General features: G+C 40.3%; 8 protein-coding genes and 1 long non-coding RNA gene across 19 annotated transcripts; 3 read left to right on the top strand and 6 right to left on the bottom strand.

Annotated features, from left to right (window-relative positions):
• Positions 1-1,324: 1,324 nt before the first annotated feature.
• epha2b (eph receptor A2 b) lies at positions 1,325-24,408 on the bottom strand. 3 transcript variants are annotated; one of them, XM_067526947.1, is made up of 17 exons: positions 24,231-24,408; positions 23,598-23,677; positions 21,726-22,374; positions 10,295-10,450; positions 9,756-10,115; positions 9,445-9,572; positions 8,978-9,149; positions 8,082-8,181; positions 7,353-7,408; positions 7,135-7,260; positions 6,254-6,451; positions 6,091-6,152; positions 5,685-5,894; positions 5,443-5,592; positions 5,133-5,326; positions 4,635-4,790; positions 1,325-3,235 (listed from the first exon to the last, which is right to left on the bottom strand). In XM_067526947.1, exons 1-17 carry the CDS (start codon positions 24,313-24,315, stop codon positions 3,127-3,129), a joined length of 2,991 nt encoding a protein of 996 aa, XP_067383048.1. In that variant the 5' UTR covers positions 24,316-24,408; the 3' UTR covers positions 1,325-3,126. The 3 variants fall into 3 exon arrangements, with proteins under 3 accessions (XP_067383048.1, XP_067383049.1, XP_067383050.1); XM_067526948.1 differs by having other exon boundaries at positions 6,266-6,451; positions 9,445-9,575; positions 24,231-24,406; XM_067526949.1 differs by having other exon boundaries at positions 9,445-9,575; positions 24,231-24,402.
• Positions 24,409-40,220: 15,812 nt separating this feature from the next.
• On the bottom strand, positions 40,221-65,126 carry spen (spen family transcriptional repressor). Its single transcript, XM_067525753.1, has 15 exons — positions 64,845-65,126; positions 61,887-62,207; positions 54,943-55,557; positions 52,931-53,088; positions 52,573-52,773; positions 52,340-52,491; positions 52,119-52,244; positions 51,872-51,985; positions 51,673-51,786; positions 51,474-51,574; positions 43,552-51,370; positions 43,060-43,398; positions 42,759-42,953; positions 42,414-42,572; positions 40,221-42,296 (listed from the first exon to the last, which is right to left on the bottom strand). The coding sequence occupies exons 1-15, from the start codon at positions 64,925-64,927 to the stop codon at positions 42,165-42,167; spliced, it is 10,629 nt and encodes a 3,542-aa protein (XP_067381854.1). The 5' UTR covers positions 64,928-65,126; the 3' UTR covers positions 40,221-42,164.
• LOC137139064 (uncharacterized) lies at positions 63,105-70,355 on the top strand. 2 transcript variants are annotated; one of them, XR_010916262.1, is made up of 2 exons: positions 63,105-64,512; positions 69,032-70,355. It is a non-coding gene; the product is annotated as an uncharacterized lncRNA (long non-coding RNA). The 2 variants fall into 2 exon arrangements; XR_010916261.1 differs by lacking the exon at positions 63,105-64,512 and adding an exon at positions 65,281-65,429.
• Positions 68,323-70,924, bottom strand: tmem82 (transmembrane protein 82). The gene is made up of 6 exons (XM_067525762.1): positions 70,634-70,924; positions 70,445-70,514; positions 70,123-70,321; positions 69,527-69,941; positions 69,099-69,286; positions 68,323-68,536 (listed from the first exon to the last, which is right to left on the bottom strand). The coding sequence occupies exons 1-6, from the start codon at positions 70,725-70,727 to the stop codon at positions 68,459-68,461; spliced, it is 1,044 nt and encodes a 347-aa protein (XP_067381863.1). The 5' UTR covers positions 70,728-70,924; the 3' UTR covers positions 68,323-68,458.
• Positions 70,925-71,908: 984 nt separating this feature from the next.
• On the bottom strand, positions 71,909-74,842 carry mad2l2 (mitotic arrest deficient 2 like 2). Its single transcript, XM_067525767.1, has 8 exons — positions 74,538-74,842; positions 74,160-74,278; positions 73,994-74,065; positions 73,794-73,894; positions 73,576-73,670; positions 72,923-72,996; positions 72,663-72,755; positions 71,909-72,486 (listed from the first exon to the last, which is right to left on the bottom strand). The coding sequence occupies exons 1-8, from the start codon at positions 74,575-74,577 to the stop codon at positions 72,448-72,450; spliced, it is 633 nt and encodes a 210-aa protein (XP_067381868.1). The 5' UTR covers positions 74,578-74,842; the 3' UTR covers positions 71,909-72,447.
• On the top strand, positions 74,250-79,138 carry LOC137139062 (solute carrier family 25 member 45). Of its 3 annotated transcripts, none has more exons than XM_067525765.1 (7): positions 74,250-74,308; positions 76,702-76,757; positions 76,909-76,952; positions 77,037-77,108; positions 77,220-77,408; positions 78,241-78,475; positions 78,797-79,138. In XM_067525765.1, the coding sequence occupies exons 1-7, from the start codon at positions 74,292-74,294 to the stop codon at positions 79,075-79,077; spliced, it is 894 nt and encodes a 297-aa protein (XP_067381866.1). In that variant the 5' UTR covers positions 74,250-74,291; the 3' UTR covers positions 79,078-79,138. The 3 variants fall into 3 exon arrangements, with proteins under 3 accessions (XP_067381866.1, XP_067381867.1, XP_067381865.1); XM_067525766.1 differs by lacking the exon at positions 74,250-74,308 and adding an exon at positions 75,006-75,386; XM_067525764.1 differs by lacking the exon at positions 74,250-74,308 and adding an exon at positions 75,698-76,370.
• Positions 79,139-81,176: 2,038 nt separating this feature from the next.
• Positions 81,177-88,291, bottom strand: LOC137139059 (solute carrier family 35 member E2A-like). Of its 3 annotated transcripts, none has more exons than XM_067525759.1 (9): positions 87,956-88,291; positions 86,719-87,165; positions 86,165-86,300; positions 85,910-86,037; positions 85,153-85,273; positions 85,026-85,079; positions 84,866-84,938; positions 84,334-84,479; positions 81,177-83,193 (listed from the first exon to the last, which is right to left on the bottom strand). In XM_067525759.1, the coding sequence occupies exons 2-9, from the start codon at positions 86,996-86,998 to the stop codon at positions 82,965-82,967; spliced, it is 1,167 nt and encodes a 388-aa protein (XP_067381860.1). In that variant the 5' UTR covers positions 86,999-87,165; positions 87,956-88,291; the 3' UTR covers positions 81,177-82,964. The 3 variants fall into 3 exon arrangements, with proteins under 3 accessions (XP_067381860.1, XP_067381859.1, XP_067381861.1); XM_067525758.1 differs by having other exon boundaries at positions 87,975-88,291; XM_067525760.1 differs by lacking the exon at positions 87,956-88,291 and adding an exon at positions 87,602-87,853.
• A 1,898-nt stretch (positions 88,292-90,189) lies between these two features.
• On the top strand, positions 90,190-99,950 carry LOC137139061 (uncharacterized). The gene is made up of 9 exons (XM_067525763.1): positions 90,190-90,347; positions 92,389-92,485; positions 93,523-93,697; positions 95,535-95,680; positions 96,443-96,619; positions 96,750-96,866; positions 97,009-97,095; positions 97,930-98,077; positions 98,380-99,950. Exons 1-9 carry the CDS (start codon positions 90,334-90,336, stop codon positions 98,397-98,399), a joined length of 981 nt encoding a protein of 326 aa, XP_067381864.1. The 5' UTR covers positions 90,190-90,333; the 3' UTR covers positions 98,400-99,950.
• Positions 99,479-116,119, bottom strand: nadka (NAD kinase a). 4 transcript variants are annotated; one of them, XM_067525754.1, is made up of 12 exons: positions 115,959-116,119; positions 115,192-115,368; positions 112,949-113,032; positions 106,140-106,269; positions 104,898-105,006; positions 104,734-104,819; positions 104,542-104,644; positions 104,281-104,423; positions 103,625-103,724; positions 102,546-102,703; positions 102,214-102,296; positions 99,479-101,732 (listed from the first exon to the last, which is right to left on the bottom strand). In XM_067525754.1, exons 2-12 carry the CDS (start codon positions 115,341-115,343, stop codon positions 101,585-101,587), a joined length of 1,296 nt encoding a protein of 431 aa, XP_067381855.1. In that variant the 5' UTR covers positions 115,344-115,368; positions 115,959-116,119; the 3' UTR covers positions 99,479-101,584. The 4 variants fall into 4 exon arrangements, with proteins under 4 accessions (XP_067381855.1, XP_067381856.1, XP_067381857.1 ...); XM_067525755.1 differs by having other exon boundaries at positions 112,949-113,029; XM_067525756.1 differs by lacking the exons at positions 112,949-113,032; positions 115,192-115,368; positions 115,959-116,119 and adding an exon at positions 109,484-109,869.
• Between the last annotated feature and the right edge of the window lie 1,484 nt (positions 116,120-117,603).

Raw genomic sequence — 117,603 nt, 5'->3', positions numbered from 1 at the left:
AATATGCCTTATTATAATTATTATATATTATTATATATAATTTCCCTATGTCTTCTCTTTGGATAAAAGAAGACATAGCCATGTTTCTTACTTCCTTTTTGATTGATCTTACCACCTTCTCTGATCCTAGCAATTAACTAAATGAGGGCAATGTTACTACAGCTGAGAGGAAAATACCAGAAAACATGTCAGAAGACATTTTTACAAACCACAGTGGAAATACACAGTGTAAGGAATAAGATTAATGATGACTGACTTTCATTTAGCTACTTTTGTGTCATGGTTGTGGTAATGTGTGCGCTGCTTACTATCATACTGTCAAGACTTCCCGGATGCTCTAAAACAACAGTCCTTTCTAATTTTATGAGCAACATATGTGCTTTTTAAATATCACATGACAAATCCTTTTAAGGTAAATGTTAATACAAACCAAAATGATCTACAACTGTAAACAAACTGTGTCATGTTTAACAATTTGTAACAAAGAGTTTTTTTCTCTATAAATTAGTGATGCTAGAAATACATTTAGACAATAATGATTATAAGAAGGTGAAAAGCATGAATGGTAAAGCTAACATTTGTGAGCAGGCAATTGCCCAGTGGTTTGTCTCCCAGTCCCTCCTGACCTTGGGCAAGACACTGAACCCCAAGTTGATCCCAATGGGTCAGGTGAGCACCCTGTATGGCAGCCACTGCCATCAGTGTGTGTGTGAGTGTGTGTGTGTGTGTGTGTGTGAATAGGTGAAGGAGACAACATTGTAAAGTGCTTTGGATAAAAGTGCTATGTAATCAGAGCATTTACCATTAAAACATTATAAAGTGTCAAGAAAAGTCCTGTTTTTAGTTTACCCAGAATTCCTATGTAAAGGACCATTTCACTTACATTAGGAAGATCAGGAGTAAGAGAGAAATTCTGAACAAAAGAGTTTGTGCGATGAGACAAATTAGTGTCTGCTGCAGGTCAAAGCACAAGCAGTCAAAAGGCAGATCATAAGATCATCAGATCTAAATTTGAGATTTGAGTGTTTACCTTTATGTTGCAGTTTACAGTTTACCGGTATGAATTTTTTAATCTAATGAAAAGCTTCTCAGTGCTTGCAGATAAGGAACTACTTTGTACAGTGTGTGTGTATGTATGTTTATGTCTAGACACCTGCTTCCCCCACTCACGTGTTTATTACAGTTTCCAAATGTGGAATTAGACCATGCTGCAGCATTTTAAGGATATTCAGGTGGAAGTATAAACATCCTGGCACCACTAAAAAGCAAACACGCACATTCCTCGGCTCTGTTTTGTGTCAGTCATACCACAGCCACGTCCAAATTCAGCTTAAAACTTTATTGCTCCACAAATGCAAGAAAGGCAACCTCAGAGTTGAAAAAAAACAAAAAACTAATTCAGGAATAAACAAGGAGATTTTCTTGTTATTAAGAATGAGAGCACAGCTTTCAATTATAATCCCAACTCAGAGTTTTATCAGGATGAATAAATATGTAAAACAGGTAAAAGTAAAAATAAATATTAAATACAGTCTAAAACAAGAAACAAAAGGGAAAAAGTTTGCTCAGTGATGAAGGAGTTATCAAAAAGTCTGGAAAAATAGGAGGCATCTCTTGGAAGGAAAGCTATGGCCATTTAAAAAAATAATCAGTTTGGTAATATGGTAAATATTGAAGTCATACAAAAATGTACAAAATGCAAATGCAACCAGTAAACCGGAAAAAAAAATCCCTTTCCAAAAGTTGGATCTATCAGCTACATGAAAATCATAGATACATGTGAAAATAAGAAAATACAGTAAAAATTCAAGTAGAGGAAGGTACAATAATTTGCAGTCATTAATTAAGAGCACTGGGGGAAATACACACTGCACTAATCTATGAGAACTGCTTCTCTGAAACAGACAGAAGCATCTCCCACTCCCATATACAGGCATTTTAAAATGTCTAGAATGAGCTGCGCTTATCCCATGAACATGTTCCACCAACCAACAGGAAGGTTAATGAATATTTGTGTTTTGTCTAAAAAACTAAACAAGACTTAGAAATTACAAACCAAAATATTATCAAGTATGAAATTATTTCAACCACAATAAGACCGGTCATCTTTAAATCTTTGTTTGTTTCTTTGTTTTAGGGTATATGTATTTCAAAGTTCTTGACTGGCGCACTTTAAACAGATGTACTGCATTCTGATTAAAACATATTTTATTAAGTTCTCACTTCAATTCATTTTTTTAATTTTATTTTAGGCAATTCTTGCAATTCTAAGACAAGTCAACACCGTGTGATTCTTGATCCAAGTGCTACATTGGAATTTCTACATGTTTTTGGTAATTTCCCAAACACAAAGAAAAACAAGTAAATCCGTACACAAAGAGTACCACAAATATGTTCTCTCATTTTTTCCAAATACCACCACTTATATGTTTATAGCTTAATTTTAGCATGGAGCCAGCAGAAGGCCAGTAGCAACACCAACTTAGTCTGTGTTTATACACCTAAGCGACACCGTGTCTTTAACTTTGGGCCAGCTCAAGCTCATTTCAGCCCTTTTAACGCTCGGTTCTCACTGCACTTATACAAAACGGACCAAAGTGACGATTAAAGGGAGACGTTGAGACATAAGCACCAACCACAAACTGAACCAGTGCTGCGCTCCACTGCTTCCATACTGTCGCACTTAGTGTGCTTCCCTTGTTTGTCTGACACTGGATGCAACAAGCTCCGGTGCAGTTTTGTATAAAGTTTATAGCTGTTCTCAGAACCGGCTTCTGATTTATTTTTACAAAGCAGGAATGTGAAATGTAGAATAAAATAAAAAATGCATGCGCAATGATTTGTATCTGCACAGAAGAAATGGATAATAAAAATAGATATCTAAATATACAGAGTCTAGTTAAGAAACTTATTGTGTTATGTTTGTTCCACTCCACATGTGGATAAGATGAAGAAATCAAAAATTAACAATAAAACAGCCTGATTCAGTTGGCTCAGAAGGATGGCGTGAAGTTTTCTTGCTTCGGCCGATCCAAAGTCATCCCTGCAGTTTTGCTCCAGCTCTGCTTAAGAGTTCAAAGGGCTGCCTGCTTCAGTGCCCGATTTTAATTCCCTTCATAGTCAGGATCACACTGCAAACACGCTCAGGGTGCTTGTCTGGTCCTTTAAACCCAAGATGCTGTAGGCAATTCTTTTCAAGTGGCCAGGCAGCCTCACCCCAATGTTCTTAATATCCCTGCAAAAGAGAGACAGTGTATAAGAGGAGCTGCACATGGATTTGCACATTGGACTTGTTCCAACACTTTACACGCACATCCTTCCTGCCTCTCAAGTCCTAAAGTAATCAATGACGTTTACTCTAACGAAATGCCAGCTTGATTGCTGAACGAGCTCAGCTACTGCTACAACTTATAATGCTTCCAATGCTTCAATTTTTTTCAAGGTTTCCATTTTCAACATTAAAGGATAATACTCTTCAAGAGCACATGAAGCAAACCTGCAAAAACCCTGCAACACAGCAGCACAAAGTCAAAGCCTTAATTACAGCCTTAATTACTTAACGAGGATTCTCCCTCTTGACCATGAATCACTTGTCTGGCAAGCAGAGGGTGGGTCGTAAATAACTGCCGGGTTTCCAAGAGTGCTACCAGATGCCCTGAGATGGAAACATGGGACCACGAAATCACACCATTCTCTGTGACAAATACTTCAAAAGGGTTCGCCGTCTGCTCTCCAGTCTGCCCATCTCCCCAAATCATGACCAGGTCCAACTGAGTTACGTACACCATGGCAGAGAAAGAGGAGGGAGTTCCTTTTGGCTGGTCATGCGGTTTGGAAAAGGTCTGGCCCTCGTTATTGCCCCAAAACAACCTTATATTGTAGGCTTCACTGAGCATTTTTTTCCACAAGGTTGAGTCCATTTCATTAAATTGCCCCTTTAGTGCTTTTACACATCTAAGAAGATCAAATTGCTTAAACCTACCCTGTGTTCACGGAGTGCACTCTGAGCGCACCTCTTCAATCTTCCCAGAAGTACAAACATACCGGCTGTGGGGCTTCAAGTCTCTCCCATCCATTACAGTTCCTTAATCCCCTCTATGTGCTGACCCCCCCCCCCCCCAGTTTAATGTCGAAGAAGCCACAGAAGACCTTTACCCTAAACAGGCGAAACTGGCGGTTTTCAGGCCTCATGCAAAAGTGCTGCTGAGGGCAGCTAGTGTGAGTGGGTGAAGGGAGGGATGAGAGAAAGAATGAAGAGGGGAAAGAAGAATAAGGACTGCAGCAACCACAAGCCACCACCACCAGTCTACCACAAATGAGCCCACTCCTTCTTCTTCCCACTGTGACTTTTTCCATCTCAAACATTTCTCAAGTTGTAACTGAGGTTGGAGATTATATTGCGCACAAACTATTCTGCTGGCTGATAAAAAGCAACATTTTTAGGAAAACAAATACATAAACTACTAAGGGGGGGAATTCCATAAAAGATTTTATTTAGAGTAAGAAGAAACCTTGAGAAATATGCTGGTTTTAATTCCTTGGAACTAAAGTGCCTCCCGTTTGTCAAAACATCAACAACTTCTATAAATGTATTTTAATGCAGTGTCACCACATTTTAATCATGTCCCACTTACTCATTCTTCATCTGCAGGACCTGCTCCATGGTGACAATCCCAGCACAGGTGAAGTTTTCACTGTACTGGCTCATCTTGATGGACTCCAGCCACTCAGACACAGACCTGAAGGGGGAACCATCTGAACCGCTGGTGCTGGGCAGGCGGATAGATACGCTGCAAGCACAAAGAAGTCGATCCGAATGATAATGATCAACAGGCTTTCCCACAACAAAGGGGGATGACTGAGCACTGTAATTACTGTTCAGGAAACCAGTTGGTGATAAAAACCAGTTGGGGTGGTGAGGGCGAGAGCTGACTGAGATAGGAGCAGTCAGCTCAGTCCTTTCTCACCGTTTTGGCTTTAATGCTCCCACCCAAAACGGGAAATGTGAGATTACGAAAAAAAGTGCAATATATATTAGTTGTATTGCAAAAGTTTTGGCTGTAGGACCGTCTCCAAGAACAGGGTCTTGAGCCAACACTGGAGGCTTAGTGTAGAATGTAAATAAATCTTACCGTGGGTCAAAGTCTGCGATGGTCTTAAGAGATTCTGGGCTCCGCAGCAGCTTGTCCAGCAGGCTGACAATGTCTCCAAAACGTGGCCTCTTGGAGCGATCCTGAAGCCAACACTGCAGCATCAGCTGGTAAACAGCCGAGGGGCAATCCATAGGTGCCGGCAACCTAAAAGCCTCGTTGATGGCCTTCATTACCTGCAATTGGTTGACTGGGTTACTATTTAAAGCTATTAGAGCCAAACTATTTTCAAAAAAGATATTTTACGTAAAAGAAAATTGTGAAACTAATGATAACTAACAGTGAAACCCACCTCATGGTTACTCATGTCCCAGTAAGGTCTTTCACCAAAAGCCATAACCTCCCACATGACTATGCCAAAACTCCACACATCGCTAGCTGAGGTGAACTTCCTGTAAGCTATTGCCTCTGGAGCTGTCCAGCGAATGGGAATTTTACCTCCCTGTAAAAAGAATAATGCTTTGAGTTAGAGGCAGAAAAACAAATCATCAAGGATGTAAAAACTACTGTGTTTAACAACAGCATTTTATTTACACTTGTGGTGTAGGTCCCCTCAGGATTGTCCTCCAGCACTCGAGACAGCCCAAAGTCAGAAACTTTACACTCCAGGCTGTTGTTGACCAGGATGTTGCGGGCAGCTAGATCACGGTGAACGTAGCTCATGTCGGACAGGTACTTCATGCCTGCAGCAATGCCGCGGAGCATGCCCACCAGCTGGGAGGAGGAAAACTCGCCATCATGGTCCTGATGGCAGGAAACAAGCACAAACTCATCTCAGTTTTGTGACCAAAACGAAAGGAAACACAGGCGTAGTAGTGCAGTGAAAACCGGTGAAACAACTGCTGTGATGCAGAAATTAAAAATATGATTTTACAGTTTGCAAACATTGTACATTATCACTGTGGCAGTGATCAGCTAAATGGTATGTGGAGGGAATTACCTTAAGGTAGCGGTCCAGTGCTCCATTCTCCATGTATTCAGTCACAATCATTGCATGTTTAACTGCAAAAAACACACACCAAAAAATTAGGCATGATGTGCCCGAACTGGCCCAAACAGCTAAAAAAATAGTAGGAAGCGTTTTAAAAAGCAGCCAAACTCACAGAAATCCTTACATTTGGTGACCACCCCTTCCAGGCGAATGATATTCTGATGGGAGAATTGCCCCATGATGGAGGCCTCACTCAGAAAATCCTGCCTCTGTTTCTCTGTGTATCCCGGCTTCAGCGTCTTAATCGCCACTGCCACTTCCTTCCTCCCCGGCACCTTCAGAATACCACGATACACCTCACCAAACTCTCCTGCAGCACAACAAAATCAATAGAACAGCGGGTTTAGTAAAGTGATATCAGACGAATGTGAGTTTGATTTGTCTTCTAAGGTTTCTTGCTGCAGGGGTTTGCTCTGCTCTGAGTTAAAATCAGGACGTTTTGCCTGAGGCTCTCACTCAGAGGTGTGTGCAGACTGGGTGTTGAGAGAGACGGCCTATGTTGTATAATAGGTGGACAGCCTGCAGTGTTGGAGCATGGGAATTAGCTGTCACATGAGAAGAAAGCGGTGGACGTGATCGTGGGAACTGTGAGGGGGTGCATGTTGAAGGCCGTGGGTTCAAAATGTAAAAGGTGGTCACACATAATTGAATTTATCATATATGAGATACACGGAACCTCCTGGGAAGGTGCTCTGATTACGTTCCAAATAACTCTCGTTCTGCAACACTTTCTGTTTTGTGTAAACCTTTGCATCAACTCAAGCCAAAAAACAAAGATCCTGGAGCTAGAAATTGCCACAGAACAAAATGTCTCAACTTGTTCGCGAATTCGGCCAGATACTTAGTTAATCTCACTAAAGTAAGCACTGTCAGCCAGCTTCTTAAGTTGTAAAAATGCGCAATATAAATAACGAATTTAGAGGACTGGAAAAATCTTTCAACATCTTGGCGTTAAGCTCCACAGCAGATTGTCTCAGCAGGACTGTCACTCACCGGCTCCTATGACTTTCTGTTTGGTTATGTGGCTGGGGTGGATTTCAGTGGCAAACTTTAGGACAGCGATGTTAGGGTCCTCATACGTATGTGGATCCACATAGGTCTTCAGAGGCTTCAGTTGTTCTGTAGGATACGGATAGGAAGTTATTGTACATTAGCAAAATTAAATAAATTGAATAAGTGTGATCAAGTATTGAGAGAGATATTTTGTGTACCTGAGCTGGAGAAATAATTGTCTTCTGGTCCTTGCCTGCTGTGAGAGTTTCTCTTCCTAATGTAAGATATGCAAATAAATAAGCCACTTTCAAATAACAAATGGACGTTTACTCTGTATCTCCCTGCTTTAATATCAATAGCACATAGAGCCCTTTGTAAGCATTTTTGTAGATGTGCTAAAGCCTTAAAAAAGGATTTCAACACTAATGCAATGCGCCCATTCAGAGAGAAGCGGCCCTTTGATAAAGGCTGACGACAGACTGTGTTTGCCAACGTGATTTAGGGACTGAAAGACAGACAAGCAGGCGGGAGAGGGGTGGACAAACGGGCCGCAGTCTGCTACAGTACAGGCACAGGTCACCTCTACAAAGTGCCTGTGGCCTGATACAGAAAGAACCAAATGCCTCTTATCACTAACAATGTACCACTCTGGACCAATTTCCTTTGAAAGACCACAGCACTTACTGGATTGTAACTATTCAGCAATGACAAGGTACATTCAATGCAACTTCTTTGCTAGTGAGTGCTAAGACACAGATCCAGACAAAGAGAAAGAGAAAGTTGGCTATAGGAAGAGAGAAAGAAAGAAGTGAGGATGGAGTGAATTCAAAGGCCATTTGGAGGCCCCACAAAGGAAGGACAGATGAATGAGAGAGGAAGCCAGTGAAGGAGGGTGTATTCTAACTGATTAAGAGGACAGGGAAAAGGGGAAGGGGGTAGTTACTGACCGTTTGCGTAGAAACAGGACCACGACCACTATTAACAACATGGCCGCTCCACCGACTGCTGCACCGAAGATGACAGCGGTGTTGTTTTGAGTAAGGTGCACTAAAAAATCAAAGAAAGCAAAAGTGTGAAATCCCCTTCTTTAAAAAAGGCATAGAGAAACATTTTAAACACAATAATGGCTCTTTAAATAACATTAGTTAATGCCACAATTCACAGTTATAATAGTTAACTAATGTGTCTAACTATTACTTACGCATGGTTTTTATGTTAACTAAGATTTGACCTTATACATCATTTAACAGCTTAATTTGATGTTATTCAGATCATTAGTACAGTAAAAAGCGTGGACTGAAAGTTAAAATAATAAGAAGCAAGTAACTTTTAACAAATGTCTCGTCTTCTTGATCATTAAGTTCCTCAGTAACCTTAGTAAGATTAAAAAAATGATCATGATAAATGATGATAATGCAATGAGGTCATAGCCATGCATGTTTTTAAGAGAAACCCATTTTGTGACCTTTATTGTGAAACTGAAATCATCCATTCCATAAGTGGCACTGTGTAAATTCATAAATAAATAAATAATAAATACACATTATTCACTCATAACTGACCCTTTAGGAATGCTCTCTGTGACCCTCATTATAAAGTTTCAAACATACATGAGTAATATGTTATAAATGCATGTGTGATGAATACCCATCACTCACTTAACACTTTGAACTAAAACAATTTACTTATTACAGCTTCATACTGTATAAAGTAATCCGATCTCTTGCTATAAACTATTGTATATTAAAAGAGGGTCAAATATTTGTTAACATGAGCACCTCTAGTAAATCATGCATTATTTAATAGAATGTATTTAATGGTTTATTAATGTTATCTTCTTTACATTCAGACGAGGTCTCAAACTGTTCCTCCATGCTGGAGCCTCCAGGGCTGCCATCACTGTTGAGCACCTGGACCCTGAACAGGTAGGCTGTGCCTGGTGACAGTTCACCAATCTGTACAGAGTTCTTCTCCAGTAGAAGCACAACGTAGGTAGTCATATCAAAGTTATCATCCTGAGAGACAGAGGAATGGAAGGCAGAGAAATTCAGTCAAAGTACTGGTTTTACTGATGTAGGCCACACATGTCATCTCAGCATGTGACAAAGATGTGATGTTTCCTTAATGTTTATGCCAGTAACTTTATGGTAACTCAGATGTAGCTTTGAACTTGAAAAATTGCCTTCTGGCGTATTATTCAAATTAGACATCTTAGAAGAGGCTATACACTTTTACACTGGTAACGGGAAGATCAAATGAACTCTTAAGAACATTACAACACGTAGCAGAATAGAAAAAGGTGTGACGCACCTTTTTGCGGTAGGTAACTTCATAGCGAATAGTTCGAGACTGGACTCGCGGTCGGGGGAATACATCCCAGGTAAGGGACAAGCTTGTTGGGGTCCTATCAACGAGTCGTATAGATGTAACTTTGGGAGCTTCTGAGGACAGAGAGAAATAATCAGTTTTATCAGAGTTCGAATGTATACAGCTGTACTTCTACTGAGAAATATTGCCGTTTATCTCAGTCCTGCAACAGGATTCGACTGCAAACGTGTCACAGATAGCATCTGTCATTACTGTAGCACTGAGGTAGCCTGACTCGTATCAACAGCACTCACCTGTGTAGTGCAGAGATGTAGTCAGAGCACTGGTGGACGGTGGCTTATGAGACCGCGGAGTTGCCTGACTAGCAAACACTGACACGCCACTATGTGCCTCCACGATGAAGGTGTAGTTGAGATGTGCATCAAGCTCGCTCACTGAAACCTTGGTGTCAGTCAGGCCCACGCTGGCTGGCTCATAGCGGATCTTTTCTCCGCAGGGCTGGCACATATTGCCCTCGCAGCGCTGGCACTCAACACTGTAGGTGATGTCAGTGCGTCCTCCGGTGTCTTCAGGAGGGCTCCAGGACAGGACAAGTTTTCCGGCAGAGAGCTGGGTAGTGGTTGCCACGAGGTCTTTCGGGGCAGAGGGGAGGCCTGATGAAAACATATTAGGATTAGATAGATAGATGGAAGAGCAGAACCAAAGAAGGCAAAAAATAGGGCATTTATTCACTTGTAAAACTACCTCTAGTATTCCAAAAAAAAAGTTATTTTCCCTGTCTAAATATGCACTTAATTCTAGTCTCTCATAGGAGATCAGAGCAGCTCATTACCTGAGCAGGGTCCAGTAGGGGGATCATTAGGGGCCCTGTAGAAACCATCCATGCAGGGACAATACAAAGCCCCAGACTTCAGCTTCTGGCTGTTGGCAGGACACTGCTTACACTTATCACCAGATGCTTCAGCTTTGAAGAAACCAGGCTGACATTCTGTAAGAACAAAAAATAAATTTGCATGAGCAGGTGAACAAGGACAATAGTGACTTCAGGCAAACATCCGATATGATCCAAGGCAGAGCCAGTTCCACCAGGTCATTCAAGATTCAAGATCACTAAGGCTGTGAACTTTATGCTTTGTGTGCTAGTCAGTTAACGTTGAATGGACGTGTTATTATCTAAAGGCTAAATGTCAGATTGGGACAAATGGCAGAGATATGATAGAAAAAACAGAAGCAAGGTTCTGCATAGTGTTGACTCATGAAAACACTGTCCATTCCAGCTAAGATACTGCTTAAATAAACCAAGCCCTGAAACAAAAATGCAGACTCCCTGCCTAGCCGGCACTCCCACTCTTTACTTTTTCAACCACTAACCCCCCTCTGCTGTTGCTTTCTTACTGTCTCGCTTCCAACAAACACAACCAGTCGTCCCACATTCCACGAGAGTTAGTCAGTCTTCAATGCTCCAACACAAAAGAAATAAAGGCAACAAAAATCAGGAAATCACCAATAATTAGAAGTGAAGCAGCCTTAAACAGGGCATCCGTTCGAACTCAACACAGAGCCACATGCAGACTTTGGAAACTGTATCACCTGGATAAGATGACAACCAATTTCACACGTCCAACTCAGAATAAAGAAATACAGGTAGAGGGTCCAGCTGTGCGTAGCAGTGGTGAAATATGAACTTAATACAGTGTGAAATTTCTGAGAGAGTGTGCCATAGAGGAGAGTGAAAATGAGATGCCCCCCCCCCCATACAAGAGCATTCCAGCATCTGCTGCTCATGACCTTACACTATCACACTTTCATGCATTGACACACACACTGCACACATGTACCGACACCCCATACGTATGAATAAAATACACATACATGTATGCAAAGCACACCCACGGACACATGGGTAAAGCTGACATCAGAAGAGGGATTATGTCTACTGCCAGTCACCTGTTCATGTCCCTCTACTAAGTCAGTTCAGCCACTCATAAACCCCCCCAACACACACACACACACACACGTGTGTATAGAAAGTATACAAAACACGTTTCCTTCCTTCCTTCCTTCCAAGTAGTTTGCCCGAGGGGTTTAAATAGCTCATGACAGATGTCATAAGGCGTTAACATTGCCAATAAGAGACAAAATGTAGGTCAAAGGACAAAAGAAGATAAAGAGAAAAGTGAGAACAGAACTGAAAGCATGAAGTAAAGAAGATCATGTCAACGGAAAGATCGGACAACTTAAGCCCTTTTTAAACACACAATAGATAACAACGACCTTCATTAATTACTTCAAGTGACAGGCTTCTGTTTTTCATTCACACGTCACTTGTACATTCATGACCATTCAGACATATGCGCTGTGATGGAGAGAGCCACAGCACGATATTTGCAATTTATGCAGGACTGGAGAGTACAGTCTAGAGTATTCTTACTAGAGCATTGCAGATGAACATGAGAGTGTTTCTCATGTTTGTTATCAATGTCTGGTACCAGGAAAAGTGACCAGGCACATTCAAATGCCATCAGATGCAGAGTGCATGTCTGAAACGTATCTCTCGAAAGAGGAAATAAAGGTCAATTGAAACTGTGCTTTGATGCACAGTAAGGCAGTGAAGTTCATGTGACCAAGGAGAAGCAAGGAAACATGAAACACAGTGTCTGTCAGATTCCAAGAGAAGCGAACTGAAAAGCAGGCCCAAGGACAAAGACAATATCAGATTCACTCAGATTCACCATCTTGGTCCATGGTTGTCTTTCACTGCGGTTGAATTGAACGACAACCACTTGGAAGCCACAAGTGACCGCACGCACAAGATGGAAAGCACATGGCTCCTGCTCCATTTAAGTCATATCAAGGGGATTTACTTGATTGACCACGAGGTTCACTTTAACTCAGTTCGACTTTTTCTATCATCGTGGTTTGCAGAGTTGCGGCGGAGTTGCTGTTGCTGAAGGTGTGTATTAACTGAACAGCATGACAACAATGGTGGAAAGACACACACTGAGCATGAGAAGAATTTGTAAGCTTGTCCTATAGGCTTGCTTGTTACTCAGTCCTCCCCACAAGACAGCATCTCCTCTCTGACCAGCTGTTCCACCAAAAGCTACTGCTACTCATTAACGCAGACGAGGAGAAGCACGGGTGAGGCAGAAGAAGGGTTGTATGAAGGAACAAAAGGTTTAAGAAAGAAAGAGAGGAATACTGTATCCTACTGAGGACTGAAGAAAAGAGGGGCGAAAGAAAAGAGACAGGCCAGGATGAACTCTTCCATTGAGAAGGAGGAACAGCTGCTGCCTCAAACCCCGATTCATACGCCTACCTCTCCTCCTCGTAATCCCCAAATTCCTTCCTCCCCTCCTTTCTCTTCTCCCAGTCCTCACTAAAAAGGCTCCCAGCTAACCCATTAACATTACTATTCACCACTGACCAGCAGGCAAGGAGAATGCCATGCCATTCAAGTGCTGAAAGAGAAAACATGCGCGCGCACACACACACACACAAGCACTGCAGATGGGAATAGCCGAAATGCCACATGGCAACTGAATAGAGAAAGACTAGCCTCTTTTTGGCGCTGCAGTGCCGGCTGCAATGCATCGTGGTTAGGCCTGTGGAGATGATGGCCTTATACTGGGAGCCATCTCTATAATCAAGAAGCATTCCAGAACACACCACCCAACAGGAGGCCTGTAGTAGAGCGCCTTCACTGCAGCTTCAGTTTCAGTCCAGTCCTCCACGGTAAAGGTGAAGGAGTTTGTGTCTTGAACATATGAGTCACGCTGACAGTAAATGACACGAAATGACTCTCTCCGCTGAGGCATTTAACAAAAGGATTCCTCGACAAAAGAGCAAAGCTCAGTGAAAGGAAACTTCCCGGTTCCATAGAGAAGCTTTGGATTGTTGCTGGACACAACAGGAAGCAGGAAGTGTGATGCTGACGCAGCCTTCCTTCCTAAAGCAACCAATCAAAGAATGGAAACACAGGGGAGCGTGCCCAAGACAAGAACCAGTGCAGAGAGTACCAGGCCTAAGACAGAATAATAGTCGAAAAGGAAGCCAAAACGTGTGGACCTGGCATGAATTTGGGCGAGAGGGTGGAGGGGGCTCCTGAGATAAACGTTTTCCCTCTTATAAACAAAAGTCTCTTAGTGTCTTATGAAGCAAAACATCTGACAAACTGAAACCTGCCATTTCTTTCTTCCTTGTTGGTACAAAGCAAGGAACTGTTTGCCATTGGAGAGGCCCCGTGTGCCTTGAGTGGCTCTGTGTTTGTTTATTGAGAATGAGCTCAGGAGCCTGTTACATTCTGGGAGCCTGAGTGGCTCTGGAGTGGGTGCCCCCCAAGGGCCTCCCGGTTTGTCAGCAGAAGTTAAGATGGATGAGATGGCGACAGTGATGAATGCATGGTCGGATAGATGGATGAATGGTAACATGGTGACTTGACAGAAATCTGCCTCGGGACTGGAGGAATAAGTGGTAGGGGGGCCCCCACAATTGAGTCCGGCGCTGGGCTTTTTAAAAGGCAGAAAGGTCATGTCTGCCTCAGGGTAGCTGTGAGTTAAACTGTGCATGGCTTACATGGAGTCAGTGGCCAAGCAAAACAAACACATGCTCGCAGGGAGGAGGAGAAGGAGGGAGAAAGAGTTGCAGGAGCAGCCGGTGGCTTGTCTTGTAAGGAGGGAGGTTAAATTGAGAAGTATTGCCAGTGAACACGAAACATCTTGGAAAAATAAATCCAAAAGAAATAAATACACGTCTAGATCTTTATCAGGGCAGCTCCCCAAGAATATCTGGAGGCAAGTGAGTCCCTGCTTTGTCTTTGCAGCCTCATCTATACCTTACTTCTCCTCCCCATCCCCCTATTTTCATTTCTGAGCTGGTCAGACCCACAATTGCAATATGTCATGTCATTTTGTTTGTATGCAGGGTGACAACATGTCATTAGCATTCTGGGGGTGTCAGGTTGTGGTGGAACAATGAAGGTCTCTGATGGGGGAGGTGAGCCAGTAACATGAGCCAGGGGTCACTAAGGTAGAGGAAGAGATGGGGGAGCAGGGGGCAGTAAAGGTGTAGGGGTTGATGGAAGAGTGTGCCTGTGAAAGGGGGGGGTAGAGGAATTAGTCAAAAGGATTAGCTGACCAATGGAGCAGCTGTAAGGGCATTACATCTGTTTTACAATTGCACCCAGGCTTTCATCTAAGGTTGTTAACAAACACAATAAATTCCCTGATGCCATTTCTCCTCTCACTCCCTCTGTCCACCAACAGGAGGAGGGACACTGGGAGTGCAGGAGGCACAAGCTATGCTCAACATGTTCTAAAGTTAAACAATCTGCAGTGAAAGGTGCAAACAGCTTCCACAGGCACAAGCTGGACCACAGTCATGGTCATCTGGCCACGTTTCCCCACATCACTGCTCAAATCCAGACAACCAGGTGGCAAACACAACACCATTTTACAACTCAGAGCCAACGGGTCATTCGCTGGGTGCTGACAGCCGTCTGCTTCCTGGTTAGGGAAAGGTGCCAAAATAAGACCAAATGCACTAATAAATGAAATGACTTATCAGGCCGCACAACAAAATTAAAAGTGGCTGAGCGAGGCCTCTCAGCACGAAGCGACAATGGAAAGCCCTGAGCCAACGAATCGGGGAGTCACTGAGGGATTATGTGACCTCCGGTTTCCGCTGTGGATTCGTCCTGTTAGCAGTGAAGGGTGGGTGGGCGGGTGGTGTGTTGTGCTGAAGGGAGAATGAGTGACTGATATTGTGGAAGGAAAGTGCTGACCTCACACACCAACAGTACAATACAATGTGCTTCACATTGCTCTGGACTCCTCTACCACAACATACACACAGAGCCTCCAGGCACAGGAATACTTCCACCACAACCAACACACAGACTAAACACTTGCTAATCAGAATATTAAAGTTTAGTATGTTTTACATTTGTCAAGATATTAAATCGCTGTGAAATGTGTCAGTAAAGAACAATAAAAGGACATTATTCCCATCAGATCTAAAGAAATATTTTGCCTGTTCTTATTGTTGTGGCTCTCCATTTTCATAAAAAAACGGTCAGTGGCTAGCTGGTTAAATAAGCCTAACATATAATAATCTAGAGAATTGGTGGAGGCCAAACCGCTGCTGGAAGAAGTCACACACTGGACTTGAATTCATCTGATGACCAGAAGCAAACCTCCTAAATAATGCCAGTGTTTCTTTACTTGTGTACATTGGCCAGTGTTTCTAGTGGCTAATAAATTTACAATTGCAGCTTTATAAGCTCATAATCTGTGAAATGTTACGTTGTCCTGCAGCCAAAACAAAATCAATAAAAGCAGCTTTAAAGTTACTTCAGATTACTGTCTAAACACTGGCTGCCATTACATTTCTCCTTCCAAATGTTCACAAACACATCACATTGTTCTTCACTGTAAATGCTCCAGCAAATAAAGAGTCATTAGCTGGTCGAGGTAACATATCTGACATAATAGTTAATACAGAGTCGTTAGTTTCTATGCATTCTGACACCTTAAAGCTCAACCATCACACTAATCACTCTTTTTAAACCACAAGATTACAATTAGCACTAATCCACATTAAAGAGTCATAGGGTCCCCCAGATCTTCTAACTACATTTCCTGTCATGCAGTTTGCAGTAATTGCCAGTTTTCTGTTCACTACAAAAGTGGCCGAACAAGACGGTGCACGACACCACTTAAAAGTGCCTCCAGAGTTCCCCCATTATCTAACCAACTCCCTCAAGTTCAGCCCGCTAGGCAGACGTTACCTTGGCAAGAGATCTGAGGAATCCACTGATTCAAAGTAATCACTGTGGCTTTCAAGAGCCCAAGGAAGAAAAGGAGAGGATAAATCCAGCGTGTGCATCTAAATGAGCAGTGCTGTCCAACAACTTACAACTTTTTAAATGGTGATTTGCATCTTTTTTTTCCCCTTTTCCCCGACCAGCAACAGGGATCAAGAGCAAAGAGAATTCAGTAGAGCAGAAAATTTCAGTGCGGGGATTATCCTGCAGGAGTGAGATGATTCCATTATAGGAAATCCAGCATAAGCCAAGTAACTCAAATCCCCGAGATCGTGAGGTGTGTTCACGTCTCTTTGTATACTCCCCATCAGATAAGATGAAATTGCACAAGACCTTCATCTTAAAAGGTTTAGGTAGATTATGCGGAACTAGGTACCAGCATTTGCTATGAAACACTTGATCCTCCTTTGGTGGGATGTATTTCCTAGAGAACAATCTGCAATCCGAATCCTAACTGCCATTATACAATCTTGTAACAAAAACAAAAACTGAGAGCTTAAGTTTACACTTCACCTTCACTAAATGTTTATAATTTATCTGCTATGTGAACAAAACCTGTTTTTCTCCACTAAAAAACCTCTGCTTGGCATTGTTCACATTTATCCTCTATTTATCTTTACAAATCAGTCATGGAGATATGTATTTATTGAAGAACACATGGAGAACTGTCTAAATAGTCCCATCAGGGGCATGTGAAACGGGATGTTTAAACTATACTGGTTTCATATTCATGACCTGCATCGAAAATCGAGCCAAGAATAACAGCCAGTCTGTGATTTAACAGACAACAAGAACACAACACACCAAGGAAAACTTTTGGTTTGTTTTACTAGTTGGGACAACTTGCGCAACAGTGTTCATCTCATGAGTAGATCGCAGTGAGAACTGTAAAAAGGTCATGGGAATTATATGTAGAGATAAGAAACTATCAAATAAATTCAGCATTTGAGGTGGAAAATCAGCGCTAAAATAGAAATACTCTTCAGGGACAGGGAGGATGTGGGGAGAGAGGTAGAGGAGAGCAAAAGAGATTTCACAAAGGCAAAAAAGCAAGCCGAACCAGTAGTTACTTCACTTAAAAAGCACAAACACACCCAAGTCAATTACTACCCATACAAATCACTCACCACAGCGTGCAGTCACACAACTGCAACTTAGTCATCAACTGTTTGTTACATCAGCTGAGGATGAGTTTGGAGACACGGACACAGAGGGAAGGAGGGGAAGACAAAAAATAGTTACTGGAACCTCATTGGCGAGAAGAATAATAATGTTACTGGAACTCAGTCGACAGTTATTTCACCAAAACGCCACTTTCTCCAAGACACCAAAACTGCCCTCAGCAGTCCAAATATTCCACATTGTATAAATACAGCCTCAAGGAAACCATAATGTGGGATTAAGCCCTATTTGTTGAGGCTTTGGAGTGGCTGGTGAGGTGTGGACCTGGACAGTTTAAAGCCAGGGCAGCCTGTGGTCCTTTGTGGGGTGACACACAGTATGCTACTCTATTGTGCCAAGGAGGATTATGGATAAGGAAGGGCGTGATAGACAGTGGAGAAAACTGTCAGAGCCAACCGTGAGTCACAAGTGGAAACCTACAGCGCTGCTTCAGGGAGGTTAAAGTCAACCACATTTTTTTGATTAAAAAAAAAAGGGGGGGGGGGGAAATCATTGCTTTATTGTCTTGCAAAGAGATTAAAAGCAATAGCTAGTTTTTTTTTTTATAGAAGGGAAGGAAAAAAGAAAAACAACAAAAGCTGTATAAACATGAAAGTGATCAATTATAAAACAAGAAATTTAATCTTTAAAAAATAAAACACACAAAGACAATCTTTATCAAGTACCTCATCAGTCTTGTGAGGACTGTGCTAATAAACATTAATCCTGAGAGCAGCTTCCAAGGTGCTTACTGGTATTTTAAAAGCCAAAATAATTTTCCTAAATAGAAGTCTGTGATGTTTTCATAAAAAACAAAGCCCTGCATTGTGCCTGGCTACTGCCGAGCGAAATGATTTACAACCGGTTCATAAAAGCTTTTACATTAGCTGCTCTAAACACAGCGGTAAGCTTCTGCTGGACAGGAAGTGATGCGTTTCATCTTCTGAGTTTATTTGTCCGACAGCAGGATTCTGCAGTTAGTGTGAAAAACGACGCCCACTAAGAGCAACCTCAACGGAAAATCGAAAGAGAAAAGATCCTAGAAACAGTTTGACGGATGAGTGGTCTTTAGGCCAAAAACAGCACAGCTCACTGCTTTGCTGATGAAGCGACGGAGACAAAAACCAGATAAAGTCACAGCTTTCTATGTTAACAGGTCCTGAGGGGCTGAGGAGCCATAAAACTGAGTGATCACATCACTTAACATGGAAACTTTCAACCCAACTCAAAAAAAAAAAAAAAAAAAAAAGGTGAAGTTTTGTGGTTTCTGCACGAACAGCACGCAGTACAGGAAAGAAGTGGGAACAATGATTAACTGCGTGTCGGTACGAGAGTCCACTTACAGGCCATTTGAATCATTTGTGTGTGTGCCCTGCAAAGCCAATCTGTGATTGATGTCCGCCTTCATCCACTGCTGACCTAGTGCATCTCTGAGCTCTTATTAAACTTCATCTTTGTAGTTTCTTTTTTTAAGGGGGGTGTCTTTGTTTAGTCATTTTAATGTTAGGGCTTGACCCGGAGCTGCTCTTCCTCCCCTGGGAATTCCACAGGTCTGGAGTAATGCTGGGAGGCTCCTCCTCAGCAAACTGATCAGTATGTACCAACCAAGTGAGAGAGGAGGTGGAGGTGGGCTCCTCCGGCCTCGCGGAGAAAACACACAAGCTTCATTGTTCTCCTACCTTTACGTTCCATTCCTCACCTCTCACCGTTTCAAAAATCGCACCCCTCCACCAAGCACTACCTCTCCATCTCTTGGGTTATACTTTTCTCTCATTCCTGCCTGCCTTTCCTTCTCCTCCTCCTCGTCATTCTCCCTAATCATCTTATCTAACATTTTCCCTCAGCAAAAAATGATGTACTGACAGAAAACATCACCACTTTTATCGGTCTGTTGCCAATGGGAGGGAAACTAGTGGGAAGGCAAATCTATTATAGGGAGACTACATGTGGATTTACAACTGCAATCCAAGGTGTGTGTTCCAGAGCACGATTAAGGGTATTCATACTTTTAGTGTGTTGCAAGTCATGCGTGCATGAATGTGGAAATTATACTACCAAAAGGGAAAAAAATAAAAAGCTGAGGAGGAGGACTTAGGGTTGATGGGAGGCTTTAGGTGTTCTGTAATGAAACAGATCTCAACAGGCCCTTGCATGCCAGTCAGTATTGTACATTCACACACACTGGTGGAGTCCCAAAATACACTCCAAAGCTGAGGCTCAATATATTCATAAAACCAAGAGAGGGGAGAGGGAAAGATGGATACAGAGGCAGAGGGGAAACGCACGAGGAGGGCCTCTGAAAAGCAGGGCCTGTGAGGCTCAGAGGCTTCCTCCTGCCTCCCCCCTACTCCCCACACCAGCCTTGAAGATGCTAATCCATCAGAGTACAGTAGCCTCCCGGCCTCTTTGATCACTTTCAATCACTCTGACAGCCCTTCCCACAACAATGAAAGCCTTCTCTGCAGGACTTAAAACACAACTACACTGTAACTACTAGGTCAAAGACCTGAGTTATGGTTGGGCTAGGCAGCACACCCATATCGAGATAAGGGAAGACATGATAATGAGAGAGCAGGAAATCACCTGATGCAACATTCTATAATGAAACCTGACTTTATGTTTCAATATATGGTCTCAGAATTGGGCATGAAGATGCCCGAAATAAACTTTAAAGTTGATCTAAAGTTGTTTTTTTTAATCAGCAGATGTAAAAGATGTAAAAGGAAAATAAAATGTTCAATTTAGCTTGGAAAACCATGTACAAGCAGAATATGTTTTTAGTACTACAGTCTCTGATGACACAAAGGGTGTAGCACTTTACAGCTAATTGCTCTTAGGCAAACTTTTCTAAAGAACTGAATAGGTCTGCATACTTCTTAGATTCATAGCTTAAAAGTCAAAAACGCTTTTTCCAATTTTATAGGTATCGGTTCAAGGTCAGGGAAGGTGCCAGGACATGTACAAATAGGCTCAAGCATTCTTTCCGTTGCAGAGGAGCCTTGTTAGCCAAGGGGAGAATTCCACAGAACAATGATAATAACACCTATGAAATGTATCCAAAGGCTTGTTTTACTACCTATGGCAATTATATTACAGATAAATGGCAAATCATGCCGAATAGCTTTTATGGGAACTGCATTCAGTGTTGACATCCGGACAGAATAAAGAGCCCAGTGTCTGCATAAAGCATGAAAATTGAGTTGCAGAGTGAGCTATTCCCAACTTATTGCAACATTTAATGTGTGTCACAGCTTTTTATTCTATCACATGAAGAAAAAGCTACAGCAATAAGAATCTTTAGCTTTTTTAGAAGAATGTATTCCAGATTTGACTAGTCAAAATGTAGTAGTTTGGTCTAGCAGCACTCCAATGAGCTCAACCTGGATAAAGTTGTGAAATACCCCTTTTGTGTTTTAACAAATAGAATAGAATATTAGATAGAATAGAATATTTCACTGATCTGCCACTGTGTTTTAAATAGTCACTAGAATCTACTCATCAATCGTGACCAAGTTTAAACCTGCGGGTATATAATCTGGATTTGGTCTGGTCTGTATTGCCGTGGAAAAATTCAGTGAATAATAATTTTGGTCATTTTCTAATTTAATTCTATTGTCCACAATCACCATACAGATGCTATTTGTCTACTACTCACATTTAATCTCTGTCAGTCTGCAGCCTGGATTAGCCAGTCTGTCTGTGCCGTACACCTCCGTTGTTGTCCAAAAATGATTAAAAACACATCCACGAGACAAACCGCTTCACTGACGGACGTGTTTTTTCATTTCAAAATGTGCGAATGACAAATTTTAATTTACTAATATTTTACTTGAACTGATTTTTAATGACCACATTCCCAGTCCAGATCTTGTACATAGACACTTCACAGGTGTGCTTCAGCCTGCTGTACAAAGCCATGTGTTTGGGGTGACATTTGTTAAAAATATGTAATTTATATGTTTTGAAATGAAGAATGCCCAGTGGAGTGGTGTGTCTTTTTAATGGTTTGTAATATTTTTTTGGAAAGGTATGGAGGACTACGGCACCGAAAAATAATCCAGGCTGCAGACAAAAAGAGACTAAACGTGAATTATATCTGTATTGTAATTGTGGACAATACCGTAAATTTAGAAAATGATGTAGCTTGACCTTTACGGCCTTTACACGATGACGCTTCACAACCAGCATAAAGAATTGTAATATATGCACATTTTCCTAACTCAGGCTTTAACTGCCAATTTGGAAACAAAAGCCAGCTTAAGTCATTGGACAGACTTACCTTGACACATGTCCTCGACTTCCTCGTAGCCTGGTTTGCACTGGCACTGTCCAACTAGCACCGCCCACTCCCCATCCACAGTGCAGTGGATGCGAGGCAGATCCTCACTGATGGCATTATCCACGCACACCCCGTTCACTTCCCTAAGTCCCTGGTTTTCACCCCCAGCAACAGTCTCAGGGAACAATGCAAGATTCTTCACCGTGGCTGGACAAGTTTTATAGTAGACCCTGACGGAGAGAATAGCAACACAGGCTCCAATGTCTTGAAAGGCCAAGTAGAACCCTTTTCGAGAAAGGTTCTCCACCACTCGCATCTCTTTGTTGATTCGAAGCTCATTTTTGCTGGTGATTTCATCAGGAGCTATGGTGGCCACTTTCTTAAACTGTCCTTTGCGGAAGGTAGTCCCCACGTCTGCATCTGACTCAGACGTGAAGAGGTTGAAGGTTTCCTTGCAGGTAACCGAGCCGCCACCAAATGAGTTGCAGTCGCGGACAATAAACTGAATTTCAACATGAACCCGTGAAGCTGCCGGACGCCGCTGGATGAAGGTGGTGCGCAGCCAGTTGTCCTGCTCACGTTCCCCAATGTTGCAGACAGAGTAGGTGTAGAACTGAGAACCATTCAGGGTCCTCTGGACAACCTCCCACTGAAAACCAAATCACACAAACCAACAATGTTATTGGTATAAACATTGACCCATGAGGGGGGCCCTAAGCAATCTGGTTTGAACCAGACCCATAACACTTCAAATCAAGGTGCAATCACTGTAACCAGAAAGCAGTCTGTGTCAAGGGACACAGATAAGCCATCCACATGCTTTGTTGGCTTCTTGCCCAAATAGTGTTGAAGCTCGCATACTAGATAGTGCCACAAATATTTCTCAAAAGCGTGACAGTATGTTTTAATGTAACCTTGGCTCTTGCAGAACGACTAGTCCCCACAGGGGCAGAGTCTGTGGTTTGCTCTCTGCATGTAGCCACTGTGCTATTAATTAAAGGAATGTGCTTTGTTGGCTGAGTGCATGGCTCTGCATATAAACTTGATATCCACACAGCAAAACTAACACATCCATTAAACAGGTGATGAACATTTGAAAGTTAAAATAATGAATGATGGCAGACAGCAAAGGTTTAAAATATGTAACTAATGCTTTTTAGTACAAAAAGTGAAATTTAAGTGACCGTTTAAGAATCGAAACCTCAGAGACAGCTGGGTGAGCCACTGTGAGCAGCACGTCTGCACATGCCTTTGAGTCATCAGCACATGAAATGAGGCTGTTTAAAGTGAATATGCATGAGCTTGACTGGTCAGTTACACTCAAATTCTACAGAAGAAGGCACACAAGCCTCCTGTATACTGGCAAAGAGACAACCACAGTGTTTGGAAGCTATTGTATGGAGCTACATCAACATTTCCCCTCGTTTCTAAATCTGAAAGCACTCCCCTTCTAAAACAGAGGTACCACATGCTGCAAACTTTAAAATTTAATTGCTCTCTAACATACAATTCTGAAGCTGAAGCCCTGAAACCACAAGGAACCACAAGTATTCCCAGTTCAGAGCTAGCAGCTATTCTGTCTGCCTAAGCTTTCGTGTAGCCCAGACACGCTCTGCAGGGAACTCCTGTTAGGATCCTACAGCTCCATCTCATATCCATACCCAAGCAACCATTAAGCTCTAACTGCCAGATTTTATAGAAAAACCTAACATGTATACACACAAGGCCCATTGAAAAACTAACCACACATGTTAAATGGTCAAATGTTTTTGCACTGAGGACCTCAGTTCAGCCAGGTTGTTCCTGCACATTGATCCTTGGGCAAATTCCAAGTGAAAACGTGAGAAATTGAGAATTTAGAGCAATACTCACCCCAGTCTTTTCCCCCTGATCTAAAGGCCATGTCAGCCAGCCCAGTTCACCTCCTGCTGCCTTCATATCCAAAATAACCTCTGGGAAGACATTAGATTACGGTTAGGGCATGAGAGTAAGTTCATCAAAAGAGACTTTTATTTTTTTTTTTAAAACACTCATATTTACAAATGACAGTTTAGGTTGGCTGCACCTATGTTGCTTTTATCTATTTATTTGCAAGAAAAAGGCAAAGGTCGGCAAATTAATGTCTAAAAAAATAGAAGAATAAAGAATAAAATTAACAATGTACAGTGTGATGCAAAACGTTCACAAATATATTAAACTCAACAAACTTTGCCCAGAATTCACCTGCCGGGGTGTTAAAACTTTTGAGCAGTGCAAATGGAGTCCACACTCTCAACTGACTTGATTCCAACGAGAAACTTTTTATTTTTTTACAATTAGCTCATTAATTCATTTTATTTAATTAGAGGTTGACACTCTATATGGCTGTTACAGGAGTAAGAAGATTTGTTTCCTGGTTTTAAACATTCCTAGTAGGTTCTCCGCATGGCATGCGCGCTGCGCTGCAATAAAGTTTGTAAGAAAATGTAAAGTCATGGGAAATTTATTTTTTAAAAAGACACTCACCTTCTTTGGTCTGTAATGTAACTAAAATACCATTAATGAGCACATATGAAAATAAAAAAGGTTTGATTCCAATAAAGATATCCATTTGGCAAACTTTTCTTTCCTGTCTCTTTCTTTCCTGTCCGCTCCTGGGCTTGGCTGGGACTCGACTCTGAGGTGAGCGCTGCTCATTCACAAACGGCCCAGCTCGTCACGGACTCCGCCTGCTGGAATGTGTGTGAGTGTGTGGGCGTGTGTTTTTAGGGGCGGGGGTGGAGGCGCATGAGAAAGTTATGCACCCTTTAAGGCTGGTCGGAATTTAACAGTTATAGCAACTTTGGAAAAGTTCTTAACCAATTTGAAACTCCAGGTACAATCTGATGCACGTCTGCTGAGCAGATTTGAAAACTGTATAGTGACCATGTCTGTGTCCAAAATAAGTCAACATCAAAGTGTCCAAACACGCTGCTACAAGTCTCCCATATTCTGCAAAATAAAACAAGCCCAGGTTTAAGACATTATGACAACATTCATCCATCCATTATCCGCAACCGCTTACCTGTGTAGGCTCGTGGGATGAAGACAGCAAATGTAGTTAAATAAATGGTGGATCATCAACCAAATACAGTTTCACAGTTGATGTGGAATTTTTTTTAAATTGCAATTGCATATAATTCAGTAATTATCCACACTTTGCCATTGCCTAACCTATTCCTATTATGGTTACACCCAGAGAAGCCAGAGAAACAAAATACTGCAATAAATGGGCATATTGCACAATACAGTAATTATTTTTAATTATTTTTACGTTAAAGAGGTGATTAAATATTTGTGAGGCTTTTTGTAAATTACTAACCCATTATTGCTGCAATTGTTTAATGCCACACATCCAGCTAAAATGTGAAACATTTACTTGTTCTGCTCTCTGAAATGTGAGGATTTGCTGCTTTTCTGCAACATTGTTTTAAGTAAAAACAAGTATTTTGAAGCTGTGCTTGTGATTTGGGAAACTTGGAACATTTGGAAACAGTTTGTAGGCTATTTACAATCCACAACAAAACAGATTCACTGATAATAAAAATTAAACATTAAATTCAGCTCTCACCTTTAAAATGTACCTTCCCCTGTAACTCCGAGTTACCATCTATATAGTAATTTCACTTAAATCCTTTTGAGAAGTGGTATTTACAAGGGGCACTTGAAGGCACCAGTATGCTGATTGCAGTGTCCCCCGTACCTGGCTATCAAGCAGCCTGCAAAGCACCACAATCATTTGCATGGAGGTATTGATATACAATTGTTTGCTACAATGAATGGGCCTGAGGAGGGAACCAGAGCAGGAGTCGCTTTACGTGACGTCTCTTTGTTCTGAGCATCCCCACATACAGAGGCAGAAACATTGTGACAAGCGGAGAGAGATGTATTCATATAAACATAATGGCATAATAGCAACCCTGAATGCCAGAATTTAAGAGTACAGCTGGCCTACTGATAGCCCATCATAATTTATGGGAAACATCCCAAAAATGTTGCACCCCGCCAACTCTGCAGATAGACTGTTGTCAAATTATGGACAAAACAAAGTTTAATCTACTTTTTCAGTCTCAGGAGGGCATGTGGGAGTGGGAGTGGGGAGGTCCAGTATGAATATGGGGAATTAAGAAAAGTCCTGTACCTAGCAACTGATGCAGAGTGGAATCCACTGTCAAGCTTTATCTGACTTACTTTCATTGTTTGTTGCCTAGTGTTACTATGGTGAAGTGTTGAGCAACAGCTATGGAGACGATAAGTAGGGTCTGTGCTTTTGCATCTTGCATCCCAATCACCCCCTCCCATTATTGTGAACCATTGAATGCTGAACTGCAGCCAGAGGCTTGTACCTGCTTCCTAAAAAGTTTCTTCCCATTTGTCTTTACCTTTGAATGCCGTCCCCGTCCCCACAGCTGATAATTACAATACAGTGTGTCACTGATTGCCCATGGGTCTTTCTCCTAAACATACGCATTGTTGTTCACACACCTGTGACGCTGACACTGCGGGAAAAGGGGTGGGCTTCTTCACCCACCACCCTCCCTTCCCCCCCTTCCTCCCCTTCCTCCCCTTCCTCTCCTTCCTTCTCACCCTGCCCCTGTGCCTTCTGGAAGCTCCAGTTTCACAAAGCCTCCTTCAAACCATAGAATATCGCTGTGGCTCTCTGTGAGCTTTTGAACCCCTAAACTACAACCACTCACACACCCTCATCTCCAGAGCCGTCCTCACTCTCCCTTCACCCTCGCTCCTCGTCCTCAGTTATGAGCGGTAGAGGGAAGAGAGAGCTTCTATGGGTTCAGGTAATGATAGGATGAGTGTTTTTGGGAGGGGGGAAGTGGAGCAGGGGAGTGAAGAACCTTTAATATCATCCATTCACAGTGTTGATATGAAACGATAAAATGTGCCTGAGGGGCCACATGTGCATTATATGAGCTGGTAAGCCTGTTGAATATGCATTGTTCTTTGTAGTGCAGCACTAAGAGCTAATGCAGGATGTAAACTGAGAACTAAAGTGGATCAGGGGTGTGTGGCTGAGGGCTGGGGGTGGTGGATAGATTGGGGTTATGTGTGCATTTTTGGGGCCAGTGCTGGGAGGGCAGCCAAGCACAGGTGTAAGGGAACAGTGGCGGATGGGCAAACAGCAGAACCATTGTTTCCACAATCACATATCGCAACAAGTGTGGCCCGGGCCTGCATATCTGAGAAGAGGATATAGCCTCATCTGTTAGTCTGATTAGCTATGTAGCCTTGTGTTTCCATCTCCTGAAAATAACCCTCTCAATACTGTAACACCTGATCCTGTGGAGCCAGCTACGTTCAGGTCCTAGCATGAGAGGCAGTTCCATGTGCCTTGTCAGATTTACTGCCACCTGATAAGAGTGATAATGAGGGGGAATTAAGAAGCAGGTTCAAGGTACACTAGGCTGTATGTGCGGAAGAATTGCAAATAAGCTCCACTGAGCACAGTTCACAGTAAAAGGAACGATAACGATCATGAACTTTCATTTATGCTTCACAGTGTGAAACCACACAGAGCTAATGGTTTTCATCAGTCGCCCCAGAAGCTACTAACATGGCAGCTGAATTTTCACAAATCAGTATACAAGGGAGACATCTGTAAGCTCTATGTATTGTGCATACAAATCTGCGTATGTGGTAATGGGCAAAGGTTGGTGGTAATGTGGCTCCAGTGTGTGTGTTGAGGTGAGGGGCTGGGAAGCTTGAGGGCATGTGTGACCTCCGCGTTGAGTTGTAATGTAAACCAACCATGTGCGGTGGGCTTCAGTGTGGTCATTTGTATTTCAAACAGTGAAAGAGGCCAGTGCTGAAGGGAAACATTCAGTGACAGCTGAGATTATTCTCCCAAACTTCAAGAGTTTAGATGTGATTCCTTTCAGAATTCTTTTCACCTTTGGTTTTTGTGAGCTGTATTTGTATTTTTTTCCCCAAATCACGTTGGGAGTGATTTACGATTGAAAAATGGAAACAATAGAGGCCAAGATGTGCCAACATTCAGTGACCATTATGGATCAAGTTTCTATATTCCTATAATGCATCCAGTGGCACGTTCTTGTTGTTTTCGGATCACAGACCATAGGAAAAGCAAATATGAGAAACTGTGTATGAAATTCTCAACCTGAGATATTGGGTAGTTTCCAAAAGGTGTGGTATCTCTTGTTGTCCAGACGTACAGGGAAAACGGTTTCAAATCCATTACATCTAAGTCCAATAGTAAATGAGCTACACACTGTTTTCAGCTCAGTTCATATTCTCATGGTCTAACTACAAAGCTGGAAACAGGGGTTGGACTAATTATGGACTAATGTGCAGATGTTCCAAGCTTTTCTCAGTCTTACAAATCTACTTCACAAAATTCTTCCAGAGCCACACTGCATTAAGTTGTGGTCAACCCATCTGTTATTACTACATTACGGCAGCTCGATGTGTGTAGCATGTTGTCGTGATTTTGGTGTACACTCACCCAACAATCCTTTTTGATTTTATGCTCTAGGATACTCCCTGTAACCCAGGTAGCAAACTGAACTTTAAATGTAAGACTCATCACTTTTCATGGAACAGCCAGTTATCTTACATTATCTTACTAAACAGCATCACTAAACTGCTAATACATTCCTAACCTATGAAAATAATCCAAGGTAACTTTCCTCCCTCTGCCCCCACCCATGCCTACCCACCCTTCACCCCCCTTTCAGAGGTAGCCGTCCTTGGAAAGTACTGAACTACTCTGCAGGGGGAAAGGCAGTGTAGATGCATCGTTCCATTCATTCAAGTCCTTATCACAACATTATCTCAGCATACCGATGCCCTGAGCTGGAACATACTCATATTCTCCGCCGACGCCGCCCGTGTTTTTTCACTGGAGACATGGGTCAAACTGGAGTGGCAGATGTTCCCATTTGCTCACCCAAGTAGAATGACCTGCTCCTTAAGGCAACTCCTTCCTCTCCTCCTTCCGTATCAAATGACTGCCAATCTAAAGGCCATTGTGGACATGTAGAGAAACACGGAGGAAGGAGCGAAAGGAGACAGCTCTTAGAACAAAGTCGAGATGGAATCCTGGAGGGGCTGAGGAGGAGGGATGTCCTCCAGGTTCCGACTGGACGCCCCTGAAAAACCTCCACATAAAACCAACAGTTGGTTCAATTCCAGATGACCCAATGGGAAGGAGAACGGGAGAAAATGGAGAGGTGTGTTTGGATGAGGAGTGTGTGAAAGTAAACTTTTATGTTGGTCCATGCAAGTGTTTCAAAGTCGGGATCCTCTGTTCTGTTGCTCAAAATCAGTCGCCATATTACTGCAAAAAGTACAATGAAATAGGACAAACAAAAGGAAAAGTAAAACAAAATATTAAAAAGAAAACCAAACTGAAAACTAAACATCTATGGCTGTGCCAGCATTGCCCACATGCTGATGTTTGACAGGCATATTTACCATTTTCACTATTCACTAAACACATAGTGTAGCCAAACATGCATTGTATAGTGCAAAACGCATCAGAGGCCACATTTGATCTCTACAGTTGGAAAACTCATATACAATAAATGGATAAAATCTGAAATTTTAAAATGTAATTTTAGAATTTGTACGATAAATCATAGCATTTTATTTATCTTCCATAACCACAGGCGTCTATTCATCGGTTTAAAGTAACTAAATACATTTATTTAAATTAACACTATCATGAGATTGATCCCAGCCTTTCCTCTCCCTGCTTCACTGTCCTCTGCTTCTGTCTTCTCTGCTCCACCTCAATCTGCACAGCCCTTCAGTTATGAGTCAATATCAAATTACAAATAACAAAATTGCTGATAAACTTACTCACCAAGCAGACTTTTTTCAAATTGTCTGACTGGCCTCACTCGAAAACCATTTGTGGGCATCATCAGCACATATATCTACTTAAAACATATTTGAGAAAAATGACTGTACTGTATCTTTAGGAAAATGATCTGAGTAACCTTTCTTAGTAAAGACTAAACAAGGAAACGGAGCCAGAGCAATGTTCCTTAGCTCTTTCTGCAGACAATCCTCAATGTTCATGCCCTACAAACTATTTTTTAGTGCTTATTAGCACAAAATAATTTCTCGTCTTTACACAAAGCTTGTGACCACAGATTGGATTGTAACTCAGCTGGTAGTTTAAGAGACTTTAACCCTGTGCAGTATCTTACCCTCATTTTGGTCACACAATCTACAAAGAAAAAACAAATCCACAGTTAGCAGAAAATCTCAGTGAAAGTCCTACAAAACGCAGCGGTGAGTTTATTTTACATGGATGTTAAACAACTTCCAACCTAGTGAGTAAATCTAAAGTTGCTGGTCTAAGTCCAGCTGACTAAATACTCCATAATCTGCAGGCAACTTGCTTAAATGCTGCCTCAAATAATCAAGCGGCGGTAGGTAAGTTTAAAGTTCAACAGTAAGATAAACACTTGCATTTTCCGGACTCCTTCCTCCCTCCACCCACCCTGCCAGTAGCAATTAGCAACAGGTGATTGACAAAACAGCAGTCAGCGTTCATGCCTCACTGTACTTGGTCATATGCCCAAGCTGCACAACTTCATTTGATTTCAAACAAAGGGCCATCAAACATGCCAAGGCTCTGACATTTTAAAAGTCTTATTTGTGTTCACACAACATGGAATTATGCTGAGCACATTAAAAATATCAATTTGTAAAACCACAGGAACTTTCTAGCTGTCTAGCTCCACAGTCTCAGGATGGTCTTTGGTTATTTGAACACTTGGGTGGCCATGAATGATTTAAAATGGAACCAGTGCAGTTCGATGTCTAACAAAGACACTAGACCTTTGCTGGCTCTTTTCATGTTTTAAGTCAGACTTTATTTATTGTCTATACATCTCAATTTTCAATTGTCATCACTGCTTGGGCAGTGAATTCACTTCAGCTGCACCTGTCCTGGTGGTTTGAGCCCACCCCCCTCACAGTAGTTTGTGGTTTGCTGAGGTAGGCACGTCAGGCATGTCTAAGTCTGACTCCAAGTGACGAAGGGCTGTTATACCAATGAAAGTGTTGGGACAGCTGTGTGTGTGCGTGTGTGTGTGTGTGTGTGTGTGTGTGTGTGTGTGTGTGTGTGTGTGTGTGTGTGTGTGTGTGTGTAGCTGACTGGATTAATCTCCTTGATGTCTAAAAGATTATGTTCAAATCCTGTAAGTGTTAATAAAACTGAGGATCGTGACATAGTGAAATGATACCAGGACTGGAGTAACATATTGTGTTGCTAAGGTAAAACTATGGTCAGACATAAGATTAGCAAGCATGTTTTTGTACCATTTTAAAATTCTTGTACTTTACTTCTGATGAACTACATATCTTTTTTTTTATTAATTCTGTAAATTTAAGGCCTCGTCAATACAGCTTGGTTAACACTAGATTTAATGACTATAGGAAATATGAAGGGGGTTACTAATGCAATGCACCAACTGAGAATAACCATTTAAGCATCATTTAGCTCAGTGTTTTGCTTTTCACGCATGCAACTTTACTGCTTACATTTCATCACACTAATCAGTCCTGCTGCTGAAACCAACAGCCAGCTGCACCCATGTTGATCAGTAAAGCTCTGATAAACCCAGTTGTTTACGATGAGGAAACATCTTAAATGGGCATTTGATTCCCCCACTGTGGGACTATTTTATTCAAGAGCGAATTAGCATTCCCAATATGATTAAAACAAAATATAAAAATATTACCTACTGAGGCAACAAGGCTTGAGTAGAGTTAAAATGATGAAGCAGCAGAAAGGCACTTTGTCCTGTTGTGTAAGTGCGTGAGTTTTTGATTTCTAAGGAATGAATTTGCAAATTTCATTTCTTATATAATTATGAAATACTTATGTTTTAAGTTTTACGTCTGACATCAAATTGAACTTCCAAACATGCACACAATATTTGGAAGTTCTATTTGAAAGTACTCACACCCCAATCCTTCCAAACTGTCACTGGGTGTGCCAATGAGAGTAATGTGTCTTAAAAAAAAAAGATGCAGCTGCAAATCAGGTGATATTGCAAGATGAGGCATGTATGTATGTGGAGCGTGTGTGTGGGCAGATCTAAAATGCCAGCATAAGATGTTATCACTTTACTTCCTTGTTTAGAGAGGAACCAGTCTCATTGTGCCATGCATGCAACTGCTGTTTGCTGCCAGAAAGTTATGAAACTTCCAGAGTTTTTGAACATTTTATCCCCATAAACAAACCTAAATTGACTTTCCAAATGGCAAATTACTGTAAGCCCACTGACTTTTACTTGCAGCAATGTCAGAAAAGGCTGTTGCCTTGTGATGTTTAGACAGCCTGCTTGCAGCTGTTACGTCCACAGTTTCGAGTGTGGGAATGCAGGGTGAGGCTGTGGGTTTGCACACATATATGTGCCAGCACGCACAGTACAGGACCGGAAGCCGCATTCATGTACCTGCTTGCTTCTCTGCAGCAGTCACTGGACACGAGCCCTAAGGAAGCCACTACTGCTGGTGACTGTGGTGAAGGTGGTTCAGCAGAGCGATATCTGTGACAGCTGTTGGTGGAATAGCTGTCAGGACCACTTTGCCGAGAGCCTGTTCCTGCTTGTTGATCTCTTTCAACAAACACTCAATACCACAGCAAGTCTTTCCCTGCACCTGTGAGGCTGATGAGTTCTGCCTACTAACATGTGGGCGCGAGACAAGAACAAAAGGGAAAAGACTGTGAATTTTTGAGGTGCATATTTTTGCCCTCTGTAACTCTAGTCCATGCGTGTTCCTGAGGGGAACTATCCAGTCTTAACAACTATTTTCTTGCCAGTTAATTTAGCATGATAACATGGTACATTTATTACTAAGTGGAGATTTAGGCTCTAGGGGTGTTTGTTGTGTCCGGTACTAATAGAATCATTAAAGGATAATTACTCATTGGAGAAAAATTTTATTCTCTTTCATTATGAGGTAAACGGTAGAATCATGACATTCATGTCATAAAGTAATCGACAAAGTATGTGCACATGTACAGACGAGTGAAACAGGATAATTATGTCTCTATCCAAAGGCCTCCTGTGTGGGATTGGTCAATACAAACAGCTTGTCAGATGACACTAGAGTTATATTGTGGTGCTAAAAAATGAATGAGTCAGGTTGGCTTGATTTAATTACACACACATTAATCACATTTTTTTTTTTAATCAGATAGCCCTGCGGGATGTAACCATGCAGGGAGTTTTGGTTCAATCTACTGAGGTATTTAGATACATATCTGTGAGATTTCTGCCAACAACAAAATACAACAGCGTTAAATGGAGCTGAATCTGGGACGATCAAAAGATGGAAAGGTGGCATATTCAGCAGCAACATGCCTTTGTCGAAACTGTCCCTGAAGGTGTTTGGGATCTTCTTCAACTTATGATTTGAACAGTTTCCCCACTGAAGCAGGTTAAGGAAGCAGCTAATGACCGAGACCCGGTGTCAGTTAAAGGGTCCAAGGGCTTTTTAATTTTGTGTCATTTTGGAATATGTCATTTTTGAACAATATGTTCAAATACTCACCAAAAGAGCAGAGCCCAGGTCTCCGTCTGCTATATTCACTCAGTTTTGACAGTATGAAGTACGACTGTCATGTAAGCTACGTGCTTCAGCTCCATGTCCATGACCTAGGGCAGCAATACGATACATGAATGACTGCGTTACCAACTGAGGTACAGCCACCCCTGCATTTGACTGAGGCAAGCAGGGTGACAGGAATCGGCTAATTCCACTCTGCTGCTGGTGATAAGTACATCACTAAGAGCTTTTTTGCGTGTGTGTGATGTATTAGAAACTGTCTGTACATAACCAGATTTTTCAGCGAACAGCTGTAGTAGGGCTGCCAAAAAACTAGTTAACACAAACTTTCAGGTGAATTGTTGAGAGTCTAGTTTGAAGTACAGAAACATTTCTGGTTCCAGCAGCTGCAAACCATTAGTGGCACTGCACCTTAATGCAGCTCTACACTGCCTTTTGGCCATGCTGGTGGCTGCCTGATTGGCCCTGATGTAATTCTGGTGTCAGGTATGATCAGCTCTTGTACAATACATCACAGAGAGGCGAGGAGGGTAAATGTAAGTGTGCTGCGTGCACTTCACGTCATTTTCAACAGTTGACATTCTAACATTTCAAAGAAGGTCTTTATAACCACCAACATTCCTTGCATCTGATAAATGGCCTGCTATTTAAAATCATTACACCTTCAAATCTTTCTTTGTTTACACAGGAAATCCAGCTTTGTGTGGCTCTTTTCAACTCAGTCACTTAAAGCCGAGAAACGATGCTTATTGGTCTGAAAAATGTCAAACGTAACAAGACTATTCTAACAAATGGCAAATTTGGTTCTGTGCTGAAGAATACGTATCCTGAAGGGGAGGAATTTAGAGTCATGTCATAAAAGACAAATGAATTAGAATCTGACGGTGACGAAAAGCTTTGGCCAACCTCTTCTAAGAATGCAAAATAGCCAAATATTACTATTGTCAGAGGCACAGTGTTCCAGTTTACACATCTTAAAAGGCTCCAGAGCCTCTCACCAAGTAATAAATCTATGTGAAACTAGACTTTGGTATTTGCCTAAATCTCTGGTGAGACCACATCTTTCAATAAATCATAACAAGGTTTGAGGGCAGCAGTGGTATTCTTGTAAACAGCTTATAGCTTGTTAGTATCCTGGATGATTTGCAGAGGAAATCAGAAACCGGCAATGCAGAGAGAGAAAAATTAGCTGTCTGACAAATGCACACATGCTGGAAAATAATTCTGCTGCAGAGTCTTGACTGTCCTCCTTAAATGGCCCTCTTTGTGTTTTTATCTCTTCCTTAATTCCCCTTAAGTGTTTTCCAGTATTAAAAAAAATCCCAACCCCATAATTCTGACCCAGCAGAGCACGCTGAACAATCAACACATCCTGACTGGCATAATAGCTCTTTGTGCTCCCCCACCCTGCTCCTGGAAAACCTTTTCAGAATGAGTCAGGCATACACACATACACAAACCTACACCCACCTCAAATGACCTGAGTCCAGTTTCGCCACCCGAGCACCCGAGGCACAATCTTGAGTCTCTCACAGTTATTCACACTGGTTGACAGATTGGGTTCTGGAGGCGGAGAGTGGTTAAATCCAGAATAGATGGGGGGTGAAAAAAAGACACCACCACACAAGCCTGCCTTTTATTTTCCCCAAAAAGTGAAAGAACCGCAAATCAACTTCACATCTCCCTCGAGCCAGATCACGATCCAAACCCCACGGGTCCAGGAAGGAAGGAATGGAACAAGTCACACACACAGTCCCACTGTGATATATGGACCATAGTACTATATTTAACCACTGCTTTTTTGAATGCAATAATGGTTGCTGTTGAGTCAACATATTTTCTGCCTACTGTACATATGTACAGGGAATGTGAACATAGAAGGAGCAGCCTGTTGTGAGGCATGAGGCTAAAAGTTCTGTAAAGTATCATTTTGGTTTGTTGCAACTTAGATCTTGGGGGGTTTTTTTAGGCGTGCAAAGGTGATGCATCAGTTTCCTGCAGTTCTATTGAGCGATAACTTTAAATCATTTACAAATGAATGTTGCATTTCAGCATGTATTCACACCAGAGCAGGAACACAACAAATCCTGAGGGTAACCAAATTTATCTGGAAGAGAAAGTACAGACAGTAAAGCTATTGTGCAAATTATTATCTCCTTTTTTTTTTTCTTCTGGTCTTTCATACTTAACATGTTTATGTGAAGATGTTTATGGTTTTTACAGTTTGGTTTAAGTGACAGAATCTTTTATCAAAGCATTCAAACCAATCAAGTGAACACAAATCACGCTTTTACCAGATTAGTACATTCCTCTGTGGATGAAAACTATCAAACTCCAACACAGGCTATTTGGAGGAGCTGATGGCCTGTTTCCACACTTATTTAATCATATGTTTCATGCCCTGTTGGTCTTTTTTGAAGCAATATCACCGAGTTCACAGTTCCCAGGCACAACTGTCATAAATAAATGAAGAACAGGTGGACAAAAATATGAAAATAAGACCTAAGATTAAATCAAGAATTATCTGCGAAACACTGGGATGTAAAAAGGTGTTTATTCCTCTTTACTGATTAACATTTTTCTAAAGGTCTCTGTACTGTGTTGGACTTTTGCAATGCATCAAAATGCAGAACAGATAAAGAACATTTATAAGTCACATTTGCATGATATTTCAGCGCTACCTAAATGCGATCAGATGAGGCAGGAGTGAATTTGAATTTGAAAGCTCATGCTTTACACCACAGATAGGAAACAGATAGCAAACTAGGACACCAAGCCATAATGTCTGGGGAAAGTTTTATGTCAAAGAGCTATGACCCATGAGGGTGAGGCTACATACGGAAGCTGTACACTGCCTGTCCACACCTAATGTGTACTGTGACCACATCAGTAACTTGATCTATTTCTGATGGTTCTCCATTGTAAAGTGGAGCAATCACAATGCATTTCATGCAGTCTTGTTTGCCTGACAGTGACGTTCCGCACAATAAGCACAAAAAACACACATTCTTTATTAGTGCACTTTATTGGGGAACATTTGAGAAGATTGTTTTGTTTGTATTCTTGCTCAGCATATGTAAGGGGCTAACACTAAAATAATCTTCAGAATAAACTATGTTTCTTTATTAAATTTAATGTATGCTCACTAAGGGTTGAGCATGCAGTAGGTTAAGTAAGAAAGAGACGAAGGAGAACCACAGCTTCAAAGTTGCGTTTCAGGAAAATACACTTTGGACATACAAAAAGTAAAACTTCTCAGCAGTACTTCATGTAGTTTGTTTTATTAATCTTGTTTGAGACCCATAAAACATACTCTGTGGACTGTAATGTAATTGTCTTTTCAATATTCCACAAACTTTTGATGGTTAGCTATGAATGAAGCAATGAAAAAAAATTCATTCAGGTAACTAAAATTACAAATGAACAGGTAAAAAGACAACCGAGTGCGAGTGGATATTATGGATTTGTGATGTACAATCCTTCATGTGCATTGAAACTTTCCATGGGAGCAAATAGTTGTTTAAGTTTGTATTTAAATAGCAATTAGCACAGCAGAAGTTTTAGAAAGACATGTTTTAAATGACAGATTGTAGTGAACAAAAAAAAACAAAAAACAAGTTCTATTATGTATCAGATGCATAATAGAACTCTTTTTTTTTTATTCCTTCTAATTCTAATTCCTCTGACAAAACCCTTGTGCCATTGAAAGGTTTATTGTTTTTGTATTGTTTATTTTACTAATTCCCTAAACAAGAACGACAGGTTTGGAAGTGTCTGGTGAATAAAGTAACCATCCCTATACACAGGGGCAGATCTAGAAATGTTTTATTGGGATGGTCAGAGTGGGGCACTCATTCAAAATAGCGTGGCACATATGGTAAATGATTTATACTGGGGCAGAAATGTCAAATACATAACTTATATTAACTTACTTACAATCCATTGTAACTTGTATTCCAATGTTCAAATAGTCACAAAGAAATATTTATAAATGATTGGACAGGTAAAAATCCATACTTTTCAAAAATAATCTGCCTGGTTGCAACTGCTACAAAATTATATTGTGGCAAATTACATGAAACCAACAATACAATAATAATAATACGATTTAATTTATTTATATTGATAGTGATTTATTTCAGTTTCAGACTTTGTCAGTTCTTAGTGTGCTGAAAGTCTTACAGCAGGTACCTGTCACTTTGTCACTCTGACAGGAGGTGGGACATGAGGTGGCCAATCGGATATTGGGTTGGGGGGGGGGTCAGTGGCCCCTCGGGCCATTCCTCTCTTCGGTCCACGCAAACACAATAGCTACCAAATGTGACTTGAAACAAATCCCAACACAGCTGCAGCTGTAGACAGGAGGGGAGCTAAATTATATGAAGCGTGAATCAAGCTTTGGGGTCTCAACTCAGCGGAAAAGAGGCTGGTGAAGCACCTCAGGACTTTTTAAATTGTTATATTACTGCTGCCTGTAAGGTTTCTGACAAGAAAAGAGCAGCCTGGCCACCATCTGTTGAACAGAAGTTCACTTTAAAACCCTTTCAGCTTTGTATTAGTCTCTCAGTCTTTTTCTGTAAGTCTCCTGATTGACAGTCTGATGGTTGAAAGGCTAAAAGCATACATGTGTGTGTGCTTGTCAAAATACATTTTCTCAAAGCTCTTGTCATCACTGCATTGACTCATCATTCACTCAAGCAGCACTGTAGCCACTAATCCGATTGCACAGGTCAAAATGTGCAGACTTCATTCAAACACTTCGAAAATGTGCAGCCAGGTAATCAAAACTATGATTTATTTGTTTAAAGCATCCATTTTCAGTGCTCTCATGTAAGGACAGACTGCCCGAGCACCAGCATGGAATGTAGCGAGCAAAATGCCGAAGGAACGCAAGAATTATCAGTGTCTGAAAAACCAACCTTGGAATTTTCAACATTCTTTTCGTTTTCTAGCTAAAATTGGGTTTTTAAAAAGTCATCTTGTGGCAAAGAATTCAAGAGGAGAAAAGCTCACAAAAATGAGCGAGGCCTACTGTAAGCACAAAAGGCCCAAGACTCCTCCTTGACTTTGCTTCATCGCTCACATTCAGAGCCTGTAATCTTAGAGGAACTACGAATTTGGAGAAGGAGGGGGATACAACGTGAGGGGAAGTATCTTGACTCTGTCCTCAATCAGATCTGCTTCTTCCCATACTGTGAAAAGGGCGTCAGTTACCATTCAAAGTTCCGTCCTGTCAGGGCGCTATAAATCATTTATGCCTCCCCTCTTCTTCGTGGTCACACTGCTATTCTTTTGCTGTAGGCACAATGATAGGACAGAGGAAATGTGTAAAGCATGAGTATGTATGACCCTCTTTAGCCTACTCTTGGTGCTCAATCATCAGATTTCGCTGCTGCAGCTGCAGCTCTTCAGTGTCAATTTTATTTTTATGGGAAGCCTCCACCTACTCTGTCACACTGAAGATGAAAAATTACAATCTATAATGCATTGCAGGCTAATATTTTCATGAATAAGACATTTACTATAAACTGAAATTAATAAGGAATGTGGTGTCTCTTTACAGGCTGTCTGAATTTGATTGTAATTAATTGTACTCTAAATAATACTTCCAAAAACAAAAGATGCTGCCGACGTGACCACCAAACATTCCCAAAATGAATTCCAAACGCCACCAAACCCCACGGGCCTCCCTTTAGGGAGGCTGTCGTCTAGTGTAGTCTTGAATTTGACGGGTGCAGTCGGAAACCTTAATGTTCAAGCCACAGTCTTAAAATTCCTGCAACCATGGAGCTATTCGCCTCAGGGATGAGTCTATAACTGCAGCCTTGACAGCCACAGTGTTCATTTGTCTTACTCCATAGCTATTTTGATGCTGTTCTAAAAACTGAGCCACAAAAATATTTTTATAATTTGTCACTTGGCATTCACATTTAGTCATTTCACACAAATTAGACATGATGGAACAGTGAGTGTGGCTACATAATCCTGAATGTGCTTCTATTCTGCACATCTGTTATGCTCACGCTGTACATGTCCTTAGAGATGTAGACTTCATCATTAGTTAGATATAACAAGAGCAGAGGGAAGACCTGAGTATGCTTTCTCAGTATGCGTTATAGTACAGCAATTCCTTGTGTGGCAGACCAGAATTAAACTAGCTCTTGTTTGTTACAAGCAAAAACAACACAAATCCGTCACAGATTATTTGGCTGGATTTAGAGGCGGCGGTGGTATTCTCAATGCCACTGTGACGCTCTTGAGCAAGGTCCTCCACTCTAGTGAAGCTGCTCTGTGGCCACAGGTCAGACTGTGGTTGCACTGAGCCGCCTCCATTTATAAATTCGTGTAATTGTGTGAATGTGATCAGGGCGTTGCAACAAAGAAGAGGTGGCCTCTCTGTGAAAGTACCCTGAATAAATGAAGTTTATTTTAGAGAAAAGATGTATTTTTAAGCTCTCTGTTTCCTGCGGTTTACATTTTCCTTTCATAAATTAAAATTCAAAGACGTAGGAAAACATCATGTATAGCTAGGCCCAACATTTCACAGGACAAGCCATTTTCACGGTAAATTGAAATGTCAACTGACTTCTCTGGCAGCAGGATTCACTCAAGACGGTGACACAGTCGTGGACGTCAGTCAGATACTGACACCTTCTGACTGCTCTATGGACTGCAGTGATCAATAATGCATTATGTGAAGTATTCACAATTTAAAGCAATGCTACTTTCTGAAAGTGTAGCTGCATGTTGCAGAAATATACAAAAATATCAGATAATGATCAGAAGGGATACTGTAGATTCCAGATTGCAGTATACAGTGAGTTTTTCAAACTCACCACCAAGATCCAAGATTCATTTTAATGAATTTTGATAACCAAAAAAAACAAAAAAAAAACAAAAACACAAAACCAGAGTGAGTGACCATTTAATGATCTTCAGAAGTAAGTTAAACAACCATTTATTTTACATTTTAAAATGTCCTCATGGAGGAACAGCAAAATACACTCAAAATGAAGATTGATCAAAAGACAGTTTCCATATTAATCACCGTTTTAAGTTTTTTTTTCCTTCCTGTTTATCAAAAATTATAAGTGCCTTCAACATAACCATGAGAATATTCAGCTTGCAGTCATAGAAATATTTACACCACAAAACTGACAAGCATGGTTTTACTTTCAGCATCGGTTTCACACACCTCATCTCCCGTCTCTTTCAGACTGCTTTGTTTTGTTGCACAAAACAAAAATAAGGACCCTGAAGAAAGACAATTATAAAGGGGGGGAAATACACAAGCACATATTTAAGGACATCAGTATTTACAGCTTGGCTCAAGGAGTCAGATAAGAGAAGGGATGGAGACAGATGATCAACACATCCATTAGCGGCATGATATCAAGTTCAAGTCACATTCTTTTCATTTATGATTTTACTTTTTCCTTTAGGATTAGAAAATAAAACATGCTATAGCACATCTGTCATGAAGTCTTGGCTTAAATTACCTCAGGATGCAATTCAAAATATGGGAAAAGAAAGCATTTTCAGACAGCAGGGGGCAGCAGAGAATAACATCAGGTAGAGGGAAAAGAAAAACAAAACAAATGCAAATTCTACAATGCAATACAAAGGTTCCTTCAAAATGAAGATAGAGTTTCAACATGTAAAAGTACTGTAGTAACAGAGTTGGCTTGATGAACATTATAAAAAAGGGGAAAAAAAGGAATCAAGTCTGCTCAGTGACTGACAAAATACAAAGTCACATATGAAAATAGGTTTTGATCAAATTTTTAGATACATTGTGTATGTTGAGCATATGCAAAAGATGTTTTGGCACAGATTTTTTTTTGTATGTGTGTGTGTGTGTGTGTGTGTAATATCACTCCTGGATCTTGTATAGATCCTTCCCTTCTCACCGTTACCCTTCATGCCCCTGCCGAAAGAAAGCAAGCAACAAAGAAAGAACATCTGATGATCTGTTTTGTAAAATAATTAACTTGGTCTCTCCACATTGCTTCAGTCTTTAAATATTTATAATATTTACAGTTTCACATCTGTTCACAATACCCTTAGGCTTAAAGAAGATGCAAACAAAAATAAACAAATTAAATATATTTTATAAAGTCCCCTGTTGAGGCATTGAGTGTAAACTGTACAACTCCAAACATCCCTTTCACGAGTTCCTGGGGAAGGGAACCCTTTGGGGAGAGTTGAGTCCGGAAATGAAGTAGAAGTTGGCTGATGGTGAAGGAACAAAAAGCAGGATGATTGATCAGACTGAAATTATTCTTGATCATTCTCCAGACAATGATTTTTTTTTTTTTTTTCAAATCTTGCACAAGCAAGGGTGACCATGAGAATAATTCCATGTATCATATTATACTCAAATCTGTACAGAGTTCACAATTTTCCTTAACATAGTGCAATGACGTCTCACATCATTTTTCTTAAAAAATAAAATAAAATAAAATTACAATCACTTTTATGAAGGTAAAAAATATCCCATAGGAACTTGTCAATCCATAGCTTTCTGACTGCTATGAATTAAAAAAGGCGATCCTCAACACCTTCAAAAAAACGGCAAAAATGAAATGAATACTCAGAAATGATCATCAAAAATCCCAGTTCAACCCTCCATATCCTCACTGTAAAGGTATCGTTTTTGGAATTCAACGTCATTGGGTGACTTAAGGACTTGGTGAAGTGAAGAAGAAAAGGTGAGTGCGTGCTAAATTGGATTTTTTAATTTTTTTTTAAAGTCAAACTCATAAAAATATGAGGCAATTCCAGTTTAAAAAAAAACTGGGTGAGTCCAAAAGGGCTGGTGTTGGCTTTGTTCAGGGACAAAAATGGAGGTAATTAAACAGAGGCAATGACAATCATGAGGTGAGGGGAAATGCTGGAGATGCTGTTGAGAAGGTCCGGGGCCAGTCGTGAAAGGTGGCTCTCGGAGAATTCACACGGTGGGAAAATTTGCACTACATAAGCTGGCTGTGAATCGAAAGATAAACGCAACATGATGAGAGAGAACGAACACATTTCATTATGATACAGCTTTTCATTGAGAAACACAGGTAAATGTTAAAAACATGTAGGACAGAAACACACCTGATTAGAGCCAGGGTTGGGCACATTGATGATGCCAGCTGCCTGTTTGGCTTGTAGGTAGGTGATAAACCCACTTTTCAAGGCTTGGGTTTGACCAAGGACATCTTCTTGATCGCGACCACAGGGTAGAGCCAGTAGCAAACAGTAGTCACTCTCCACCTGGCATAAATTGAAATAACTTTAAATTATAAATTTTTATAAATTATTATAAATATAAAAAAATAATGCATTATCAGATTACTGGGCAGATTCCAAAAATTTCAAATCAGGTTCATATTGATTAGTCTCAAAAAATATGTATCAAATTTTTAGAACCTGCTGTTAAATGGTTATAAAATGCCTTACAGTCATTCTGCGTGCCACACTGTCCAATTGGGAAGCTTCAAGCCTCATCCTCTGGACGATACGGAGAAGTGGACCTCCTTCTGGGGGTGGCAGTGAGCGCTGGGCCAGCACGGTGTTGCCAGAAACAAAATGCAACTGGACAGCAGCCTGGTCGTTCTTCAGTGCCAACAAGCCTTGCCACACAATAGGATATTTCTGTGCAAAGAAATCAGAATTGGTTTTGTGAAACACATTTCACTCAGATTTCGGTTGAAAATGTCTTCTGTGTCTAATGATGGTGCTACTTCATCTCACTCCCTACCGTCAAGAGCTGCCCAATGTCAATGGAGCGGTTTCCTGATTGGTCAAGCTTAGTGTCAGAGCGAGACTGCAGTGAACCTGATGAGGGTACTGTTGGTGGAGGCGTGGACAGGAAGGGTGAAGGGCCTTTCTGTAGTGACAGATCTGATTTGTGAGTAAGACTCATGGGGGATGTCATGGGAGACTGATACGACGGTGAGACTGTATCTCCAGCTATTCGGGAAATATGTGAGAGATCTGTAGAGGTGGCATGGCGAAGATGGGACGTGTCAGGTTTGGAATCACTCCCTCCTACATGAGACGTTTTACCCCTGCGACTGTGCTCAGGCTCAGCAGAGACCTAAATAAAAAATAAATAAAAAAAAAAACAATCAAGCATGTAAATATTGTGCACGTATAAAATGTAAAACAATCCACAATATGATAATATAATCATACAATCTGCATAATAAAACACTAAAGTATAAATAAAGAAAATGGCATTTCAAGTGACCTGTGAAGATATAACGCCTTGGTTAGCCAGGCTGTGTCCTGATGAAGGATGTCCTGGAAACTGCGATGGGAAACCCCGCATGTCCCGGTATACTGGAAAGGAGCCAGCGCTTCTTGGATGCATTAGCTGAACGCCATGAGAGTGAGGAGACACCATGACAGGACTAGATGCATGAACTCCTCTGATTCTACTTTCGTTGGCGGGTGGATGTATCAGCTTTCCTTCTAGTGGTTTCATGGATTCTTTTGTTGAAAGTTCAATGCCCTTCCCTGGCATAGGACTCTTTGAAGGTTCTGAGATGTTGCTTGAAGATGTTGTCCCAGTCTCTGAGGTGCGTGACTGTCTTGCTTCTACTGCAGTTTGCTCTCCCAGTTGCTGAGGATGGTGCATGAGGATGCGCTGGTGCATGTCTCTGTACTGCTCCATCCGAATGCTTGGGTGAAGCACTCTGTGATCACTATGAATCATCATTACATCTGACTGGAGCTGGGGCACTGATGGTCTACTAAGGGTTTGGTTAAAGTGTCTGGTTTCTTCTTCACTTAAACTGTTGCTCCCACCACTCGATAATGACCCTTGGGGACTTGAATGAGTCTGAAGTACCATATCTCGAATGACATTAGGCTGTGGTGTGTTGGAGCGCTGTGGAGGCCCTGGGTGGGAAGAAGGCAAGGAGTCACCTCGCCTTCCATAGTTTATCCCAGACATCGGTGGGGTGTTTATTCTGGATTCATGTGCCACTGACTGGGTGACACTGTGAGGCTGAATTATGACAGAGGACTGCTCTGAGTGTGGGTGATGCATATTGGAATGATAAGTAGACATTGATGACATGCCATGACCCAAAACAACAGAAGTTCCTATAGGCGAACCGCTTGAAGGACAGGCTTTGACAAAATGTGAGGGGGACGGAACAGCTGTTCGTGGAGACTGGGGTTCTTGCTTGAGGTGTAGAGCTGACCGGTCAGTTGGGATGCCAGAGCTCGGGCTCATTCGAGTTCCAGATAATGATGGATGGTGTGGACTCATGACTGGACTAATATCCATCTTCTTTGGCAGAGGTTCTGTCCCCAGTCCTCTTTTGGCATGCTGCTGTATCACAGCTGGGTTGTACATCAAGACTTGTGCAGAACTGACTGGCTGTTGGAAAATCTTTACTCCTGTGTGATATGGAGCATCAGATTTGTCACATCCAAGACTCTCCTTCTTGGTACTAGAAATGACAGGTTGGGAGTTGTAAGACTGGCCAGTCAAGAGAACCCCCGTGTGTCCATAAGCTGTAGGATTTGGGCCTACTTTTGGGGTAGGTGACTGGGATGATGGCATAAGTGGGTCTTGTTTTATCTGAGATTTGGAAACAGACTGCTGAAACTCTATATCGCCCGCACTGGCTTGAGGAATTTGACTAATTTTGGCTCTCATCCTATGAGGTCCTTCGGTTTTCTGACCTGAATAACTCAGAACAACAACACCCTCTGATGTATTGACTCTAAGACCAGGGCTGGAGCCTGTACTGTAAGAAGTTGTCTCAACAACTGAGCGGCCTCTGGTGCCATCTTCTACCATGTCGATGGCATGGTAGCGGTTATTCTCATTGGAATTCGATCTAAATTTTTGCTTGGGCATAGATAGGCCAATGCTTCTGTTGCTTAGGGAAATTCGTGGCGTTTCCTCTGTATCATAAGGCAAAGGAATCCGACTTATTACTGAGGTAGCTGGAGATATAACTGTATGCTGGGGCTTTTCTCCACAGTTCTGCTGGGATTCTGTTAGTGGAGATGGTTTGTGATGTATGGGCTGTGGGGGTAAAGTTGTACTGTCTTCGGGATGTAACTGTCTCGAACCCACTGTATGACAAGGATTTTTATTGTCTGACATTCTTAAGGGATCTGACAGTGCAGATGTCACCACAGTGGTTGGTATAGAATTGCTATTCGATGCAGACACATATTTAGGTTCCATTAGAATTTTTCTTAATGTACTAGAACCAGGGTCAAGATCAGAGGCCTTTGTATCAGGGGGCATCGGGGGATTTGCTGAAGGAGTTCCAAGAGCAGTTGATGCTGGTACAGAAGGAGTTACCACTGGGACTTGACATGAAGGAGCAACATAGATTCTGCTTTCGTCAGATCTCTGAGGCCACTCCGGTGAAAGCGACACTTTGGGAGGACGTAGTAGAGATCCACTGGACTGGGATACAGCTTGTGGGCCAGCAGGAGCAGAAGCAATAATAGATGTAGACTGGTCTAATGCTTGAGTATGTTTTTTACAACTGGAGATGTTGCTTGTGCCTGAATGAAAGGCAGATTCTTTGGGTACAGGCTGTTCAACCTCGGGCTGTTCTGCTTCCTTGGGTGTGTCTACAGTTATAGCACTTGTAACATCACGTCGACAAGTTGCAACAGCAGTGACCACAGAGGTTGCTGCAGTTACCCCAGCTGTAACGGTAACCGCTTTTAAATTAATGGTTTCTGGATCGTCTGGGATTGACTCAGGTAACTTGACTGGGGAGGGCTCTGGTTGTGAAACCTCTTCGGCCGAATCTTTCTTGTTAGGTGTACCTTTGCGACTTCTCAACTTCTTTGGGGTTTTTGCTCTAACTTTACCCATTTTCTTGGGCGTTTCAGGTAAACGGGTATCTTCAGCCGCCTTAGATTCTGCCACTGGGCCCTTTGGGCTGGGTGTTAGAGGACCATCATCGGAGTCTGCTGCAAGAATATTGTTGATTACCATGTGTGTTTCAGGCTCCATAATCTCATTGGATGAGGAGGATATCAAGGATTCAGGGGTAGGAATAAGGGCAGTGTAAGTAGGAGCAGCTGTGAACCCATCTGTGTCTGCACAGGTTTCTTCAGCTGTAATGGAATCTATAGCAGCTGCAAGTTCAGTTTCACTTGCAGGATTTGCTCGCTTTTGCTCAACCTCGACTTCTGGCTCCACTGTGACAGGAGCCAATATGGTAGGTTGCCCTGAAGGTGGTTCCTTATATGGCCGGGGAGGATGCTCAACTGTAAGTTTGGCAATATTTTCAACTGCCTGTTCTAGTTCCATTTGCCGTGCTAAGAGAGCAGCAGCTGGATCAGCTGGAAGATCAGGTTCCCCTTGAGTTTCTTCCTTTTCCTTTGCAGACTCATTCAATTCTTTTGGAAGGGCTACCACCTTTGCTTCCTCATTCCCTTGAAGTACTGTCTTGTTTTTTGTAATAACTGGAGCTTCTACTGACATGGACTCCTCTTCTGAACGAAGTAAACCCTTTACGTCATCAACGCTTACGCGGATCTCAAGATTTTTTAAGGTGTGAGATTTTTCTTCAGTGATCTGCTTGCCATTTCTTTTTAACCTTGGTGTTTTTACTTTAACATTGTTTTCAAGCTGTTGTGTCCTCTCAGAGCAGTTGGGGTCCATTTTTTCAATATCAGCAGATTTCTTTACAAGAGAATCTTTGGAATCTTTTTCCTTTTTGTGCAGTGGTGAGCTTGCGTTTTCCCCCATTTCTGATAACTTTCCAAATGCTTCAGAGTCAGCTTTGGGTTTAGGCTCTGACTCATCCTGACTTACAAGATCAGCTTGTTCATCCAGTAGTGTAGCACTTCCGGTTTGTTTGTCTATTCTACTTCCTTTCTTGTTAACTGAAGCAGGTAAAGGTAGCTGCATTGGTTGCACTTTCTGGGTGCGAGGTGATCGCCATCCTTCATAGGATTTTACAATCTCTGCAGTACTTGTGGTCTCTTTGACCTCTGTGTCATCTATGTTTTTTTGCAGATCTCCTTTTAATAGTGATGCATCGTCACCTCGTTTGACAGCTCGCTTAGGTGGACGACCTCGCCTAGCATTGGTAGATGGAATTTGAACATCTTGCTGCACTGGTTCTTTATCAGCACCACGTTTACGCATGGAGCGTGATGGCTCAACTACCTCTTTATTAGCTTGGTCATCTTCATGTAGTGTTGCATACACTGACCTTACATTCCTGCGACGTGTCCTCCCATGGATCAAACTTGACTCAAGGTTTTGTTCAGAATCTGATGCATGACTTGGTGACTTGGCTGTTGTTTTACACTCAAATGATGTTTTTGTTGCTTCTCCTCGAGGGGATGAGGCCCTTTTGAGCTTCTCTTTGTCTATCCGTTCACTTTTTCGTATTGCAGGTTTCTCAGTGGCAACATTTTGGGAAGGTTGTGACATATGCAAAACTGACAGAGGTTTTGCCCTTTTATTCTTGGGCTGTCTTCGGTTTGGTAATGGCTTTACTTCAGCCTGTAGCTCTGGCATACATGCTTCACTATCCGTCTCAGTTTTATGAGACTCCTCAAAGACTTTCTGTTCCTGGACTTCCATTTTAAGTTCAGTTTTTATAATTTCAGATTTTTCTTCTATTTTTTGATAGTCAGGGTACGATAATTCTTCTGTTTCTTTTGAAAACCCACTAAGGGATCCACCAGGAGTTGGAGGCTTATCTTCTACTAGAGGATTATGTTCCACTGCCAATTTTCCATCACTTTGTTTCACTCTGAGCTCATTCAACTCTATCTGTGTTTCCATTTCCTTTTCTGGTTCTGTAAGGGCAGGGGCAGGTGGAGGTGATATGGTTAGTTTAGGAACAACTTGTTTCATGTCTTCCACATAAAGAGAATGAGTTGGAGACATCTTAAGAACTGGCTCTACTTTTTCTTCTTTGACAATTGGCACAGGCTGATCTGTAGATGGAGTTAAAACGTCTTTCTTTTCTGGGGACATTTCTTTAGGGGAAGGAACAAATGGTGAAGCAGACAAAGGTAGTGGCGGGCTGGCTGATTTGCAATCAACCTTTTGTAATGGGTCAGATATCTTATCAGACGGCACATTATCAGAATTCTCCACTTCATCTTTTTTACTCTCTGTGACTACCACATTGTTCTCAGGTTCAGTTAGGGGATGGTCCTTGTCCTTCTGTTGTTGAAGTTCCAAAAACCGACTGTGGAATAGCCCCATTGGCTCTTGTGTGATGTCACCCCCACCAAATTCGGGCTGTGCCTCAGTGGCACCTGGCTTAGCAAAATGCCTACCAACTGTACATTCTAAATCTTGGTCTTTGCGTTCAAGATGCTGCAGGCGTCTGGAATCCTGTTCAAAAATTGAGCTATGCAGGAAGCGAGAGGCAAAAAGTTCCTGGCGTTCTTGGTCCTGGGGTTTTAGTTCTTCCTTTTTATCATGTAGCTTTTCTTCAGAATCGGTACGAATCTTTTTCTTTTTCATATACCAGGAAGGAATCGGTCGGGGTGTTAGCTCTACTTTGTCCTTATCTGAACAACTATGGGAGGTTGGAAAGCGTGAAGGAAGAAATGACCAATTATCTTCTCTAGAGGAATACAGCGTCTTGGCTCTTTCAAGGAGTGCTTTAGTGTCAGGAGTTATAGTTTTATCTAATGCAAAAGAATAAAACTTATTCTTCTCCAAAGAGCCTGAATGTTTCAGTTCCATCATCCTCTCGTCACGGTCCCTTAGGATATAAGACAGGGAACTGTTGGACTTAGAAGGGATGTGTTTATTTTCTCCATCATCATAATCATCATCGTCGTCGTCATCAGAATCCGAATCGGACTGAACTTCACCAGGCTCCAAGTCCTGGCCAAGTTGTTTGCGGATGCTTTGACGTTTTGCAATATCACTTGGGAATGTCATTTCCATTCTAAGTGAATCAGATTTAGTTCTTCTTTCCCAATGTTGCATTAACTCCTCATCACATCCAAGCAAAGTTGTCTTAAGCTTTGGGGATTCAGTGTCAGAAGACTGAAAATGTTTGGAAGACAGTCCCAAACTATTTTTGATTGACTCTGTGTGTGAACACTTGTCATCCATTGTTGGAGAGGGTTTTCTTTCTTTGTTTATACCTGATACAGAGAGGTGGGTTGTTTCATCCTCTTCATTTACAGAAAAGTGGCCAGTTCCTACTGAGGATGATACACTTTGATAAATGTCCTCATTCAACTTTTGAGAACTTGCAAAATGATGCTCTCTTTTTCCAGTGAGTATTTCAAAGTCAAAATTCTCCAGTTTCTTTCTTTTACATGAAGACAAGTCATCACTGGCCACGTCCGGAATTGTTTTTCCAACATCACGCATGATAAAATCAAAGTCATGAGTTTTAATATTTTGCGGGTTTTCAAACTTGACTAACTTATCAGGATCACCAAGATTGGATTGAAGCCATCGATTGTGTTCAGTTTGTTTTGTGCAAATATCGGTCTGATCAATGTTTACAAAGTGTTCGTCTCCATCATCAGAATCCCTGCACTTTCCTCTCCCTTGTTCGTTTACAGACAAAACAAGTTTCTGTTGTTCATCCAAATCTAGACTGCCATCATCAGACAGCTTTGTGAGACTTGAGCTATTTTCACTTTTTGACCCCTCCAAATCCATTTTAAGGTAAGAAGAATCTAACTGATCTGTAGAATCTTCAGGCAGCTCCCCCAGCTGTGACTGCCGCTCCAGACAAAGACCTTCAGAGTTCCTTTCATAGTCTCGTCCATCTTTGGGACTGCCAACTGAAACCAATCGGACACCCTTATCCTTGTGGTGCTCCTTTTTATGCATCCCTTTTATCAAGGGGTTCTTATTCAAATCTGTCTCCTTAGTATTATTCCATGGTTTATGAATTCCCAGTCTCCCAAGGTCCTCCTCATTCGTTCTCTTTTGTCGATCAGTTTTCCCAGAGTCTTCAAACCGCCTTTTTCTTGCAGCTAAACGGTTAATATCAACAGAAATACCACTGTCAAATCCGATTTCAGATTTTCCATGTTTTTTGGATTTGATTTTAGGATCCTTGTCAATAACCTCCACTAAACTGTGCATATTTTTGTCTCTGGGAACCTTTCCGTGCTTAGGAATATCACCTTTTGGTGGTTCTGAGCGGAATGGAGGACTCCTCTGGTCAGCCGAAGGTGACGCCAATCTAGGACTGTCACTCCCACCTCTTTGTATTTGTTTTTCTTGGACAGTATGACCAATCAGTTTTCCTTCCTTTTCTTTAACACGTGTTAGCTGTACAACACAGGGGAGAAGGTCTAACCTTCCTTTGCTCAAGCTTTCCTTTAGGACTTTACTGTTTTTACTTCGAAGAACAGATTCAGGGCTAATATCTCTTTCAGTCTCAGGTTCTGTCTCACATGACTGGATAACGGGTGAGGCAACTTTGAGCTTCTTAAGCCTGTGTTTCTCAGTTTTGTCCTTCTCCCCTCGATCTTTACGTCCAGCCCGCTTTTCTTTTTCAACCAGATTGCCTCTTTCAACTTCAAAAACCCGATCTTTTTCGAGTTTTTCAGTTTTATTATACCTTTCAGAGCGTGCCTTTTCAAGTTTTTCAAATCTGGGTGGAGAGACTGAACTGCAGCTACCACTTCTGTCAGATGATCGACAGCAAATTCGGCGGTCTGAATCACTAGGTATCCTCTCGGAGAGGGAAGGAGATGCAGTGGGACTAGCAGGACGACGAGTTGGAATGTGAGATGGGCTTTGGCTACGCTCGATGGTCCTCCTTCCATGCTCCCGTCCACGATCTGTTTCAAAGCGCTCCCTCTCTCTTTCACGTTCCCGTTGCAAGTAGCTGTATTTGCGAATGTCCTGCTCATAAGGGTCAGCTCTGTATTCCCGATATTCCCGAGGGTCTTCGAAGTATTGTGGATCATAATAATCTCCCTGATATGGGTCCCATTCAGTGTAGAACTCCCGACTTCTAGCAGAGTATTTACGACGTGGATCTTCAGTATATGCTCCTGGTGTTCGCACATTTTCATAATATTGTCTTTCAGGTTGAAATTCATACTGAGTTCGCCGATCATCCCTGCCAAAAAACAAATCCAAAAGAGCAATGAATAATAATCATCATTATGAAATTCAACCATTTTTAGGTTAGAAAAAAGTGGAGTAAAATTAGGCAAACAAACCTCCTTTCGGAGAGAATATCATAGAAGTCTCGTATGTCCTGGCCAGATGCCTGCATTGAGCGATAGAAAGCCATCTGACTTTCCTGATTTGCAAAGTCCACCTAAAAAAATAATAATAATAATTTTTTTATAGCCTGTCAGGCATTGCGAATGTAATGTTACAAGGCACAATTCCAGAGCTAAACTATTTTTCACATGCCTTGATTTTACTGCCCCCTATCTTCCAGCCCTTTGTGTCTTTGACAGCGGCTTGTGCATATTCAATGTTGTTATACAGGATAAGGGCCATTCCTTTCATTCGATCAAATACAACCTGCGGAAGACGAAAGAAAATAGTGTCCCAATGTGCCAGAAAGTAAACAATAGGCAGCTATAATGGAGAAAATACACAGACTAACCTTGACAACATGACCATAGCGGCAGAAATGACGAGTAAGAAACTGTTCAGTTGTATTAGATGCTAATCCATCCAACCAAACACAGGTCGTAGGCATACTTTTTCCAAAGCCCAGCTGAAAAAGGATTGTCACATTGCCATAATTTTACACTAATTTTTATACAAATATGGTAATTTATTATCCTGAGTATAGTTTCAGAATGCGGTAGAAGATTAAGGAAAATTTAAATGAACGTGATGATTCTTACCTTTAGTCTATTGTTACCAAGGTACTCCCCATCCATTTTCTTTATAGCCTTGCAGACACTGGCAATGTCACAGTATTGTAGAAAGGCATACTGTGGGGCTCCATTTACCTTCTTAATGTCAATATCCTTTTGGAGTAATGAAAAATAAAGTGCACTCTCACTAAGCATGGCAATCTCAAACAACAAAACTGATTCTCAACCACTTCACAACATTAACCTACCACTATTTCGCCAAAGCGTTGAAAGATGTTAAGCAGGTCATGGTAAGTGGTTGTCTTCTCCAGATTTCCAATGAATAAAGTTCGCGTGGCCTTTGGGTGAAACTCGTCTATCCTTTCATCGAGGGGGCGAAACTCATTCTCACTTTCCGTTTCTGAAAATCAAGTTCTCATTTTAACCTTTTGCATTTTACCAACTATCACATTTGCGACAGTAGCTATAGATCAGAACTTACCAGGGCCATTCCAGGCTGTCACATCAATTTGCATGCCAAAAAACAGCTTTCCCTTTGATGCTCCAAGTGCTTTCTCTTGGTCTTCTTGCTGGCGGAAAAATACAAGCCCATAACGCTCCTCTGATGCTCCATGAATTTGAACAGATGTGACCTTTCCATGTTTCTTAAATTCATGGAATAAACCATCCTTTAGGCTTGTATCTATAGTAAACAGATGAAATGTTTAGCAAGTATGTATGCTATAAAAAACCTTAATGATAGTGTTGACTTTCAAAAAAATGTTTCAATATCTAAAGGGATACACACATTTGGTTTTATTCCTTCACATAAAAGCTCCAAGGACGGCCCTATAACTAACCTGTAGATCGCACAGGAAGATTTTGGACTTTGATGCCAAAGCTTTTACGTGGTTCATCCTTGTCAAGGGAGGATAAGGGAAGTGATGTGGGAGCAGGGACAGCTGCAGACTGCACTGAACGTGCTGGGGAGTCATCACTTGAACTACTGCTAGAATCACTGTGGCAAAACAGAAACAGAATACAGTCATTCATATTTTTCCTCTCATTATGATCTCCCATGGATGTGTTCCAATTTTAACAAACTGATTTGTTTTTGTGCAATGCTACACTGTGTGTGCTACATGTTCTGCCTTAAATTATTTATTGATGGGACGATATGCTAAAACATACATTTCAATGCACAAACTGCAGCTAAGAGATTTTGTTTGTTTGTTTGTTTGTTTTTTTACAAAGACTGATCCGAAAAGGGTGATAAAAATGTTTGGTCATCGGAGGATTAGTTTATTTACTAGAGCGAACAAGTATTATGCACATGTCACATTTAATACGCATTGTGATGAATTTGTATAAATGTGTTTCTACTGTTTGCAAACCACAATTTCTCTCAGCTGAAGAGGAGAAAGGCAAAACCTTTCTCTCGAGTTTATATTTATAAAATGCATCTGGCTATCAGTATAAAAGGATTTGTCAGTGGCAAATGCTTCACGCACATTTTTTCTCAAACCATTCCCATGCCTGTCTTAGCTTTCTAGGCCCTCAGCTGTTTGTTTCCCTCTCACTTTCTCCTCCTGTGCTCAGACACTCCCGGAAGTGCTGCTGACGGAGCCTGGCCTGTGGGAGTGGGCAGGCAGCCAGCACTGGCCAGAAATTTCCAGTTCCAACTGGATTTCATGGAGGGGGGGGTGGGGGGGGCAACCGTTACCCATACACTGAGGTAAGCAGTGAGAAAAATATAGCAGCCGTCTCCTAAAATTCCCTCCATAGCACTACCTCATCAAACCACATGTGTCGCTACATGTCGATCAGAGCTGTGTGCAAAGGTGATGCAGTTAAACAAAAATAAACAGCAGGACAGAGGTGAGGTGGGTGGAGTGGAGTAAATTCCATGGACAGACATGCTTATTTTTTTTTATTTTACCTGGAGTACTCTCTTGCATGTTATTTACCTTACCTTTTTTTTTTTTTTGTGTGTGTGTGTGTGGGGGGGGGGGTCATTTATGCATGCAACAATATCACCTAATAATGAGCAGTGCGCCACAACAAACTGGACAAAAACATGACGATAAATAAGGCAGCACTGAGTAGTGGACAAAAGCTGCTTAATTTGCATGTCAAATTCAAAACAGAGCCATCACCGTATTGACTCGCCTTAAAGGAAAAACAAGGCACTGTTTGTATTGATAGACATTGGTCAGCATGCCAGTACAACATCCTTCCTTTTACATTATCAGTTTTATGATTGCAATGACGGTAATGCTATGTAAGATTACAGGTGCGTGATAGACTTCACTAGCTATGTAACGCTGATTTTTTCAGTTTATTCCTAAACTTATAAAAACGTATAGTACCTCAGAAGGAATTTCTTAGACAAAGTGTGGGGAATATAGTGTCCGGGAGAGGATTTTTGATTCTAAAGATGCACAGTGGACCCTAACATCATTCCAAAGTACAAACAGCAGCAATAAATCAATTCAGATCAAATCGTAATACACAAGAAGTGTGTCATTAGAGGCCTTAGATGCAACAAGTCATTTTTCAGACTTTGACTCCTATCAGCAGTCAACTACTCAGCTAACAACCTTGAGAATACAGATTTGTCATTTGGAAAAAATCACTATTGAGCAAACAAAAATCTCAAAGAAAATTCTCAGATCATTGCAGCTCTAGTCATCTATGTATGGCTATGCCGCCTCAATAGAAAGGTTTATAATGATGTTTTTTGTGAAACCTCAAATAATGTTCTTGTATAGTAATTAAAAAGCCTCCAGAGTACAGACCTCAGAAAAACTGTACTTGGCTTACTCTGTCCAGCACTTGTCACAGTCATGCACAGAGGTAGAAACTCACTTACCTGCCACTCGTACTGCTGCTGGTACTGCTGACCGAGTCTGAACTGGAGGAGCGACTGCGAGAGCCTGACCCACTATGAGAACGTGGAGCACGCGAACCTTGGCTTGCCAGCCTCTGAGGTGAGGGATTCCGTGAATGCGTTGAGTGTGGAGACCGACTACGACTGTGGCGGTAAGAGCGCTCTCCACGCCGACCCCTGTCCTCCCGGTAAAGGTCCCTGTGAACCACACTGGCCAAAGTAAAGGGTTCCCTGGCACGAGACTCATAGCGAGGTTCTGGTGTCTCAAAGCGACAAGGACTCCTGCTGTGGGAGCGGTAGAACCCGACCCCACTGGTTGTTGATCCCCCACTTCCTCCAGGCGTACCCACTGCTGATCCACTTGTTCCTGTGTTGCCAGCAACAGCGCTAACAATGGCTCCACCAACTCCTGATGAAACTGTTGTACCGCTTCCACTTGAGGTACCAGATCCACTACCAGGTGTGCTTAGAGTCCTCTCTCTTGCATCACGATAATATTCTGTTTCATAATGCCGCTGGCGGTCGAAACTGCTACCAGGACGCTCGTGATGACCGTAGGCACTGTGATCATATGCCCGCTCCCGACTTTCAGCAGTCCTAACAGACAGGAAGAGAGAACATCACATTTCAGTTACACTTAAGATGCAATACAAAGCTGTAAGTAGACAGTAGACAAAAATGATCAGGTGTGTCTGGTGGGGTTGTCTTAATTAGACACATGGGAAGACGCACTAAAGGGTTTTGTGAAGGGTGATTTCATTATCTGCCTTCAAACAGAACTACAAGTGGGTTTAATTATTAGTTGAGACAACTAAACATTAGGCCTCGCATGTTTTTCTCAATCTCGTCCTTGGAAATTAAATACATCAGCTCAATTTGTGAACCATACCAACAAAAATGCTGGCATCTGTCGTTCATGCACTTCTATGAACTTTGAGGTGTTAACACAGGGATTGTTAAAAAATTGCCTTTTCTTTAAATCCAGCATAGTTTCCAAGAAATACCAAGGAAAAATACAACAACTTTATACTGAAAATATGATCAACATAGATCACAAAGGAGAGCTTTAATAGCAAAAGCCATGGATCCAGTGTTTAACAGAACAGAAATCTGAAGCTTATTTCAGTGTTTAATTGTAGGATATAACAGATTTGCATGAAGATTTAAAAGGACTTAAAGGAGAGATTATGTCTTTATAGACTGTCAAGTCCTTCTGGTTGTGTAACATCTGGTAACTTTAAAAAGAATATGCCTATTTGAGGGTGTTTTCATTCATCTGAGTCTTTGTTGAAGGTTTTTAGAGGAGACTTATGACAGGTCTTTTGTTTAAAATGTTGCACAGTTTGACACCACTTGTTCTCCTGAACAGAAAAAAAAAAAAAAAAAAAAAAAAAAAAAGAGATCTTCAAAGCATCTTTCTACAAAGCATATGATAGTACTACCAAATAAGGACAATGTGTTCAGACTTGAACTGAATAAAGCAATCAGAATTTAATTTGGTAATACGACTGCTGTGTCATTACAGCAGTCATATTACCAAAGTGCCTGTAATGAACGGGACAGGACAGTAATTACCACCGTTTGAATTCAGATCAAATTATAATCAGCAAATTAGCCGTGATGTTCCAACACAGGGCAGAATATGGTTTAATAAAACAGCAGTTACACGTCCTCATTATACTGATAAGTAAAATAAGATGTGTTTTATTTCTTGTCCAGATGTTATTGGGAAGCAAACCTGAAATGTTAAAATGGTAACAAATACGATATTCATAGTAGTAGTAACCTATGTATCATAGGCAAAGGCTCTTAAATTTAACCCTAAAGGCAGTTTAGTGTTCAATCCTGAAATGATGTAACAAAGGTAAGAAAACCAACCAATGTGCGTGATGTCCTGTTGGGCAAGTGCACTAATGTCGATATTATCTAACTATCACAGTATTGGTTTGAGTCTGGGCGTGTGGGTCCTATATTCCTGGTACCATTTCAGACCTTCATTTTCTCGCTCTGGAAGTGTATAATGTCTTCTATCCAGCTTAGATAGCTGTGTTAAATGAAGAAAGAAAATCTCCATTATCCAAAATGTATTCTATGTTTTAAAAAAATTACTTGTCCACTAATTCTTGAATAGGATTCACAAATCTTCTGTGCTAATAACTAATAGAGGCATACAGTGTTTTGGATCTTTCATTGATTTGGGCTATAGGAGATGTTTTGATTACATCTGTGCCTACCCAGATTGTGATTGCTTGGCTTGCGTACCGCCAAACTGTCTATGCCAACAAAGATCTGCAAGTGTAAATCAAAGACATTTGCAACAAACACTTTTGAAACTGTTTATCTCATTAAAGAGAAGTTGGCAGCATTTTTTTGTTGGTATTTTCTTAATAGTGCTACAAATGTAGTGAATCAAGCACTTGTCTGTAATTAGTAACTGCAAAACATTGAATGTTCTCCTTTCATTTATGATGTAGCAACTTTTAAGTGTTTTACACATTTGAAAGATGGTTAGTGAAGTGTTTCCACTGTTAATGAAATAACCTGTCTGGATTCTTAACAGAGCTTCAGAAACCAGCATGGGATGATACTATGAGAAGACTGCTGCCATTTCTCTGAAGATATGACAAGTGACTGCCTCTGCAGCACTGATGCCCAGTGATTTTCTGAAATGCAATTTGGTAAATGATCCATAGGATGAGATTCTTAAAATGTCCAACCTGACCTTTACACCTAAAAAATAATGTGTCTTGCATATTCACAGTTGCATTTTAAAGCCATAGTTGGGAAGACCATGATAGACTGCATTCATCTTCTAAGCTTTACCATTTATGCCAAATAATTAGGACTTTTCCAACCAGACATTATAATTTTACCCCTCACAAGGATATAAGATTACAGGGATTATAATTTGTAACTGAGCAAAATTGTAGTCTTCACCAAATTACACAATTACTGCCTGGGTATATGGTTTTAAGGGTTAGTCACTGTGCAATCTTCACTGTAAACCCGTTTATATAAATATGACCTAAAGATACTAATAGTACATTATACCATGAATGGGGGTAATTAATGCCTTGGGACACAAGAACAACCGACTTCATAGAATGTACACTTTCCTGGATGTGGAGGATCAATAAGAAAGCACTAGGTCTGTATTTCAGTGTACTTTACATACAGTATAGCAGGGGCAAATTCAGTTTCAGTTTTTTTTTTTTTTTTTTTTTTTTTACATTTTATTTAATCGTGTATGCAGGACTCATGAATAACATCTATGGCATAACAATGTCTGCTTTGACATTGATGGATTACCTTGACCCCTAGATGCTCGCGAAAATGCTAATTTGGTGGTGCAGGCTCACTGCTCAATAGATAGCCTTCAATTTCACTTTACACAAAACAGGTTCTACATAATTCATGGAGCATAAAAATAATTCAGTTAGACTTTTTTTGGGAGAATTTCCATCAGAGTTTGATTATCCGCTTGCTCTGGTGCATGCTAAGCGCATCAACTGTTTTGAGATTACGTGAATAGTATAATTATAAGGATGCGATCCAGCAGCAGTCTTATGTGGAGGCAGAGTCATCTGGGAGCAATACATTTGTATCAAGTTGATTCATAATTTCATAAAGTGTTATAAGCAGTTCGTTGCTAAATATCCTTCTGACATGCAAGCTGCGATTTAACAGTGCAGCTCCGGCACGTCCAGCTGTCCCTGCACGTTAAAGCACAAACCATGGAACCAGAATTGAACAGGATGAACTGAGTTTTCTATCAGAATTAAGTGGACACAGGAGTTTCTTTGGAAACTTGGTTGTAAATTTTGTATTGTGAAAGTTTCATTTTGGTTAACTTGGCGCACTAAATGCCTAGTTGAAAGAAACTAAACTGATGCAACAATTCTGTAAACTATTAGTAGTTCTTAATTTGTATAATATTGTCTGCAACAGGGATAAACAACACAGTATAATTTTTATTTATTTTTTTGTCCTTACAGCTTATCCCGTGAGTTCAGGTTCGCCACAGTGGATCATTGTCCGCATGTTGATTTGGCAAACACAGTATAAATGGTTAAGAAAAATCTGACTGCTGACTAATTTCTACCTACTACAAGATGCGGTGGCATCTTGAGTGTGAATCCAGTCAGGAGTCTTGGATGGATGTCATACGTCTCTCATTTTGCATATTTGTAAATGATTGAAATGCTTCAAAAATAGCAATAAATGCATTAGATTTCTATCACAGTTGCATCAGGGTTGTGGGTTTTAAAGTATTTACGTTCTACTCTCCCATTGTAAGAATGAAAGCTTAAGAAATTTTAAAACTGAAAACTGCATGTCTGGATCAAAAGTTATTAGAGCTGGAATATATACACATACATACATTAGGTTTTTAATTAGTCAAGTGATCCTTTGGTCCATTTTTATGTCTTTCTGAGAGCCTAAATTAGTTAGATGATGATGATGATGATGGTGATTATTATTATATTTATTTATTCTTAATCTTAAAGGTTTTTAAAAAGGCACTGGGTAAAATATGCAGTACATGCCAATTTAGTTTTTTCTAATCCTTCATTCTTAGTAGCAGTAGTAACATTGTACAGTGTTTTTGTCTTTTAATACATCCTCTAGAGCATGCCATCCCCCGCTTTTCACTGCACATATTGCAAGTATGAGTATGTGACAAATGTTTCACTCTTTTAAATCTTCATGTTTGTTTCCCGATGCTTGTATTATACTGCGAAAGTGTTGCTTATAAAAAAGGGAAATATTTTACTTTTATCACTCATCAACAGTGAAAATATGGATCTATTCATCATTAAGAGAGCAGGGAATAGAAGCTGAAAAGTGGGGTCAGTTGAGAGGAAGAGAAAGAAAAACCATACAAGGTAAGGTAGAGATTTTGGAATACAGACACAAAGGCAGTAATAGTAAATCTATGTTCCAGTTACTTCCGTTAGTGGGGAAAATGGAGAGAGACAGGGGTTCAAACTAGGGGGTTAGAGAGGACAGCTAAAATACACAGGGCAGGACATACCAACCTTTTGAGAGAGTGGTAACTTGACCTATTATTCCAAATACAATCTAGGGAGATAGAACTTTGTGAGCAGAAAAAATTGAGCAAAACCGTTGAGAAGAGGGGGGGAGAAAAACTGAAGCAAAATTGTTCACGTTAGAAAATGTAATCCACATCTTCAGGGCCGGGGACTTCAAGTGCATAGATGAGCTGGAGTCTGTCGGTTGCATTCAAAGAAAGAAGACAAACTTGGTTTTGTATGTATCCACGTCAGGGACATTTCATGCTGGAAAATGTCAATTTGAGTCTATATATCCATCCAAACATATAGAGGGAAAAAAAAAAAAAAAAAAAAAAGAAAACTCAATGTTGGCACCTAATTTCAGTGAAAAAAAGTATATGTGATATCCAGGAGTCTGTTTTCAGTAGGTTATGCACTGTTGATTCCACCATGGCAACAATGGTAAAGATGTAAAAAAAAAAAAAATGAAGTCTTGCATTTCAATTTGAGCAGTCCTGGATATTCTATGTTGGTCAGAATGAGCACAGCAGTATAGTTGTGAAATTCCGTTGGTAGAAGGAGCAAAATGGCATGTCCATAACAGATTAGGAATAAAGACGTCTCTTAACAATAATCCAGCTTCTTGTTCATATTAGCTCTTTATTCATTCCCAGGTTGGAGAACATTCAGTTTGGAGCTCACAGATGCTCATGTCTGTTTGTCAATCCTTTAAAAAGGCAGTTCAAACCTGGGCTGAGTCCATGTGTAGTGCAGTTTATGGTTGCAGCATAGTTTTGTGAGTCTTCATGTGATTGTATCCAAGGTTTAGTTATAGTTCCACATTCAAGAAAGTAGAGATAATCCACAGACATGAGATAAAGCTCCCGTAGGAAGGATGGCACAACTTTCCAGTCACGATTTACAGCATTCATTTTGCTTTGTACAATCCAAACACTGTCCGTGTTGGTCCTAAGCAAAGCTGCAAGTCTCACTTGGCGAAATAAAAAATAAAAAAATAATCTCCACAAAAAAAACTGCAGGAAACAAAAAGGTCATTTGCTCACGTTTAATTGTTTCTACTAAGTTGGATCAGCAGCATTACTCTTTGTAATGCCTAATTCCAAACACAACAACGCAAAGGCAAAGAACCGAGAAAGTAACCCATACCTTTAGCTTGATAGCATATCCTTTAGGTGTCTGGACAGTGTTAATCCAACAGTAGGGGATAAATATCCTGTGTAGGTCATCCAAAGATCTCCAGCCCACGAGAGCAGTGTACATGATATTTGAAAACCAAATTAAACTAATCCAAACAATGGTGTCCTATACATGTAATGCGTGCGCTTGGTTGGTTTGTTACATGAGGAAAAATTGTGACTTTAATCCACCGAGCAGGGCACGTAACTCCAGATTAGGGGAATCCCAGGGACGGCAGCTGGACCACTCTCTCTTTTCTTTTTCTCTCTCTCCCACTCTGCCACTCTCTCTCCCTTTCTCTCTCTCACCAGCAATCTCCAACAATCCTGGGAAATTTGACGATATCCAATCTTTGCCCCGCATTTTCCGCAAATGATATATCCGCCTCACAAAGATGTTTAAGCTCACAAAGATAATCCCCAACAGCCATTTAAACTGCTAACTATTCATTCAGGTTACAAATACTTTTTGTGTGCAAAAGCGCTTTCATTTAATCTTGGTGGTTACCTGTAAGTATGAATCCAGGAGCGCTGGTCACGCTCTGAGAACTTTAGAGGGGATCCCTACAAGATATCATTCTTGAGCATGAACGCTTTTGCTCCTCTTTAACCCCTCAAACAAGTAAATGAACAGATGATGGAAAGATGCTTGGAGGTAAGGTGTTTACCAGAAATCACGGTCCCCCCTGCCTTCAGAGAAACTTTGTCCACTTACCCGTCTAGTCTGCGTTCATAGCGTCCATCTCTGCTGTGGAGCGACGTGGGGGGCCCATACACAACCCCCCCTGCCGCCCTTGTGAACCCTGATACATCCCGGCCACGAGTGCCTAAGGACAGACTATCATCCAGCCCCCTGGCAGCACTAGGAATTGTGCCTGGTTCATTGTAATCAGTGCGCAGGTCTCTGTCCCCCATTTTGTTGATAGCATTGTGAGCCTTCTGAGCACTTTTAATGTCCACAAAATCCACAAAGGCAGCGACTCCACCCTCTGAACCCCGCTTGGGCAGGACCTTGACACTCTCCACACGTCCATATCTAGAGAGGATGTAAAAGGAAAAACATGCTGATCACCAGGTTTTAAACTGCAAACATCATAATGGGTGAACTTTCAAAGAGGGGGTTTGTTTCATTTTTATATACAGCTTTCCAAATGATGACACCTTTGTTCAAACTACATTGTGCTGAATTCAGTTACAGTAAGTGCGTGTGTGTGTGTGTGTGTGTGTGTGTGTGTGTGTGTGTGTGTCTGAGAACTGGTGGGAGTTAAGGTGGGTTTGCCACTCCTTTTTTTTCCCCCCTTCTCTGTGGTGCTTTCTTACAATGCAACAGTAACCCAGCAACTGGACTTGAAACCTCGGCACATGTATGTTAATAAATGCAAATATTTTCATACATTAGCATGTTTTCTAGGAGGAAAGTGCTCACTGCTACTAGAAAGAGCACAGAGGAGGTTTGGGCAACATTTAAGCATGTGAGATATTTCCTGATGTTTTCTGTGCGTTTAGAAAAATCCATTGTGCATGAATTTTCCCGTTTCACTAGGAGTAACATACATACATACATATATGAACACACACACACATACAAACTATCCTTACTTTACGCCTCCCGTTGATATATTAAAATTTAAATCATCAATATATAATAATTTTGTTTAATAGATATGGGCAAAATTGGTATCACATTTCCTTGAAATAGCTGATTGTAAGATTATTGTACAGATCAGATTATAGGATCACAAAGCCTTCCGTCATCTTAATGCGCACAGTTCCCCCTCCCCTCCCAAAAAAAATAAAAAATCTTTCGGGGGTGTATTTTCGCTCCGATAGAGACAGCAGGGTGCCCATAAATTTATTGGCATGTCAGTTCCCAACATTGAGCAGCCTCCGACGCCATTTTAGAAAAGCTGTTCACACTGCTTACTCATTCTGCCGTCCCCCATCTTCATTGACTTCTATCACACATTGGGTTGTCATGCACCTGCATGCTGCGACTACCTCTGGGTTCGCGCTGGAGCTGAGGCAGCGTGCTAAACGGCACTGGTCGCCACCGTTCCCTTCGGTTACTGCAATGACATACTGTCATTCACCATCCCCCAAACACAACGTTACGCACATCACTGCACAGACTAATGAAAATAAAACTGTATATAGGCAGCTCATTATTGTGCGTTGTGCAAGTCTGCATGAACCGGGCATGAAACATATTTGTGGTTTAGGTGCTGCACGTATTCGCGTAAATAATAAGATCAAGAGGGCGCAAAGCGCCACATTCATGAATATCAGTTCTATATTTTACACAGTCGCATGTTTTGGGGGGGTTGCTCGGGAACAAATGCGCGTTTAGCTTCCAGACATGTATGAGTTATGTTGGTAATTTAGCAGCTTTCGTCCGATATGGCGACGCCTACACGGTAAGAAACCTCTTGTATAGGTGCTGAAGACTATGATGTTCTCAGCAGTCTGCTCTCCAGCACATATGCACGGAGAGGCGGGCTGCGATTTCCTTGACAGTCTAAAAGAGAGAGGCGAGAGCGCATAGACAGCCGTGATAGCCACACACACAAAAAGTCATATTTAATGATATTATATTACATAATGTTTTCGTCCGGTCAGGCAAGACAACAAAGAGCTAAAAGCCCATAAATAGTGCATGCGTATAGCCTGCTCCAGTAGCCCAAAACAAAAGGCGCAGATGGAGCGCAGCTTCGATATAGTGTGAAACATATCGATATGTTGACTGATTTTTCTTAAATCGGATCACGCTGCAGGCTGTGCGAGTCAGCAGCTGGGAGAACAACGCGGTTCTACGGTGGCAACGAACCATTTTCTCCGTTCAGGCGCGCACAGAGTAAACAGCACGAGCGGTGTTACAATGTTGCATATCAGTTAACACAAGGCACCGTGTTCAATCAAAGCCAGCTCGCAACAATGTTGCAGCGTGGATCGGGTTGTAATGTCCCGTCACCCCTGGGGCTTCACCAATTTGTGTTAGATTACGGAGAAATATCCGACCAGCTGCAGTGCACACTGATGAATATGGTAATTAACCTTTCTCCGTGCACACGTTTGGTGGGAGAAAGTGACCTGAGAAAGTCGCAGAGTCAAGTGAAACACCGGATCCCCATTTGCTCAGGCGCCACAAACACACGCCGATAGACTTCGCACTGCGTGCCAACGATGCAACCTGATAAATGCATTTCTTGTATAGTGCTAGCGGCTCGGCAGGTGAAGTTTGTTTACATACGGACTGTGTGATATCTCGTATGGAAAAGGAGCCTGCTTACAAGTCGAAATTGCTACCTGGTGGGAATGTGCAGACACAACGCACCACTGGACAGGTAAAGTTATCAGTAGGCTAACAAGTTACAAGCCGTGTCAAAATGGCAAAACCACATGTTCAGTACTTCGGCGGCTGGATCGTGTTTGCAGACAGTTTTCTTTCGTTTTTTAGAATCTCAGTCAAAATGCAGCGCGGTGTTGTTGCTTATGAGCTGACAGCACAGTTGCCAAATGGGACTTTGCTACAGGGGAACCTCCTGCTTCATCCCGACTTTACTAAAATGTGACACAACAGAGAGATGCTAGCCGTGCACTCGTAGTTATAAGATAACACACACACGCACAAATACACACACGCACGCTCATATCACCCATTAATGTTGCTACTCACCGTTTGAAGTGCTCAATGATTTTCTCTTCTCGCACATTTTCGGGTAAATTTCCCACCCATAAATGTCTGGTTTCCCGGACCATACTGTGTGCTCCTGCTCCCCGATCATACAGATGACTTTGCTGTGTCAGTTTTTATCCCGTGCAAAACAGAAAAGGTCTGCAAAATAACCGCCGGACAAGAGGAAAAACACTCGGCGCAAATCATGGATCAGTCGTTGTGACCCTATGTAAACCATTAGGCTGGATCCCCGCACGCTGTTTGATACTCTTCACTGTTAAAGCGCGATCTTGCACCTCGTGAACGCGCTATGGACTGTTCCCGTGACTAGGCGCGTCCCTGACACCATGCGACCTTTGGGTGTCGAAAGAAAGCATGTAGCTTCCTAAAAAGATGCAGCAACTTCGCTTGTAATGAGAGGCACACCGCGCAGGCGTGGCTTTGTGTGTGAACTTCTTTTTTCTCCCCGATGAGATAGTCATCCGCCCCTGCGCATGCGTAAGAAAACCCCTGGTTGAATGTTGGTGATTTGACATCTGAGAAGCTTTGACTCACAGGACGATCCCATCAGATGGGTATGGCAAGGTGAGGAGGTCTACATGCAGCAAATTAAAGCTAGTTTGTTATTTTTATTATTATTATTATTTTATCAATGCATAAAGGCATTTTCAGAAAACAACAAAGGTGCATTCAAGATTGCTCCCTCCAGGCTGTTAATTGTTAATCGTGTCAATCATTAGTCACACTGGAACACAAATAATTACAGGGTGTGGTGGGATGGGCTCCAGCCTTCTGTGTACCAGAACAGAGTAACCTATTTCAAAAATTGATAGATTAATGCATGGATGGATTACCGCACAGGACCAGGGGCCTGGAAAGGTCAGAGGACCCTCTAGGCTAGAACCTCTGTATAGTGAAAGTGTTAATTTAAAAAATGGGTTTTTGTGAATCATATGCTGTAAATATCACAAAAATTATCTCAACCCTTGTGAAGACATCATCAAATGGCAAATGATAAAATATATTTTTTAAAATAGTAAAGTTCGCAGACTTTGAATGGATGGAGATGCACTGAAGTTGTTAATAATGTTGCTATATGCTTAAGTTTGTATTAATCAAGATACCCTGGAAACTAAGACACTGTAAAGAAACCTTAATATTTACAGCAATGTCAATCTGTTAAGATAAAAATACATATTACTCGAATGTGACGAACATCTTAGGTTTAGCTGACTGAGAGACACCTGCCACAGTTTAACACTGGACTAACAAGAGACAACATTATGAAAAGCGTGAAAAACTGTCTGATTCTTTATTAACATGCTGTCTGCCTCTTCCCTGTGATACTTGAACTCTGCCAGGGGAAATAAAGCTAATTTCCTGATACTAGTGGACTGCTCAAAAGCACAGACAGGCAGTAGCAGGAACTTTGACCTGATCTAAGCTTTGTTTTAAGCTAATAAGTAACATGAGATAATTGGACTAATGTCCAAAGGTCCGGGAGGTCGGTGGTGATAAGAAGTGATGAGGGCTAAATAAAAGTTGCACTTTTATGTGCTTCCTTGAAACAGTATCCCTGTTTTTATGACACTTGCTTAAGGTGGATACGGAATAAATCCATGTGTTGGCTAAAAAAAACGGTGTGTGAACTGGGTTTTAGTAAATTAATTCCTCAGTACATTTTAGCCAAACCTGGAGCTGCATGTTGGAAGACGTTTTCTAACTTATTGTGAGGTTCTGAGGAGCTCTGTTACTACACCACAGCACGATTCTGCTTTTGTTACTATATTAAGCTTGCAGAAAGGCAGAAGTGCGCCTGCGTTAAGATGCGGTAACTGAGGACACGCAACGCCGCTTGGCGCATGCGTGCAGCGTGCCTATCGGATGAGAACAGAGAAGTCTGCAAATCTCCAGAGGAGGCGAAAACCGCAGCTCAGTCACTGCAGAGGACACTTTCACCAAATTCGGCTGCTGGTGGAGATCGTCCTCCCTGTGTCTACTGAATCCGCCCTGATGTGGAACTTTATTCAGTTAAAATTCAATAAACCTATTGGAGTACAATTTCCTACTTTGGTGGATCGACTAGACCCCAAATCCAAATGTCCTCTTCAGTGCATTTCAGACGTGGATTATCTTGGAAACTGGACCGCCATGCAATGTGCCCACTGTCCTTTCACAAGCCTCTTTTTTTGTCACGGAATGACTGGACTTGCATATTAAAAACCCTCATGGAATATGTTTCTGTCAGTCCACAGCTTTTAATAAAGGCACAGCTATTTCCTGGGCATAATACCGGCGTCTAATGTGGTTTGAATGTGACTAAGGTGTCTGAGGAAAATGTGTGTTTGCAGGGTTATTGAGACAAAGTGGCAAAGAGAGGAGTTCTAGGCGCTAATACATCAATATCGCTCATAAAAACCAATGCGTAAAGCGTCAAATAATGCTGATTAATGACTTTTTTTACATTTATTTTTTTAGCAGTGCGCAATAAAGAACAGAGCAAAGGTCAAGAGTAAAACCAACTAACAGTCTTTTCTTTGTCTAACGCCATTTTGTGTGACTTTACAGCACTAACGTTGTCGTCGTCAGCCATTTTGCCTTTTCTTTTGAAGCACACAACCTCTGGAGAGACACGACGACAACGGGATGATATTTATAGGTGCAGCAGTTATGTGGAGATGAGCTATGCGACAGTATAAGGTTTATAAGCGTCCTCAGCTCCCAGCCTGGGGTTTGTATGCAGTGACTGAACGTCTGCAGCTGCGTTACATATGGGTCCGTTTGGCCCAAAGGTGTTTAATGTTTTCCGTGTCCGTGCATGTGTGCGCCTGTAAAAGCAGACGTGTATGTATGTGAGACAAAAACTCCGTTTTCAGTTTGGCTTCACCTTTATTTTATCCAGTACATCAGTGGGCGCAAGTTGAAAACAATCCTCTCATTGTTATATTAAAAAGCAGCCATTAGCAGTGATGTTCTTTTCCCCTCCCCCACTTCCAAAAAGTGTTTGGTGGGGGGGGGGGGGGGGGGCGTGGGCTGACTGGACACAGCTAGACCTGATTAGAACAAAAGCGAAAGTATTTTACCTTCATCTCTCAGGTGGCAGATATGGGGCCCAACACTGAACAACGGATTCAGGTGTACAAATCCAAATCCTCTTTATGTTTTAATTTACGACTTTTACTTATCCAAGAGGTCTCCATAGCTGAAAATATTAGAATTACAAATGTAATATTTAACAACCATAAAATATAAAAAACATACAGTAAAACTTGCAGAATGCATAATGACATTCTCCGGAATAATGTTAAAACTTAGGGTCTCGTTTTTTTTGTTGTTTTTTTTGAAGACAGCTTTTACTGCAAACAAATGAAATTGCTTGTTAATGTTTTTGTTCATCTTTCATCTAATATCACATTGTGGTTAACTGGAAACTTTTTCTCACAAGGTTGAAAGTTTGAATCACACACTGGTCATAAAAAATTGCTTAGAATTTTTTAATGAAAAATACTACATACTACAAGTAGAAAAAAATATTATTACGTAATGTTGCCCTAATAAGACTTTAAGCCCAAAATAACCACAGTAAAAAGAAGTGCTCCAAAACCAAGACATCTCTATTTATGCGTCTTCAGCTGTACTTTTGGTCCTCTGTGATGTTCTCTTTTTACGTAGTCTGTGAAATCTTCTTCATCCTGTATGCCCACAACAAACATGACAGATGACATCAGATGATATGTGTATAACCAATCTGCTGTCCAAAACCAGCATAGATTACTGATAGGTTGTTTACTGATACTTTGCATGTAAGATATTCACAGAGCCACTGATAAAAAAAAACAACACAAAACAAATATATTTCATAAATGTGCTTTTTTCCCCCCCTAATCTCCCTTAAATCCATTAGGTCCATCTTTTTATTTGCACCCACTCCTTTAGAACCAAACAAGATAAATGCACAGAATACAACTTTTTTTTTTTTAATCTGTTCTGCATCCACTTTGTGTCTCTTCTCTCTTCTCTAAACAAGCTCTGTGAAAGGAAAAGTAGGCTTAGTATCTCAAATCAGAGAATACTTGACCTCAATCTGTCTTGGGGGGTCTTAAACCTTCTCCACCTGGGATACAAGTTTGAGGATTGAGTCTCATCTTGGGACCCAGTCTAATGAACACGTTGGTTTTCTGCCCTAGTTTTTAGCTCTCAATGGACACAAAGTGCTTCCAGCCCCTCATGCTGCTTCCAGGGAGACTTACTGACCTGTGAGGATGCTACATCCAGTAGATCCCTGTTGGGGATCAGACAGCTGGCCTCACCAAGGAAACACATTAGGACGTGGAACACATCGGCCCAGTGTCCAACAGTCAGCATTAGGACAAACAAACCCCCGAGGCGCACTACAACTGTGTTCAGGACAACCTGGCTGCTGGGAAGACGGTGCTGCTCCTCTGCAGAACCAAAAGCACAGCATTAAAAGGAAAATGTAGGACAGATCTGTACAGTAGTTTAAACTTGCTTAAATTACTATCAGATGCACTATTGATCACAATAACAGAAGAGAGAACCAACAGGCTTATCAATAATTTATCACTGATTTCTAGAGATGGGTCAATTTATATCATGCTGGGCTTCACTGAAAGTCTGAGCCACTATTGAACCATGCATTTTCATGTTTTTAAGTCTCTCACCCTGCATGTACACCACCAGTAACGTATAGCAAATAGTCAGTGGTGTCCAAAACCTGAGGGCCTCTGCGGCAGAGAGAAACTGTTGATTAATGACTGATACAGCAGCCACCACAGCTACAGAAAAAGTAGCAATGATAATCCTGCACAGCATGGGCAACAGGCAGCGGCCTGATGTGAGGAGGCTGATGCAAATGCCACAGTAGCGTTGTGAACTGTGGAGTTTATACAGAACCATGACATGGTGCAGCAGGCGTGTGGACAGGCTAGCCAGGAACCAGCTCAGTGCTGCAGCCAAGACCAGACACAGCCAGCGCTGAGGTGCCCCCTCGTGTAGGAAGTACAAACTGCAGCTTAGGGCACAACCCAGGGAGAACTGGCTTTGCACTAAAAGCTGCTGTAGAAATTTGCTGGACTCCTGGGCAGATCAAGAATAATAGAACAGGTGGATGAATCAAAACATAAAATGTTAGTCATCATTACATGATAATATCCAGAAAATAACTGTAGACTTTTCTTTTTACCAGGTGTTGCTATGTAATTTGAGGCATATTTAAAGATAGATGATAGACATGTTTATCATATTATTGGTTTCTTACTGGCCCAGCTGTAACCCATCCAGAGACAGCCCGAAGACAAAACTCTAGTACCACCAGAGAGGCTGCACGGGATCCCACTACAGCCAGAATCACAGTTACCATGAAAAACTGAATCTTCCCACTAAGTCCAGTATCAGTTCTCCATTGATGATTGGGTGCACTCTGATTAGATGTGTCTTTATCATTTCTGTCACTTGAGCTGTAAAATGTGGAGAAAAACAATAAATAAAAATTTAACAAAACATACTGAACCAATAATAGAATAGTAATATTTATATATAATCATAATATTGTAATAGATTATTTAAAATATTTTGCTCACCTGTCCTCTAAATATAAATGCACTCTCATCAAAGAGCATAGCACAGAGACCCCACATGCACACACAAGTCCTGCAGTTCATAGAAAGCTGAATTTGCATTGCAGCAAATACACTGTAGGCAGCTATACAGTTTAGTAACAACCAGTAACAATGTTGACATCACAGAAAATAAATGCATGAGGAGCTCACCTTGAAGTAGACTATTCACTGGATTTGTTTCTAGTGTCAACCATCCTGGTAGGAAGTAGGAAGTTGGAAGAAACGACGTGATAAAGGACAGCATCGTACTACCTTTCACTCAAAACAAACAAGAACAACAGAAATACATGAAGGTAAAAAATAAATTAAGCAATCACACACTCAGAAACCATATATTGTGGTTATTCCAGATCGCGTTGTAATAATGTGGTTCATCAGCCCTGCTCCTCTGTTTATTTCTGCCTCAACATTGAGCTTTGCTCACACAGAAGCCTGTTCTGTACCAAAGGTCATCTGAGCGTCAGTGGGGCAGAGGCCTCCAACAGTCTGAATCATAACAAGATAATGGAGGTTATTGCACCATGGGAAGTACTTTACACTGTAAAATTATCTACACGCTACAGTACAAAACTTGTTCCAACAAGGATTTCCTCATTCCATTGATCTTTTTGAAAAATATTTTACCTTTAGCAAAAATACCGAGTCAAGTTCATTTATATAGCACCAGATCTGGGAAGATTCGGAGTGTACAAGGTACTACATCATGTATTGTTAGATACACAGTTTACAAACACTTGGTTTCTATTGTTGCGACAACACTGACTGACATAAAACATTTCATAGCCCCTTACTCCAACCCTTAAAGTGCCCAAACTCTAACCTAATTAGGCAGCAGTGTCATTTTTAATAAACCAGCGTTTCCTGTTGCAGGAAGACCAAATGGCAATGGTTTTCTTTTGGGTGACAGAGGCACTTTTCCTCTGAAGTCCAATACCATGGGTCTAGTTTAAGACAATTCTAGTGTACAACCTTCAACTTCACCTGAAAGAGTCCTGAGTTTGTCTTGTATCAGTCTTGTCCTCTGAGATCAACAGTAGCAAACCTTTAACATCTAGAAATTATCTAAAATAAGTGTATTATATACCACAGTACTGTAGACACTGATACAGGAACTATGGGCATCTTAGGTGTACTGTAAAGAAATCAGATGTTATATACTGAATTAGAGAGAGCTTGTCTTTTAGTAGAATACGGCATTTGGAAGTCCAGATATTTAATCCAATTAACAGGATTATGGCCAAATGTTGTTTTTTTAAATGTAGTTTCCAAACTAATCTAAAGACAACATGCCATCATGCCAGAAAACATGTCATCTGTATGTGTTAAAACATGTTACCCATATAACAAAACATCATCATTATTATTGTTATTATTCCACCTAGATCAGTAAAATAGTCTTATTGCCAAGTTCATTGTACATGCTGGTGCTTTAAAAAAAGTTTTTACAATTTGGTACAATTTTTTTTTACATGTAAAATCACATTGACATTAGCAGTAGAATTACATTAATGTAGTTAATGCAGATCATGAGTTTGAATTTGTCACATAACAGTGGAACATCACCAATGGTTGCAAATGCACATAACAAAATTACGATCTATTTATTTAACAGGGACGTTTTATACTGCAGTTATGACAGAACAAGCCCAATGCTACTGTGGACCATGCAAAGAACAAAGTAAGATCATTTAACCTCTGACCTATAGAGTGGGCTGCTGGTGGCTGATATTACATTGCTTGTAATATGCACTTCTCAAGAATTCAGCTTAAGTCAGCAAAATGTAACAGCTCAACACAACCTTCAGCATAAAGCACAAACCTAATAAAATCATACCATAAGGAAAATCCCACTTTTGATAATGTCTGGTCAACAAACATTCAGAAATCTTTTTCCCCAGACTGTGACAGATTGTATTATGATCTTTACTAATGACTTAGTTTGTCACAGGTTAGTTCCTGTTGCTCTAAGTTTTCTGGGCTCTCTCTTCAACATAGAGCTGCATCTGAAAAGCCAAAGAAAGACTGAATATTAGTAATAACAGGGGAATCTGAACCTTTATGACATTCAACAAAACATATTTACAGAATTATGACATAATTAAAAGTCCTCTTCATTTTAAGTCTGTGTTTTTGTTGAGGGACAAATGAATTGTCTAATAAGAGGCATGTGCCTGCTCACTTTCACTAGGTCAGATGTCATGGTCTTCAGGGGGATAAGTCTAGGCTCCTGCATGTGAACCTCCTGCTCATCAGCAACAATCCAAGGAAAGTCCTAAAACAAAATGCAAAAATATGACAAAACAGATTTGTATAATTCATCTGTGAACAGATATTGTAACTTATTACACTGCTATTAAGAAATAAGCCAACTGCTGTGTAGGTGCATCATATGTTCATCATGTGTTCATCTGTAAGGTTGCACTGATGTAGAAACCTTACCTTTATGACTTGAACTTTCTCCATGTTGCGTGTAGCAGCATCCCTGGTATGTACTAGTACTGCAAATGAGCACCCTGTGACAGAAATAGCTCTATTATTTGTATTTATTCCCCAAAGAATATAATTTTCTTTAAAATGTATTTAGGGCTTGTAGGGACATGACACAGCCTTTAGTTTGTAACAGTAAAAAAGGTTACTTATCTACTGTGTAGGAAGGGATTAATGTTCAAATCAGTAGAGCCACAATTGTTTCCCTTATAACATTTCCTAATATTGTTACCAGTTGATGAAAACTAAATTACCTTGTGGGTTGTAATAAGAACGACTCGCTTATTTATACATTTAATTAAGCATTATTACATTAATCTATGAACCACGGGGTAAGTGGTTCGATTCCCGGTACCTCCTGGCTACGTGTCGAAGAGTCCTTGGGCAAGACACTGAACCCCAAGACCGCTATGGGTCAGGTGAGCACCTTGGAAGGCAGCCACTGCCATCGGTGTGTGTGTGTTTGTGAATGGGTGAATGAGAACCAACATTGTAAAGAGCTTTGGTGCTATTAAAAAAGATTTTTAAATTATTTTTGTTACAAGTAAAAAATAGGTGACTATGTGCTTGTAGTGTACCTCTAAAGTAATCATTCATAATATTACCTGGTGGGTTATTATTTAAAACCGCATCACACACACTGATCTTCAGTATAAATGCTCTCAGCAGCTGCTCCACATGTGAAAGTAATGTGTCTGAGCTGTAAAGTCAAAACCACAGTTAGTGACAATGACCACCCTGAAAATATAACACAATACCATCACGTTAATTTTATGGTAACATTAGAAATATACTTATACTATAAGGTGAAAAGAGGGGACACCTGATGGACAGCAGTGGAGGCTGGGAAATCTCAAACACAAATCTCTCCACTGGATGATGCTCTTTATCCATGATGACCACTACCACCTTCTCTGCATCATTCTAGCAGGGAATTGAAAGACTTTAGTAATTCATACAAGCAGGGTGAACATCGAAACAGCTTTCCAAATAATAACCCATGAGCTTCAGGACAGGTCTTACCTTCTCAATAAGAGGCTTTACACAGTGTAGTGTATCTTGAATATACTGATTCAGCTCTGGGTGGCATGACATCTGGGGGAAAAAAGGCAAACCAGTATTGGAGATGTACTGGAAATAGATTAACCTTCATACAAACTGAACATATAATAATGACTTCAGGCTGTACCTGCACTGGTACATTGTATTTCTTTCTCTTCTGAAATATCCCTGAGGGATAAACTTCACGGACATACAGAATGAGATGAATAGCGACCTCTAGGAACTCACACAGGATGTCAGCAACCACTGGAAAAGAGAAATGAGCTGGATGAAAAGGTATTTATTGCACTCTATGTTCTTGTACCGAAAACAATAACACCATAATCAGTGCATATGTGAGGCAGTTAGTATTTATTTAATCACAATAAGGTCGAGCAACAACGGGGAGCAGCATTAGTTTAATATAAGTCAACAGTGGCATTACAGGGCATTAAGTTACTACAAATCAGCAGGGTGATCGTATCTAAACGAATCGTACTATTTTGGAGCTAGTCGGGTGGCTTACCTTGTCCAAAATTAAGGTCTTGTCTTGTAAGAGTTGTCATATTTTCTTCCCCAAAAACTGATACATAAAAAAGTCAAGACCTAACGTTAGCAAAGCTGCAGTTTTTAGCGTTCATAGTCGTTGAGGCTTTTTACATGTTCGGAACCGTTATAGCTGTCAGCTTGACAATGTCATCCAAGTGATTTTTTTTATTAAGGAACTGAAAAAGATACAGAGGCAGATTTTAAAATTAACTGAAAGTATAATTCATTTCACGACCCGAAAAGCGAGCTTCTCCCTGTTACCGTAGCTACTTTAGCACTTTGTCGCGTATTACTTTGACGTCACTGATGTTTACAAGCTGATTGCGTCCACTAATAATGACGTTTAATAGTTGTGAGGAGAATTGTAGAATTTCCTTTACAATTTTTCTTTTTATTTTTGGGAGGAATATTTGGACCACATACGTCACAGTATACGATGAAGTAATGTGGGCATGGTTGCGCTGTGTGCAGTGGCAAAACACACACACTCATGACGGGGTAGGGGTCATGTGCTCTTAAATGATTTTACCAGATATCTTTGCAGGAGTAGTCCCAGCCTGCAACGGAAAACATATGATGAAAAGTGTTGCTGCGTCATTAATTAAATAAAATTAGTTCATTTTTTTCTTATTACGAAAGGTCTTTAAATCTTAAAAAATGGCATCAGCGTGTCAGAAACTGTATTAAAAGACTCAAGTGCAACAAGACGCGAGAGGTGTGACAAGAAAATAAACTTTATTAACAAATACAGAGAAAGATAAGACAATGGAAGACTAAGAAAATTCACTTCCACAAGGAGGACAAAATACTGGCACAAGATACGAAGGTACAGGTAGTAACGACACAATCCCGGGCGCAGACACACAAACTAGAGGGGACTAGGAAATAGTTCTAGGGGGGAAACTAGTAAATAAACATGAACCAGGGCTATGGAAACTACGAGTCTGAATAGGAGAAGAAACGAGGATGAGGCTAATAAACCAAGGAGTGAATGAGTGAGCTTACGAGAGCTGAAACAAAAATACCGGGATAATATAAGAACTGAAGTATTTAAACATAAATGTAAACATTTTACCATCGGGAACATGCCAGCAATTGACATGAGCACACAGAAAACGACTAAATCACAAAATGAATATCAGACCAAATAAACCGTTAACCGACTCCATGATACACAATCAGGAACTGGGCAGAGAACGGGGAGAAACGAGGAAGACCTGAAGGGAGCTGAGTCTAAATAGGCAGGCGATCAGGTGTAAACAATAATGGCCGGTGATGAGCAGTGAAGCTGGAGGAGTGAACTGTGAGCAGGAAGTGGGGGTAACAAAATAAAAGTCCGGAACAGGAAGTGAAGTGCCGGATCACGACACAGCGGGTTACATAAAAAAATCATATTCAGGACAACACGCTGCTCTGTCACGTTTTTAAGACTTTTTAATAGTGAGCAGGTGAATCGCAGGAATGTTACTGTGGCATCATGTTACTTGTACTGCGCCAGGTTCAGGGGGAATGTTTTTTAAAAACGTATTTAAAATTTTAAATTAATCATTAATAATTTGATTCTAAATCAAAAGGTCAAAGTTAGCATTTATAAGCATTCTTAACACTGACTACTCATGCATAATTGTTAGATTTTTTTTCCAGTTCAAGGATAACTTGAAAATGACCGAAAATACATGACACACATACACAGTCATGATACCTTTAAGGTAGACCGGAAATTTATAATGCGTCATACTTCATAGATAATCAAAGGGTTCAGCGGAGAAAACAGCGAAACTTTTAACATGATCAGGTGCCTTACAAAAAAGTAAGCCAGCATTTGTGCATTATATAATGCCAATAATACAGTATGATAACATATTGGGTGGGTGATTCTGTGCGAAAAGAAGTTACGTTTACAGCTGATTAAGTAAAACATCCAAATTAAAAAGTGCTTAAAAGTGCCACAAAAATGAAATTTCATTGGAATAAATCCTCCCCGCAAAAGGCTTTACAATTGTTTTTCACCGTTACATTTTAGCAGGATTTGGGCACAACTGGTTCTTTTTGAAAGAAAACGTGACTGCTGGTCACATATTAACTTTATAGCAGCTGTAAGACAGTATCATCAGTTTTCAACAACACGCTGGTGTTTGCAGGCTCTTAACTGTCGAAGTCATGCCTTCATTGGAATTCGCAGCCGGGAGCATTTCAGGTAAGAAACAACACAGAGAAGTTAAATAAATACAGCAATAGTGGTATACTGTTTATATATTATAGGCAATTAGTATTTCTTTAATTATTTAGATTTATTATATTATTTATTATTATAAAATAACATTTCTTTGTTGGTTATTGTGTTGTAGGAGCTGTTGGGCTGGCAGTTGGACATCCATTAGACACTGTGAAGGTTGCATGACACACAAAAACGATAATAAAACTTTAACAAATGCAGGAATCCAGCTTTTTCTGACACCTCATGTTTTATGTGTAGGTACGGCTGCAGGCCCAGTCTATGTATAAAGGGTTCTTTCACTGTGTGGCCAAAACATACTCTCATGAAGGGGTAGGTGTCATGTGCTCTTACCAGATATCTGCCTACACCAGAAAACACCTGATGAAAAGTGTTGCTGCATGTTCATTTATCTGTTAATGTGTAATGACTTTATTACATCAGCTTCGAGGATTCTTCAAGGGCATGGCATTTCCAGTCCTGACCACTGGCATCATCAACTCTGTTGTCTTTGGCTCCTACAGTAATGCTTTAGATTATCTCACTCAGTCTCAGCACAGTGACCGCATTAAAGGCAATCCAGCCTCTGCTGCACATGTCTTCACTGCCGGCTGCTTTTCAGGCCTGGTGCAGGTAAGAACACATTATTTACTGTCAAGGCTCCACAAATGCTGTAAAACTGTCCACTGTCAATTTTCAAAAGGTCGCAGAGGTAACAGCAACATCATTTCTTGTTTCAAACAGCATGTGTTCACCACCTAATCAAGTGCTAATGGCTACTAGAGTTTCCAATGTTTATTACCGACACAAAACTAAAGCACTAGTCAGTCATTGGTTAAGTAAATGAAGTTTGACCCGAGCCAGGCACCAGCAGAGGATCGGCCAAGGGTTCATGAATTCAGATGTGTATCAGTCTTGTAATCCAAATGAAGTCCAACTATAGACTAAGAAAATATTTAATAACTTACCTTGTTACTGACGCAAGTGTCAGCGATGGGCAAATTGGGCTTCCAAATGTATTAGGAATCATCCACAGTGGATCATGACTTTCTACAGTCGGTATTTGTTGTATTTGTATGACCAGGAGGGGGCATCCACAAATCATCATTCTTTGACTGCAACTCTAAATAAGGAACACAACAAGCTCTTGACAAGGGAGCATTTTTATACGAAGCATGATATTATTCTTCATGAATAAGATTTACTTATTATTTTTACAGTGATTGTTCTGTACAATGCAAAACAGAAGGTACAAATTCTGATTTCATAAAACAAGGTGTTTTTTGTGACCATTGCCATGAAAATGTAAAGAGACAAATGCATTAGTGTATCATTGGTTTTAGTCTTTTTATGAGAGCTGTGTGCAGCAAGAAAATCTCAAATATTAGCCTTTTAAAGAGACATGATTTGAAAGCTTTATGTGATAAAACAAAAGTGACCCTTAAACATGATCTTTTTTTTTTAGACGTTTTTTAATGCACCCATTGACCTAGTGAAGGTGCGTCTACAGGGGCAGACAACTGCTGACAGATACCGTGGCCCCATTCACTGTGTTGCTGTCATCCTGAGGGAGGGGGGGCCCAGGGGACTGTTCAGAGGAGGACTGGCCCTTGCCCTAAGGGATGTACCTTGTTACGGACTCTACTTTTTGCCCTATGAAGTTACTCGAAAGGCTCTGACAGAGAGCGGCAAACAGCCAGGTTAGTTAAGAATATGTAACCAAAAGTTATGGAAACTCATGTCAGAAATAACTTAAATTATGAAGTGGTAAGAATAATAAATATACACATTATTCAATATTTTAAAGCTTCTAAGTCAAAATTGTAACTAAAATAAAATTAGGAATTACTACATGAAAATTATGCATAACTAGCAGCATTTTGATTTACAATAAGTTAAGAGTACATTATAATAGTGAAATGTTAAGACAGAACTTTGGAAGGATTTGATAATTGTTGTCCAGAACTAAAATTGGATCGTTTTCTTGTTGTACATTAATTACTAAGTGTTTCTGTTCCCAGGTACATTTGCAATATTGATGGCAGGTGGAGTGGCAGGCGTCGTGACGTGGGCCTTCGCCACACCTATGGACGTGGTGAAAGCCAGACTCCAGATGTCAGGGGCTGGTGGGCGAGAGTACAACGGGGTTCTCCACTGCATGAGAGTGAGCATCAGAGAGGAGGGAGTGAGGGTATTTTTCAAAGGCCTCCTGCTGAACAGCCTGAGGGCCTTTCCTGTCAACGCTGTCACCTTCCTCAGCTACGAGAGTCTGATGAAGATTTTTTGTCCACCAGCGAGATGATGTCAGTCCTAACTGTAAATGAAAACACTCCTTGACTTGCAAATTAAAAGGCCGTACTGCAGATTGGACATATTAATATACTGCTCAACATTTGACTGTAGGGTGGATAGTTCCAGTCTTCCAGAACTTTACTTTATGTGGCCAATTATAAACCTTGACGTCTTCAGGCTCACCTCACTGTACACTCAGTATTTTTGTTATTACTGCTAATGACCTTCCTAGTCTTTACCGTAAGGTTGGTATTTTCAGTATTTTATTTACAATATACATAAACAACATATCAGATGTTGAAACTGAGACATTTTACCATTCCGTGGAAAATATTTTCATTTTGAATTTGATGGTAACAACACATCTCAAAAAAGTTGGAAGAGGGACAAAAAAGGCTGGAAAAGTAATAGCTGCAATTAATTGACAACTAATTATCTTAATTGGCAACAGGTCAGTAACATGTAATGGGCAAGGGCTCAGAAATCTGCGAAAAATTGTGGAACAATTTCAGAAAAATGTTCCTCAATGTAAAATTGTGAAGACTTTAAAGATCCCACCATCTACAGTGTATCATGTCATCAAAAGATTCAGAGAATCAGCAGGAATCTGTGTGAGCAAAGGATAAGGCCAAAGGTCAAAACTGGATGCGTGTGATCTCTGGGAACTCAGGTGCCACTGCATTAAAAACAGCCATGATTCTCTACTGGACATCACTGGATGTGCTCAGGAACACTTCCAGGAATCACTGTCTGTGAACACAGTTCAATTCACAAATGTAAGTTAAAGCTGTATCATGCAAAGAAGAAGCCACGATCCAGAAACGGCACCGTGTTCTCTGGGCCAAAGCTCATTTAAAATGGTCTGAGGCAAAATGGAAAACTGTTCTGTGGTCCGATGAATCAAAATTTGAAATCTTTTTGGAAACCATGGACACCCTGTCCTGCAGACTAAAGATGAGAGGGACCATCCAGCTTGTTATCACAGAAAGATCAAAAGCCTGCATCTCTGATGGTACGGGGGTGTATTAGTGCCTATCGCTTAGGCAGCTGACACATCTGGAAAGGCACCATCAATGCTGAAAAGTACATAGAGGTTTTAGGAAAACATATGATTCGCTGTGGCGACGCGGAAGGACAAATAAATTAATAAAACAAAATGCTCCCACTCACACAACTTCTCTTTCAGGGAAGGCCTTGCATATTTCGCCAAGACAATGCTAAACCAAACACTGCATCCACCACAGCAGGAGATAAGTCTAGGTGCTGAAGTGGCCTGACTGCAGTCCAGACCTGTCACTAAATAGAAAACATTTGGTGCATCATAAAACTAAAAATTCGGCAACAAAGGCCCAGGACTGTTGAGCAGCTAGAATCCTGCATCAGACAAGAAGGGGACAACATTCCTCTTCTAAACTCCAGCAACTGGTCTCCTCACTTCAAAGACATTTACAGGCAGTTGTTAAAAGAAGAGAGGATGCTACACAATGGTAAATATCACCCTGTTCCAACTTTTCAGAGATGTGTTGCTGCCATCAAATTCAAAGTGAGCTAATATTTTCAATAAACTGGCAAAATGTCTAATTTGAAACATCTGATATGTTTATGTTCTATTGTGAATAAAATATGGGTTGATGAGGTTTGCAAATCATTGCATTCTGTTTTTATTTCTGTTTTACACAGTGTCCCAACTTTTTTTGAAATTAGGGTTGTAAACGTTCAACTGAAACAGCTGTAAAAAAAAATGAGCAAAATTAACTGTTATGAAGGCAGTGAGATGTGGGTGAATGCTCTGGGAATAACCTACTATTTGGGCCTTTAGTTATAGCTGCAACAATCAACATTTTGCATAAACAGTCAATGAAATGACTTATGACAAATGTTACTTGTAGCAACAAATTCTGTGGCCCGTAGCTCTCCTCATGTCGTAGCGACTATCCACTCAGGGTGTTGGCGGGCTTGGTTAAAACTCTCATCAGCATTGTTTACTGCTGCAAGAGGCCCCCTTTTTTAGCAAAAGGCTTAGAGAAACCCACTCTACACAGAGGACTGTTCAGCACAATTCCTTAAAGATGTTAGTGCAGACAGACACAAAATTACACAACTAAAATACGAAATGCAGATTTTTTTTATGCACATGTCCAATAAACACCATTTACATCCTTACTGAGTGGCATAACTCACTATTTTACATATCTGATTTGCACATTGCAAAACATGCAGTTCATAACTGTTAACACGTCAAAATTTTAAACTTGTGTACAAGTGATGATAGAAATCCACGGAAACACTTTCCTCTCGAAGCAGCACTTCAAAACACTTAATGTGAAAGACTGATGTAAAAAGACTAATGTATCATTAATAAAACACAGCTCACACATGATGCAACAGCCAAATAACAAATGTTAAAAACATACGTTCAAGTCAGGTCAGTCCAATTTAAAGCAGTTTAGGTGCAAGCAAAACATGGAAAAAAAAAATTAGAACAAAACAAAATTTGCTTCTTGAGAAACAAAAAAGTAAAGCATTAACAAAAACAACTGTCTCTCTGACAATGATTAGCATAGATTTATTTTACTTGACTCCTGATGGACTTTGTTTCACAGACCTCTCAAAAATGTTGGCAACCCTGGACGCATACATGAGCTTGGCAGGAGCAAAGAAGCAGTGTGCTTGGATTAAGATTGATAAAAACCTGCCCTCTATTAGCAACATGCAGCTGAAGAATGTCAGGGGGTTACAGCTTTGTTCACTTTCACCACAAATGATCAGAATGCATCAACATCACTTAATGAATGTGATTTTAATTTGCTACTCTTATCTGAAACTTGTTCTTAAACAGCTGATCGGGTTGTTTGCTTTACAGAAAACCATAAGCAGAATGACAGAGGTGAGTTCAACCGTGACATACAACTGTTGCTGTATGTGTTTGGATCACGCCACCAACAATCCTTTGCTGCACGAGAAGAAAGTTCAAACAATTACAGAACCTACAGGAGGTCAAAGTGAACCACGGAGTGGGCTTGTAAAGCGATGTACAACAGACTGTTGTGCAATACTTTAATACATTTAATCATCCTATTTTTACAAACCATGGGTTTGCTTAAAATTTCTTTCATCATCTGTCACAACTGAACTGAGCTCCAATAATCAAACAAATTTTAATAAGGCTTTTTTCTTTTCAATTATGGATGTGTAAATAAATGCCACAAACAAGTGGTGATCAAGTTCCAAAAATACAAACAAATGAACAAAAAATAAGGTACATTAATCTGTACATGCAAACACAACAGTTCGTGATAGAGGATGAGCATTCGTAGAATGCAGTAAGTGGCTTTTAAATGTTTTACACATTATTTAAAAATGTGTCAAGTGGCCAGTCAAGCCTGTCAGGCACTTTTTTCTTGTTCACATCTTGTATTCAGATGCAATTACGAGAATTCTTTACATGATACGGCTTGTGATGCACTACCACAAAATTAAAACCCTGCAGCATCAATGCTCTACAGCTGCTGAACCACAGATGAGATAAACCAGCACACTCTGGAATGCAAGTGTAAGACAAAACGCTTACAGAAGTCGCTTCCTTCAGAAAGCTGAAGGACACCCTGAGCTTCCTGTTTTACTTACCACCACAGGATGGAGGATCTAGTTAGGCCCTATAAAAATACTGTATGCCGTTCCACAGGCATCGTGATGTAAAACAGATATTGACCTTCACCGAGCCAGTGACCAAAGTTTAGCCTTAAGACATGACAGTGTCATTTTATAGGGTCAAAAAACACACAGGTGGGTCCTCTTACATTTTGTGTACATTGTGGGAAAAACATAAAACATATATCCAGTAATAAGTTTATTAATACCTTAATCCTACTTCAAGCAGGATATAGTGGAACGTCTTTAGTGAGATGGAGGACCTTGAAAGTCCTGACCCTGCAGGAGTGGTTTGAGGTTCTGCTCAGCAGCCATGGCCTGTAAAGTTTCCCTCTGGACCTGCCTCGCCTTGTTGTACAAGAAGACACCAAAAAACACGAGGACAGTTCCGGTGGCGCTGAGTATAGATATGTGGTTACTGAACACGATGATGCTCAGCCACACCGACAGGGCGTGCTTGACAGTACTGGCAACACTGTAAGAGAGAGAGGGGGAGACCGAGAGAGAGGATTGCTGTTACTGGTATCACCATCAAACTGGGTGGCCACGTTATGTGGTTTAGGTTTACCTGCTCCTCCAAACAGCCTATTATGTGGCTGTAAATCAGTAACTAGGGCACGAACAAAGAAACAACAGGTTTAACGAAACATTCAAACAGGGATTTTTAAAGTCTGACACTGTGGGCCCCAACTAAGACAACTGCACTCCCCATCAGACATTCTGAGAGATGTTAATTAATCATCTGTAACTGAAGAAAACTTTCAAAAGAATCTGAAACCGTGTCCCATGTTCACATCTACGGCAGTTATGACTTTGTTTCCTTAGTTACAGTTTGACACAGACATGCACACACAAAATGATAGTTGTACTCAATATGGTGGTTTCAGGATCTCATCAACAGCCACCCACTCTAGAATTAGTCCAATGAGTTCACCCAAAATTGTGTAGTAAAAGTAATAACTGGCTCAACCTGTATACAAAAGCAGGGCTACACAACATGACAGTTAAAAGAAAACTGCTTAGACTGGTTCTGTGTATCAAAAGAAATACACCAGGCACCTACCCTCAAACTAAAAGATGAGGCTGGCATGACAAATCACATTTTCTTCTGCAGCATGCAGTCATTATTTTTCTGAACATCATCATTTATGTATCACAACACACATATTTGTTGACTGGTCACTGATCATATAGACAGGCTCAGCTTTTTCAACAGGTCAGTGTCAAATCATGATGTGCCCAACATCTCAGGGCGACAGAACACACAGAGTAGTGGACCATTACAGCACCACTGAGCTCATGATGGACAGATACCATCCACTCATTATATTCCCTTGTTGATGCCTCATTGCCTCCAATACCCAAAATCCAACTCTAATTTGATAGTTTGGTGGGGATACAGCTACAGTACGTCACGACGGCAGCTTCGGCAGAAAAATAAAGTAAGGCACTCATTTCTGATAAGCTTGCTTCTTTCAAAACCACACAGTTCCCCATTTGACGTAAGAGGAACTGGGATCTGGAATATTAAATGGCTAACACATCAGCTTCATCAGCAAACCTAAACATGCAGCTAGTGCACAAGATGTCTGTTGTAGACTGGTCCACCTCCTACCTGAAGGTAACTGGGGAAATCCGTCCCATGAGAGCATACGCGGTGACACTCTGCAGATGGAACAGACCGCCATCAAACAGCAGCAGCAGCACAATGTCTTGACTGAAGATGAAGCTCCGTCCACTCTTTCCAATCACTGGAAGGTCCTAAAAACACGGAGCCAGCATCCACATCTAATTTAGTACATTAGTCCTTCCATATTGTGTAGACATGTGTCATGCTCATTACAGGAAACAGTTTTGAATATCACAATAATTAAATTGCTAATAATTGATGGACTTATGGAAAATGAGATGTCTGTAAAACAATTTAGATTTTTTGTATTATTTAAAATATTAGATGAAAAGCAAAGTCATTTTTTAAAGTCATGTTTTTCCTTTTATTACTTTTGTCACTTTAAAGTCATTTGAAAAAATGTGGGGTTTTTTTTCATTATTTTTTGTGGAAGGGGCCCAACAAGTTCGTCCACCGCTGTATATTATATACGCTGAGCTAGCTGTAACAATAATTTAATAACTGGGAGTTAACCTACCAAGAGGAACACCCAGGCTGGCACAAGCATGATGACCGCTGCCGTACTGGTATAGAACTGCAGCTCTGGAGGGCTAAAATAAATCGATTTAATGAGAGTTTCCGTAGCACCGAAATATGCAATTTCATATTTATAAATAGGAGGAATCACAGTGTTTTACCTGAACTTGTACGTGTCTCCACTTAGCAGTTTTTTGGAAAACACATTCTGCAAACTCAGATCAGAGACACAGTGTTAAATAAAGTATCACACTTCAGTGGAATAGCTGTGTTAGAGTGTTGCAGTACCAGTCCATGATGTTGGTGGAGAGCGCAGCGGAGAAGCCAAGCATATTAAAACTGATCTCTGTGGCTGTGCACAGGGCCAGGCCAGCCATGACTGGGAACAGGGACAGGTTCACCCACACGCCTACATATCCAAACAATGAAATGAGACACTGCATTCGCCAAAACACAAAACAAACACAGGGATTTTCTACATGCCTCAGTTAAAACCACTGATGTTGGTGTGTTTAAATACAACGTCTATGATCTAGTGGAGAAGGTTGGAATAAATCAAAGCATTCTCCTCCTTTTATTCCATGAACTTTACCAGTTAAATATGCTGTGTAAGATAGGCTCCAGCTGTTTTATGTTCACAATTGGTTTTTTTAACAGCCTCCTCCTGCTTGAAGAGATAGGCATCCAAACAGGTTTCATTTTTGTTTAAACAGCACTACACCCTTCTCAAATTTAGCTCATGAAACAGGCCTTATTTGGTATATTATTATACATGGGGTGATAGCAATAATGGTAGTAGTCAGGGAAGCAAATATTATATTTTGGGTGGCAATTTAAATTTAAAATGGCATCAGTAACTGATTCCTCACCTTGCAGGTTAGTTGCTAACCTGCAAGCCCCAGAAGCAGTTCCTACACTGTGTGCTCTTTAGGTACCAAGCAAACATAAAGTGTAAGATTAGTTATATTCAATATAAACTTTTTAACATATCTTCACTAAAACCATCAGTGTTTCTGAACGGTAATTTGAGATTTTACACACTGACCTGTGTACTCCCCAAGTATCAGCCTGGACATGATGACAGTAAAGATGGGTGCTGAGCTCTTCACGGTCTCTGCAAATGACACTGCAACATTCTTCAGGCTCACCAAGCCCAGAACCACTGTGGTGAACCTGACAGATGAAATATGATGGACACTGGACCTTTAGACATCCTCGACATTTTCAATTAGTTTGTAACTGTGGATTTACTAATGTGGGCTGCACCAGAAAAAGTTTGTAGGAAGAACAATGAACCCACCTCATGAGACCAACAAACAACATGATCATGATGAAGTTGGGGGGGTACTCAGTTCTGGTCTTGTGATGGTATAAGCAACAAGGTACGAACATTTTTAGGCAGCCGATGACTGTGGTCGATAGCATCTGAATAGCACCTGTTGAGCATATTAGTGAACAAGGTAGAGCTTATTCTGATAATCTACTCCAGTAGAGATACAGCCAAATTTTTTTTTTTTCATTTATATATTTATTTATTTTAGTGAAACTTAAGAATCAACTTGTAGTGACACAGCTCAGAAAAACTGGTCAGAAAACCTGGTAGAACTTGTTTACAGAACTTGAAGTACAGTGTGATATGCCAGGAATCTCTCTGCTTTAACCGCACCAGAATAGTTTCTCCAAAACTGCCATACAGCCTCTTACAGACATGTATCTCAACCAGGCTTCAGCAGAAACATTAAAAGATATATCCTATGAATATACGATAATGATAACAAAATAAGAAACAATAATGTACATTATTTCCGATATCATTATAAACTGTATAAGCACAAGTTTATTAATTATCCTTACCCAGCATACTGGGCTCCCCTTCCAACAGTGACAGAATGTATTTGTTGAGGAACAGAGTACAGAAGCTGAAAAAGTACCAGAGACCCAGGTAGGTCATGGAGCGCCAGTTCCAGACTCCAGACTCTGCCTCAATCACTGTGGTCTCTGTGACTGTGATCTTCAGTACCTGCTCCCCTGGAAGGCTTTCACTGCGGGCCAGCACCACTCGCTCCTGGCGGTTGCGAAATGGTGACAGAAGGCACCACAGTCGGTGCCTTGCAGTCTGCCTGCCACCTGGCATCACGGCTGGTGCCTAAGGGGCTCCAGGGAGTGGACAGGTGGGTGATAAGAGGACAGATAAAAGTCTTTGTGGGGTTTTAAAGGTTAGTCCATCTTCAGATTGGTCCAGCAACTGATCACGCTCTTTTCTTGCAGGGAATAAGTTGAGCTTTACTGACTTTTCTCTTCCTGCGTGAATAAATAAACCACATGTGTCAGGGAAGAGTAAAAGGGAAAAGAGAAGAAAAGAGTGTAGTGTATTTTGTCTGCTGCTGGTCTGATAATTCAATTAGAATTACATAACATTACATAACAGCATAACACATATTTGTTATCAAGCCACACTATTCACTATACAAGTTTAGTATATTTGTTTCAGTCTGCAAATGTGTAGCTGCTTAATACATTTACTGTAGTAAATACTGTAGAATTATAGTTTATGCAATAGCAAAGAATGAGGTAATGTTAATTATTAACATTATTATTATCAACATTATCACTGTAAGGTCCTTGAGCTTGGTTGCACATGATGATGACAGGGAGCAAAGGAGGCTGATTAGGAGATTTAGCGTGTTTGAGTCTTTACATATAGTTGTTATGTTCTCACTTTTAAATCCAAACTTACCTAATGCATTTTGAACTTGCTGTAGTTCATTCTTAGTGTGATACATTGTTACACTGTTCACGCACAATAGCGTTTTAAGTATCGTGGTTGCAATCTGTCATGCGACACTATATGTACTATGTAGACTTTCAAAATACTCTATGGTATTTGTACTACAGAGCAGCCAGCGTACTGTCAAAGGGTGCGATCATGATATAACAACTATTATACTACCATTTATGGAATCTTCATAAATGTAATTAAATAAAACGTTGACCTCACTGCTGTATTAAACCGTAAGTACACGAAAACAATACAACGTTACGCATAGGTTCGATTTTAAGTTTGGTGTAACAACTGAAAATGTAACATTACCAGTAAAGCGGACTCCTACCTGTGTCTGAATGTGGACGCTTCACTTAGGAAGGAAAAGTAAACCCAGCTGATCACCGAGACAGCCGCGAGAGATACAAAAGGAGGAAGTTGCGCATTGATGAGGCGCTGTTCGTGCGATGCCCAGAAGGTGGAAGGTGAATCGCCACGTGAGGGAGCGTTCAGCCACGCAAACCTCTCTACACGCTAACATTCAACTCTGCGTGGGAGCGATGCACTGCACTGCCCTGCACTTTGTGTTGCAACGTGGCTGCTAACAAACCGCGACGCGTAGCATCGAGCTAACGCGAACCACAACAGAAGTCATTTTCTTCTTCTGTGCGCTTTGAAGCGGCTGGTAAAACTACTGCCACCATCTGGTGACATTAAGTATAGTCCATTATCATCATTATTACCATTATCATTGTTGTTGTTTTTATTGTAATAATTAGTATTTTGTAATATTTATTGATCTAAAAAACAAACAAAGACTAAAATTCTATACCACCCTAATAATTTGCCAGCTTTGGTGTTTTATGAAAACGCAGTTTAAGTTAATATAACTTTTTTTAATACAAGAAAGAGGCATCTTCTTTTACTAAATTGTCATTTGTCAACAAATGAAAGATCAGCGGCCTTCGGCTTGTCCCTTCAGAGGTCACCACAGCGGAACGCGTTCTGTACGTTGATTTGGCCTGCGTTTTTACATCAGATGCCCTTCCTGTCGCAACCCTGCCATTTTTATCTGGTGGGATGGGATTCGAGCCCACGGCCTTCTGCATCCTATCCCAACGCTCTACCATTGATCCACCAGGCCCCCTTACATTTCTGAACAAATAGTTTAGCAATTATAAACATCGGATTAAATGTTCACATAAATCTGTGCTTATTGGTATTGGTATTAAACCTAGAGTGGTTTGTTATTTGAAAAGACAAACAATGCAACGTTACCTTTGAAATAAGTTGAGAGAAATTCTGTAAAGCTGGGAACATGGGTGGATTATCAAATGAGCGTAAACCCAGGGGATCAAAAGGTCAGTGGGCTCTGGGCCTCTAAAAAACACAGTTGAAAAAGGACTAAAAACCGACAATTAAAACAAGAAACAGACACATTATACAACCAAAAATGGACACAAAGTGCCCATATAGAGACATGCTGACCAAAATGACATGCAAACTTAGTACAAATAGCATTACAATTTAATTTTCAACTGTTGTTTCTCGTAATAAATGATGAGAAATGTGGGGCTTTTCCATGTCCATGGGGCCCATCTCATCATACTATATATATATATATAATTGTGAATTCAACCCTCAGGAGTCTATGATCACGCTGGCATGATTAAATAACATGATTGGTTCAAAGGAAAACATCTTTAAATGTGGTTCATTATGGTAAAATCAAACGTTTTCAGAAACTATGGCACACTCCTAAGGGCTAACATTTGCTGAAGTTTGGAGCTATGGCTCTTTGGATATAAAATTTGCTTAAACAATCATTAATACAAACATTAAAAAAGGAAAATTGTACTGAGGTTCCACAGGAGGAAATGTAAGATTTAGATCATTATTTAGATTCTTGAATGTGTGTGTGTTTAGATGCACATTACATTGGCGTGTGCTTCTAATGTTGCATAGTCCAATATTTTTTCCACATATGTATACTACCGTATGTACCACAGTATGCATATGCATTCGTTAAAGCTATTTTCTTTTTTGTCCTTTTTTTATTTTTTATTTTTAGTCCTTTGTTGGGCAACCAGTCACAGGAGAGGTCTGACCTTCTGTCGCCCAACCTCAGGCCGAGACACCAGGAACTGATCCCAACGCCATGTGGACCAGTAAGATCCTCCAGTCTTTGTTCCACTATGAAAGCAACCACATAACAAATGAAACCAAATGATGTTGAAGTTTATACTGTTTGCACAGTCAAAGGAAGTAGAGGGAAACAAAATCATTTAAAAAAACCCAAAATGCTTACTAGTTAACTAGGGTTAGGGTGCACTAGTCAACATCTATACACGACTAGTTTCCTTAACACCAAAAGTGATCTGTGCAGTTGCAACCAAATGCAATAATGATTAAATTAATGACTCAGTTATTTTTAACAAGTTAAAATGAGTTTTTTTTGGAAATCCTTAAATGAACATTGCCCTACCGGCTGAACGCCCACCTTCCTCACCTGTCCTCCAGGGGGCAGCAGCGCTATCGAGCCGCCAAATCATAACGGGCCGTAGAAGAAGAACTCCAGTTCCTGTTTGTGTTGTAAAATGTGAAACTGAAGTTTTGTCAGCTGGTAGCGGGAGCTGCGAGGACAGAGCAAGACAGAAAAGCCTCGCAAGAATGTAAGCTCTGGTTCCTACACTCCTGCCCACCGGGAAATGGACGAGATAAGGTTTGCAGCTTAAATTGTGTTTTATGATAATTGGTTGTTTGTGTCGTAAGAAAATGTCAAGACATACCATGTTCAGAGACCTGGGAGATGTTTCCCCGCTTTCCTCGTCACACCCAACAACATAAACACCACGTTACTTTAATGCAATGGATCACTGTCAGACTATCTTGTATTAAAAGTACGTGTGAGCTTTCTTGGACATATGGCAACGATGCGAACATAAACTGTATGTTTGCAGTCGATGGCCAAACCTGAGGGGGCTTTGCGTGTTACACGTAGATAAAAGACGCAAGTGTGAGTTAATTAAATGGTGAAAAAGCTAAATTAATAATTACAAAACAAACACACGCGCACGAATGGCCTTAAGTACATTCAAAGACCGTTATATTTAGCATCCATTCATCCTTTTAATTATACCTCATGGTTTTCCTGAACGGCATAGTCTGATAAGTCCTTAATTTATTTTCCCCTAACAGTGGAAATACTGGGGAATTCCACGACTTCCGATGAACCGTTCAGTGTTTCGGTTGCTGTTGCCTGCAGGATAGTGTTGCAAGATTTGACACTTCCCGTGATGGTTAAGGAAAAGGGCTGTAACACGCTGAGACTTTGAACAAATACTTAAACTTGTTGCACAAAAAAATGAATGAGCTCACGTTTGTTAACGTTCTTACACTGTTTTATTCTGTAAACGTATATTCTTGCATCTTCAAAGCTTTGCACACCCCCTGGGTCTGAGCTTGGGGAACCTTCCCCTTCGGCATGTGTCCCAGCTTGTTTATCATTTCTGGTGCCAGCTGAGAGTTTTTCTGTTCTTCATGTTTTACCCATTTATACCTGCGGTTATAAAATATCTTTAACCTGTGCCACAGAGTTTGTAATTGTGGCCAAAAGGGCTGAGTTTTAAGGTCATTCGTCCACTGTACTTTTTTTCAAAATGACCCTGGTTTATCCACATGCTGTTGTGTAGATTTTGACTTTTATCTTTCCTGACCTTGGGATTTTTTTCTGGTAACAGAAAGGCCCTATTTGCACATAAAACCTAAAGCTTTTTAACATTCATGTAGGGTCTGTTTTGCCTTCTTCCCAAACCTGATCTGCAGGTTCATGTCAACATTTTCCTAGTTTTCCAACTTGACTTTAAAGTTGAAAACCTTTTTTTTTTTTGTAGAATCCCCTTTGTTGAGGGTATCTATAAGAATATGATAAAATGAAGAAAAGAACTTTGCGTAAACACTGTTTTTGTCCTCTTCTTGCCCTGAGGTGGGCAGGTTTTATATATAATATGTATAATATTTATATTTATATTTCCATGAATTATTATTTGTCCTCTGCCTCATTCTTCATATTCCCTTTTCACAAAGAGATGTTGTGTTATACCACAGTAACAAAATCACAATAACAAACTTCATGATCACTCTCCAGTAGAGTCTGATCCCCATTAAATTCAGTGGCTGACTGACACCATAGCATGTGAGGCATCAAGTCAGAAAGACATAATTGAAAACAAAGTGCCAAAAGTAGACTTAAATGGTCTGCACTTCTCTACCTATTGGTACTCAAAGCACATTACACTGCTCCTCCACTCATTCGAACTCACAATCTCACACACACACACACACACACACATACACACACTGATGGGGTAGATGCCATGATTGCCAGATACAGAAGTGTGGGTGTGTTTTCACAGGAAGTGGCTAGTTTCGACTTGAATATTGGGAGTGGGGCTGCTAAACTTGCAGAGGGAGTTAGGCAACTCCTTTCACCATTGTGACTGCTAGTAGCTCCTGACCATGTATAGACTATTCCTTTACTTCCTCCTTTACTCATTTGTATTTTGTATTCTGATATATAATATATTTAGATTCTTGAATGTGTGTGTGTTTAGATGCACATTACATTGGCGTGTGCTTCTAATGTTGCATAGTCCAATATTTTTTCCACATATGTATACTACCGTATGTACCACAGTATGCATATGCATTCGTTAAAGCTATTTTCTTTTTTGTCCTTTATTTTTTATTTTTTTAATTTCTAGTCCTTTGTTGGGCAACCAGTCACAGGAGAGGTCTGACCTTCTGTCGCCCAACCTCAGGCCGAGACACCAGGAACTGATCCCAACGCCATGTGGACCGGTAAGATCCTCCAGTCTTTGTTCCACTATGAAAGCAACCACATAACAAATGAAACCAAATGATGTTGAAGTTTATACTGTTTGCACAGTCAAAGGAAGTAGAGGGAAACAAAATCATTTAAAAAAAAACAAAATGGTTACTAGTTAACTAGGGTTAGGGTGCACTAGTCAACATCTATGCACAACTAGTTAACTAGTGCAGTATTGCAAATGCACATGTTAATTAGTGAAATCTCTGACTTCACTAGTTAACTAGTTCCATGCAAACATCTACTAGTGTGCAGTGTTTTTTAAGTATGTTTGTAATTTGATGGACATGTCAACTAGTGCGCCACAAATGTTGACTAGTACCAGAATTAGGCGTCTTACTAGTTAACTTAGAAGGATATGAACACCTCAACTAGTGTGGCTGGAAGGTATTTTGACTTTTACTTGTTTACTAGTAAAGATTTTTAGCCTCAGTAATTAAATAGTAACATTAAAAACATCCTAACTAGTGTGATCAATGGAATATTTGACTCTCACTAGTTAACTAGGAATCACGTGTAAGACCGAAGAGGCTTGAGCTAGTGAATTAGTCACTGAATCAGCCAATAGGATGCCTCAATCCACACTTCTTCGCCACCTTCACATTTTCTGCAACTAGTGCGACTAGTCAGCATTTTGACCGAACCGGTAAGGTCAAAAGTCGCTTTGACTAGTGGATGTCTTGGGCCTCACTAGTACTATTAGAAAGCATTTTGAGCCTCACTAGTATTAATAGTACGGTGAAAAAGGTTTAAATGAATCATCTAGCGGATGTTTTGGGCCTCACTAGTACTACTAGTAACCATTTTGGACTTCAATAATTAGCTAGTAAGGTCTAAAAGGCTTCGACTAATCAACTATTGAGCTTTTAGGCCTTCACTAGTTAAGTAGTGCACATTTGTGGCTCTCACTAGTAAACTAGTAAGTAAATTGTGAACTAGTGCATTTACATATCCAAGTAGTGCACTCATTTGGTCATACTCACACCTCCAAAACTCCTCCCTGTTACAGGTAAAGTCCTGGTCAGAGCTGTCTGGTCTGGTCAAGCTCTATTTCTGCTTCACCATTGTGTCTCTGCTGGCTTTGCTCGGCCTCACCCTGACCAGCATCTACAAGCAGGGCATGGGCACAGCTGAATCTGATGAGGACAACCTTACTGTTTCTCTGATCCTGCTGGTGGGAATATGTGAGTACCATGTCTCCTTCAGCAGAGAGAAGGCACTTTACTGTCAGTGACTTCAGGAAGTTGGTTTTGACACTGATGGCCCAATGTTTCCTGATGTAATCACATGATGCAAACTATAGAGTAGATGACCGTTATAGAGTGGATTAATTCCAGCCTTAATCTGTGGGTGATCTGACGAAATCCTCCCGTGGGGCATGCAGGGGGTGTTACTGGTGAATAACTTCCACATGATGCCATTTTTTCTACAAATAAAAATGACCAAAGACCTGGCAATTTCCTAAGTGTCTGTATTTATTCTCAGTGTTTTTTTGTTTTGTTTTGTTTTTTCATTTACTACTACATAGTGGATTTGCTGCTGTATAATTTTCCATATCAAGCAGTGTCTCTTCCTTTGTCCTTTTGGCTTATCCCGTGAGTTCAGGGCCACCACAGCAGATCATTAGTCTGCGTGTTGATTTGGCACAGCTTTTACACCGTATGCCCTTCCTGACGCAACCCTCCCCAATTTCTTCTGGGCTTGTGACCGGCACTGCATGACTGGGGATGGGCTGTTAGTTGTTCAGTGTCTTGCCCTGGGACACTTTGACATGTGGTCGGGAAGAGCAGGGCACGGAGCTCTGAAAATGAGAGAAACCACACATTACTTATTCCCTGAGCCCAAGGTGGCATCTTAAAATGTCCTGTTTTGTTAAATCACCAGCCCAAAACCTACAGGTATTGAGTTTGGTGTCACGTATAACTAATCAACCTAGTTTTATTAAAACAGAACGCTTCCTTTTACAGAAATTTCTTTTGCTTTTAAAAAAACTGAGATTGATTTTTTTGTTCATTGATAAGCCAACTTATTGTTTCAAGGCAAAATGTTACTTTTCAGTATGTTTTGCCTCACACTTGACTTTGGAAAGTGTCAGCCAGTCCACCATGTTTGTCTGCAGCATGTCACTGAATGATCACACATTTGTGTATGTTACTATTGAATCCATTACTGCACGGGACCCGATCGAAACCAGTAAATGGCTACAACACTTAAGTAATAACTAGCAATAGTCCTTCTAGGTGCAATCTCACCATTTTATTTCATATCAGATGAAATCCTCCACTTTTGGTTGTAATTGTGTCGTTTGATATCAGCAACTTTCACCTGCACATGTTCATAACAGAGTCAGTTGATGACAAGCTCCAAGATACTGGTTATCCAGAATCAAGAGTTGGGCTCAATGGGGGCAGACAGGGCTGACTAAGGTGAACTCGCTTTGTGAATGATACAAGTCCTAATCCCTTATTCTAGTTTTGAGAAATACTGCTCAGAAGCAAAGCTCAAAACAATGGTGGTTCTTCCTTAACTACTGAGGTAGCTCAGACTTTACAGATAAACAGCGAGCACCATGCAAACTATACAGAACATTACCAACAGGAGTCAAAATCACATCTGGTTTGAGCCTTTCCCAGCTAGAAATCCAATAATCAAGTTAATAAATTATTTAAAATGTTTCCAGTGATCTGAGTAAGATTTAATTGATAAATAGGCATTTTCACTTTTGTTAATATTTTCTACACTGAGTAATTCATAGAAGTAATCAGTAGTGACGTGTGGAGCAGTTCCAGGATACAGTTTAAGAACCATAGTAAATAGTATATGAGTGAACACAGCATTATCAGACCTTTATTGAGACATATGGAAAATAGGAAAAAATACATAACTGAACCAAAAACTAAATGTATGCTTTTGGAAATATATTTATATATAAACAAGCAAAGTATCCAGACACAAAACTGCACTTATGAAATGATATATGTCATATAGAGAAAGAACTTTGTATGGTCTTGTGTCCTTCAGTGTTCTGCATCTACTACATCATCCGCGGTGTGCTGCAGGAGAACAGGCAGGAACTGGTGGTGTTTGTCCTCACTGTGCTGCTCATCATAATTCGATCAGTGGTCAACTTCTCTGTGCTGGGGACAAAGGGGAAGCGGGAGCTGCTGGTAGGTCGCCCTTTACTCACGCTATCCTTTTTATATTGGAGGGTTTCATGGAAAACTACTGTGGGTGCAAGTGTACATAGTAAATGCAGTTTAGAAAAGTGGTAAATATTTGGTAATGGTAGTGGTAATCACTTTATTAAAGAAGTCACGTTTTTACCACTTGATGTCACTGTTGTCATATGTCTCAGTCACATGTATTTGTGAGTTTACTTTCAATTCTATTCTGTTCAGTTCAACTTTATTTATACGGTGCCAAGTCACCAAAAACTCCTCTCAAGGCAGTTTTCATACTTTTTCTTGAATATTGAAATTAATCGTTGTACCTCAGACTGTATATTTAATGGCTTTTAGTAAATGTTGGCAGGTGCTAAATCATCTACATGTGTTAACGGGGGAAAAATGAACTGTAAAATAGTGAGAAACATGAAGGAGAAAACACCACATGGTTGCAGCCGTGTTTCTGAGGAACACAGAGGAGCAACACCAAGCCCCAACGTGTTTTAGTGTTCAACATGTCAGTGAAGATTAGTTTATGATTTATAACCCTATTTAGTAAACGTAATACAGGAAAACACACATGACATTGTCCACACAGAAATATTTCACCAGGCACTGATAGATTTTTCATGATCTTTTGAAGAAATTAAATTAAAGAATCTATTTTTTTATAACAAAGTTGTTGATCTAGTTAAATCTTTTATCTGGTTAGCATCAACATGTTTACAAAATCATTGTACGTAAAAACCCTATTTGTGTCGCCAGGTTCGTTTTGTGTGCATCATGTGTCTGGGTGTGGTGCATGTGGTCTGCACCTTGCTGCTAATCCAGAGGCCCAACATGATGGCGTTCCGTGTGGGGGGGGCCTTGGAAAGCCTGCAGGAGCAGTACTTTTTGCTTAACCTGTGTTTCTCCATGGTGACCTTTGACCTGCAGGCTCAGGTACGTGTGTGATTTAAAGTTATACCTTCATTTTCGGATCAAGGAGAGAGTAAAAACAATGTCGGCAATGTGAGAGGGAAAGTTTATCCGGGGAACTGCTGATTGGTTTCATTAATTACATGTGTTTCAGTTGTGTCTGTGTATCCTGATCCTGACATCGGACTCAGACATGTCTGCTCGCAACGGCATCATCCTGGGTGTTGGAGTGGTCTGGGCCTGCCTGACCGCAGCTGTAGGCGTTGTGGCAGTAAGACCTCATCATCTACAGTCCATTTACACAATGAGAAAATAAACCAGACAATTAAACATGTATTATGTAAGATGCATTTTCATCAGTTAACGGCACACAATAAAATTCTGAGTCAGCGTTTTTTTTTTTTTTTTTTCAGGTTTTAAAAGAGGCCAAAGCCTTAGTGTGGGTCTTCATGGTGCAGAACCTTCCTCAAGTGGCCTTCTTTGTTTATCTAATCTACACGGTAAGGTGACCGCTCATTTAAAGTGTGCTTTATGAAGTGGAACGATTTTTATGTGTGACTCTATATTAAAAGGCTTCAATCTTCGAGGCACAGCTACACGCTAGTGAGTAAAAAATGAAAGGCTCAGTGGTTTCCTACAGCATCTGGGTTCTGTAGTTTTTAGCAAACATTACTCAAACAAGTGCATTTGTTGGCGACTGACTATTTTCAGCTGTATTTGAGGTTCTAGTGAGTATTTTTAGTATTTGGACAGTGTTTGTAGAATAAATAACATAAAATACAGTGTGTATGTGTTTTACGGTAATAAAGGAGCGTGTCATCAGTTGTGGCTCATTGCTGAATTTTGATTTTTACAGAAGTTAGATCAACCTTTGAACAGGGAGACAGTAGTCAGCTGAAAACAATCAGCTTTTTAGTAACTAACAACTGGGTCTCTGAACAATGGCAGGTTATCTCTTTGCTCTTGTTTACATTCTTTGTGTTAAGCAAAAATGTAGTCTTGTCATGTTACTTATGTAACTTCATTCTTGTAACTACTGAACTAGATTTTACTAAAAGGAGCAGCCGATTCATTTTATCTTGCTCTGTAGTGCAGAAGAGTAGATGTATGAATTAGCATTTTACAGAAATACTCAATGTAATTTCCACCACTGTAAACACAATTAATAAACTGTTAGTGTAGAGACATTTTAAAATACTTTGCTGAAGCACAATTCATTAATGTATTTGTCTCTGTAAGATGTGTATGACATTGCTTGTATATTGTTAGTGTACAAATTGTGATACATTCAGAAATGGATTCCTGCAGGAAACAATAATTTGCTTTTATCACAGGTGGCAGAGAAATGGTTTCAGGACAGCACGTACATCCTGGAGGCAGCTGGTGTCACTGGAGCTGTGATTTCACTGATAATCAAAGTGGTTTTAATCTGGGGCCTCATTAGATTGGTTCACAGCTTCGGCCAAGGCCTGAGGGAGAGAAGTAAGTGCACTGTCCGAGATCACTGCTTCTTTTTTTTTTTTTTGGGGGGGGTTGGTTGGTTTCAGTCCTTCAAAACTTTGTCTGAGCAGAAGTCAAAGCAAACATTACATTTGTGGAGTATTAACTAATCAGTATATGTTTGCACATTTTTAAATATCCTGAGCTACTTCCTCTTTTTGTATTGTCTTGACCACGTCCCTTATTCTGATAAACCTGACTGTATAGACCTTGACTGCAGTTATGTTGGCTGGAAAGCAGCAGAATACCAAAACGTTGCCATTAAACTTTGTATTATTTTTCAGTGTTTGCGCCGAGCAAGTGATAAAACATCTGGTGGTCGTGGGCCAAGGACACAGCTGCATGCTGAAGGCCTGACATTAAGAAGCCTCAGAAACTGTTGAACATCCCACGGCCAAAAGGATCAGTCAGCCTACATTTTTCCATTATTCTTTTGCCTAACGTGCAGTTTCCTTTAAAGATTTGTGTTAACACCTCTTTTAGCTGTCTGACTACTGCGTTTACAGGATATAAAACAAGACTGCATGTAAACATTTTTGTATGAAATGCCTTTGGATTCATGATGCTTTTTAGTGTTTGTTTACTATAATATACACACACTGGCCACTTTATTAGGTACATCCCCTCATGCATTGTAAATAATGGGCCAAAACCTTAGAACCACCTCTTAATATAATCTACCCCCATACGACTCCACCACATATTATGACTTCAATTATAAACACATAGTAGAAATGTCACCTTTCCGACAGTGTGACGAATGATAAAAAATTAGAATTCATGGCAGAGCTGCTGTATTGGTTTGCATGAGAGTGTACAGATGTACCTACCGAAGTGGCCAGTGTACATTATGATGTCTAAATGAATTGGCTCTGTGTAGGCAGTGGCCAGTATTAAAAAATAGTTTTATCTTAAAAGATTCCTGTAAAACATTCCTTCCTGTAAATATCATTCAAATATTAATCTGTTTAGTTTGCATTTAAGTCAGATGTCCAACATCGGTGTAATGTGATCTGCATAGTTTAGATGTTGCCTTTAGGCAAAAATTCTACTGAAATATTTGTAATGATTTTTTTTTTTTACTAAGCTCTGCTGGACCTTACTGCACTTAAGTGTTTTTTACCATTCAAGGTTCTTAAATAAATATAAAAATCAAATGACTTATTTTGGTTTGTCACTAAAACAATATAAATTCAGTTTCATGACATCACTGTGCAAGAGAACAGAATTAAATCTAGATAAACTGTTTGCTTTTTTCCCGCTTTTCCTCATTTGAATGCTTCCTGCTAACAAACCGAATGACATCAACCACATTCTTGTATTATGTAGCAAACAGGTCTTTTCAGGCATGAAGCACACTGATCAAACAGGAGGACACGCACGTCCTGGTTAAACATTCTGTTTATTAAAGTGCTCTGGAAAAAAATAGCAGAATTTATTTTAAAAAGATTAACAAACCTACCAATAGAAAAATCACGAGTTAGAGGCTGAGTTACAAAAGTGGAAAAGCACTTTGACAGAAGAGTTGACAGGGATTCATAGCAATGACGTTAAAGCCTGGGTTTTTTGTAGTGCTTGGGTTTACTGGGACTGAAGAGAGGAGAACAACATTTAAAACATCAGTTCTCAATATGACACATGAATTAAAGATCTTCATCTGAGCAGAAGATTAAAAGATTAAAGTTGGCTCTGCTTATTATGTACTTCACTGTGTTCCTAATACAAACTGTTGAAATTTTGGGGTTTGACAATCACAACAATTTAAACACATCCTTTAACAAAACAAATTAAACAACTGAAGAGGTTATTAATGTAAAAAAAAAAAAAAAAAAAAAATACCAAAGAGATTTATTTTCAGCACTGATACATTGTAAACTGGTAGTAGACAAGGACTTTACAAAATACATCTTCAAGCATTGTGTGTATATACATAATCAGATTTATAGGAATGATTTGCCTTGTAGAGCATGTTGGTCCTCGAGACAGGTGACACAACTGTTCATCTTTTCACCCTGACACAATTTGTTGAGCCAATGTACATAATAACATGTAGACATATCTGAATAGATACATAAGATAGGCCACTTAAGTATTCAGCAAAGGCTGAGCAGTGCCAGACTGGTAGGAAACTGATAAGAGATTCACCAAAATCTGTAATAATTCACTCCCTCAACACACAGACCACAGACACTAGTCTATAAAAGCTACACTCAGCTATGGCTTAAATGACATTTAAAATAAAAACAGACACTAAAAAGAAACTGACCACATTTGAACTGTGGTCTGTGGCCTGGAATGAATATAGGAAATGCATTCACTACATGACTGCAGGACAGATACTATGTAACATACTACATAATTCAAATAGTCAAGCGTCCATTCTGCAGACAAGGATCAACATGTGGTTACAATGGAAATGTACAAATCACAGATTTGTGCAAGTGTTGAATTAAAAGATATTACCGTGATGTAAACTTGAAAAAATACCATTTTCAAACATTAATGATACCAGTGTTTAAGGCACAGTCTGTACAGTTGGGACACTATTACCAATGATTATAAATCTGATTCCAACCAAGATGAACCTAAGGCTCAACTGTCATTCAGTGGCAAATATTAGATTTGTAGAGTTTTCCATACTTGGCCTTCACCTCTAGCTTTCGTTGTTTTTAAGGATGTGTCCCTGCCATGATAATCTTGAATTGTGAAAGATTAAAAAGTGCTTGAACAACCCTGATAACACCCATCAAGAGTATTGCAATAACTGTCATCCACAATTGACCTTGTATGTTTTAGTCCAAGATCATCCAAAGCCTTGCATTTGACAATCCTGGACAAATAGCGGGGCCAAACTCCATTCAAAGGTCCACCATTTTAACATGCTTAGACATTGGAACATGTCACTGAGGGGAATTTTACTTGGTTAAAAAACTTCGAATATGCACACGTGGGTAAGTTATTTGTAACCCCGGTGTTCTGAGGAGCAAAACATTAGGTTTTACGCAGTTTAAAAATAATAGTGAAAAAATAAATGTATCATTTAATTCACTTTTACTTAATTTTTGTTTCATTATAGAAACTTTTTTATAAGTTAGTGTTATTTAATGCTACCATTTTCCCCAGTGATTATTTAGAATTATTTCCAATTTTCAATTTTTAAGACAGAGTTGTGATCAGTTCCCTCACGTTTAGCCGATCACCTGCCTCCAACCTCTCATCATTTTAGAATAATTGAGTTTCAACAACTCGTTATAAGTTATTACTGCATTCAATAGTAGATGTATTTTATTTATTTGAAATTCCATTTTACTTTAATTACTTTAGACATTCACCGGTATGAAGGGTAACGTTATTATGGCAGACTTATTTGAATTGAATTTGGTGAGACCTTTAATCCATTAAAGACAGCAAAGAGCACGGCTGAGCTAAAACCAAGACTGTGAGGTCCTGGAGTCCTTGAAGAAGACCTCAGAGATCATATAAATGGTCTCAGAACTCTTCGTCCTCTGAGCTGAGGTAGTTCTGCTTCTTCCTCACGTTCCAGTGTAAACATTGGGCCAGGCTCTCAAACCAATCATTGACCGGATCACGGAAACAGATGGAGGGAACAGGGAAGCAGGAAGTAGTGATGGTAATACTGAAAAGGATGGGAAAACAACCACAACAAAAAAAGCATGAAAAGTCTGTGTCGCCATGCCTGTGGGCCGAATGACGAAAGAAAAGACCAGGTATTTGCAATCATAGGAACAAAAGAGGAGGTGTTGACATCAGCAACAGAAACCCAGCCTTCTTCTTGAGCAAACTTTGGTAATTAGATAACAAATCAAAAGCAGCTCATTTCAAGGAAGAGCCGGAGATTATCTGTGGAAGAGTTACATAAAGGAAGAGGCTGGATCTAGCACACCCTTGGCCTCAAACCCATTACACAAGTTGATAAGGTTAAGTAACAAAGCCTGTTAGTGTTGAGGCAGCTGCTGGGGGAATTACACCTACTATCCATTACTAAGTCTAATGGCTTTGTTTGACTGTATTCATTGTTCTTCATCTTTACTATTTTAGCGTTTCTTGCTCGGTGTGTGTGGCTCAGGTGTGGTGATCAGCTCAGTATGTGGACTAACCTGTCTCCATGGCAGATCTCTTGTCTCTTTCTTCCATCAAACGACACCCAGGCTGTGTTTCTCGCTTCTCGTGACAGCATAATCTTAAAAAAATGACAAGCAACAATGTGGACTGTTACTCAAACAACACAGTTGACAAGAAAACATGTCCTTTGTCCTCAATGCTCAATAATAAAAGGTACAAATAAGATTTACACATTCTCAACTCAAAAACATTTTCTGAAATTAAAAATAATCCATACTTACACGTGGAATCTATACACGTGGGACAAGATATTTAGCAAGAAAATAACTGTCAAACAAATCACTTTCTTGAAAGACAGTCAGTTCACCTTCAGCTCCACTCCGGCAGGAACAACAATGGGTCTGAAGGAGAGCGAGTGTGGACAGATGGGGGTGATCATAATAGCTGGGACGTTGGGATGGATCATGGAAGCTCCCGCTGCCACTGCGTACGCTGTACTGCCTGTCGGTGTAGATACGATCAAACCTGAGGGATATAAGCCACATAATGATATTAAGGCACAATGTCCCACCAAGTACATCACAAAGTTGACAGTCACCAGTTTTATCACAATCATTCACAATGAAAGCATTGTCAAATGATTTTAAACCTTTTAATACAGAATTATATGGAACAAAAACCCAACTCCTATTTTCACGAATTTTATCCTCACAGTAACAATTAGTTGCAGGTTTAAAAAAACAGAAAACAAAACAAACAACAACAACAACAACAACAGGAGGAGTAAATACATAGTAATAACAATACTGACTAATTTGTTGGTTAATCATTTATGGCCGAAGTTCCAGGTGAAAATTCAGCTTGTAAAGTTTTAGTGGTGAAGCACTCAGATCATTTAATCAAGTAAAAACAACTAGTCCACAGTGTAGAAATACCCTGCATTTAAAACCTGACTTAAGTAAAAATAGTATTGGTTCTAAATATAGTACCAAAGGTAAAAAACTAGTCTTAAGCCTATAGTTTTAATCAACTCTGGACAGTGTCTGAAGGATCAGCTCCAGACACATGTAACACACAGCGGGAGACTGTCCAAGTCTGGACAAACTCAACTTCATTTCAGTCAGGGGTCAGTGTTTAGAGGAGGTACAAAATGACAGGCAAAAAAAAACATGCTGCAGGAAACAGCGTTTTGTTTTACATTACAAAGAATCCATGAATAAAAAAAGAAACGCTGTGGCAGAAACAGAAGAAAAAAAACCTCATCAACACCCATTTGCTTACTTTCCTGACTAAACTTTTCTGTTTTGTTGGGGCTGTCAGAGAGATTTTATTATTAAATATCACCCAGTCTTGGAAGGGAAAGTACATGCTTGGCAGCCCTAATAACACACGGCAGAGCACGTCCATACATTTACTTTTTCCCTGACAGATTATCTGCCCACTCACCGTCTCCCTGCACTGTGGTAATGAGGTGTCCATCCAAGAAAAGGTCGACATTGGAGAGATAGGAGGAGGGTCCTCTATCCACCACTACCTCGTTGAGTACCTAATACACATAAACATTCACGTTAACTTTGTGATTTTTAGATTGCTTCAAAGTCCTGTGTCTACATTACTATATTATACAATTTTTGCTTTAGGCTGCACTCGGATACGACTGAAAACATGACATTTTTAGCTCATGCGGTTCTTGGACTGCAGGTTGAAGCTTAAGTGCTTTAGGGTGAAGTAAGGGGAGTAATTATGATGACATCACAAGGGTGAACTGTTTTGATATCGACCTATTTACAGAGTAGAGACACCTGCCTAGGGGTCTTTTTCAGCTGATTTCTCACTGCCACAGTATATGCAGCAAATAAGTCATGCATTTATACAGCGAATAGTTATGGATTTATTTACTGTTGTTATGATTTCTGTTTCTGGCCCCCAGGCCTTCAGTCATTTAGCAAAGTATTTGCTAAAGTGCTAGGAGAACCAGCTCTAATTATCTACCAGAGCTGGGTTAAAAATCACCCGGTATGAGGTGATGAGCAAATCAATCAAGGAAAAGCATGGTGGAAACAAACAGATACTAAAGCACTGACTTTACATGCAGACATTACCTGATATTGCACAGCTTTGCGGCTACTTTCGACGTCCCTGTTAGTCAGGATAATGCCTTTCTCATCCACTCTGGCTTTCTTCTCCCAGTTCTCCTTAAGCACCCGAACTTTCAAGCGACTTCGGAGGACGATGGCAGCATTACCTACGTATAACACTGAATTAAAACAGGAGCGGAACATACAGCATGCTTTCCAGGAGACCACGAGTGCTAATGTGAGAGAAGACAGATGCTGACAAACAGGTTAGAGAACATTTACTACCTTCAATGATTTGGTTGACCTGAGACTGGTAAGTATCAAACTTGAAAGGTGTCAAGAAGCCCAGGGACCCCAGGTGAAAGGCCATTACTGGTGGAACGCTCTCCTGGAAGCAACAAAAGAAAATGAGGATTACATCACACCGGTACATGCACGGACGCACGCACGGCTTTTTAAGTGGCAACTGCTAATTACCTGGAAAAGAGAAGATGCATACAGCAAAGTCCCATCTCCTCCAAGACAGATGATGAAGTCCACTCGATTGGAGAGGTCATCAAGATCTGAGAAACCATTTCAACATCTTATAAAAAACCCCATTTTTTGCAATATACTGTCCACAGTCTGACCAGTTTTCATACCTTCTGTGAAAGAACAGAATTTCTTGGTAATGGCCCCAAAGTTTTCATCTCCTGAAATTGCTGGGTCCTCAAGAATTTTCTTTTCCACGTAAACAATCATGTTTTTCACCTAGAGCAACACAAAAAGAAAACGCATGGAAGTTTTTTTACTCAAACATTTACTCAGAAAATATACATTCAATGGCCACTTTATTAGGTACAACGGTTCAACTGCTTGTTAAAGCAAATCTCTAATCAGCCAGTCACATGGTAGAAACTCAATGCATTTAAGCATGTAGACTCAAATAAGTAAGTCAAATAACCAGTTGTTCCAACAGAGGTCTGCAGAGGAGCATCTCTGAATGCACAACACGTCAAACTTTGACAGAGATGAGCTACATAAGCAGAAGACCACACAGGGGGCCACTCCTGTAAGCTAAGAACAGGAAACTTAGGCTACAATTTGCAAAGGCTCATCAAAATTGGACAACAGAAGAATGGAAAGACGTTGCTTTTTCTGAGGAGTCTCGATTTCTGCAGCAACATTCGGATGGTACGGTCCAAATTTGGCCTAAACAAGCAACAAACAAAAAATATGCTTAGATCCATCCTGCTTTGTATCACTGGTTCAGACAGCTGGACGTTGTGTAATGGTGTAAGGGATCATTTCATGACACACTTTGGCCCCTCAGGATCAACGAAGCATCATTTAAATGCCACAGCCAACCTGAATACGGTTACTGACCAAGTCCATCCCTTTATGACCACAGTGTGCTCATCTTCTGATGGCTATTTCAAGCAGTATAATGCTCCATGTCACGAAGCTAAAATCATCTCGAACTGGTTTCCTGCGAATGACAATGAGTTCACTGTAGTCAAATGACCTCCACAGTCACCAGATCTCAATCCAATAGATCACGCTTGGGATGTGGTGGAACGGGAGATTTGCATCATGGATGTAATGTTGACAAATCAGCAGCAACTGCATGATGCTATCATGTCAATATGTTCCAAAATGTCTAAGGAACTTTTCCAGCACGTTGTTGAGAATCTAGGACATGACGATTTAAGGCAGTTCTGAAAGCACAAAGGTCATGGGTACCTAATGGAGTGGCCAGTGAGTTAAACAATTATTTTCATAGATTTACCACTGTGCTGTGTACATGAAATAATGCATGTGCATGAGAAAATGTTCAGAGGATGAAGTCATTTGAAGTTTGGTTTCATTATGTCTGAGTGGCGACAGTGAAAACATGCACACACCTCTGTGAGGAATATGCAGAGCTCTTTGAAAGGCTGAAGTAGACTGGCGTCTCTGATCTTCTTGATGACAAGGACACTTTTTGGTGGCTTGTTCCATGTCAGTCTCTGGCTGGCGGGGTCCTGAATGTGCCTGAACACACAAACACAACTTTCACTTCAGGAGGGTTAAAACAGAAATCAACTGTACCTCGTCAAGGATTCACAAGATAAAAAAAAAAATACATCTACATATCTTTTATAAGCTCATTGCCATGGCACTGAGCTAAACCCTGGAAAGACTTTTCCAAGTGGTGGTTTAAAGGGCAAAAGCTCTGTCAACCAGCAATATTGTGGGATTAGAAGCTATAGGACACATCTGTTGAGTAAAGACAAAGGTTCTCAGAGTAAAACCCATGAACTAAGTACTAGTATAAGAATTATTTAGTATTATAAACTAAAAGAATGCATGATAATTTTAACCCCCCAATCAAATGAATCCAAACCATGGAAAACAGTTAATAGTTAAAAATATATACTATATTGTCACTGGGTTTAAATCTTACTCAGATATGTCTCTGTCATACAGACAATGTTAGTGTTACCGATTGTACTGCGATTACTTCTTATAGAGTGATTTATTTGTGTGATATAATTACAGCTTGAAATACAAGATGTGAATTTCAAAATACTGTGTTGATAGTGTGAAAAAAAAACTCTCATTGCTCCATTCAATTAAAATATCTGATGGTTCACATCAAATTGAATACAAATAAAAAGTTAATGTCAAAGCACAGTTCAAGCACGGTTACTCAAACCCTCTTATTGTATCTCACAGCCATCTTCTCTGCTTTACCAAGCTTGTGAATTAGCATTAGTATCACATTATGATAATCATGCGTGGAGAATGGCAGTTTCATGCCCTGTAGTTTAAACTTGCTTAATGAGTGGACGTCAGTTCCTTACTATTAATCAGTGAATGTCCATCAATCAGTGGGTGTCATCCAAACTAATTAAGAGGATAAAGAGGTGATCCATGATTTGCGTCAACAACAGTTTAATTCCATGTAATTTGATGAGAAATTATAAATTAATAATTCAATTTGACAATTAGTGATATACAGTAGTAGATATACAGTAAATTGAGGGGAGTCATACATCCAATGATATGAAAGCGTGTGCATTTATAACTGCAGGGGTGTTGAACCATGCTCTTACATTCCTAACTTCCCCCAGCCTGGAAGAAGAAGATCATAATCTGCTATTGACAGATTATTTTTCCTAAATGATTAGTATTAAAAAAAATCAGGAACAGAGCAAGCAGTGCAGGTTCCCTTACACCTTCGCAACAGTGACTCTTGTATGAATAAAAATGCTTGTTAAACTTTGCCATAAATAGCAGAGGTTGTACACACAAACAACAAAGAACAGCTCTCATGATTCGCTGACACTGAATGCAAGTTTTGTTGAACGTACTGATAAGTAGTTGTCGTTCCTCATCTGTCACAAATATGTCCATATTGTATGTAACATGTTATTTCTGCTAAAATAAATCTTGATCACATGAATCCCATATCAACTGGTGTGACAAACTGATTTTATTCTCTCCAGTAATGCGAGTCACTGACTGACACTCACCCCACACTGTGAGACCCAATGAACTACAGACAGTCAATAATCCATTCATGTCATGTCAATTGATATTTTTTTTTGGGGGGGGGGGGGGCATATGCTTGCCATGAATGATACAGGCATGACGGGCTGCAATGCTAACAAGACACCCCGCCATGCCTACACGCCATCCGGTATACACTCACCCAGGCTTTTCCAGGTTGCAACCACATCACTGTACAAGTTACAGAAAGTGCATCAATGAGCTGCACTCTGTTCATGATGGTGCAGAGAAGAGATGCAGAGAAGTTTAAATTGCATCTAAAGACTTTATAAAACGGTAAAGTGCTTTTTTTATCATTATACATAGAAGGTCTACAATGAAATTGCATCACATGGTCAGATGGAGGGTTAGTCCTGAGCCGCTGCGACTGAGTGCACTTCCACACTACAGGCCAACCTGACATGGTCCCTAACACACGTTTTTAGCGGTAGGGGAAACTGGAGCACCTGAAGGAAACATATGCAAACATGGGGAGAACCTGCAAACTCCACACAGAAAGGCCCTGTCCGGTCCGGCGGTGAAACCCAGGAAGACAAGAGTGCCAACCACTCTGCCACTATCCTACCTCAACATTAGTAACAAAGTTTCATTTGATATATTTCAATATGTGGATTTTTTTCTTTTTATTTCTAAATACAAATTGAGAAGTAATTCAATTCTAATGAGAAGTTTGTTTTACTAGACCTTTATATGGAAATTACAAATCAAAAGTCTTGTGGGCAAGAAAAAAAAAAACAACAAAAGATTTTAAAGGCATGCGTGCAGAACCTCTATCATCAAACATTGGAGAATCTCCAAAATCCCCTGCTGAGGTCGTAAATTTATGATGCTGAAAACTGTGACAAATATATACAAAGCGAAGAACATAAATAGGGTCATTATGACACACATTGTTCCTATTTCTTTGTCCACTCAAAGATTGTAACAAACATCAAACAATATGATGCAATCAAACCTAAACCAAAGCCTTAAAACTGACATGTAAAGCATAAAAGTAAACTATTATGCTGTGTTGAAGGTTATTGTGGCATTGTAACTTGTAACAATTGAAGGGAAAGTAGTAAAGAGGAAAATTATTTTAGGGAAAATTTCAACCTGATTCACACACAAACACACACACACACACACACACACCTGAAACTACAAGGTCCAGGTTTCAATTACAAATACAGGACACAAAGCAAAACTTCATTAGCATATGAAGCGGTCGCAAGCTGTGATCTATTCACCAACAGTTTCTCCTCTGACCACCTCAAAGCATGTACACCCCTGACCTACCTCTTAATTCAACAACCCTGCTCTATCCAAAGCACAGGGCCATGTTGTTACAACAGTCTGTGATAACACGCAAATGCTGCCATTTCTAGCAATGCCACTTGATACGGTACGACTAACCTTGATATCGCATCAGCCCTCCTCTGCACACTCACAATAAAATACATTTCTCTTTTAAAAAAAAAAGAAAGAAAAAAAGGAGGAGGAATGGATATTTCTCTACTTTCTCCACAACTCTCAAATACAACTCTGACCTCGTGTCAGTTAAATATTACCATCTGCTCACTGCAGTGAAGCTCTCTGCTCATCTGGTTGGCAGAAATCCATGCACTGCCAATCAGTTAATCTTTCACCTATCAGTTCAGACACACTTTGCCAAGTGAGAGTAGACAGACAACATGACAGAAATTCCTCTCACCATTTCCACACTTTGTTGCGGTCCCCAGGTGTGTCCTGCAGTATGCACTGGTTGAACTTCATGGCTGTACACATGTAACAGAGATGCTGACTCAGCAGGAGAACAGGACTCTGTCCAGCTGGCCCGCTCTGACAAAACAACTCATCACTGCCATCAACAACTTCCTCGAATGCTACACATTGTCGAGCAGCTGGAGCGTTTGAGTCAGTTCACTTGTTGTGAGTGAGCTGCCGGCCGTCTGAGAGGCTGAGCGAGGCTGAGAGTCTCTAAATGCTCTGTGGTTGGGCTCCTGCAACAGCTAACAACCCCTCGAGCTGTGGCTATATTTGTACCACTGAGGACTTAACGCTAAACCTTTCTGGTGCCTTCTGCTGCCGAGTTAAAGCTCTCCCTCATCTTAAGTTGACTTCATTTCAGCTCCCGCCCACTCTGCTCTGCTCAGCCCTTCTTGGGGAAGGGCTGTCCTTATCAGAAAGGTGTGAACCAGTGAAATACAATATGCGGCTAAAACTAGTATTTCAGCAGTAATGACAGGTATAAGAGGCTGAATAGATATTTGTCCACAATCATTCTATTGTTTAAGATTGTGATCTTCCAGTTTCCATTTATTGTAATGACCCACTTTCAAGAAATGACCATGTGACCTGCTGACCTGCAGGAGGGGGAAGTCCATGATGTAATATATTAATAGGGCTGCTTGGTTAAATGATGTAAGTATATGTTATGGCAACAGAGGAACTTCCTTTTCCTTCTTTGTGCTTCCAAATATCTCATCACAGTGATTGTAATAAATTAGGCACAGTTTATGAATGTGAATGAATGTAGAATTTTAACACAAATCAGATGACTCCTAGAAAAGCGTTTTACAGTAATTAATTTGTGAAGTCAATAGCAGAGATTTTCTTTAACAAAGTGAAACTGTGATAATTTTTTTCACAAATGCATTGGTCCTCAGACACTCCTTTTTTACAATAACTAGAACAACACAATTATTATTGTGTTGTTCTTAACAATAACAACAATAATAATAATAGGCTTTAGTTAATAATCTTTAATTGCCAAAATGGTCTGGTGACAAAGTAAGAACACTGAGTAAAACCTGGATTCATACTGTTCTGAGTACATTCGGTGACTTACAAAACTATGTTGCTAAATGTTTTCTCTCTGTAGAGTCTGGTACCTCTTTACTTGACAACAGTTGACAGACTGTGTTTATGAATAGAACCATTTTTTTAAAAAAAGTGGCGGATACTGTACTAACATGACTGGATTTAAAACATGTATTTTGTTTCAGGGTGTGTTTATGGCATCAGTGTGATGAGTATTAAATCATTCACTCTGCCATGAGAGCATTTGTTGTTTGAATACACTGAAGCACAATGCCGACGATAATACCTGTAGTCGAGCAACAGCACTGTATATCTTTGTGGAACTAGATTTTCCTGAAAGTGACAAAGGCTAACCTACAGCCCGGTTTTGCTACTTTTAAACTTTGTAGTGGCTTTGAGGACGCTAATCTTTCAATTACTGCACCTAAGGGAGCAAACCGTGCTCCCTTATAGTACAGGAGTCAAAAGGTCAACAACAAAACTAGTCTTTTAGAGGAAAACATCAATTCTTACTGATTAATTGGGTAGATCCGTTTCAGCAGGTGGACACATTACAGTAACATGAGCTCTTATCTATAACAATGCAACTGCACTTAAGTAATTAAATACTTACAAACCACTGTGAGGTGTACGGCCTTTGCTGATAATGTGTCAGAAAGGTGCTGATAAAATCCTGTTGTAATTTGAAGACAGTTTGGATTGCATTATATCATGAAATCAGATTATAATGCATGGAATTGCATCAACTGGTTTACAAATCTAACATATGTCACACAGCCTCAACAAAACCTGAATGTTTGGAGCTTTATGAAAGTGGTGTATACGTGACAGGGCTGTTGTACTGATTACTTTATATCTGAGCTACAAGAATGAACCAGTCACTAAAAGTCCCTGTTTATGCAAACATTCCAAACTGCAGCTTTTCAAAGATGACAATTTATTTTTTTATTATGTGATACGTTGTCAGACAAATGTTTTTGTCTGACAAAGTAAACCTAGCCTGAGGCTGTATCTTTTTAGCTGGAGGTTCTCCCATCATCTCACAGGTTGATCTATAGAAAGCTGGATTAGTTTGTTAAAATACTATAATAAAAATAATAAAACTGAGCATTCAGAAATAAATGTTTTTTAGGTTTTGGATGATGGCTAAAAGAAAAGGGAACTTGATTAATTTATGCATCAGTCAGCTATGAAAGTAAGGGGTGTTTGCAGACGTAAGGAGGTGTCAAATCGAGAAAGTCCCAAAGAGCAGTCTAAACAGTGTAAATGTTGCAAACAAGTCACACAGCTGGAACTTTTCTCTACCCAACAACAGAAGTCAGTCTGAAAGTTAAGAAATATGAAAGTTATTGTTTTGGCTCAATACTCCACAGTAGTGACTTTAAGAATAAATACAAACTTCAGCTTGGAGGGTCCTTAAATGCAAATCATATGAGTAGTAGGAATTGTTGGCTTTTCTATGCACAGATGCTCAAATTTAGTGGACATCATACAGTATATTTGAACAGGTTAACATAAACCTAAATAAAATCAGTTTTGGTATTTATTTCAAGTCTAAATACTGATTAAAAACTGGTAAAAACACAAAAGGGGCACTGCACTAAAGTAAATTTCTAAATATATAGGCAGCTAAATACTGTATGTTGCTTAAAATATGTTATGCAATTAACAATGTTCAGTCATAAAACAAATCATAGTTTTCAATATTTCTCTTAAAGCAACAAAATAAACATTTAATTTGTAAGTTTGTGATGTCATACAGTAAAGTTTTTCTAACTGTAATGATACATTAGAGGATATCAGGTGTGGCCCCACCCTGCCTTCAAGGGCAACTGGTCCTGGGGTGAAGGTACCGCGCCCGTATAAAAAATGGGACGTAAAACGCATGCCAAAATCTGTAGCAACCCTTGAAGGGACAACCTTTCGTAAAGCCTTTGATTGTGGATCTAGAAGGACTGTAGCAGGAGTGAAACTGAAATCCGCTGTGATTTTAAAAACTTTACCATAAAAAGAATATTGGATATTGGTCGCAAAGCTGTACAAGTCCACACAAATAGTCACTGGTAAATCCTGCTATTCTCAAGAGCAAACAATGGATCTCAATCAACCTCTTGGAACTTTTCGAAGTTACATGAAGGACGGGACCCACTGTTTTTTAACCCTTCGCTGTTGTCACTTTAGTATGTCTGTGGCTCTGGGTTAGATGTAACGTTATTAAAAATCGTGGCTTTCCTGTGTAGTAGCGCACTTAACTGACAAAAATATGAAAATCTGCACATTTAGTCAAGACTATTACATAAAAAAACAAAACAATGAAAATGTACATATATACATATATGTTGTCTCTGCCACTTACATTACTGCGTGTGGATTCTGCAGCATGCATGCCTTTGGGCCAAATGTAGTCACAGGGCTTGGTCCATGAAGTGACTGAGTTCTTCTGAAAGTAACAGATAAACATTGAAATTGTAAACTTCAGAGCCAGTCAAGCAAGTATGCAAATCTTTAAAGTGAAAGCTGTTTTAAACAGTAAAAAAGAAGAAGTCTTATTTTGTTTCTGTTGCAGTTGATCGTAAAAAGTAGAAAGGTAGTCCTACAGAGCATATGTTAATGATCATCATGGAAACTCCAAGCACTTAAAGATTAAAAGCTTAAGAACACCTAATTTTGTACATCCTTTGTATTTAGTATTACCTTTTAATGAACCTTTATGTGAGATGTCTAGTGAATTAAATTCTGATTGGATTTTTCAGTTTTTAAGAAGAAAAATAGAGAAGTGAAACATGTGTACAGAGATTCATCATCAGAGGAGATCATAATTTCACTTAATACTGTACCACCTTTTTGTCATTTGGCAAATTTTGACAAACAAACAGTTTATCTAATGTATTACATAACATCATACCATAGATTGCATTAAACATTGTAGGCAAATGGTAATAATGCATTGTGAAATATGTGAAAAACTATCCAAATATTTTATCAGTAAATAATTAGTTTTTAGTTTAATAACCATCAACATGCACATAAAAAAGTATCTTAATCTCATCTGTAGAACTCAAGACCACGGATGAGGATGATTCCTCGACTGTGGAAAACTCTATTAACCCACTGTCTGTACAGGTCTTAGTTAAAACAATGCAATTGTACTGGGGAGAAAGGTCAGTGACACTGAGGTCTGGAGCAAAATAAAACGGCTGCCTATAACTGCTATAGCCTTTAAGCCGTGTCACATCACTTGGCCAACAAATCCTCTTAACAGTCTGATTCTGTAAATTCACCATCTGCTGTTTGTTTATGGTGAATAAAGCAAAAGGGTCATGGAAACACTGAAGAAAATGAATAATTGTGATTTACCAAGCGTTGCTCATAGTGATAAACAACCATAAACTGTATGGATTCATCCAAAAAGTATTTAGCATTCACAAAAATGACACAAACGTGCATGATTAAACATGGAAAGTCTTTGGTCAGATTAAACTAAAATATATTTGTATGAATCTGATGTGATCAGCATGTTTGATGTAGACCTGACCAGGACTACTGCAGTGACAGCAAAGGCAACAACTGAGAGTGAATGAAGCGGACACAAATCTACATCAGTGCAAAAGATGTAAGGGGGGGTGGTGACATCTTTTTTGGTTTTCCACTGGGCAAAAGTTGTGGGTAGTGATAGTGGTACTTTGTTTTCGTGTCACTTTCGTGATGACACCAAAAGTGAGCTGAGGTGATGCCTCAGCAGGCTCTTAATTAAACTTCCATTCTGATGCTAGGCACCTTTCAGCCAAGAGATCCCACTCCCCTCATGTTAGCTTTTGGTGACTCACGGCCCTATAATTATAAATTAGCACTAGCAAATTATTAAACAGTTGTGTGTTTACATAACTTTCCTATCAAATGTCACAAGAAGAAGTGTCACTGACAAAACAGGGCCAAAACAATAAATAAATAAACAAGCAAATAAAACTTTTAACTGTCTCAGTTAATTTCCTCATCAGTAATGGGGCAGAACTGATTGGTGATTTCAGAAGATGATAAGATATGCACCAACCTTTTCACTTCTGCTTGTAAGAAACATCACCACTGCTGCTAAACATACTAACGAAGCCCTTGCAACACCTACAGTGAACCAACATTTCAAGTGTAAAATGTTCTGTTTTTTGCAAGGGACTTCCGTGATGGCTTTCTTCACTACATATTTCCCAAATGTCAGCGCATGTCACAATGCTGTTACTAAAGCAATCTCGAGAAAAACAACCACTTTTCCTAAAAACCACATAGCAATGACTTGTCATGTTACTGTGTGTTGCGTCAGTGTCAGGTCTCTTAATTGCTACTCGTGATTCGGGTTTTATCAAGTGAATGGTAATGGGATACTATTTCAACCCTTAATGCAACACATTATGTGATACTGACAGACACTATTTTGACATTTCACATTGGTTTGACTACAATACACATAGTCAGAAGTATTTTGTAGAACAGGATTCAAACAGTAGCTTGTAGTTATCAAATACATTTTAACTCTGAACCTTATAACAGGTTTGTCGCCTCCTTAGGAAATCACGGTTCGTGTATGGGACTTTATTTCACACGTACCTATACTCTAAAGAGCTACTGGCTGCTGAAGTGCTCAGGCTGCGGGTCTTCCTGTTGCGACGAACCCGGCTGTGGCCAGTGACCTCACCTCCATCACAGGTGGGGCAGCAGTATGGGGTAGTTTCAACTCGAACCTCCTCTCCACCGTCCATCTCACACAGCAAGGCTGCAAGTAAACTAATCGGACACATCAATAACTCATGAGGCTCAAGTCAACTGTGAACAGGCAAACAATCGGCAAACTTAGTTGCACATATAAACAGCCTTTATCCTCTTTTATTAGCATGGAGAGGAAACACTGAAATTCCAAATTCCACTGAAAAAAAAAACAAAAAAGGAAAACAAAAAGTAACTGACACGAATAGTTTGGTTTGACCCTAACAGCAATAGACAACTGAGAAACCAAACTTAAATGTGTAAGTTTAACGTTATAAAGTGACAGCATGCAAGCCTGCTGTTGGCCACCATCTAGATAAACAACTAGCGCTAGCTGTAAACTTGCACTTAATCGTCAAGCCGGTAATAAGTAGCCGAAGCTAGCACTTAACAAAGCTAGCTTTTATCTTTAGATGATGCATTTTTAAAACGTCTAGGCTAAATATTAAACGTTAGTTAAAGTAAAACCTCCCCCGTCTGTTAAGCCGGTGACAGGTGATTGGTGGAATATTTACAGTGAGCTAACTAGTAGTTATGAGCTAGTTAGCAAGCAAAGCTAGCAGTTGTTCGTGTTTAGGACAAAGCGTGATATTATTCGTTTTTGCCGTTACCTTTAACCCACAACGTTACTGGGGAAGACGCCAATGTGGAGCGCAGCAAGCTGCCGCGGGGTCAGAGCATCGCCGTTAATTCATTGGAAAATAACGTTACACCATCTTATACTTTACAAGAGAGCTGTCAGCTCACCACTTCCTGACACTGACCGACCAATCAGAGACGCTCCTGCTCGCCGATGTCATGTTGGAAGATTTCCCCGAAATCTGAGAGACCGCAAATGCGATCAAAGATATAATAAAAATAATTATAATTATATGATATGTTACAAATGTAGACTTCTCAATGCGTTTGGTAATTTTAGAACCAGCGCAAATCAAACCACCAGATGTATGATAAAATGGACTTTTGGCGAATCTACACTACTGTGGAGCACTTGTCCGATTAATATTAGAAACAATTAGGGTGATAGATTTCTAATTATGTATGTATGTTATCCGATTTTCAGTGTACTTCGACCACTGTTGGGTTTGATTTTCTATGTGACCTGTAGTGTATACGTTTTTTTGGTATTGCTTCATGTTCTGGTTCTAAAGACGGGTCTGAAGCATCGTTGCTTTGATTTAACTTTATTTATTATTGTTCTTAATACGTATTGTGTTTGAAATATTTTCTTTTTTTGAGGTTGTTTGTTTTATTACTGGGTACCTGATAAGGAAGGCTCTATTAACACCTTGGCCTTTAGCTACTTCTTGGACATTTACAAACATTTTTATTATGTAAATTCTCCCCCGTAGAGTTATGTAAAAACATTTATTCTTGTTTATCTGCTTATGCTTAATTTAATTGTAGGTTATATATATATACTTCATGTCAGGTCATAACAAAAGCTGTTAAAACATGTGCTGGTTTGGCTGGACCAGACGTCTGGTTAGTGATGCTGTGTAAATGTGGTCTGACAGCTCTGCAGGTTCATCGGGCTCATTTCTTTATAATGTGCAGCTGCTCTGGGCCATATAGTTAAAATGATACTGCTCGAACTGTAAATTGTGTGGGATTGCAACACTGCTGACTAGTTCCAAAATACATCTATTCATTCCGAATAGTGTATTTTGGTGAATACATGGCGTCATGCTTTTCAGCAGAACTGTGTCAGTTTACAATACAAAATGTAATACATTTATTGCACCTTACAAGCCACCCTAGATGTGACATCATAGAAAATACATAAGAATCAGTGTTCAGTATGGCATAGACAAGCTGAGTATAATTTATCAGTATAGACCAGTGGTTCCCAGTCCTCTGCTTGTTTTCCAACTGCCCAGTGCTGATTAATTGCATCAAGTGTTTTCAGTCAAACAAGAAGATACCATCTCAGGTGAGGGTGAATTGGGGGAAAACTAAGTGAACGGATATCTTCTAGCTTCTGATTGACTGAACACACCTGACCGAGGTAATTGGCAGCAGGTAGTGCAAGGCTACAAAACAAGCAGAGCAGGGGTCCCTGAGGACCAGGACTGGGAACCCGTTAAAGACTAAAATTGTTACCTAGCAACCATCCATTAATAAAGGTTTCGTACAGTCATGTTTAACTTTAAAGAGCAAGACTTAAGCTGTGCAGAATGTTATTCAGTCATGGCAATTTGTTTAATTTTTTTCTTGCATCTGATTTCATCATCTGGAACAGTATTACTAAAATAA

The sequence above is a fragment of the Channa argus genome, chromosome 13, assembly GCF_033026475.1.
Source record: "Channa argus isolate prfri chromosome 13, Channa argus male v1.0, whole genome shotgun sequence".
NCBI lineage: Eukaryota > Metazoa > Chordata > Actinopteri > Anabantiformes > Channidae > Channa > Channa argus.
Note: the sequence above shows the minus strand (reverse complement) of the source record. Positions and strands in the feature narration are given on the sequence as shown.

Coding starts and splice junctions, on each gene's coding strand:
- LOC137139059 (XM_067525759.1), bottom strand. CDS start 86,998: ATGCCAGGTGGCAGGCAGACTGCAAGGCACCGACTGTGGTGCCTTCTG. Junction 86,301..86,718: donor AGGGGAGCCCAGTATGCTGG/GTAAGGATAATT, acceptor TATGCTCAACAG/GTGCTATTCAGATGCTATCG. Junction 84,939..85,025: donor GGAGACACGTACAAGTTCAG/GTAAAACACTGT, acceptor GATTTATTTTAG/CCCTCCAGAGCTGCAGTTCT.
- spen (XM_067525753.1), bottom strand. CDS start 64,927: ATGGTCCGGGAAACCAGACATTTATGGGTGGGAAATTTACCCGAAAAT. Junction 62,208..64,844: donor ATCATTGAGCACTTCAAACG/GTGAGTAGCAAC, acceptor CATCCTCTCTAG/ATATGGACGTGTGGAGAGTG. Junction 43,399..43,551: donor AAGGCGTTATATCTTCACAG/GTCACTTGAAAT, acceptor TTTTTTATTTAG/GTCTCTGCTGAGCCTGAGCA.
- LOC137139061 (XM_067525763.1), top strand. Junction 92,486..93,522: donor TCCCAACGCCATGTGGACCG/GTAAGATCCTCC, acceptor TCCCTGTTACAG/GTAAAGTCCTGGTCAGAGCT. Junction 95,681..96,442: donor AGGGGAAGCGGGAGCTGCTG/GTAGGTCGCCCT, acceptor TTGTGTCGCCAG/GTTCGTTTTGTGTGCATCAT.
- mad2l2 (XM_067525767.1), bottom strand. CDS start 74,577: ATGACAACTCTTACAAGACAAGACCTTAATTTTGGACAAG. Junction 73,671..73,793: donor CCTCCACTGCTGTCCATCAG/GTGTCCCCTCTT, acceptor TTGACTTTACAG/CTCAGACACATTACTTTCAC. Junction 72,756..72,922: donor AGAAAGTTCAAGTCATAAAG/GTAAGGTTTCTA, acceptor ATTTTGTTTTAG/GACTTTCCTTGGATTGTTGC.
- tmem82 (XM_067525762.1), bottom strand. CDS start 70,727: ATGCTGTCCTTTATCACGTCGTTTCTTCCAACTTCCTACTTCCTACCA. Junction 70,515..70,633: donor AGTGAATAGTCTACTTCAAG/GTGAGCTCCTCA, acceptor TATGAACTGCAG/GACTTGTGTGTGCATGTGGG. Junction 70,322..70,444: donor CATTTATATTTAGAGGACAG/GTGAGCAAAATA, acceptor CACATTTTACAG/CTCAAGTGACAGAAATGATA.
- epha2b (XM_067526949.1), bottom strand. CDS start 24,315: ATGGATATCTTTATTGGAATCAAACCTTTTTTATTTTCATATGTGCTC. Junction 9,576..9,755: donor TACATCTCTGCACTACACAG/GTGAGTGCTGTT, acceptor CTCTGTCCTCAG/AAGCTCCCAAAGTTACATCT. Junction 5,593..5,684: donor AGGGGACCTACACCACAAGT/GTAAATAAAATG, acceptor TTCTTTTTACAG/GGAGGTAAAATTCCCATTCG.
- LOC137139062 (XM_067525764.1), top strand. CDS start 76,348: ATGATCAGGTGCCTTACAAAAAA. Junction 76,953..77,036: donor ATCCATTAGACACTGTGAAG/GTTGCATGACAC, acceptor TTTTATGTGTAG/GTACGGCTGCAGGCCCAGTC. Junction 77,409..78,240: donor GCTTTTCAGGCCTGGTGCAG/GTAAGAACACAT, acceptor TTTTTTTTTTAG/ACGTTTTTTAATGCACCCAT.
- nadka (XM_067525754.1), bottom strand. CDS start 115,343: ATGGACGGTGGAGAGGAGGTTCGAGTTGAAACTACCCCATACTGCTGC. Junction 104,820..104,897: donor ATTCTGTTCTTTCACAGAAG/GTATGAAAACTG, acceptor ATGGTTTCTCAG/ATCTTGATGACCTCTCCAAT. Junction 102,297..102,545: donor CTGCCGGAGTGGAGCTGAAG/GTGAACTGACTG, acceptor CATTTTTTTAAG/ATTATGCTGTCACGAGAAGC.